Source organism: Saimiri boliviensis, chromosome 10, assembly GCF_048565385.1.
Source record: "Saimiri boliviensis isolate mSaiBol1 chromosome 10, mSaiBol1.pri, whole genome shotgun sequence".
Classification (NCBI taxonomy): Eukaryota; Metazoa; Chordata; class Mammalia; order Primates; family Cebidae; genus Saimiri; species Saimiri boliviensis.
Genome location: NC_133458.1, coordinates 9,573,070 through 9,717,248, shown reverse-complemented (window position 1 = coordinate 9,717,248; position 144,179 = coordinate 9,573,070). Strand labels below are relative to the sequence as shown.

Sequence of the window (144,179 nt, the reverse complement as noted above, 5' to 3'; positions counted from 1 at the left end):
CACTCCCATAATCCCAGCAGTTCAGAAGGTAGAGGTCAGGAGTTCGAGACCAGCCTGACCAACACAGAGAAACCCCATCTCTATTAAAAATACAAAATTAGCTGGTTGTGGTGGTGCATGCCTGTAATCCCAGCTCCTTGGGAGGCTGAGGCAAGAGAATCATTTGAACCCAGGAGACGGATGTTGCAGTGAGCTGAGATCGCGCCATTGCACTCCAGCCTGAGCAACAAAAGTGAAACTCTGTCTCCAAAAAACAATTATGAGATCTTATTTTTTTTTCCAGCTATTGTTATTGTTAGTGTATTTTACGTGTGACCCAAGACAATTCTTCTTCCAAAGTGGCGGCCTAGGGAAGTCAAAAGATGGGACACCCATGGTCCAGAGCTTTTAAAAAGTCTTAGATTAAGGATATAAGTTTGTTAGTCATCTGCATGTAATTGAAAGAACATAGGGTGAGAAAAGGGAAAGTCAAGGCCAGGCCTTCTGAGAAACACCAACATTTAAAAGCCAGGGAAAGAAAGATGAGGCTACAAAAGAATCAAAGTGGCTGGCTGGCTCTTTCATCAGGATAGCAAAGGGAGAGAGCTTGATGCCCTTGGGGAACAATGGGGTGGAGATGCCAAGAAGACATTTAGAAATGTGAGTAGGAAGGCCGGGCGCGGTGGCTCAAGCCTGTAATCCCAGCACTTTGGGAGGCCGAGGCGGGTGGATCACAAGGTCAAGAGATCGAGACCATACTGGTCAACATGGTGGAACCCCGTCTCTACTAAAAATACAAAAAATTAGCTGGGCATGGTGGCGCGTGCCTGTAATCTCAGCTACTCAGGAGGCTGAGGCAGGAGAACTGCTTGAATCCAGGAGGCGGAGGTTGCGGTGAGCCAAGATCCTGCCATTGCACTCCAGCCTGGGTAACAAGAGCGAAACTCCGTCTCAAAAAAAAAAAAAAAAAAAAAAAAAGAAATGTGAGTAGGAACTTGGAAGAGAGGCCAGTGGAAGAAAAGGAGATTGAGAACTCATTCACACACAGGTAGTGAGCTAAAGCCATGCTGGGAACCCCTCAACATGAGGGCAAACAGAAGAGACAAGCCTGGAAAACACTTAAGTTGTTTTTTTGGGGTTTTTTTTGTTTGTTTGTTTTTTTGAGATGGAGTTTCACTCTTGTTGCCCAGGCTGGAGAGCAATGGCACCATCTGGGCTCACTGCCACCTCCATCTTCTGATATCAAGGAATTTTCCCACCTCAGCCTCCTGAGTAGCTGGGATTACAGGCATGCGCCACCATGCCCTGGCTAATTTTGTACTTTTTAGCAGAAACAGGGTTTCACTGTGTTGGCTAGGCTGGTCTCGAATTGACCTCAGGTCTTCTGCCTGCCTCGGCCTCCCAAAGTGCTCAGATTACAGGTGTGAGGCACTGCACCCCGCCAAAAACACTAAGTATTAAGGAGTAGTTGGAGGATATAGAGATTTGGAAAAGAATGGTGTTACCAAGATGAAGGGAAGGGAGAATTTAAAGAAGGAGGCAAAGGGAAACTGAAAAGCTTGGGAAGATCAGCTCGTGTTTAGACTGAGAAGTCTCCTCTAGGTAATTACAATGTTATGTTTATATGTTATGGTGTGTTATGTTATATCTGTTATGTCATTGATATGATTTGGCTCTGTGGCCCCACCCAAATCTCATCTCAAATTGTAATCCCCAAGTGCATGGGGGGCACCTGGTAGGAGGTGATTGGATCATGAGTGCAGTTTTCCCCATGCTGTTCATGCTGTTCTCGTGATAGTCAGGGAGTTCTCACGAGATCTAGTGGTTCTAAAAGGGGCTGTCCCTTTGCTCGCCCTCTCTCCTTCCGCATTGTGAAGAAGGTGCTTGCTTCCCCTGCTGCCATGATTGTAAGTTTCCTGAGGCCTCTGCAGCCGTGAGGAACTGTGAGTCAATTAAACCTCTTTATAAATTACCCAGCCTTGGGTTTTTCTTTACAGCAGTGTAAAAAAGGACTAATACAGCTATGTTATGTTATTATTGGGGCAGACATTAGGAAGACACGTTTTAGTGAAGTGACAGGGTAGAAACTGAACTGAGGAAGGTTGAGGAGTAAATGAGAGATAAGGAGGCAGAGACTTATGAGGAGGCTCTGAAGTAGATGACAGCTAGGGAGAACACAGAGCAAAGGCAGGTTTTTCTATTTGTCTCTTTGGGTTTTTGACTTTTTGTTTGTTTGTCTATTTATTTATTTTTGAGACAGCATCTCACTCCATCACCCAGGCTGGAGTGCAGTAGCACAATCTAGGCCTCTGCCTCCCGGGTTCAAGCAATTCTCCTACCTCAGCCTCCCTAGTAGCTGGTATTACAGGAATACACCACTACATGCGGCTAATTTTTATATTTTTAGTAGAGACAGACTTTCACCATGTTGGCCAGGCTAGTCTCAAACTCCTGACTTCAAATGATCCACCTGCCTTGGCCTCCCAAAGTGCTGGGATTACAGGCATGAGCCACTGTGCCTGGCCGACTTTTTATTTGTTTTTAAGATGGGGTACATTTACACACATTTCCAGAAAGGCAGAAATGACAGATAGCAAAAGGTTGACCATAGAAAATAGAGAGGGGGACCGTGGGTGGAACGGGAGCCACGTGGAGATGATAGGGAATGAGAGCTGGAGCCCAGGTGGATGAATTCTCAGTGGTCAGGAAGCCGGATGTGCCTGAGGCAAGACTGGAAGCTGCAGTTTTCCCGAGGAAGTAGAAGACCATCTACTGAGAGAATAGTGGCAGGAGAGGAAGGCTCCTTGCAGAAGAGTGGCAAGGTTTGGACAGGCTGCCCTGGAAAGGGGAAACTAGAGTGGTCCAAAGACACACAGGCAGGACAGGTGCCCACAGTGCTCTGCCAAGTCCCCCAGACCCTTCACCGTTTCAGTGTTCACGGCCCATAGCCAGCACCTGTGTCTATTAGCCCTCGGGCTGACTCCAGGCTATAGGAGCCCATTTGCCTGGAAAGCTGGAAATGTGGGGGTATTTAAGAATCCCCAGGGGCAGAGGCAGACGGGAAAGGTGGTGATAGGCTGAGGAACAAGTTAGAGTCAGAGTTCTGGTCATTCTTAATGGGACAGTAATTAAGAGCGGGAGCTCAGGAGTCAGCTGCTCAGGTCCAAATCCTGGCTCCAACATGGAGCCTGACAAAGTAGATGACCTTCACTGGATCTTGGGCAAGATATTTAACCTCTCTGAGTCTTGATTTCCTCACCTGAAAAATGGGGATAATTTTTATTGTGGTAAAATATATGTAATATAAAATTTACCATTTTAGTTATTTTTAGATACATAGTTCAGTGGCATTAAGCACATTCACACTGTTGTTCAACCATCGCCACCATCCATGTCCAGAACTTTTGCATCTTCCCACACTAAAACTCTGTACTCATTAAATACTAACTCCCACTTCTCCCTCTTTCCCCAACCCCTGCCAACCACCATTCTATTATCCCCTCCCCGCTTTTTTTTGAGACAGAGTCTCACTCTGTTGCCCAGGCTGGAGTGCAGTAGTGCCAGCTCAGCTCACTGCAACCCCCACTTCCAAGGTTTAAGCTATCTTCCCACCTCAGCCTTCCAAGTAGCTTGGATTACAGGCATGCACCACCACACCTGGCTAATTTTTGTATTTTTAGTAGAGACAGGGTTTCACCATCTTGGCCAGGATGGTCTTGAACTCCTGACCTCAAGTGATCTGCCTGCCTCAGCCTCCCAAAATGCTGGGATCAAAGGTATGAGCCACCCTGCCTGGCCCTCTATTTTCTGTTTCTATGAACTTGACTATTCTAGATACCTGGTATAAGTGAAATCATACTGTCTTTGTCCTTTTGTATCTGGCTTATTTCATTTAACAAAATATCCTAAACCTAAGAGTCCTCTATGTTGTAGCACATATCAGAATTTCCTTCCTTTTTTAAGGTTGACTCATATTCCATTGTATGGATCGGCTGCATTTTGTTCATCTATTCAGCTGTTGATAGACACTTGGTTTGCTTCTTCTGTTGGGTGCTGTGAATCATGCAGCTATAAACATGGGTGTACAAATGTCTATTCAAATCCCAGCTTTCAATGCTTTTGAGTATGTACCTGGAAGAGGAATTGCTGGATCATATGGTTAGTCTATGCTTAACTTTTTTTGTGGAGGGAATAATTTTTTAAATGATTACCAACATATTAAGGATTACAGCCATTGCTAGTGGTGATGGGGTGTTGTAGGCATGTGGAATGGAATGGCTGGAATGATAGGAAAGTTGTGATGAGAGAGTGGAATCTTGTCCTTTAAACTTTCAGAGGAGGAAGAGTTTTAGACAATGATGAAGAAACGTTCAGAGTATGATTATGAGCATGGAGGCAAAGTCACTGGAGTTGAGGCTGAGGGGAGCTCAGGACACTGCATGAGATGATTCATCTTCATACACTCTTCAGTCCCCTAGGAAAACAGCAGGATGAAGAGAAATGTTGAGTTTTGGAAAGAAACAAAAAAACAATAGATGTAGTTGATAAATGTCAGTGATAAGCGAGGAAAGTAGCATACTTTTTAAATGAAGAAGACATTGAATGAGAGGCAAAGATGAATGTCTTGGAAATGACAACCCAAAACCAGGATGACACAGAAATCCTTCCTGTCCTGTGGCCAGCACAGCATAGGAGTTTGAAAACTCTGCTCTCAGAGAACTGTAGTGGAAGCAGTGTTCTTAGGGAAGACTTAGGTTTTGGTAAAACGGGGAAGTATGAAGAGCCCTCTCCAAACAAGACAAACATGTGGGAAGAGAGGAGATCAGAAGGCCCTTCAGATAGAATAAAGAGGGGTTGGTGGTGTGGTGCTGCTTTGCAAATGGAAGAGACCAGAGAGCCACTTGGATCCGCATTTTGAACTGTGAGCATGGTAGCAGAAAAGTGGCCACTCTGAGATGTCCATGGCTGATCCCTGGACCCAGGAATATGTTACCTTACATGGCAAAGGGGATTTTGCAAATGTAATTAAGCTAAGGATCTTCACTCTTTTTTTTTTTTTTTTTTTTTTTTTTGAGACGGAGTTTCGCTCTTGTTACCCAGGCTGGAGTGCAATGGCGCGATCTTGGCTCACCGCAATCTCCGCCTCCTGGGCTCAGGCAATTCTCCTGCCTCAGCCCCCTAAGTAGCTGGGATTACAGGCACGCGCCACCACGCCCAGCTAGTTTTTTGTATTTTTAGTAGAGACGGGGTTTCACCATGTTGACCAGGATGGTCTCAATCTCTCGACCTCGTGATCCACCCGCCTCAGCCTCCCAAAGTGCTGGGATTACAGGCTTGAGCCACCGCACCCGGCTGGATCTTCACTCTTGAGATTATTCCAGATTGCCTGGGTGGGCCCAAGTAATCATAAAATTTCTTTTAAGTGGGAGGCAGGAAGGTGAGAGTCAAAGAAGATGTGATGCCAGAAGCAGAGGTCAGAGTGATGTGCGGCAGTGAGCTAAGGAGTGTGGGCAGCCTCTAGAAGGTGGAAAAGACAAGAAAGTGGATTCTCCCACAAAGCCCCCAGAAAGATATAGCCCTGCAGATAGAGTGTGGACTTCTGACCTCCAGAGCAGTAAAATACTACAGTTGTGTTGTCTAAAGTCACTACATTTGTAGTAATTTGTTACAGTAGCAGTAGAACACGGATACAGTGGGAAAAGGAATGGGAGCCTTTCTTGGATTGGCTGGCCTCAAGGGTTCCCTCCAGCCCTGACCCAATTCCATGTGTTATTTGAAGTCTGATGAATTCTATAGTCCTGTCATGTATTCAAGTAGCATATTAATGAAAAGGCACTTTACCTCAGATGAGCTTCTCCTGGTGGACAAAGAAAAGGTATTTGTTACTTCCAAGACTGTATCAGTTATCTATTGCTGTGTAACAAATTACCCCAAAACTTGGCAGCTTAAAACAGCAAATATTTATGATCTCATTTTCTGTGGGTTGGGAATTTCAACATGGCTGGTATGAGTGGTTTTGGCTCAGGGTCTTTCTTACAGTTTTGGGCAGGAGGTCGGCAGGGGCTGTAGTCATCTGAAGGCTTGACCAGGGCTGCAGGATTCACTTCTAAGACGGCGCCCTTGATGCAGGATTTTTTGCTCCTTCGTTCAGCTAAAATCAGGGTTCTTGTCTCACAACCAGGAAAAATTAGTGGAACATTGAAGGTTAAAGAGTTAGATTTATTAGGTGAAAAGAAAGCTCTCAGCAAAGAAAGAGGGAATCCTGCCAACAGGCTGCGACATCACAGACTGAATATCAGGCCACCACACACAAGCTGGAGAGGCCAGGCTCCTCCCTCTGCATAAAGCATGAATTCCTGGTGTGCCACCCCATTCCCCCAGTGCAGGTGGGCCTCCAGTCTGTTGTGGGCATGTCCAGGCAAGACCCTGCTCAGGTTCCCTTGTCTGCCTCCTGCATCTATCATCCTCACATGATAGGCCTTGGTTTCTCACTGCACAAGGAGCTCCTCACAACATGGCAGCTAATTTCCCTCAGAGCAAGAAATCCAAGGGAGAGTAAGCAAAGAATGTCCCAAGTGTCCCAAGACTTACATTCCTGCTTCCATTTTATCCTACTTATTTGAAGCAAGTCACAAATCTAGTGTACTTTCAAGGTAAGAGGAATTTGGTTACACCTGTTAAACAGAGGCATATAAAAATATTGTGCAGCCTGGGCAACATGGAAAAATCCCATCTGTACTATATATATATATATATATATATATATATATTTATATAATATATATATTATATAACATATATACAGATATTTATATATTGTATATAATACAAATACATAAATTTGTGTGCATATGTATTATATATAGACTATATAATACAAATATATATTTGTATGTGTATATATACATATATGTATATGCAAAAAATTAGCTGGACATGGTGGCATGTGCTTGTGGTCCCAGCTACTTGGGAGGCTGAGGTAGGAGAATTGCTTCTTGAGCCCAAGAGGTGGAGGCTGCAGTGAGTCAAGATCACACCACTGTACTCCAGCCTAGGCAGCAGAATGAGACCCTGTCTTAATAAAGAAAACTACTGTGTACATATATTAAAGCCATAATAAAGAACATTAATTCAGAGGACTGCTATAATTCAAAGATTGAGGTCTCCATTGGCTGGATGGAAGTGATATGCAGCAGATACAATATTATACAATTTTGCATCTACAAATAATGTTTTTAAATGGTAACACCTGATTTTGGCAGAACCCAGATCATTGCTGACATTAAAACTGGACAAATAAGTAAAACTCTTAGTGTTCTTAGTTTCTTTGTCAATACAAATCACAATTTTTAAAATTGATAGGTTTTGAAAATTCATCTCTTGGCTTGGCACAGTGGCTCACACCCATAATTCCAGCACTTTGGAAGACCGAGGCAGGCAGATCACCTGAGGTCAGGAGTTTGAGACCAGCCTGGCCAACATGGCAAAACCCCGTCTCTACTAAAAATACAAAATTAGCCAGGCATGGTGGCACATGCCTGTAATCCCAACTACTTGGGAGGCTGAGGCAGGAGAATCATTTAAACTCAGTAGCTGCAGGTTGCAGTGAGCCGAGATTACACCATTGTACTCCAGCCTGGACAAAAAGAGCAAAACTCTATCTCAAAAAAAAAAAAAAAAAAATCATCTTATAACAAAGTACTATTTTCAAGTAATCCTGTTGAAAATATTTTTAATCTACCTTATATAATGATTGTTAAAGTAATCCTAAAATATTGAATATCGTATGGTATTTTATATGATACCATATGAATATCGTATCCTCCCCACAGGAATATCATATGGTAGCATATAAAATCTGGAGGGTTTTTTTTTCACATTGTTCACTAGCACTTGAACATCCTGCCTATTAAATTGTGCAGAATATAAATATTGGGAACTTTAAAGCTGGACGAAAGTCTCCTCAGAAACTCAGAAATTCTTGAGAAATCTTTCCTGTAAGTTTCTTTCATTTTTTTCATTCTTCTTTGACATTAACATGAATCATCAGTTGCAAAAACTGCTTGCTGAGCTCTGACTTGACAGCATGCTCTTATTACAATAATTATTCTATATGCAAATGTTTTGGCTAAAAACACTTGATTTGACCCTGTTCTTTCACACACCTACATCCTTAACTATTTGTCTAGCTAAACAGCTAGAAATCGTAATTAAATCCTGTGAACACAGCAGTTTTTCTTCTGTTATATGTAACTTCCCTTTGCTTGTCTTTATAATAAGGTAGAGAGTTATTATTTTACTGCTCTTGAAAGTATACATGTTAAGGTCTTTTTATGTGCCTGGATCCAGCGTTGTGCCAAGGGGATGGCCTCTGTGGTTTGATTTCAGAAGAAATTCTCCACCGTTCTGAATATTTGAAACGTAATCAGCAGGAGTCATGGTCTGGCATTCCATAACTTGTCTTAAGGTTAAATAAAACTACTGACTCTTTTCTGGAACATAATACTGGTCCAAAACATTTGCTATGCATTATCTCATTTTGATTGGCACATCAAAACTGTTAGGTAAGATCATCACAATCGTTCTCTTTTGAGGGCTCAGTGGATAGTGACTGGACCAAGATGACCCTGACAGTGTTGAAAATATCACTCAACAGTAAAGGCCAAAAAAATCCTCTGGGCTTTTTATTCCAAAGTCCTAGATCTTTCCACTGTAACAGGATAATATAATTCATACCAATATGTCAATCGCAGTTCTCAGATATGTGCCTTCGAGCAGGCGTCCCCAAACTTTTTACACAGGGGGCCAGTTCACTGTCCCTCAGACCGTTGGAGGGCCGCCACATACTGTGCTCCTCTCACTGACCACCAATGAAAGAGGTGCCCCTTCCTGAAGTGCGGCGGGGCGGGGGGGCCGGGTGCGGATAAATGGCCTTAGGGGGCCGCATGCGGCCCGGGGGCCTTAGTTTGGGGACGCCTGCCTTAGAGCATTGCTGCATAGGTGGAGAAAGGAGACTGAATATCCCAGGGACCCTAACAGATAGATAACTGTGGGGGCTAACCAAGCCTAGAATTCTGGGTCCACTCAAAAGACAGAAGCCACACAATGGAGAGGAAGTGGAGCAAAATGGCCAAATAGAAACTTCTCCTGATCATTCTCCCCACAGGAGCACCAAATCAAACAACTATCCACACACAAAAAGCACCTTTGTAAGAAGCAAAAATCAGGTGAGTGATCACAGGACCCGGTTTGAACTTCACACCACTGCAAGAGGCACTGAAGAGGGTAGGAAAGAGAGTCTAGGACTGCTGACACCACCCCTTCCCCTCCCTTGGCAGTGGCCACAGGGCATGGTGACACAATTCTCTGTGCTTGGGGAAGGGAGAGCACAGTGATTGTGGGACTTTGCATTGGAACTCGTAAAGCAGAAAGCAACACTCAGGATTCAGCTGGTGCTCACAGAGGGAGGAGTTAGGCCAGCCCTAGCAAGAGGGGAAATGCACATCCCAGCATCTGAAACCTGAGTTCTGGCAAGCCCCACCACTGCAGGCAAAAGTGATCTGGGATTCTAAATAAACTTGAAAGCCAGTCTAGGTCACAAGAACCGCAATTCCTGGAGAAGTCCTGGTGCTGTGCAGGGCTTGGAGCCAGTAGACTTGGGGAGCTCTGGGCAGATCTACACCAAGTAGATGCTTGTTTCTGATACCAGTTGGGACAAGTCAAGGGAGTGCTTGCATCACCCCTCCCCCAACCCCAGGCCAGCGTAACTCTCAGCTCCGAGAGAGACTCCTTCCTTCTGACTGAGGAGAGGGAAGAGTAAAGAAGACTTTGTCTTGCAACTTGAAGACCAGCTCAGCAGGACAGGGCACTGAGTAGAGTTCTGATGACTCCATTCCAGGTCCTAACTCCTGATGACATTTCTAGACACACCCTGGGCCAGAAGGGAACCCACTGCCTTGAAGAATCACCTCAGAAGAACAAATCTAAGAGTTACTGGTCTTAAAGAGGAAGTACATAGATAGACAGGGCTAGAAAGCTTATTCAAAGGGATAATATCAAAGAACCCAAACCTCGAATCCTGCTCAGTCCTGGGAGAATTCATCAATTACTGATCAAAGAGCTCTTGGATCTCAAATAACCAGCAGTGAGGGTGAGACTCAGAGATATGCTGGCTTCAGGTGTGATCCAGCATACACACCGCTTTGGTGACTATGGGGACTCCTCATGCCTGAGAAAGGAGAGGGAAGAGTAAATGGGACTTTGTCTTACAGTTTAGCTACCAGCTCAGCCACAGTGGGGTAGAGCACCAAGTGAGCTCTTGGGATCCCTGATTCTAGGTGTTGGCTCTTAGATGGCATTTGAGGAAGACCATCGCCCTGAAGGGAGAGTCCTATGCCTGACAGCAGTCACCAAAGGCTGACTGAAGAGACCCTGGACCTTGAGTAAATATCAATAGCAGCCAGGCAGCACTTACCACAGGCCTCAGACAGGGGTGCCCACAAGGAGAGACTCCTCTGGTCGTGTAAAGAGGAGGAAAGAGTAGGAAGGACCTTGTCTTGTGGCTTCAGTGCCAGCTCAGCCACAGTAGAATAGAACACCAAGTAGATCCCCATTTCTGATGCCAGGCCCTGGCTCTAAGATGGCATCTCTGGACTCACCCAGGACTGAGAGAAACTTGCCACTTTGAAGGGAAGAATACAAGCCTGGCTGGCTTCACCTACTAATTGTAGCGCCATAGGGCCTTGGGCAAGCACAGTTGGTAGCCAGGCAGTGATTACTGCAGAGCTTGTGCAAGACCCAGTTTGACCCAGCACGGTTCTGGTTTTTGAACACTGCAGCTATATCTGTATTAGTTTGGCCACAGGAGCACTTGTGTCACTCGTCTGCCAGCTCCAGCAATTCAGCATGGAGAGAGGGACTCTATTTGTTTGGGATAAAGTAAGGCAAAAGAACAAGAGTGTCTGCCTGATAATCCAGAGAATTTTTCCTGATCTTACCCAAGACGACCAAGGTGGTAGGTACCTCTCTAAATCTGCAAGAGCCTCAGCATTACTGGGCTTGGGGTGCCCCCTAATGCAGATATGGCTGCAGTGACCAAAAATTTATATCACAATACCCAAGTCCCTTCAAATGTCTGGAAAACTTTCCCAAGAAGGACAGGTACAAACAAGCCAAGACTGCAAAGACAACAATAAACACCTAATTCTTCAATGCCCAGACACCGATGAACATCCACAAGAATTAAGACCATCCAGGAAAACATGACTTCACCAAATGAACTCAATAAGGCACCAGTGACCAATCATGGAGGGACAGATATTTGACCTTTCAGACAGAGAGTTCAAAGGAGCGGTTTTGAGGACACTCAGTGAAATTCCAGATAACACAAAGAAGAAATTCAGAATCCTATCAGATAAATTTAACAAAGAGGTTGAAATAATTGAAAAGAACCAGCAGAAATTCTAGAGTTGAAAAATGCAACTGACATATAAAGAATACATCAGAGACTCCTGGCAGGAGAATAGATTAAGCAGAAGAAGGAGGTAGTGATCTTGAAGACATGCTAATTGAAAATACAGTCTAGGACTGAGCAGGGTGGCTCACACCTGTAATCCCAGCACTTTGGGAGGCTGAGGTAGGTCAATCCCTGAGGTCAGATGTTTGAGACCAGCCTGATCAACATGTTAAAACCCCATCTCTACTAAAAATACACAAAAATTAGCCAGCCATGGTGGCACATTCCTGTAATCACAGCTACTTTGGAGGCTGAGGCAGGAGAATTGCTTGAACCTGGGAGAAAGAGGTTGCAGTGAGCCAAGATCTCACCATTGTACTCCTGCCTGGGCAACAAGAGGGAAAATCTGTCTCCAAAGAAAGAAAGAAATAAAGAAGATACAGTGAAAGAAATCAAAAGAAAAAGAATGAAGCATGCCTAGAAAATATGGAAAATCACCTTTAAAAAGCAAATCTAAGAGTTATTGGCCTTAAAGAGGGAGCAGAGAGACAGATGGAGTAGAAAGTTTATTTAAAGGGATAATATCAGAGAACTTCCCAAACCTAGAGAAAGATATCAATATTTAAGTTTAAGAAGGTTATAGAACATCAAGAAGATATAACCCAAATAAGACTACCTCAAGGCACTTAATAATCAAACTCCCAAAGGTCAAGGATAAAGAAAGGAACCTGAGGCTGTGCATGGTGGCTCACACCTGTAATCCCAGTACTTTGAAAGGCTGAGGCAGTGGATCACCTGAGGTCAGGAGTTCAAGACCAGCCTGGCCAACAGAGCAAAATCCCATCTCTACTAAAAATACAAAAAATTAGCCAAGTGTGCTGGCAGGTGCCTGTAATTTCAACTACTTGGGAGGCTGAGGCAGCAGAATTGCTTAAGCCCAGGAGGCGGAGGTTGCAGTGAGCCGAGATCATGCCATTGCACTCCAGCCTGAGCAATAAGAGCAAAACACAGTCTCAAGAAGAAGAAGGAGGAGAAGGAGGAGGAGAGAGAGGGAGAAGAAGAGGGAGAGGAAGAGGAACAGGGAGAGGGAGAGGAGAGGGAGAGGGAGAAGAGAGAGAAAGAAAGAAAGAAGGAAAGAAAGAAAGAAAAGAAAGAAAGAAAAAGAAAGAAAGAAAGAGAAAGAAAAGAAAAATAATAAAGAAAGGAACCTTAAAGCAGCAAGAGAAAAGAAACAAATAACATATGGCCAGCAGCAGACTTCTCCGTGGAAACTTACAGGCCAGGAGAGAGTGGTGTGACTTATTTAAAGTGCTAAAAAAATAAAATTTCATCCTAGAATTGAGTGAATGAAAATATCCTTCAAACATGAAAGAGAAATAAAGATCTTCCTAGACAAACAAAAGCCAAGGAATTTCATCAACACCAGACCTGTCCTACCAGAAATGTTGAAGGAAGTTTTTTGTTTTTGTTTGTTTGTTGTGTTTTTGTTTTTGTTTTTAGCAAAACAAAAGCCGAGGAATTTTGTCAACATCAGACATGTCCTACAAGAAATGCTGAAGTTTTTTGTTTTTGTTTGTTTGTTGTGTTTTTGTTTTTGTGTTTGTTCTTGTTTGTTGTGGGTTTTTGGTTTTTTTTTTTTTTTTGCTTTGTTTTTCTCTGTCACCCAGGCTGGAGTGCAGTGGTGTGATCTCAGCTCACTGCAACCTCCACCTCCCAGGTTTGAGCAGTTCTCCGGCCTCAGCCTCCCGAGTAGCTGGGATTACAGGTGCCTGCCACCCTGCCCAGCTAATTTTTGTATTTTTAGTAGAGACAGGGTTTTACCATGTTGGCCAGGCTCGTCTCAAACTCTTGACTTCACGTGATCTGCCCATCTTGGTCTCCCAAAGTGTTGGGATTACAGGTGTGAGCCACTGCACCCAGGCAAGAAATGCTGAAGGAAGTTTTTCAATCTGAAAAAACAGGACATTAATGAGCAATGAGAAATCATACGAAGGTACAAAACTCACTGGTAATAGTAAATACATGGGAGAACATAGAATATTATAACACTGTAATTACAGTATATAAACTCCTCACATCGAGTAGAAAAACTAAAAGATGAACTGATAAAAAATAATAACTAAAACATCTTTTCAAGGCATAGACGGTACAAGCTGTAAACAGAAACAACAAAAAGTTAAAAAGCAGGAGCAAAGTTAGAGTTTTTGTTAGTTTTCTCTTTGCTTGTTTTTTGTTTATGCAATCGGTGTTAAGCTGTTACCAGTTTAAAATAATATGTTACGTGATTTGCAAGTCTCATGGTAAGGTAACCTCTAATCAAAAACATACAACAGATACACAAAAAATAAAAAGCAAGGGCCGGGCGCGGTGGCTCAAGCCTGTAATTCCAGCACTTTGGGAGGCCAAGGCGGGTGGATCACAAGGTCAAGAGATCGAGACCATCCTCGTCAACATGGTGAAACCCCATCTCTACTAAAAATACAAAAAATTAGCTGGGCATGGTGGCACATGCCTGTAATCTCAGCTACTCAGGAGGCTGAGGCAAGAGAATTGCCTGAACCCAGGAGGCAGAGGTTGCGGTGAGCCGAGATCACGCCATTGCACTCCAGCCTGGGTAACAAGAGTGAAACTCCGTCTCAAAATAAATAAATAAATAAAAATAAAAGGCAAGAAATTAATATATACCACCAGAGAAAATCACCTTCGCTAGCAAGAAAACAGGAAGGAAAGAAAGAAGGAGGAGAAGACCAGAAAACAAATAACAAATCAATAAGATTGAATGTGAATGAACTAAACTGTCTAATCAAAAGACAAAGGGTAGTGGAATGGATACAAAACAATACCTAACAATCTGTTGCCTGCAGGAAACACACTTCACCTATAAACACATGAAGACTGAAAATAAAGTGATGGAAAAAGATATTCCATGCAAATGGAAAGCAAAAAAGACCAAGAGTAGCTATACTTACGTCAGACAAAATAGACTTCAAGACAAAAACTGTAAGACATGACAAAGAAAGTCACTATATAATGATAAAAGCGTCAAATCAGCAAGAGGATATAACAATTGTAAATATATATGCACCCAACACTGGAACATCCAGATACATAAGCAAATATTATTAAAGCTAAAGAGATAGACTTCAATACAATTATAGCTGGAGACTTCCAGAGAGAAAATCGACAAAGAAACATCAGGCACAATCTACAGTACAGACAAAATGAACCTAACAGATATTTACAGAACACTTCAGCCAATAGCTGCAGAATACACATTCTTCACCTCCGCACATGGATCATTCTCAAGGACAGAACATACGTGAGGCCACAAAACAAGTCTTTAAAAATTCAAAAAGATTGTCATTATATCAAGTATGTTCTCTAACCTCACACAATGTAATAAAACTAAAATTCAATCACAAGAGGAATTTTGGAAACTATACAAACACATGGAAATTAAACAATATGTTCCTGAATGACCAGTGGCTCAATTAAGAAATTAAGAAGGAAATAGAAAAATTTCTTGAAACGAATGAAAACAGATACACAACATACCAAAACCTATGGGATATAGCAAAAGCAGTACTAAGAAAAAGCTTTATAGCAATCAGCACTACATGTAAATTGTAGAATATTAAATAAACAAGGTAACAATACATCTAAAATAATTAGAGGCTAGACATGTGGCTTATGCCTGTAATCCCAGCATTTTGAGAGGCTGAGACAGGAGGCTCACTTGAGACCAGGACTTCAAGACCAGCCTGGCCAACATGGTGAAACCCCATTTCTACTAAAAATACAAAAATTTTCCAGGCATGGTGGTACATGCCAGTAATCCTGGAAACTCAGGAGGCTGAGGTGGGAGGATGGTTTGAGCCTGGGAGGCAGAGGTCACGGTGAGCCGAGATAGTGCCACTGCACTCCAGTCTGGGCAACAGAGCAAGACTCTATCTCAAAAAAAAAAAAAAAAAAAAAAAGAACAGAAAAGAACAAGAACTAGAAAAACAAGAAACTAGAAGAAGAAAATAATAATAAAGGTCAGAGCAGAAATAAAGAAAATAATACAAAAGATCGATGGAACAAAAAGTTGGTTTTTTGAAAAGATAAACAAAATCAACAAATCTTTAGCCCAATTATCAAAGAAGAAAAGGAGAGAAGATCTAAATAAATAAAATCAGAGATGAAAAAGGAGACATTACAACTGGTACTGCAGAAATTGCAAGGATCATTAGAGACTACTGTGAGCAACTATACACTAATACATTGAACAGCTCAAATAAATGAATAAATTCCTAGATACATACAACCTACAAAGATTGAACCATGAAGAAATTCAAAATCTAAACAGACCAATAACAAGTAACATGATCCAAGTCATAAAAAGTCTCCCAGCAAAGAAAACCTTGGAACCTGATGGCTTCACTACTGAATTTTACCAAACATTTGAAAAAACTAATACCAATCCTACTCCAACTATTCCAGAAAATGGAGGGGGATAGAATACTTCCAGAGTCATTCTACGAGGCCAGTATTACCCTGATACCAAAACCAAAGACTTCAAAATAAGAAAACTCCAGGCCAATATCCCTGATGAGTATTGATGCAAAAATCCTAACAAAATACTAGCAAACCAAATTCAACAACACATTAAAAAGATCATCATGACCAAGGGGGATTTAGGCCAGGGAAGAAAGGATGACTCTATTTATACAAATCAATCAATATGATACCTCACATCAATAGAATGAAGGACAAAAATCATAAGATCATTTCAACTGATACTGAAAAAGCACTTTGTAAAATTCAACATTCCTTCATGATAAAAACACTAAAGAAAACTGGGTATAGAAAGAACATACCTCAACACAGTAAAAGCCATAGAAGACAAACCCACAGCTAGTATCATATTGAATTGGGAAATACTGAAAGCTTTTCCTCCAAGATCTGTACCATGACAAGGATGCCCATTTTCACCTGTTATTCAACATAATACTGGAAGTCCTAGCTAGAGCAATCAGACAAGAGAAAGAAAAAAAGGGTATTCAAATTAGAAAGGAAGAAGTCAAATGATTCTTGTTTGCAGATGATATAATCTTGTATTTGGAAAAAAACCTAAAGACTCCACCAAAAAAAAACTAGGAAAAGAGCCGGGCGCGGTGGCTCAAGCCTGTAATCCCAGCACTTTGGGAGGCCGAGGTGGGTGGATCACGAGGTCGAGAGATCGAGACCATCCTGGTCAACAAGGTGAAACCCCGTCTCTACTAAAAGTACAAAAAATTAGCTGGGCATGGTGGCGTGTGCCTGTAATCCCAGCTACTCAGGAGGCTGAGGCAGGAGAATTGCTTGAACCCAGGAGGCGGAGGTTGCGGTGAGCTGAGATCGCGCCATTGCACTCCAGCCTGGGCAACAAGAGCGAAACTCCGTCTCAAAAAAAAAAAAAAAAAACTAGGAAAAAACTACTGGAAGTGATAAAGAAATTCAGTAAAGTTAAAGGATACAAAAATCAACATACAAAAATCAGTAGCATTTCTATATACCAGCAATGAACAAAATGAAAAAGAAATCCCATTTACAATAGCTACAAATAAAATAAAATACTGAGGCCTTAACATAAAGAAGTGAAAGAGCTCTACAATGAAAACTATAAAACACTGATGAAAGAAATTGAACATGACACCAAAAAAATGGAAAGATATTCTGTGTTCATGGATTGGAAGAATTAAAAACACCAATAAAAAAGAAACCACAGCGTAGGTTAAGGAGGAAGCTGAATATAAAGAATTATTATTTATGATGAAAGAGGCTAGGAACAGTGGCTCACACATATAATCCCAGTGCTTTGGGAGGCTGAGGAGAGGATCACTTGAGGCCAAGAGTTCAAGACCAGCCAGGGCAATGTAGCAGGACCCTGTCTCTACAAAAATTTTAAAAATTAGCCAGGCATGGTGGTGCACACCTATAATCCCAGCTACTCGGGAGGCCGAGGTGGGAGGATCACGTGAGCCCAGGAGTTCAAAACTGCAGTGAGCCGTGATCACGCCACTGCACTACAGTCTTGGCAACTAAGAATCTGTCTGTAAAAAAAAAAAAAAAAAAAAATCAAAAATTAAAATGATTTTTAATTTAAAAAATTAAATTCAGGGTTGACTTTAAGTCAGAAGCAAACTCTATTTGTTACCATAGGGCAAGGAAGAGTACCCAACGAAGGGTAGATCTTGAAGGAGTTCAGAGCTCACTGGCGAAGGCGTGGTGTGCCCTGCGGGAGAGCAGAGAAGTTCACTGGTTCGGCCAGGCCAGAGCTGCTCGGGAGTGGCTGCACCAGCACTAAGCCACCCTCCAGAGCAGGCGTCCCCAAACTACAGCCCGCGCGGCCCCCTGAGCCCATTTATCCGGTCCCCCCGCTGCACTTCAGGAAGGCGCACCTCTTTCATTGGTGGTCGGTGAGAGGAACACAGTATGTGGCGGTCCTCCAACGGTCTGAGGGACAGTGAACTGGCCCCCTGTGTAAAAAGTTTGAGGACGCCTGTTCCAGAGTGCAAGAGGGCAGCAGGGATCAACAAGCCATGGTGTGGGTGTGCAGCGGGACTTGGGGCAACAGCAGGCCAGAAGGCCTTGGGGGTGCAGGCTGTGTGGGGGACGGTGAGACTTGCAGAGGGAGCTGCTGCTGAGTGTATGACCCTCCTCCAGAGTGTGCAGGACGTGTGAGGCTCTAGTTTCTGTGTCAAGAGGCCCAGGGAAAGCTTATCGCCAGGCTGAGGCTGCACGGACACAGAGGTCTGACTCTCAAAACTTTAAGAATTAATTCATCAATAATTTAACTCACATTTATATTTATATTTGTTATTGACTTTTTCTTTCAACAAATATTTACTGAACACTGACTATGGGCCAGCCGCTGAGTTAGATGGTACCATTTGCAAGGCAATATACCAAAAGCACTGTAAAAAGGAAGGCATATGTCTAGTCCTCAAGGCACCTAGAATGTAAACACATAAATCAAAGGAATAGAACAGCAAACCCAGAAATAGAAGCCCACAAATATGCTCCACTACATTTTTTTTTTTTTTTTTTTTTTTTTTTTTTTGAGATGGAGTCTCGCTCTGTCGCCCAGGCTGGAAGTACAGTGCTGCAATCTTGGTTCACAGCAACCTCCGCCTCCTGGGTCCAAGTGATCCTCCTGTCTCAGTCTCTCGAGTAGCTGGGATTACAGGAACCTGCCACCATGCCTGGCTAATTTTTGTATTTTTAGTAGAGATAGGGTTTCACCACGTTAGCCAGGCTGGTCTCAAACTCCTGAACGCACGTGATCAGCCTGCTTTGGCCTCCCAAAGCGTTGGGATTACAGGTGTGAGCCACCACACCCAGCCTTATGCGCCACTATTTTTTGACAAAATTATAAAAAAGAATCCAATGAAAGGAGAGCCTTTTCAGCAAACATTGTTGGAGCAATCGGATGTCCATGGGGGGGCGGGGAGGAGAACGTAGGCCTAAACCTCACACCTCATGCAAAAACTAACTCCAAATGGATCCCACAGTTCCATGTAAACCACAAAACTCTAAAACATTTAGAGAAACACACAGAAGAACATTTTCAGGGCCTACCTAGAGCTAGGTGACACGTTCTCAGACTTGACAGCAAAAGCACATAAAAAGAAACATTGATGAATTGCACATGGTCAAAATTAAAACTTTTCACTCTGTGAAAGACCATATTAACAGGATGAAAAGACAAAGAGCTTAGATTCTGGCACAGTAGAAATACAAACAAGAAGCCATGTGTCTCAAAGAAGCCCAAGCGAACAACCCTGAGAACACAAAGGAGAACGAGATTTATTTTAGCCCAAGGACTCTGCAAACTCTGATGAGATGAAAACTGAAGTGGGATTTGAACGCTAAGTAGGATTGCAATGGACGAACCCCGGAATAAGAAGCACATCCAGTGGAGAATTAGCAAAAGCACCATGGAAGGAAAGTGTAAGGAACACGTATGCAGTTCGCAGGCCGGTACAGATAAAGGAGTGAGGGAGGGCAGGATGGGACGTGAGCCTGGAAAAGTGGCTGGGGACAATGCGTGGGGACACAGCCCTGCTCCCAAATAGCTTGCAGGTACAAAATGATAAGTACAGTAGGAGATGCAGGTAACTCTGGCAGGTATGAACTCTGGGCTTTCAGAAGAATGAGATTGTTTGTTTAGCCAGGGGCTGTCCTGAAAGATGCCCATCCACTCCTTTGGAAGAGCCTGGAGACAGCAGCAGGGAAAAGGCTGGACTGCCTCTGAGCCTGCGTTTGCCCCCCGCCACCACTTGTCCAGGCACAGGCTGGGATACCTGAGTCAGTCTTTTCCTGTGGGAGCCTCTCCCTGGCTTCTTCCCACAGTCTGAGGGCAGAACTGAAAAAAGCTCACCTGTAGCACAAATCAAATGGGATTACATCCCACTCTGTGCAAGGGAAGAGCCAACTTTCCTCCCCTTGTCTGAGAGTAGCTTTTTAGCTACAGGGAAGCTAAAAAGCTTTTTTCTCGCTACAGGGAAGAAAAACAAAAAGCAGGTCAGTTAGCAAGTGGTTATGAAGTGCTTACTCAAGAAACACATCTCGGTAAATGCTTGACTATTTTTCAAACATGTTTGTACCCTGGGATTTAAAAAATCACTTTATTTTGACCATTAGAGTTTTATATTCACTCTTTACATCAACTCACCTTATTCTATCAGGAAAACTTAAGTGTCTTAAGTGTCTGTAGCTCCACATAAATTTGTCTATTACATTACCAGCTTCTTCCAGGCTGTCTTGCTGGTACCTACAGAATACAAGTGCCCTTGTACTGTCCAACTAGCATTTATTATAAAGGCAATTAAGTTGGCTATCATAAAATAACCAGGAACTAGATCACTGAATATTTACCTATTTCTAATCCTTCAGTAAAAGGTTAGAGCTGTTGGAAGAAGAGGTAGGGAAAAATGAAAGGAAATATCATTGACAAAAGTATGGGGAGCCGAGCACGATGACTCACGCCTGTAATCCCAGCACTTTGGGAGGCTAAGGCCAAGAGATTATGATGTCAGGAGATTGAGACCAGCCTGGCCAACATGGTGAAACCCCATCTCTACTAAAAACACAAAAATTAGCTGGGTGGGGTGGTGCCTGCCTGTAATCCCAGCTCCTCAGGAGGCTGAGGCAGGAGAATCACTCGAACTCGGGAGGCGGAGATTGCAGTGAGCCGAGATCATGCCACTGCACTCCAGCCTGGCAACAGAAAGAGACTCCCTCTCAAAAAAAAAAAAAAAAAAAAAAAAAAAAAAAAAAAAAAAAATGGGGAAGATGGTTGTCTTCCCAAATGGGAGGAAAATATGAGTATTTATCGTGAATATTTAGCTGCTAGCCTCCCACCTATCTTGTCTCTCCTGCTCCTCTACTTAATCATGCAAGAGGAATCTTTGAAATTCTTGTTTTCATGTTGTTATTTCTCCTTGATTAACTGTTAACATCACATAAACAGACTTGTAGGCTGATGGAGTCCGCAGAAGAGCCAAAAACCTGGAGTATGGAGCTGTGGTTAATAGCACTAAGTTTCTGGGACATTACCAGCAAAAATAACATACTGCTCTCACTGTTCAGTGAGAGTTTGGTTTCTGAACTTAACTCTGTCAGCAGAACTAGCCAGGAGCTGTTAATACAGATTTCAACTATAAATTAAGCATATATTCTTTAAGGTTGGGCATGGTGGCTCACACCTATAATCCCAGAATGGGAGGCCGAGGTGGGCAAATCACCTGAGGTCAGGAGTTCAAGACCAGCCTGGTCAACATGGTGAAACCCCATCACTAAAAGCACAAAAATTAGCTGGGTATGGTAGTGTGCACCTGTAGTCCCAGCTACTTGGGAGACTGAGGCAGGAGAATCGCTTGAACCTGGGAGGCAGAGGTTGCACTGAGCTGAGAGCATTCCATTGCACTCCAGCCTGGTGACAGAGCGAGACTCCATCTCAAACAGACAGACAAACAAACATTTATTCTTTTAAAATGGTCAGAAAAATTAGGCAAATTCTAAAGAGGTCTCTTCCCTTGCCATCCCATAGAAAAATTAATTGGCAAAAAAGTAACTTTTCCCATAAAATGGTGGTATAAAATCTTTTCTAGTTGTTATCTGTTGATTGATGATTCCAGCCTGCTAGTACCTTTAGTTCCATTTTACCATTCCCAGAGTGAATATTGAATCAAAAGCAACTGGCTCTACAGATCAAGAAAATCAAGCTCTAAGATCACTAAAATGCCTTCTCTGTGCACATTCTCTAAATATTATAATTGTTCTTTAAAATGTAACATATAAACAAATGGTGTTGATGGGGTATGCCATGTCCCTGACATGAATGTAGTATGACCTGGAAAACATACTTCATTCATGACTAGAATGTTCTCTCTGATTTATGCCAATAAAAACTTGGAATTATCCAAGATGTACTTTACAAGTATTACATGAGAGAATGCATGCAAGAATCGTGGCTTAAACATTTAAACCCCATTTTTGGCAATTGAAAAAGAAAGTTCGGGAGGAGGAGGAGTTTGTCAGAGGCCTTTTGCTTGGTGAGAACAAAGAGGCTGAGGAAACTTCAGAGAGAAGATGACATTGGATCAGGGACCTGGGGAATGACTGAGATTTCTCCAGAGAAAGAAAAAGGAAGGAGGACATTTCCAACAAAGGAAAAACCAGGAGTACCCAAAAGGCCTGGGGAGCATCTGCCTGCTTTCAAGTGTATCTGCAGCACAAGGTCTAGGAAGAGACGTGGTAAGAACAGACACTGGGAAGAGGGACTGAGGTCTCAACATGAAGATGATGAGGAATATTATTTTTTGAGATGGAGTTTTGCTCTTGTTTCTGAGGCTGGAGTGCAATGGCACGATCTCAGCTCACCACAACCTCTGCCTCCCGGGTTCAAGCGATTCTCCTGCCTCAGCCTCCCAAGTAGCTCAGATTACTGGCATGTGCCACTATGCCTGGCTAATTTTGTATTTTTAGTAGAGATGGGGTTTCTCCATGCTGGTCAGGGCTGATCTCAAACTCCCAACCTCAGGTGATCCACACACCTCAGCCTCCCAAACTGCTGGGATTACAGGCATAAAAATTATTATTGAATGACTTGTTTAAGTATGTGAAACAACCAAAAGTTTCTTTTCTTTTTTTTTTTTTTTACACAGAGTCTAACTCTGTCACCCAGGCTGGGGTGTAGTGTTACCATCTCAGATCACTGCAACCTCCACCTCCCGGGTTCAAGCAATTCTCCTGCCTCATCCTCCTGAGTCTGGGATTACAGGTGTACACCACCACACCTGGCTAATTTTTGTATTTTTAGAAGAGAGGGGGTTTCACCATGTTGCCCAGGCTGGTCTCGAACTCCTAACCTCAGGCAGTCCACCTGCCTTGGCCTCCCAAAGTGCTGGAATTACAGGCGTGAGACACCACGCCTGGCCCTGTCAAAAGTTTTTATAGGAAAGCTATATTAATGGTGATAATAACATACTAATGCTTTCTACGTATCAAATACTCAACACCACGAAATGCTATAATTTATTTGTTAACATCTCCTGTGAAGTATGAACTATTCCCTATTTTTTTGTTCTGTTTTTTTGAGACAGAGTCTCACTTTGTCACCCAAGCTGAAGCTCAGTGGCACAATCTCAGCTTACTGCAACCTCCACCTCTCAGGTTCAAGTGATTCTTGTGCCTCAGCCTCCCATTATGGGCACCCACCACCATGCCCAGCTAGTTTTTTTACATTTTTAGAAGAGATCATTTTCGCCATGTTGCCCAGGCTGGTCTCAAACTCCTGAGCTCAGGCAACCTGTCCTCTTCAGCCTCCCAAACTGCTATGATTACAGTGTGAGCTACCTTGCCTGGCCAGTATTCCCATTTTATAAGTAAGAAACTAAGGCACAGACAGATTCAATAATTTGTCTAAAGTCAAACAGGTAGTAAGCAGTAGAGCCAAGATTTAAACCTGGGTGCTAGCTCCAGAGCCCATGCTGTCCTGCTTCTTGAGGAAGTCATTACCATATTTTAGAAAGATAGCTCCACGGTTGTGTGGGGGATGAATTCGAGGAGGCCAGAGGCAGGCAGACAGTGAAGAGGTCCTTGCGGCAGTCCAAATGAAAGCAAATACAGGTACGAACTCAATCGGATCTAATAGATCCAATGGATACGGAGTGGGGAAAGGACAGAACAGGAAATAACTAAAGCTGCTAACTTGAATAACTGGGCGGATGGTGATGCCAACATCAGAGACAGAAAAACAAAGGAAAAGATATGGGATGGGTCAGGAGAAGAATAAGGTCTTTGAGGCCAAATGGTTTGAAATATGAGGGACGTTCAAGTAGAGGGGTCTGCAAGCAGCTCGAAAATCAGACCTCAAGTGTGGAAGAGGTCAGGCTGAAGACAGAGATGGAGGCAATACTCTTGAAGGTAGCAAACTTTAGCTTCAGCTCTCCTCACCTGCATGGAGTCTTCCAAGCACCTGGCAGGGGCCTTAGCTCTATGTTCATGTTGTCATGTTTCTTTTTCTGTAGAAATTTCAAGAGTAGGTTATTTTTGCTGTGATTGATTAAAACTAAGGCTGTTACCTCTTTCCACCCTAAGTCTCCTGAGTAGCTGGGATTACAGGTGCCTGCCACCGTGCCTGGCTAATTTTTGTATTCTTAGTAGAGACAGCGTTTCACCACGTTGCCCAGGCTGGTCTCAAACTCCTGACTCAAGTGATCTGCCCGCTTCAGCCTCCCAAACTGCTGAGATTACAGGTGTGAGCCACTGCACCCAGCCAAGTATAGATTACTTTTTAAAGAAATAAAATGCACTTGTTATGTCCAGAGCATCCCACTTAGTCTTTGTGGTGTTTAATTTTATGCACCAACTTGGTTGGATCATGGTGCCTGAATATTTGGTCAAATATTATTCTGGATGTTTCTGTGAAGGTGTTTTTTGGATGAGATTAACAGTCATTGGTGGACTTTTATTTTATTTATTTATTTTGAGACAGAATCTCACTGTATCATCCAGTGAGCAACGGTACCATCTCAGCTCACTGCAACCTCTGCCTCTCGAGTTCAAGCGATTCTCTTGTCTCAGCCTCCCAAGTAGCTGGAATTACAGGGGTGCACTATCATGCCTGGCTAATTTTTGTTTTTTTATAGAGACACGGTTTCACTTTGTTGGCCAGGCTGGTCTCAAACTCCTGACCTCAAGTGATTCACCCGCCTCGGCCTCCCAAAGTGCTGGGATTACAGCCAAGAGCCACTGTGCCTGGCCTCATTGGTGGACTTTGAATAAAGCAACTTGCTATCCACATGTGGGAGGGCCTCATCAAATCAGCTGAAGGTCAGCGAAAGACTGACATTCTCTCAGCAAGAGGAAATTCTGCCAGCCTAATGGCCTTCACACTTGAACTTCAACACTGGTTCTTCTGTGATTGTCCAGCTTGCCGACCTACCCTGCAGATTTTGGACTTGCCAGTTTCCATAATTTAATACACTCGTATAAGGACACAAACTTGTTTAACAATGTCTTTAAGAAGCTTACCCAGTGTGAAAGGAGAAGTGGAATTCACATCAGGTAGGAGAAGAGCAAGAAAGGTGCTGGGCGCAGTGGCTCAAGCCTGTCATCCCAGCACTGTGGGAGGCCAACATGGGTGGATCACGAGGTCAAGAGATCGAGACCATCCTGGCCAACATGGCGAAACCCCATCTCTACTGAAAAATACAAAAAATAGCTGGGTGTGGTGGTGCACACCTGTAGTCCCAGCTACTCAGGAGGCTGAGGCAGGAGAATCACGTGAACCTGGGAGGCAGAGGTTGCAGTGAGCCGAGATAGTGCCACTGGCGACAGAGTGAGATTCTATCTCAAAAGACAAAAAAAAGAAGGTTTCACTAAAGAGATTGCATTTAAGGTAGGCCTAGAAGGATAGGTTATATTTGGGTAAACAGTGACTGGAGAAGAACAATTTCTGTGGGAGTTACAGCTAGATGAGGAAATGCATGGAGCCCAATTGGGCATTCATAGGAACCTAGTTTGAATCTGGTATGAGATGTATAAGAAACCAGAGGGACTGATCCACTAGAGTGAAAGTGTAGAAGATGCTTCAATATTAGGAACGAAGTGTTTGAGATTGTTTTAGGAAGCAGAGAACTATGAAAGTTCTTTGAGGAGGAAAGTGGAATGACTGAATTTCATAGTACAAACAATTCCAATTAGTGCATGAGTTGGGTTCCAACCACTTTTAGTATACTATGTGCCACGCACTGTGTTAAATATTGTAGATATAGTGACAAAAGATACAGTGTCTGAATTCAAGGAGCTCAGAATCTCAGAAAGTAGGAGACACAGAGGGAAAATTGTAATGCAATATAATAACTACATGGTACAAAAAAATTACACAAGAAGGATGCCTAATCCAGATGTAGACATGGGGTGGGTTGCTATACGGAGGGTCATAGAAAGCTTCCTGGAAAAAGTAATTCTAGGCCAGGCTCAGGGTAGGTGGGGCTCAGGGGTGTACGCCTGTAGTCCCCACTACTCAGGAGGCTGAAGCGGGAGAGTCACTTGAGTCCAGGAGTTTGAGACCAGCCTGAGCAACATAGCAAGTATTGGTCTCAAAAAAACAAAAACCAAAAAAGAACAACAAAAAACAACCACAGAAATAAACAACAACAACAACAAAGGGGAAAAAAAAGTAGCTTGAGCAACACCGCATAAGAAAAAAAGCTGGGCAGGGTGGCACATACCTGGCTGAGGTGCGAGGATTACCTGAGCCTGGATGTCAGGGCAGCGAGCTGGGATCTGACCACTGCACTTTCAGCCTGGGTGCGAGGGCAGCGTGGCGGGGAGAAGCAAGGAAGGAAGGAAGGGGAAAGGAAAGGAAAGAAACAGAGAAAGGAAAAGGAAGGAAGGAAGGAAGAAGGAAGGAAGGAAAGTTTTAGGACACTCTTCTTTCTGTGAATAATACCTCATAGAAACTAGGTTGAATCATTGGAAAATACATTGCTATTTCAGGCCAGGTGCAGTGGCTCACAACTGTAATCCCAGCACTTTGGGAGGCTGAAGTGGGCGGATCATGAGGTCAGAAGTTCGAGACCAGCCTGGCCAATATGGTGAAACCCCATCTCTACTACAAATACAAAAATTAGCCAGGCGTGGTGGCACGTGCCTGTAGTCCCAACTACTTGGGAGGCTGAGGCAGGAGAATCGCTTGAATCCAGGAGGTGGAGGTTGAAGTGAGCCGAGATCGTGCCACTGCACTCTAGTCTGGGCAACAGAGGGAGACTCCGTCTCAAAAAAAAAAAAAAAAATTGCTATTTCATGTGATCCAAACTGATATAATGTTATGATGGTGTTTAGGTCTCCCAGGCCAGACTCAAAAGATTCATGACTATCTTACAGCAGTATTTTCTGGATTCCAAAATAAGAGGCCTAGAACTGAAATATGCAAGACCTGAAATTGAACAGGTTAAATTTTTAAATCCTTCCATCTCCTTTTCTTCATTTTCTTCTTTTGCTTAAGGTTCCTCCTCCCAGAACCTCTGGCCTAAGGCCAAAGCCTTCCCTGAGGCACTCAGTGTTTTTCTTCAACATAATTTGCCCAAAACTTTCAGAGTTTAGGTGCTACAGGTGTGTGTTAAAAAGATGGTGACCTGGCCGGATGAAGTATGGTAATCGCAGCACATTGGGAGGTCAAGGCAGGAGGACTGCTTGAGCCCAGGAGTTCAAGATCAGCCTGAGCAACACAGCAAGATCCCATTATTAAAAAAAATAAAAATGTTAGCCAGGGATGGTGGCAGGTGCTACTCAGGAGGCTAAGGTGGGAGAATTGTTTGCGTTCAGGAGGTTGAGGCTGTAGTGAGCTGTGATCATGTCACTGCATTCTAGCCTAGTCTTTAAGAGATGATACTCAAGAATCTTAGGTGGAATTCCAGGCAATAAAAACAAGGCCATTGTGTATTTGTTTAGATAGGCAAAATTACAAGTCAAGAGTTGAGAAGATGAGGTTTACCAATACTATATTTCCCATTCAGACAGTTTGTGACTTTGGCAAGTAAATTTCTGCATCATATTTTACATATAGTTACCTCTATTATTAAAATCTTGTTTATTTGGCATTTGATGGACCAAAATTAGCTACAAAATCCTTTCTAGTAAAACCAAAGTAGCGGATCAGGCCAGGTACAATGGCTCATGCCTGTAATCCCAGAACTTTGGGAGGCTGAGGTGGGAAGATCGATTGAGCTCAGGAATCGGAGACCAGCCTGGGAAACAAAGTGAGACTTCATCTCTACAAAAAAAAAAAAAAAAAAAAATTAAGAAATTACCTGGGTATAGTGGCACATGCCTGTAGTCCCAGCTCAGGAGGCTGAGGCAGGAGAATCACTTGAACCTGGGAGGTGAAGTTTACGGTGAGCCAAAATCAAGCCATTGCACTCCAGCCTGGGCAACAAGAGTGAAACTCTGTCTCAAAAAAAAAAAAAAAAAAAAAAAATCTTAGTCTGAGGTAAGGTAGAGAAATCATTAAATTATTTCATCTCTTTCCTGGTTCCTTTGAACACTAATCTAGTTGAATTACTCTCTATAGTTATAGCATCTATGTAGCTGCTTTTGTAAACAGAACTAGTTTAGTTTTTTTAAAAAAAATCACAAATAGGCCAGGCACGGTGGCTCAAGCCTGTAATCCCAGCACTTTGGGAGGCCGAGGCGGGTGGATCACGAGGTTGAGAGATCGAGACAATCCTGGTCAACATGGTGAAACCCCGTCTCTACTAAAAATACAAAAAATTAGCTGGGCATGGTGGCGCGTGCCTGTAATCCCAGCTACTCAGGAGGCTGAGGCAGGAGAATTGCCTGAGCCCAGGAGGCGGAGGTTGCGGTGAGCCGAGATCGCGCCATTGCACTCCAGCCTGGGTAACAAGAGCAAAACTCCGTCTCAAAAAAAAAAAAAAATCACAAATAATGTATATTTCATAATTTGGATTAAATAAAGTTTACTTTAAAAATTATCACTGTCAGCATAGTAATATTTATTAAGGATTTAACTTACATCAAACTTATATGAGATACTATTATTATTATTATTTTTTTTTTTTTTGAGACAGTCTCATTCTGTTACCTAGGCCGGAGTGCAGTGGTGCAATCTTACTTAGCTCACTGCAACCTTCGCCTCCTGGGTTCAAATGATTCTGCTGCCTCAGCCTCCCGAGTAGCTGGGATTATAGGCATGCCACCACACCTGGCTAATTTTTGTATTTTTTGTAGAGACAGGGTTTCACTTTGTTAGCCAGGCTGGTCTCCAACTCCTGACCCCAAGTGATCCACCTGCCTTGGCCTCCCAAAGTGCTGGGATTACAGGTGTGAGCCACTACACACGGCTGAGCCATGATTATTATCATCCCTATGTCACAGATGAAGAAACTGAGGCACAAAGAGGTTAACTTGCTCAAAGTTCCCCAGATAATAAGTAGTGATGCCAGGATAGAAACACTGGCAGTTTCAAGTTCCCTCCCTGCTGCTTCCCAGCTACTTTTGATTCAGCAGATCTGGAATGGGGCCCTTGGAATTAGAATTTAAGTCCCCGGGTGATTCTGAAGCAAAACCAGGTTTGAGAACCATCCTGTTAATTCACTTTGCACCGGATGGCTAGTTACTTACCTGTGTCTTAGAAATAATAGTTCATATAGTTAGTCAAGTAACACCATACCCTTTCATTTCAGTAGTAAGCAAACTTGCTCGGAATCTGCTTCAGCGTTCTTCAGGCACAGCTGAGGGGGCAGGTGAACATTGGGAAATTGTCTCTGACCACACAGCACAGACCACCTTGTTTAAAGACACATGTGAGAGGGCAATCAGGGAGAGATCACAAAGCTTGAGTAGAAGGTGTAAGGTGGTAGGCTTCCTGGGAGGGGTTGTGAGCTGGATCTTGAAAAGTGAGCATGATTTGGAGTTGGAGGAGAGAAGCGGGGAACAGTACCTGTTAGGGAAACAACGGAAGCAAGCGTTCATAAATGGCGATTCACAGCTGGCATCTTGTGGGCCAGTGAGTACAACCAACAGCACTGGATGGCACTGAGAGTTCCTTTTGGGAAGTAGCAGGAAATAAATTTGGAAAAGTTAGGACAAGATATGGTAAACCTTAAGTGCCAGGTCCAAATCTGGATTGAACCCTATACACAATATAGAGCTACTGAAGCTTGAAAGGACAAAGTTATAATGATGAAGGTATTGATTTAGAAGGAATAATCTGCCATCAGTCATGACACAGCGGAAGGATGAAGAAGAGGTAAGAACCAGGAAGAGCATTTAGAAGGTTAAAGAACCAATAAAAGTGTGGGAGAATATCTTAGTAAAGGAGTGGATATACACAGAAGTGAGAGTCACCGGGTCACGTTATACACTGATCAGGCTGAGCGATTTGGCACAAATTGCCTAACACCTCTGAGACTTAGGGTTTTTTTTAAATGAAAAATGGGTATGACGATAATGACTGACTCAAAACACGCAAAGGAGTTCTCTAGGATGGTGACAGCTCTGGGATACAAGGTGAATGGGTCAGGATTTTGAGTCTGTTTCCAGGTCTGCATGAATTAAAGAATGTGTTATGAATGGCAACAGAAACATCCACTTTGTGGAAGATGAGGGAGGGGAACTAATGGTTGGTGAATGTTCCATGAATTATGTGGGAATTATAAAGAAATTACTCTTTACACTCTTTTTTTTTTTTTTTTTTTTTTTTTTTTTTTTTTTTTGAGACGGAGTTTCGCTCTTGTTACCCAGGCTGGAGTGCAATGGTGTGATCTCAGCTCACCGCAACCTCCACCTCCTGGGTTCAGGCAATTCTCCTGCCTCAGCTTCCTGAGTAGCTGGGATTATAGGCACGCGCCACCATGCCCAGCTAATTTTTTGTATTTTTAGTAGAGACGGGGTTTCACCATGTTGACCAGGTTGGTCTCGATCTCTCGACCTTGTGATCCACCCGCCTCGGCCTCCCAAAGTGCTGGGATTACAGGCTTGAGCCACCGCACCTGGTTACTCTTTACACTCTTATGAGGTAGGTATTTTTATCCCAAATTAACAGTTGACTTAACTAGAGCAAAAATTAGTAATTTGAGTTACTGGATATGACTCAAATTTGAGTAACTGCATATAAATCAAGACCCACTAAAATCTAAAACTTGGGCTTTTCCAACTAGTACATCATATTGTCGAATTGAAAGTTCTATTTTATGTCATTGCTTTTGGCCTAATGTTCTAGTCTGCTCAGACTATTTTGAATTTTGATTCTGACATCTATCAAATTAATTATCCCTCCAAACTTTGGGTCATCTGAGAGGGACATCAATTTTGCTGAGCTGGGGGAAAAAGATGGAGGAAGGAGGTTTTAAAGTAGAAAGGGAGCAGCAGGTGGCCTTGACCTGTTAGGTAGGAGGCAAGGTTATCTGCCCAAAGTAAATGCAAATCTGGTTGTTAGGTGGACATAAAAGTCGATGGAATAAATTTGCTGCTAAGAATGATGGTGTGGGCAGGTGGAGGGTAAAGAATAGAAAGGAGTTAAGAACCAGGAATCTCGGAGGCAGTGAGAAGAGGGAGGGTGGTGTGGGTGAACCAAATACTTCTATTAAGGAAAAACGGAGGGCACAGGAAACAGACTAAAGGGAAGGCTGACCCACTCAGCCTTTCTGTTTAGCTGAAGGAAGTCACAGAATAGGAGGCCATACTGAATGATGAGATTGGAGAAGACTGGTTAGGGAATGCGAAGATAAGCTGTTGTCTAAAAAACGCAGATTCCAGGAAGGGGAAGAAATTGGGACATTTTAAAAAAACTCACATATGTACACTGGAAAGCATGGGCCATAGGGACAAACCTTCCATTTTTACTTCCAACCTTAGCATGTGCTCACAAAATAAAGGTGTTAAATACACCTAAGTTTTGACGAGGTTATTTAAAAGTGTAGGATATAAACCAAGAATTTTTCACACCCCAACACCCTGCACAAATGAAAGGATTACATACCTGAGTGACAAATGCATTACTTTTGCAGATACTTAGATGTAGACAAAATACATTTTTTTTTTTTTTTTTTTTTTTTTTGTGACGGAGTCTTGCCCCGTCGCTCAGGCTGGAGTGCAACGGCACGATCTCGGCTCACTGCAACCTCCGCCTCCCAGGTTCAAACAATTCTCCTGCCTCAGCCTCCCAAATAGCTGAGACTACAGGCGTCTGCCACCACACCTGGCTAATTTTTTTTATCTTTATTGGGCGCAGGGGATGTGGGGGGGGGTGTGGTTTCACCATGTTGGCCAGGCTGGTCTCGAACTCCTGACCTACGTGATTCGCCCACCTCGGCCTCCCAAAGTGCTGGGATTACAGGCGTGAGGCACCGCGCCGGGCCAAGACATTTCGATAGAGGGTATCACATAGACCAATGGGATGTTTCTTCTGAGACAAACCCACGTTATGCAAGAAACTGTGGACTCTGGGGACGGCTCTCTGCTCTGACTGAGGATTTCTGTCCCGAGTGGTACTGGAATCTGTGTAGCATTTTAGTTTGGAGGAAACAGAAAGTTACACTCATCACATCTTTTGCCCAGATGACGGTAGGATTCGAAATCCCCCGGGGGTTGTTCGTGGACTGAGCCGCTCGCGTGTGAGCCGTGGTATTAATCAGGCATCCCTCACTAGGTGCAGGGGGCCACCACGCTTCCTCCAGCCCTTGTCACCATAGCAGCAGGTGGCTATTTGTGCTGCCAAAATTAGTATTTAGTGTGAATATTCCAAATAGCCAATTATGAGAGTTAATTTCAAATGAGATGACTTCGAGCTACACGTGAAAACAATACTATTTTACATCATGCCTCATGCCATCCCTATATGTAATCAAAGCCTTCTAGTCTTGATATGTCCTTACAAAAAGACGAAGGGTAGAGTGAATGTCAAAATCTGCCAAACGGGAGTTTGTGAAAGAGTCTGAAGAGGGAAAGCCTAGTTAGGTTTGATCTTAGAAGTGATTTTTAAAAAGAGACACGCAGATAAGCTCGAGTTTTCTGGAGCCGAATCCTAAGGCCTGCAGGTGTTACGGGGGTCGAGAATCAGCTGCAGGTTCCTCGGAAGTCCGCGCCGATTCTGGGCGGCACCTGGCCAGCTCTGACTTTCTGATCTGGGGTGCATCCCCCAGTCCCGGTCGACAAAGGTGCGGAGTCAGGTTCCAGGCCAGCGGGGGGCGGGGGTTGTGCGCACAGGGGACCGGCAGGAGGACTGAGAGCCCCTTTCCTTCGGGGTGCTTCGGGCCCCTTCTCCAGAGGCTGGTGGTGTCCCCGACCCAAGCAGCTCATTCCCGCTGGCGAGGTCCGAAGTGGCGGGAACGGGTCCTCCGCGGCGGCCCCAAGGCGAGGGAGGCTGTAAAACCTGGCGGAGGATCCGGCGCGCCGGGTCGGGGATGGCTCGGGTGTCGGGGGGCAGGGGCCGTGGGCTCGCAGGTAGAAGCGCCCCACGCGAGCGGGGGCCTCGGCCGCAGGAGGGGCGCCCCCGGGGCGGCGGGCGGGCGGGCGCTTTCCGGGCCCCTCCCGCGTCGCGGGCTGGCGGGGCGATGGCGACGACGGTTTCCCGGCTCCCCCGCCCCGGACGCCGATGGCGGTGCGTTCCGGCCCTCCCCCAACAGCTTCTCCCCCGCGGTCGCCGGAGCCGGTGAGGCCGGGAGGGCGGGGAGCCGCGGAGGGAAGGCGAGAGGGCGGAGGTTGCGTGGTGCAGGCGGCGGCGGCGGCGGCGGGAGGAGGAGGGCCGGGCGGGCAGGGGAGGAGGCGGAGGCGGGCTCCGTGTCGCACGCAGCTCCAGGCGGGGCAGCCCCGGTGGCTGAGGGACGCAGCCAGACCTTGGCGGGACGGGGCTTTCGCCGGGGCCCAGGCCCAGCGACCAGGCGGAGGCGTCGCGGGAGCCTTTCGGGCTCCACGGAGATGCGGGTGAGTGTCGGCGGCCGCGGGGCCGAAAGGAGGTGGCGGCGGCGGCGCAGGCCCGGCCCCGAGCCGCGGTGTCGCAGTGACTCGGGCCGCGGCGGCCGAGCCAGGCGCCGGGCGAGGCCTGAGCCGCCGAAACGCGGCCGGGCGGAATGGCGGCCGGGCCGGGGGGCTCGTGGGCGGAGGACGCCGGGGGCGGCAGGGGAGCGAGCGGGGCTGGGCCCTGAGTCACCCCGGACGGGCCGGGGCGGCCAGGCCTGGACTACGCACTGGGAAAAAGCCCGATTCATCGCGCCCAGAGGCGGCGGCCTGCTGGCGCCGGCCCCTTTCCGCGTCGCGACCGGGCTGGGTCAGCGGAGGCTGGGCCGGCGTGGGGCCCCGGGCGGCTCGGGCGTCCGCGCCTCGCCTCGCGGGGCGACCTCCGCGGGACCCCGGGCCCCGCGCCCTTGCCCCTTCGCGCCCTCGCGGCCACGCTCCTCCTCGGCGCCGCTTTCCGGCCGACGCGTGCCCTCCTGTGAGCCCTGGGCTCGCGCGCACGAGCAGCCGCCAAGCCGGGCTTTCTCGCTTTCCGGTTCCCTGCCTGCGGCTCTCGGGTTCCCCGCCTGCATTGTTGCGACCGTGCAGGACGCTATTATTGGGTAACAGTCGCCCTTTTGCCCAGTTGTCCTCGGGGAGCGGGCCGGGGCAGGCGCTCAGGGATGCGAGCCCGGCGGCAAAACCGGACGGAGCCCCCAGGCGCCCGCCTAGCGCTCGCGAGTCGGGCCGGGCCTTGCGCCGCGGCCTCGGCGCGCCCCCGGCCCCGACGGGAGCGCGCGCCATGACCCTGGCGGTAACCCGGCACCCGCAGGCTGCGGGGACTTGGGGTCCCCAGGCTTGGGGTTCGTGCGATTTTTGCCCCAAGATCTGAAAGACCCCTGTTTCTGCCACCCGTGTAATAATTGTGTAGCGCAGTCGTAAGATAATTAAGAAAGAGAGGAATGCTTGTAGACACTGCTTGAAATGAATCCCCAAAGTTAAGGTTTTCTGCCTGGCCGGCTTTGCCAAAGAGAAGATTCTCTTTTCCGACTGGGTCACTTTTGGTTGCTTCTGGTTCGTAGTAGGCGTTAGTGGTAAGTGCGCAAATACTGAATTGCAGTCTACTGAAATATTTATTTGCTCGGTGTAATTGCTCTTTCCTGTAGTAGCATTAAAATCGTCAAAAGTTCTGAGTGGAGTAAACGATCACGCTTTTTGGAATAATCTTAACGAAGCGGCAGAAGAGAAACTAGATTCCTTTTTTACTTCAAGCCATGAGCTTCTAGGACCTAACGCCTCGCAGAAGTGTGTGCAGTTTTAAGTTTAGCACTTCATTTCATGGTGCACCCGAAAATGTACCCAGTTTTTTTAAATCCTGGAGAGTATATTATGTAGTAAAGTATGTAATGATACTGAAAATGTAAAACCAGTCATTTTGTTTGAAAACAATATTTGGGGATGAGATTTTTCTTTGTTTATAGGTTTTTGGATATTAGAAACGTTTTACTTCAGGGTCTATTTGTTGTTTTCCATGGTGAGTCGAAATAGTTGCATTGCATTTCAAATTCCAAAGCATGCAAACACAAGACTGGCTCACTTTAACTCTATTATGCCCATTTTTGGAGGTTTCCGGAGAGTGTTCCTTAAGCTTGAGAGGGATGGCTGAATTGCTTTCTAAATACGTTGAACTTCTTTCCTCATTGGCTTCATCTTTTAAAAACTATTTTATCAAACAGCAAACCAACTTTAGATATGCTGGGGTTTTTCACCAATTTGTAAAAGCTTCCCTCCCTGAGAGCCACATGCTCAGGTCCTTACAGGCAGCCCCACCCCCCACTCCCAATGTGTGTACCACATCAGAAGACTGACACGCATGCCTGAGCTGATTCTGCATGGTTTCCTTAGATATTACAGTTCATTAGACTCTTGCCACTTACTGAATGTTATCTTCTAGCTGTAATTAACTACAATACAGCCTTATTTCACATATATTTCCGACTCTGAATTCCTCCAGCGCAGGGGATATTCCTTGTTTATTTTTGCATCTCCAGAGTGACAGAACTTGGTTATGGTGGTGCCTCAATTGCTTATTTTTGAATGAGTGAGTTTTCTGGAATAATTCTAACTTAGCGTTTGAAAACATGCCCTGATGGTTGGCTACAGAAAACACAGTCGTTGCACTTAAGCCGGTTAAGAATGCAAGCTTTATTACACACTTAAGTAAAATTGATTCTCTCATCCCTCCTTTTCCACTCTCCCTTCCCATTTCTCCACTTCCCATCTCCCCACAGCACCCCAGTATCTAGTATAGGGCCCCAACAGAAAAATACCCAGGTTTTCTATACCTGTGAAGTCCAGGAAAGTGCCAAGAGAGAACAAGTTGTGAAACTTTAGCTTTCTCTCCCCTTAAAACTAGTTTTAAGGTGTGGATTTTTTTTTACTTTTTTTGGAAACACAATCAAACACGATCAGGTTTTTTCCCCCAGGTTGAGTATCCAGCCTTGCCTTTGAAATGAAGCAGTTTGGTAGTTGAGGCCAGCCCTTTGGTTCTGCTGAAGTGGGATAGGAAGTTGCTGTGGGAGGAACCATCATCCCTGGGTCACTGAGGCCCTTTCCTCAGAATGTCATTCCTAGTATACCCAGAGGCATCGTGTCTGTCTTTCAGCATGGCAAATTAAAATGAATGTACATTAAATTGAGGAGTTGTTACTTGCCATTCTTCAAATTAAAAACATTAGGACTGTAAGTACTTATGAAGGTGTTTTGTTTTGTTTTGTTTTTGCTGTTTTAGCCCTTTGTAGGTCCCAAAGCCATGACCTTGAGTCATTCCGGAATAAAATGTCTTTGGGGACTGTCAGCTTCATTTTGAACTTGTCTTTTAGGTATGTCTGGGGAAAAGAGTTAACCATTTGAAGGGCCAATTCTAAGTTTGCCTTGCTTTTTAAAAATATCTGGTAATTTTTCAGTCTGTGTTTGTTTTACCAATAAAAAAATGAACATTAAATGAAAAATAGATCCAATTTGGATAAAAGCTTTATGTTTACTACTGAGGACATAATTTCCTCTTTATAGGAAGTTTCCTGTTTATAAAATGAACATTGAGTAAGCACACTATAAACAGGATTATAACATTTAATGACTTAAGTTTTTTATTCATACATGGAGGTATTTCACTTCTAAAAATTCTGTGATGGAGAGAGATGTCATTTATTTTTGCTTAGGTATAGAGCGTCTTGATTGTGAGAGAAGACATGGAGTCTAGTTCAAGCTTACCTTTGCAGGGCCTACATTTCCTCATTTGTGAAATGAGATGGTTTTTTAATTGACGCTGTTGATTTCCTTAGGCCCTCAAAGTATGTGGATTCCATGGGAATGCCACAGCTTTGAACATTAACAGCATTTTGGAAAAAACAGTCTCAAAGAACATCAAGTATTGTATTCATGTTAGAAAAGCAAGGTTGTGAAGCCAAAGTTTGACGTATATTTTTTCCCTTGGGAAACTTGGACCAAGTAAGCACTGTTCTGCCCTTCCTAGTGTTCACCGCATGCTTCGCTGCTGTTGCAGTTCCATTCAAGATGTGACTCTTTGCCTTTTCTTTCACTGATGGCTCACACATCACCATCTCTGGAAAGCCGGCCCTGATGTCCTGGTCTGGGTTAGGAGCCTTCCCTGGGTTCCCGTGGTGTCCTGCCTTTGTCACTATCACAATATTTAACCTTTTGATTGTACTTGGTGGTTTCTCCCACCAAACTGACCTCCTTTGGGACAGGGAGGCTGTGATAGCATCTGTCCCCAGTGACTAGTGTACTGCATGTGTCAACATTCACGTACATCCTTCCACTGGAAATCCTTACAGTGCCCTCTGAAATGTAGTCACTATGGTTTAACCCACTTTACAGAATACAGGTGAAGAAGCTGAGACTGAGCGGTGAAGGTCAGGGCTAGGAAGATGGTGAAGCCTGGCTAACTCCAGAGCTCAGGCTTTTAACCATATGTTCCCTGAGTGTTTGACTGGTTTATAAAAGGTGGAAGAAGACTAGAAGAGACTAAAGTGAAAAGCTTTAAAGACTGATATCTGATCATTAGGGCAGAATTCATTATGCAGAACTGTGATCTGCTACTAAGAATGAGCTTATTCTTCCTGGTCTTTTAGTAACATTGTGGGAGAGTAATTGGGCACTGATAGCATAGACATGAACAGTTCTGGAACTTTGGGGCTATTGTTAAATTGGGTGTGATGTTATGACTCATTGGCCTTGCAAAAATTTGTAAAACCGTTCAAGACAGTTCAAATCTAACAAGCTGCAATTTTTTTTAAAGCCCTGTGTCAGAAACTACTTTGGAAAGGAGATTGTATGAAATGGGTGCAGCCATTTAAGATATGTATAAAGTGTGTGTGTACTAATGAAGACATTTAAAGTAGTAAAAATGGCTGCCATTTTAGGGAGGTAAACAGGTGCTTTTAAAATATTTTGTCAAGAAAAAATTTAGAAACCAAAAAGCTGCATGGCAATCTCAAGATGGAGAAGGCCTAGATATAGGAACTATAAAGGAAAAGATTTGAGTACTTTAGAGTAATACAACTTCTGTGTTAAAATTCCATAAACAGAATTAAAAGGTGAATGGCAAACAGAAAAATATTGTAACTTAGAAGCAAATTTACTTTCCTTACTGTAAAAAGAGGGCATGTGAACAGCAATAACCAAAGAGGACCCCCAACCCCCGTGGAAAAAAATGGGCAAACTGGTCATTTATAAAAAGAGGAGCAGGAAACATGAAAAAACTTTGAATTTCACTAGCAGTACTTGAAGAAATGCAAATCAGTGAGATACTGTTTGTTTGTTTAAATTAGCATAGATTACAAAATAAGCTACTTACACGAGGGCATGGAGAAATGAGCTCACTCATACCTTACTAGAAAGTGTAATTTAATATGAATTTTAAAGAGCAAAATATGTAACAAAAGCTTATAAAATATGTATACTTTGCAATAGCCATTCCATTTCTAAGAATTTAGTCTAAGAAAATACCAAAAAAATGACTAACGTTAATATTCTGTCCAGGATATGCTTTTATTTAACTAATAGCCTCTTAACAAGCATGTGTTTTCTGTTTTTGGTTTTTTTTTTTTTTTTGCTGTATTAAGGATGATTATTTTAGCATTTATTTATTATTATTATTTTGAGACGGAATCCTCTGTCACCCACGCTGGAGTGCAGTGGCCCTATCTCAGCTGACTGAAATCTCCCCCTCCTGGGTTCAAGCAGTTCTCTGCCTCAGCCTCTCAAGTAGCTGGGACTACAGGCACAAGCCACCACACCCGGCTAATTTTTGTATTTTTAGTAGAGACAGGGTTTCACCATCTTGGCTAGACTGGTCTTGAACTCCTGACTTCGTGATCTACCTGCCTCGGCCTCCCAAAGTGCTGGGATTAAAGGAAGGAGCCAGCGTACCTGGCCCTATTTCAGCATTTAGATCAATCTTTCAACTTCCATAATACTGTATTTAATGAACATTAGCCAGTATTAATGATAAAATAATATAACTTTATAAAACAACATATGTAAGTAATATCTAAAATTTTGTTTGGTGTGTGAGTATATGTATTTTTTAAAAAGATGAAAACCAAAATGTTAACACTTGATTATCTCTGAGCAGTGGGATTATTTTTAATTTCTCTGAGCAGTGGGTTATTTTTAGTTTTTTTATTTTTTCCTTCAACTTTTTGCAGTGCACATGTATTTATAATTCAGTGGATTAATTTATAAAATCAAGAAATCTCAAAACAGAAGCAGGGGGGAGCTACTTGCAAGGAAGACGTTTCTGCTTAGTTTAATGCTGAAAGCACTACGTATTTGCTGTGTGTTGGTGCACAGGGTTAAATGTCTGACTTTTGTAGGGCTCTGTTTCCAGCAGCCAGGTTCTCCTTTGCTGGACTAATTTTCTCATTTGTTTCCCCATATCTTATTCCTTCAAATACTTTAGTCCCCTCATTTAATGCCCTCCACAAAACTGTCCTAATCTCATGAAACTGATTTATGTTTTGATTGTTTATTTTAACACTACATTAGGTACTAATGAATTGTCTTTAATGTGGAAGTTTCTTTTTCTTGGTACTAGTGTGAACTTTCTGTCCTTTTTTGCCTAGTTCACAGCTCCTAATGATAGTAGATGCATTTTCAATTAATGTTTAAAGTTAATGTCATTAGGCTTAAGAATAAGAATCTGCTAAAAATCAGAAAAAATATTTTGGTCCAGTGGGTACTGTAGCTTGGAAAAATCACCAAGGCGACTATCAATTATTTAAGAAATGTATGCTAAATACAAATGCTGGAGGGGGTTCTGGGGGGTGCCTTTACTGTGTCAAAATTAATACGAAAATAGTTACATGTGCCTGATAAGCATCCAAAAGTCAAAAGGCAGGTGGAGGGGAGGAGGCAGCGCTCAGACCTTTTCTAAGGGAAGAAAGGAGGCTTTGGTGAGACTGGAAGGAAACATTTGCAATTCTAGATGGTGTCCATAAACCGACTCTTTGATCTGAAGTGGAATTCAGGGAATAGACAAGGGAAATAGTCATTTCCCCCTCCCCAAACTCCAGGCTTATATTTAGGAACTTGGAGATTTTAGTGTGGGGGATGGTGGAAAAGGAAAATTCCAGACTGATTCTTCTGACTTCTACCATCTTAAATGTTTAAAAGGTTTACTTGCCATTTTATTTTACATGCAATAATAACCCTTAGTCCAGGTTGAGCATCGCTAATTTGAAAATCCTAAATCCTCCAAAATCTAGAACTTTCTGAGTTACCAACATGAGGTGACAAGTGGAACATTTCACCCCTGACCTCATGTGTTGGCCATGGTTCAACTTGTGAGTGCACAACAGTTTATTCGGCCTCCCCAAGGGGAAAGTAAAATTGCCTTCAGGCTATGTGTCTAAGGCAGGCGTGTCCCTTCCCCACAGGCCATCTATCCGCCCCCTCCCCCCAGCCGCACTTCAGGAAGGGGCACCTCTTTCATTGGTGGTCAGTTAGAGGAGCACAGTATGTGGCGGCCCTCCAACGGTCTGAGGGACAGTGAACTGGCACCCTGTGTAAAAAGTTTGGGGACGCCTGGTCTAAGGTGTACACAAAACATCTGTATTCCCGTTTTAGATTTGGATCCCATCCCCAAAGTACCTCAAATCTTCCAAAAGATGAGACAATCCAAAATTCAAAAGACTTCTGGACCCAAGCATTTCAGATGAGGGATACTCAACTTGTGTTCAGTGCTTGGTGTGAGGCAAAGACTTTGCCAAGCATGCTCTGTGACTCCGTCGCTGCTTGCCCTCAGCTTTCTGCTGCTTGATGATGCCTTACATGGGACAGAAGGCTGTCTAATGCAGTCCTGGTTGAGGGTGGACTTTGACATTTAAGAATGTATTATATCAAGGCCGGGCGCGGTGGCTCAAGCCTGTAATCCCAGCACTTTGGGAGGCCGAGGCGGGTGGATCACGAGGTCGAGAGATCGAGACCATCCTGGTCAACATGTGAAACCCCGTCTCTACTAAAAATACAAAAAAACTAGCTGGGCGTGGTGGCGCGTGCCTGTAATCCCAGCTACTTAGGAGGCTGAGGCAGGAGAATTGCCTGAGCCCAGGAGGCGGAGGTTGCAGTGAGCCGAGATTGCGCCATTGCACTCCAGCCTGGGTAACAAATGTCTCAAAAGAGCGAAACTCCGTCTCAAAAAAAAAAAAAGAATGTATTACATCAATCATCAAGTAGAGACTACTGAAATTAGAGTGTCTCCTATTTGATGTGTTGATGAAAGGCTACTTGGGCACCTATGTAGAGTAGGTCCTACCAACAGGGGACCCAAAACACACAGAGGGAAGAAGCATTAGGAATGCTGAGGACACATACTGGAATTGGCTCTTCAGTGATGCCTTTGTTACATGTTCTGTGTATAGGGGACTTTGCCCTATGCAGGGATAGGGGTGTGTGTGTGTGTGTGTGTGTGTGTGTGTGTGTGTGTGTTTAATGTCAGCAGTTTAGCAGGGGCTTGACAGGTGAAACATTGTATGTGTGCTCACTTAATGACATTGTGAAGGTTTTGTTTGTTTTGGTCACTGTTATTTTTACAATGGAGCTTCACTTTACCACTCTACTTGTTACCGCATTTTCAGGATTTTTATTTGCCTATCTGTGTTCTGTGACATGTAAGGTATGGGAATGGGAGGGAAGCTCTATAAATAAACTTAGGAGATGCCAGGTGGCATATTGAAGGGCCTTTACAATCTTAATGTGCTTTACTGTTCTTATAGGGAGATATATGTATATATACATATGTTCATATGTATTAAAAGACACACCCCTAATTTAATAAGAAATTACCTTTGAAGGAAGAAAACTCTCCTACCATATTAAAGAACATGTTTTGTCAGACACATACTGATTTTAAAATCATAGAATGTGGAAAATAAGGTGCCTTGCAGTAGAGATTTGATACGGAGTGAATGGATGTGTTCATTTTTTTCTCTTTGGTAGAGCACTGACGAGCACCTGAAAATACTTGTGGTTCTTTGTAGTACAGTGTGAGACATGCCATAGAGGCCAGGATCCTAATGATTGTGGTTATAAGTTTAGTGTGTAGGAATAATTTTTGCTTCATTCTAGTCCTTGTTTAAATCCTGAATACTATTGGAGGAATCACATTAACAAAAATTTTAAGGCAGGCTGGGCAAGGTGGCTCACGCCTGTAATCCCAGCACTTTGGGAGGCTGAGGTGGGTGGATCGCAAGGTCAGGAGATCGAGACCATCCTGGCTAACACCGTGAAACGCTGTCTCTACTAAAAATACAAACAATTAGCTGCACATGGTGGCGCACACCTGTAATCCCAGCTATTCAGGAGGCTGAGGCAGGAGAATTGCTTGAATGCAGGAGGTGGAGGTTGCATTGAGCCGAGATCGCACCACCACACTCCAGCCTGGGCAACAGGTTGAAACTCTGTCTCAAAAAAAAAAAATTAAGGCATATGGGAGACAACAAAATCAAAGCCTGTGTGATTTACATCTTATTGGTGGTGTCATGTTGAGAACAGTTTTTTATTATTTTTTTAAATTATTTTAGTTCCAGGGTTACATAAGCAGGTTTGTTGCATAGGTAAATGTGTGCCATGGTGGTTCGCTGCACCCGTCAACTCATCACCTTGGTGTTGAGCCCGGCACGCATTAGCTCTGTTGCCTGATGCTCTCCCCCATCCCTTCCCCGACAGGCCCCAGTGGGTGTTGTTCCCCTCGCTGTGTCCATGGAGAATGCTTCTTAAACCTGTACAACAATGGTTTAACTACAAAGTTGTTTCACATTTTTTCCTTAAAAATGTAAAACTTTCTGGTTTTAAAAGCATCTCAGTACTTCTCTTGAAGGCTCTCTTAGATTTGTACTTGATTTAATAGATTGGTTTCTTGCATTTTGAATTCATGATTTCCAGAGGGTGGACGCTGTTCTCATGATGGTCTTGCGTTAGATTAATTTGGGAAACATCACCAGGTCTGTTCTCCAGAGTGTTTGGCCCCTTCTGACGAAAGGCCACGTTACCCATTTCCAAGCCTGGTGGACCAGGTTACCCTTCTTTTTTCTTGGGCGACCTCTTGAAGTTAGGGTTCCGTGTAGAATATTTGCTGTTCTAGTTCATCTTATCTTTTCTAACTCTTCAGGAGCACTCAGGAGATAGCTTTAACTTGATCCTCTCTTCTAGTCTGTTTTGCTTTGGGGATTCTCAGTTTTATTCAGGCTAAGCGATTCTCAGCAACTTCAGCTGAGTGCCTTCCAGTCCTGCTAATAGCCCTCAGGGCTTTTCCATCTGATGAACCTGCCCCTACTTCCAACTTGGCTTTCCCCATCCTGATCTCTTTTTTTGCTCCCTAGACCATATCCGGCGTCTCTATTGCTAGCATTATATCAGAGACAAGTAAAATATTTGTGTGTCTGACTTGACTTTTTTTGTTTGTCCATATTCAGTGATCTACCAAATCTTACTAGTTACTCCACCATAAACAAATGCTGTGTGTTTATACCTTCCTCTTTGGCCCTGCAGTCACCAGCTTCATTCTGCCCTCACACTTGGGGATCCAGTGTGCTGCTGATTGCTGCTTTGTTCAGGACTTGCTCAGCTTCCTTGACTACAGAGGCTCTCCAGGGCAGGTATTGGGCCACCAGCATTTGGTAGAGGGGACTCAGCTCCTCGTCTTTGACAACCCTTCACCACAGCCTTCCTGTCTCATCTTCATAAGCTTTCAAAAAATCCTGAAGGTCTAGCTATACGTATAATGCTAACAGGCTTTTTTAAAAAACTGGCTCTGCTGCATTTCGCACTTGAAAGTAGCTGGATGTTGGTTCTGGGTATATGTCTCTATCTCAGCTCTTCAAACTGGGAATATAAGTTCTAGTAACAGTGTTTTGCAAAATTTCAACAAAGCAACCACTTTGTGGAAGTTCTTTTAACTTTGAGGTTTTACCATAATCAATTATAAATGTTGGAATTTTTCTATTGTTAAGGCTAGTTTTATGGAAAACTGAATAAAGAATTCACTGATGATAACCAGCAAACCATATATTACACTAAAGTTTTGTTTCGAAGGTATGGATATTGTGGAAGATGAGTGTCCACATTGCTTTTTATGGTAAACATATAGGTGACTGTGTATATATGTAACTAGGATAGTGATTCCCTTAATAGTTGTAGGAAAAGTGATTCTAAAAAGCATTTTAAGGCAGGCTGGGCGAGGTGGTTCACTCCTGTAATCCCAGCACTTTGGGAGGCTGAGGTGGGTGGATCACAAGGTCAGGAGATCGCCTCTCTTGGCGACAGTGAATGAAACTACAGTTTCACATTAAAAAGAGTACTGTCCCACCAAAAATACAGAGGGGGATTTGCTTTACTGACAATTGAGTACAGGCTAACGTGAGTATATGCACATACATACTCTGTGTTCTGTGTGTGTATGATTTGGCCAAAAAAAGTCCTAAAATGTGCATCTCTTTATTCCATTGTATTTATAGTTTTCAGAAGTTGATTTATTTGCTATTTTGTTGTATACATTTTATTCCAGGAAACTGAATCAAGTTTGTGAGCTTCACGTCCTTTAAAGTATTACGTAGAGTTCTTGATGATAAAACTATGGGGATAATCTGGATTTTGTAGTGTTAGTGTTCTTTACCTTTTTAAAAATATTAACTGTATTTTCAACTGGGAACATGGATTTATGGTTTTCAAAATAAGCTACTTGAAGGGTAAGCTTAAAAAGCTTGCTTGAGAAAATACACAGGTTAATGAGATAAATTATCTGAGATAAAAAATGCGGACAGCCTAAGTTTAGTATGGAAAGTCTCAACAGTAGTCTGTCCATATTTTTTATCTCAGATAATTTACCTCATTAACCTGTGTATTTTCTCAAGCAAGCTTTTTAAGTTTACACCGCTAGGGTTGTGACAGAAATCAGTAAATCAGTAGCAATCTTAACACGCAAGATATTCTTTTTTTTTTTTTTTTTTGAGATGGAGTTTCACTCTTGTTACCCAGGCTGGAGTGCAATGGCACGATCTCGGCTCACCGCAACCTCCGCCTCCTGGGTTCAGGCAATTCTCCTGCCTCAGCCTCCTGAGTAGCTGGAATTACAGGCACGTGCCACCATGCCCAGCTAATTTTTTGTATTTTTAGTAGAGACGGGGTTTCACCATGTTGACCAGGATGGTCTCGATCTCTCGACCTCGTGATCCACCCGCCTCGGCCTCCCAAAGTGCTGGGATTACAGGCTTGAGCCACCGCGCCCGGCTGATATTCTTTATACTTACTTAAGGTCTGGGTTTTGCCAGTTACAGTTGTTCACACCTGTAATCTCAGCACTTTGGAGGCCGACTGGCTGGATCGCTTGAGCTCCTGCATTTGAGACTAGCCTGGGTTCCATAACAAAACCCTATCTCTACAAAAAATTAAGATTAGCTGGGTGTGGTGGCTCCCACCTGTGGTCCCAGCCGCTTGGGAGGCTGCGGTGGGAGGATTGCTGAGCCCCGAGAGGGGGATGTTGCAGTGAGCCGAGATGGCACATTTCATTCCAGCCTGGGTGACAGAGTGAAAGCCTGTGTCAAAAATAAGTGAAATGGGGCATGGTGGCTCAAGCCTGTAATCCCAGCACTTTGGGAGTCCGAGGAGGGTGGATCATGAGGTCAAGAGATCGAGACCATCCTGGTCAACATGGTGAAACCCCATCTCTACTAAAAATACAAAACATTAGCTGGGCATGGTGGCGCGTGCCTGTAATCCCAGCTACTCAGGAGGCTGAGGCAGGAGAATTGCTTGAACCCAGGAGGCAGAGGTTGCGGTGAGCCGAGATCGCGCCATTGTACTCCAGCCTGGGTAACATGAGTGAAACTCTGTCTCAAAAAAAAAAAAAAAAAGGGGGGGGGGGCCGGGCATGGTGGCTCACGCCTGTAATCCCAGCACTTTGGGAGGCCGAGGCGGGTGGATCACGAGGTCAAGAGATCGAGACCATCCTGGTGAACATGGTGAAACCCCGTCTCTAATAAAATATGAAAATTAGCTGGGCATGGTGGCGCACGTCTGTAGTCCCAGCTACTCGGGAGGCTGAGGCAGGAGAATTGCCTGAACCCAGGAGGTGGAGGTTGCAGTGAGCCGAGATTGTGCCACTGTACTCCAGCCTGGCACCTGGCGACACAGTGAGACTCTGTCTCAAAAAAAAAAAAAAGTGTAGGTTTAAATTATTGTTGATGCTTTTGTGTCTCTGCCCTTTAACAATAACCCCCCAAACCCACCACTCTTAGGGTAACAAATAAATACAAGTTGTACAGACCATGAGGGAAATTGACTAGAAACTTTTGTAACTACACAGAAAGGCACATCTTGATTAGGGGCATTTCTATAAAAACTACGAGCAAATGCAAATGTCTAGAGGCTTATCACTGTTTCAGAATAATAAGCAAAGCTGATGCTACAGATTTTACCACATTTTTTTTTTTTTGGATGGGGTTTCACTGTTGTCGCCCAGGCTGGAGTGCAATGGCGCCGTCTCAGCTCACTGCTTGGTGTTTTTTTGTTTTTTTTTTTGAGACGGAGTTTTCGTTCTTGTTACCCAGGCTGGAACGCAATGGCGCGATCTCGGCTCACCGCAACCTCCGCCTCCTGGGTTCAGGCAATTCTCCTGCCTCAGCCTCCTGAGTAGCTGGGATTACAGGCACGTGCCACCATGCCCAGCTAATTTTTTGTATTTTTAGTAGAGACGGGGTTTCACCATGTTGACCAGGATGGTCTCGATCTCTCGACCTCGTGATCCACCCGCCTCGGCCTCTCAAAGTGCTGGGATTACAGGCTTGAGCCACCACGCCCGGCCACTGCTTGGTTTTCAAGCAATTCTCCTGCTTCAGCCTCCTCAGTAGCCGGGATTACAGGCACCTGCCACCATGCTTGGCTATTTTTTGTATTTTTAGTAGAGACAGGGTTTCACCATGTTGGTCAGGCTGGTCTCAAACTCCTGACCTCAGGTGATCCGCCCACCTTGCCTTCCCAAAGTACTTAGATTACAGGCATGAGCCATTATGTCCAGCCCACATTTTCTCCTTTATTATAGGTATGGCCAGACTGTTTTGAGACAGAGTGGGAAGCAAAATTTAAAAAGTCCTCTCCCCAAAAGAACCATGTCTCTTGTTGAAGGTTATCGAGTGACAGATTTCTATGAGCTCAGAAGACATACTCAAATTTGAGAAACTGTTTTTCCAAATTATTTATTCTTGACTGGTTTAAAGCCCAGGTTTAAATACACACTTCTCTGCATGTATGTTTCTCCCCATACCCTCTTCCCAGTGTTTATAATTTTGGAAAATACTAAAGAGTTCTAAGTACTTGATGTTGTAATAGCTAGTAAGGACATTTTCAACAAGATGCTTTTTAGCAAATGCTGCATTGAACATATATGCAGAGAACCGGTGGAATCACAGGTGCAGTGGGTGACATTGATCACTGTGAGCCTTGAGTGGCCCCGGGACCACTGGGGACATGTGTCAGGAGCATCTTACCTGAAAGAGGTATCACTTAACTGTGCCCAGTTCCTTTAGGGGGATGGATAAAGTGGTTGTCTTTAAAACACAAAACATAAAAGCCCTAAATCAAATAAACAGCATGGTAGCACCCTTTCTCCTTTTGAACCAGTTTGTAATGAAATGGAAAGTGTATTTGAAGGTTTGCTCAGCTAGGGAAAGTTGCTGATCAGAATTTTTGACTCAGGGTTAAATTATCTTAGTTGAAAGAAAAATAATGAAAAGAGGTGTTCTTATTGGCGAAAAGATTCATGTTCACTTAGTGATAACACTAGCTTCCAAAATCTGCTTGTTGAGCAGATACGTATTCAAGGGCTCACACTCAACGGCAGGGCATACCGTTCACCACACATGAGGAAAATTTGGAAATTAGTTGAATAGGATTGTGGGAACTGTGAGTTGAGATTTTTCATTTGATTGGGAGTTAATAGCATTTGTGGCTGACTAAGGGCATCCTTTACGGAAGTGGTCCTCGTGTGCACGGCTCACTGGAAGAGGGAAAGACCCTCCAGGTGGTACACATCTGGCCTTCCGTGCTCGGTGGCCTGGAGCACCAGTGTCTACAGGCCCCCTAAAAGGAGGGCAGAATGGCTTGCGCTTTGTATCTTTGTATTTGTGTTGGGCTGGCTTCTGAAAATACCATAGTGTGAAGACAGAAGAGAAACTTCTTGGATGCTGATGTGCAGTGAAAGCTCTTCAGTAGCGGCTTTTCCAAAGTCAGTGGATTTCATACAACAGCAGCCCATTCATTCACTAGAAAGAGAGCTAGGAAGCCCTGTCAAGCTGGTGTTTTAAAGTATTCTGTTATATATTTCATGTTACAGTGAAAGAGTCATGTGAATTTTGAGATAGAGTGATACTTCAAGGAAAATTTGAACTCTGTCACAGCTTAGGCTGGATCCCCAGCTCTGTCCCAATACAAAGAAATCCTCCACCCTCTGCTGAAAGATACATTTTGGTGGTAATTTTGGAGAAGCATCACTTCTGTGTCATCAGTTATCACATTTATTGTGGCATTTTTAGACAACATTAATATACATCATTTGACTTTAAAAATAAGCATGACTGGTTTAACATTTAAGGACTATCTTAGGAATTTCATAGATATTAGAAACCCTTTGTAGTAGTGTTAACATGAATAGTAAGTAGCAAATGCGTGTTTCAGGGACTCTGCTAAGCATTTTATTTTCATGACTCACTTATTCCCCACAGCCACTTTATACAACAGGTACTACAGTATTATCCCTAGTACAAATGATGAAATACAGGCACAGAAGTTAAGGAATCTGACCAAGCTCACACTGCCAGTGACTTGTGGAGCCAGAACTGTGAAGTTCAAGAGACATCACATACATTTCTATATTAGCTGTTTGAAATTTGTCACTGTGTACTGCCAATCAGTGCCTCTTGAATTGTTTCTTTAGTAAAATGTTTTCTGTGGGATAACCCGGAACCCACACAGACATAACTGGAAAAAAAAAAATGCACTGAGTAATACTTACCTTGTTACATTCTATGAGCTTTTATTCTATTTCATTTTTTAAAAAGTTCCCTTTTACTAAGTTAGTTTCATGATCTATACAGTAATGAATTGCAGCCCTCAGTTTGAAATGCGTGTGTGATGTAGATGATTATGATCAAATGTAGTACCATTTTTTCTTGTCTTAAAGTGAATGAAAATACTTGGAAACAAAATACATGAAAGTACCAATCTAGACCATTGAGTAATTAGGATTCAATGTAGATAACTGAATAAAAGCATTGTGGTGAAACTGAGAACTGGAATTCAGTCCTTAACAGTTAAAACTAGTTTATTTAGACAAACTGGGCAGTCTTTATTAACACCTGATACATATAATGTGATTGTGGTTTTCTGTTAAGTTTTCAGGTTTTCTGGAGCAGTTTATGCCAGTGACGTGTGTGGCATCCTACTTGGACGTCATATAGTAAAATAGAACATAGATGTTGACTAAGATTCATTTGTGAATTGAACAATATTTAAGGCATTTAGTGATTGTGTGTGGACTTTTTAGGATTTAAAAGGATCCTCCTCTATTACTTATCCTAGTACCAACTCTAAGAGAACAAAAATTGTTTTTTAATTTCTAAGATGTTTGTAGGAGAAAAATTCTGTACTTAATGATATCTGAGAATTCTCATAATTATAAAATTGTATGTGTGCGTGTGTTTGAGGGAATTAATTAAATTAGCATGTGTGTGTATTTTATATGTATATTTTTTTGAGATGGAGTCTCTGTCACCCAGGCCGGAGTGCAGCAGTGGCGAGACCTTGGCTCACTGCAACGTCCGCTCCTGCATTCAGGCGATTCTCCTGCCTCAGCCTCCCAAGTAGCTGGAACTGTAGTAAAACTTGGAGGCTCTACTAATTCATTCTTCATAGCAATTCTAAGAAGGTAGTATTTTTGTGTTTAATTTCTACTCCCCGCTTTATTAAGGTATAATTGACAAAACATGTATTTACGGTATACAACCTGATGTTTTGATATATGTACACTGCACATCATGAAGTGATTAAATCAAGTTAATTATATCTGTCACTTCACATACTTAATATTTTTTTTAAAGATGTACTATAAGCATTTTTTTTCTCTTTTGTTTTGCTTTTAAGCAGTTTTCACATCTACAGAACGTTATTATTAGCTGTAGTCACCATGCTGGGTGCTGGACCTCCTGAGCTGCTTCCTCCTATCTAACTGAAACTTCGTACCTTTGGCCAGTTTCTCCTCATCCCACTCCTTGGTGCTTCATTTTTAGAGGAAAACTTAAAAACGAATGAACAGAATTAGAACTGGCTTTATAGAAGGAACCAACGTCCCCTTGTGAGAGAATCTGAACAGCAGTGCTGGCTGGTTTGGAGTCTGTCTCTCTCCTCTGTAGGGATTGGTGTGGTATTTTCTCAGTGCCCTCTGGTGGTGATCTGAGTGGGGGTCATCTTGTTGAGGTTGCCAAAGGGACTTGTTTTAGAGGGCAATGGAAAGCATGAACACACCTGGGCAGAACATGGTCGTCTTTATACCAGACTTTGAATCCAGGGTTCCATATATCCAGCTGAGAGATATACACAGAAGTTCTGTTGTGAGAATGCTGCTGGAAGTATTATTGGTTGTACTTTGTTGTTTTTGTGTGTGTTGAGACAGGGTCTTGCCTTGTCCCTCAGGATGGAATATGGTCACATGATCACAGTCCACTGCAGCCGGGGACTCCTGGACCCAAGCGTTCCTCCTGCCTCAGCCTCCTGAGTTGTGCCTTATTTTTGAATAAGGTGTGTGGTTTTGGAAGACATGATATTTGTCATGTTCATTCATTTGCAAGTTTGTTGTAATTATGAGTGTATACTGGCTTTAGAATTTAAAAGGAAATTTCATGTCTCACTCCTACCAGTCATTGTATCATGGTGAATGGGGTAATAAGTCTTCACGCTCTCTGAGTCAGTACTGAGGATCGTCTTGTGACAGTGATGTCAGCAGAGGCAGGTATTTGGTGGTTTCTGCCAGTGACGGAGTCCACCATCCTCTTCTCACCATCACTTTGAGCAAGTCATTTCCATTTCTACTTGGCTGGGGCCAGGCTTCATCGCTTTCTACTCTTTTGGAGTTACGTTCTTGAAGGCGGTGTCTCCTGGCACTTACCACGGTGAGTGACTTTTTCATAATAGACCTTTGATTTATCTTCAACATTAACACTGTCGGACTAGAAGTTTCATGGCTGAGCCTCCTTAGGCTTGTTTTCTGGCCTTCTTGTTCTCCTGCTTATGTATTCTGTCTCTTGCAAGCATTCTCTCTCCTTTTTTTGGGAGGGGTCGGAGGCAAGGGACTGCTTTCCCCACATCCTTGAAGTACAATGTTTTAGTCCTCATCTCAATTAAGTTCTTTCTTCACGCTTTGAAGATTTTTGTTTGTATTGATGCCAACAATTTTACTTGTCTATTACTAAATTTATTTCTTCAGGTGTGATTTCCTTTCATTTACAATTTTTTACCTGCCTGCCTTTTAAAAAATAATCACTTTACATTCAGCTTATCTAAAATTAAGCTCTTCATCTTCTTTCTAGTTTCAGGCTTCTTCTCGTAACTTACCTATTTCTGTTAATCCTCACTTTCTTATAGAGGGTTTTTTCTTTCTAACTCCCTTTACTCCTGGGGTTTTGCCAGCATGAGAATTTTTAAACTGAGTGTTCAATTTAGTGATATAAAGAATTTCATATAAATATATGTCTGGATAATCATCCTATAACCTAGAACTGCCGTGATGTTTTGCATTTGTGAGTTCATATTTATTTAAAATTATGTTGTTGCCAGATAATTACCTAAGGCAGAGGCTAGAATTGCTTGAGATCCTGCAGGCCACAGATGGCTCCAAGATGTTGTACTAGCTTTTACAGGATAACTTTTTTGCTTTTTTAAAATCATAAAAAGTATCAAAAGTATAGCAAAAGTGTAGCAAACATGCCCATTCCTGATAATTACACAGGCTAACACATGCAGACATCTTCCTAGATCTGGTAGTTACAGACTTCCTATGTAACTACTATAATTTCAAGGTGTTGATGAGCATAAATGATACTGGCAATGGCTGGCATGGAATAATGAAAATCTTTGTGATTTCTTACTGACAATGTTAGGCATTTTCTTAAAAGTACTGAATCTGTTGCCTGCATTTATAACCAAAGGAATTGTCAAATTTCCATCAGAGGTTACTAGAAATAAAGACATAATTTTTTTTGCCCCTTCTACATTCAGAAGCTCCCTGAAATTCATCCATGGACCCCACTGTAGTCTCACTTCCACCCACCTCCCCCACTGTGTTCTCCTTCCCTTGTGGGTAACCATTTTATATTAGTGTTCAGTTTAGCTTCCCAATTTTTCTTCTGGGAAGGAAAATATCTACATTTACGTGTTAGGATTTACTCCCCTCACACATAAATAGTGCCTGTTTTCAGCTAAGTATCTGCTAAGAATTTACTTTCTAATCAGTATGAGGAGGTCCTTTCTTAACAGTTTCTTTCTATCTTTTGCACAGTGCTCCATTGTCCTAACTTAAGTCTTCCTGTCCCCTACTCATGGGTTTGGGGTTGATTTCAAGGCTTTTGCAGCGACACAATTTGAATTTACCACTTCTTGTGGTTTTGGCTGGCATATTTTGGGAATAGATTACTAGCAGTGGATTGCCAGGTCAAAGGAGAAAGGCATCTGTCATGTTATTAGGTCTAGCAAATTCCTATTTTTATCATGGAACATTTCCTCAGCAATAGCTGCATTGTTTTGAACTTTGTTTTTTGTTTTGTTTTTTTGAGTTGGAGTCTTGCTCAGTCGCCCAGGCTGGAGTGCAGTGGAGTGATCTCTGCTCACTGCAGCCTCCACTTCCCGGGTTCCAGCAATTCTTCTGTCGCAGCCTCCGAGATAGCTGGGATTACAGTTATGCACCTCCACACCTGGCTAATTTTTATATTTTTAGTAGAGATGGGGTTTCACCAAGTTAGCCAGGCTGGATCTCGAACTCCTGACCTCAGGTGATCTGCCCGCCTCAGCCTCCCACAGTGCTAGGATTACAGGCCACCACATCGGCCTTGTTTTGAATTTTGAAAGCAGTGTCTGTCAAGTTCTGGAATCCAGAAATGAATTGTTGGAAGTTGGAAAGTATAAACTAGAGTCTGTGTCATCCTGAATTCCTTCTTACCTCTCCCACCGCATCCAGTCAGACCAGTCACCATGGTAACTGCATCGTGTCGCCCGTGTCTTGGGCCTCTCCTTTTCCATTGCTGTTGGTCAAAGTTGAGCTGTTAGCTCAGTGTCACTTGTCTTCTCTGAAACCTTCCATAACTCTGTCACCCTCATGGAATAAAGACCTTGCATCCTGTTACCACCAACCCAGCCGCTACCTCTCACGACTTACACAAATCCTTCACCGGGCTCCTGCAATTGTTTTTCTGCATCGTGCTGGTCTTCCTTGGACATCACCTTCCCTGTGCCTCGGCTGCTGTTCAATTCCTGCTCATCCTCTGAGAAACACTCAAAAAACACATTCTGTAAAGGCTTCCTGATAATTGTAGCCTGAAATGACTTCTTTTGCCTATTAACTTGAATTGCCACTTTTGCCTTTATCTTTAATATGGCAGCAAATCATGCATGCCATATGGTATCTTTTCCAATACCTGCAAGCAAAGCTTTGACATTTGTGTTTTCACCTGTTGATATATTGTTGTGGGAGCGTAAACCCCTCTATTGGTAATGTTTTACATAGCATTTCTTAAAGCTGATTTTCTGGTAGAATACTCAGTAATGTTGCTTTTAGGGCTGATGCCAAGACCCATATGTACACAGAACCTGGTCGTCTTGCAGAGATGCATTCCTTTCTGTGAATGAACTGAATCTGACCCACAAGATTTACAGCTAGCATGCTTTAAGTCTGTTTTTTTTTTCCCCCTTAACAGCTTTATTGAGGTTTAATTCATGTACTATAAAATTCACTCATTTAAAATGTGTAATTCTGTTATTTTTTAGTAAAGTTAGAGTTGTGCAGCCATCACTACAATGCAATTTTAGAACATTTCCATCACACTGAAAAGATCCCTTGTGTCTATTTGTAGCCACTCCCCATTCCCACCCTCCCCCCCGACCCCAAACAACTACTAACCTACTTTGTCATGATAGAGTTGCCTATTCTGGACATTTCATGTAATTATTGAGTCATATGATGTGTGGTCTTTTGCATCTGGCATTCACTTTGTGTTAATATTTTTGAGGTTCATTTACACTGCATCAGTACTTGATATTTTTTTTTTTGAGACGGAGTTTTGCTCTTGTTACCCAGGCTGGAGTGCAATGGCGCGATCTCGGCTCACCGCAACCTCCGCCTCCTGGGTTCAGGCAATTCTCCTGCCTCAGCCTCCTGAGTAGCTGGTGTTACAGGAACGCGCCACCATGCCCAGCTAATTTTTTTGTATTTTAAGTAGAGACGGGGTTTCACCATGTTGACCAGGATGGTCTCGATCTCTTGACCTCATGATCCACCCGCCTCGGCCTCCCAAAGTGCTGGGATTACAGGCTTGAGCCACCGCACCTGGCCAGTACTTGATTTTTTTTAAATTGCCAAATAGTATGACTACTTGGTATTATTGTGTGACTGCCTCACATTTTGCTTATCCTCTCCCCTGTTGGTGGACATTTGGGTTGTTCCACTTTGGGGTTATTATGAAGTGCTGTGAATATTCATGTACAAGTCTTTGGGTGGATGGATGTCTTTTTGTTTTGTGGGGGGTTGGTATCTGGTAGAATTAATAGAGCATGTGACAGATTTGTGTTGACTGAACATGGTCTTTTAATGCCCCAGATGTTTAATTATTAGCTTTGAGTAACCACATGAACAAGGCAGTGCAAGCATATGTGATAAATTCATGTCTGAGAATTTGACTTGGAATTAGCAAAAGCAGCAGAACCCATTTCTTACTTGGGTATGTGTTTATTTCTCTGTCTTTATAGCCAGCGGACTTAAAGGTTTAGAATGGCTTTAAATAAGTAGAGATAAAACTTAGTCCCTCTAGGAAGTCATCTGCTAGGGTGTTTATTGAAATTTGTTTATGCTACTTGTCAATTTTAATAGTTTGAATGGGAGTTTCGTAGTTTTATTTCAAAAGGGATAGTATACATCTTATAAGTTAAGTGCAGAGTTTTCATGCCTTGAATTTCAGTAATAAACTCATGTAGTCTTATCTAATGTAGTAAATGTCCTTCTTGGTAAATGTGCAGATACTGAATGCACAAGTTCTTGGTCTATATTTTAGTCCCTGTCCTGGTATCTTTGTTCAGATTTCTTCTTGATTAAAAAACATAAAATAACATTCAAATACTAATGAGTGAAGATCCAAACAAAGTAGAATTTTAAATAGTTTTGGGAATGTAAATATAAAGAAAAGTCAAGCTCATGAATTTGCTAGTTCTTTTCTGACCTATTCATTGGCAGCAATTTGGACTTGTCATTACATATTCATATCACAAAACTTTCACTTGTCTTTTTCATGCTTCCTTTTGAAGCCAGGTTGTAACGTCAAATGCAGGAGAGACTCTTGGTAGCACACTTCTTAAGGAGGTGGAATGAGACACTCCTGCCTTCCTAAGGAAACAGCATGGGTAACACCTCTGAGCCTGAGCTTCCTCATTTGTGAAATGTAGCTCATACATGCAGAGAATATACTTACTGTGAGGAGTAAATCAAGTAAAGCGGTTGCACAGAGTCTACCGTAGCAGCCTACAGTAAATATCCGTTCCTTTCTTTATGTAGTTAATAAGCTGACATGGAACAGTTCTACTCAATGGACATTCTGGAGGTGCCATGGGTGTGGGTAATTGAAACGTAGCGGATAGAAGAAGGTCCCTGGAGTTCATTCGGTTACAGAGTGTCTGTTTGTGTTTTAGAAATTGTGGGGCAACAATATGGAGGATGGATTGGAGGGGGTGGGACCAGTGAAGACCCTTTAGTTAGTGAGCCAGATGAGAGGTAATAATACCTAGACTCTAGCAGTTGGGAGTGTAAAGAGAAGTAGGATAAGGAGATGGAAATCATAGAACTGAGTTTTCATCAGGGATGAGAATAGAGAGGAATCAAAGCCAATGGGAAATACAGAAGGGAGAGACACCAGTCGGGAGACTAAGCATGACCCTCAGTTGAAAGTCTCGGTAGAGGGAATGGGGAGGAAACATGAGGAAAATAGATAGGATTTGATGTTTGGGCAATTAGAAGAGAAGGTGGTGCTTTCGTTAACTCCTAGGATTCCAAGTTGAGCAGCCGAGGCTTCTGTTAACTAAGTTGAGAAGGAAGGCAGGGAGAGGAGTTCGGTTTTGAACGTGAGTCTGTGGCCTTTGGAAGATCCAGTGGAAGGAGGAGGAAGAGCTGGAGTGAGGAGCCCTTTGGAGCCGTCGTCGAGGGTTGGGCAAAGTAGAAGGTGCCACAACAGATCCAGTGGCTTGTTGCTGATTTTCTTATTCCTGAAATTAACTTGAAACTGTAGAAATGTGTTATTAAAATCCTCAACAGAGCTTTTTGTGGAGTGGATATATAACGTGAAGTTTCAGTTTTCTTGCCTACACAGTTTTACCTAATCTTGGCCGTACACTTAAAACTCTGGTTGGCTGTGTATTATTAACCTCTTTCTTTTTCAGGCATTCCGTTCATTTAAAACTTAAAGATGATTTAATAATTTCTTATGGAATTCAAGAATTTCTGAGCTTGAGCTGTAGTCTCAGTTCTGAGTGGCATAGAGTATCCTTTAACCTGCTCGATTGTTTTCTTATGTATGTAGCAAATAGATCACAAGAGAACGCAGCATGTTCCATGTTAAGAAGCAAGCTTCCTATGGCAGTGGACACTAGCAAACCCATTTCCCCTCTAAGACATAGAATATTTCCAGTACTGTGGAAGCTCTCTGAGTGCTTCTTCCGAAACCCATCGTTACCCCACAACATTTTAATTATCTGCCCCTCCCCCAAATGCTTTTGCTTCTATTTTTACTTATGTTACATGGGTTTGCTGAGTTTTTTGTTAGCTTTTTATTATGGAAAGTAGAAACTGTAATGTACCTCTCAGCTTTTTTTCCTCTGCAAAATTTTAAAGTAAATCCCAGCCATCATATCAATAATCACAAAAGTATGTATCTCTAGCTAGTTTTTTTTTTTTTTTTTTTTTTTTTTTTTTTTAACGTAAGTACAAGGAAACCACAGTAGCCAGTGTTTTAAGCAGATAAATGTGTGTGGTTCATGATGGTGCCTTTCGTTCATGTCGGGGAGAGCTAATAATCTCTCTTTTCATAGAATACTCTTTTAAAATTAATCTTAGATATAAAAATGATATACTGTTTATATTCCTTTGTTACCTTTTTTCCACTCAAGACTCCTGAACTTCACCCATGTTGAAGTGTGTAGCTGAAGTTGGCTCATTTTGTGAGGTCTGTTGACTGTCCCACTGCTTAGTTGGGAATTCTCCTGTTGGGGGACATGTGGGTTGTTTCCAGGTTTGTTTGTTTTTCTCTTATAAACAGAGCAGCAAATGCATGTGCTTGCATATTTTCTAGTGTTCATATACAAGAGTTTCTCTAGGTCTAAGTTGTTTTACTGTCAGTTTCACACCTTATGTGCCACACTGCAAGTAAAGCTTAAAATTCTTAAAGTTTTAATTCTAAGAAGTTATATTCTGCTCTATTGTATATTTAGGAATTGTCAAAGTAATAATAGATTAGGAGAATACATAAGGCATTATTGGTTAGATAGGTGATGAAGAAATGCTTGGCCCTGTCCAATCTTGGGGCCGTGGCTGAAAATTATAAAGCGGAAGCTCCCTGCTCCTGAAGCTGGAGGTTTGAATCCCCAGTGGATCTCACTATGGTCACTGACTGATGCGGGCCGTCAGGTCATCTCTCTGTCTTCTGCACTAACAAACACCCTCAGCTGCCTGCTACATCCTCTGACTGGGGCTCCCCACTCCACTCCCATCACTTCTTTACCCACCTCAGTTCTTCCTGGACCTCTCTGGAGTCCTCATCCATGAATGGGAAATCCTCCATAGCTGCTTCTCACACTGCTTCAACCCCATTGCTATTCCATAAAGACTAATACTCCTTAAAGCCCTCTCTAGGTGTGGCTGTTCTTGTCCTCTGACATCCTGCAGGCCTCCAGGCTGCAGGCAAGGGTCCACTGCTTCCTCCTGGGGGTTGACAGCCATAGACCCAGAGAAAGACTTTGGAGTTCCTCTGCTGCACTAGCCATTTCTCTCCCTGCAGTGGTCATCTGCTAACCACCAGAGTTCAGAAATTAATTGGACACTCTGGCACAGCCCAGAACCTTCCTGTCCACTGCTGACACCTATTACCAAAGATGGTTGCAGGCCACCCCAGGCTTCAGCCTCTCATTTCCATGAGCTCTGTTTTGTTGCAGTCATTTGCAAGTGGGGCCCTGCCGAGCCTTCCCACCTGGACTGCTGTGGTGGTGATGCTCCCACAGTCCACCTTGACTGAGACCTCCCCCCTACCAAACCGCTTCCTAGCCAGAAGCAAGAAGAGGGCGAGGCACCTGAGCCTGTTGGCAGCATGCCCTTTCCAGCTTTCTTACTCCTTCACAGCCCACGTGCTTAAGATGGTCTGTCTTTTCTGTCCTCCCCACCCATTCCACTTAGATTTCTGCTCAAGTAATAGTTAGCGTTTTTGAAACAGTGTTGCCTTATTTAATCCTTAACCACAAACCCATGAGGCGGATTAAGAGAGATGAAATAACTTACGAGGTCACACCGTTTTATGCAATCACTGCCTTTTCTTCTCTTGGCTTCCAGGCTTGGGTTCCTGCTCTTTGTTTTTGGCTGTAACTTTGCAGTTACAAACTCTGGGTTTTCCATTATCTAGTCAGTTTTTAAATGTTACTCAGGACTCAGCTTGGGCTGTCTCTCTGTCGCATTCCTGAGGAACTGTGGTTCCCAGAATCAGGTGGTAGACACCAGAGATCGGCTTTCTGTAGGGCTCCCTTCTCTTCCGTGCTGTGGCCTGTGTGTCCAGCTGTCTGGGATGATTCACAAAGACCTCAGGTTCACACATCCAAGGGCAGCTGCCCTCCTGTAGATCTGTTCCTCTCTGATGTTTCCTGTCTCAGTAGATGTTATCATAGTCAATATCATATTTATCAGATGGGTATATATAGGTATTAATCACTCGAGTAAGTAAAAAGTAAATACTTCTAAGGCTGCTTGTTGCAGTATTATAATTGTTAAGTAAATACTTGAACGCTTTTGTAAGGTACTATTATTGATGAATAATGGAATAGTTTATGACTCACAAAAGAAAACGAGGTATATTTCATTAAGTGAAGTGAGGTAATACCGTTCTTAAGTGAAAAAAGTTGTCAAACCAGTGTATGATTGAACCCCAAAGAGCTGGAAGTCAGTAGGGGTCAGCACAGATTTTTTTTTTTTCTTCCATTTTTAAGTCATGTTCCTTGAAATACTGAGATTTTCTTGAAGCACTACTGGTCTCGAGATATGTTAAGGAAAAAGTATTTCGTGGCCAAGTAAGTTTGAGAGAAGATGCTTTATACTGCTTTTCTGTTGGAAATTCATGAGACATGTTCACTTATCAAGACCTCTGAAGTCTTGTGGCAAACGAAGTATTTAACTTCACTAAAGCTAGTACTTCCCAAATTCCCTTGATGTTCAGTTCAGTTGATGTCCCAATTAGTGTTTAGTAGAAGACTGTTGTAAGTGCTCTTTTTCAAAAGCTCTTTCAGTATGCATGGATGAAACTGAATTACTAATATCAAAGAAGATATATTTTTCAGGACTTTTGCAGGTCATTTAGTTAGTTCACACTTCTACTCAATGAAGGACTCTTATGCACCGTTAATCTTGAGAAACAGCCTGTTTGATTAGTTCACAGTTGGAATTGTTAGGGAGCTTGTTTAATATTGATTCTGTTGGCTTTCATCTTCCTTTGGAATCACAGTCTTTTCTGTGAGACAAGTTCTTAAATATATGACTGACCTTCTGTTAGACCTGTTTATTTTGACTGTTGTGTTCCATTATCTTCCAAGGGTTAGATGTAAGTGAAGGATAACTGTGGCACGTGTGTGTCTGCGGTAAAAACTCATGCAGGCTCCGTGAGCCAGCAGCTAGTGTGAGTGGAGGCACAGCTGGCTCTGCCATTGCTTCTTGTTCTTGACTGATTGCATCTTGTGCCTTGGTTTCCTGTCAAGAAAATGATAATCTCTCTCTGGGGATTAGTGAGAGTTCGTGAGCATGGTTTGGGCTGGCCACCTAGAGAACGCTGAAGTTGTGAGGGGCCCTGTGGCTGCCATTGCTGTTGGCCTGCTTCACTCACCAGCCAGCTGTGTGTCCAAGCCAGGAGGTGGCACATCAACAGGTTACACACCTGAAACTCGTGGATATTCATTACCCTGATTAGTAACTCCTGCAATGCCAAGGATCTCCTATACTAGAGTACTTTTGAAAACTACCTGATTTCTTAAGTATATGTATATTTTTTGTTTTTAATATCTTTAGGTTTGGGGACCTCCTAAGTTTTCTAGCTATGAGATGTGATTTATGAGGAAATACCTTTACCCCTTACCTTAAAACCATTGGAACCTCTCTGACTTTTATAAAATCTGCTTAAGATTGACATTTTTTGATGGCCTGATTATGAGATGGTGGATATATCCTCACCACCATTTTAATTTAGTTTGTAAATTAAACTTCAACATTAACAGAGAAGCAAATGTTTTGTGGGCACCTATATTCTATTTTATTGTTCCAAGCAGCTTTACAGTCAGTTCCATTCACCAGATACTTGAGTGATGCTTCAGCAGATTAAGCATGGGCACTCAAACACACACACACACACACACACACACACACCCCTCTAAACTGGAAAACCACTACCTGAGCCTCTTGTATCCATTGGAGCTGGCTGGTAGATACAGAGGTGGCCCACCCAGATGCCCCTTCAAGGAAAGACTTGACTCCCAGTGTTAGTGCCATTGAGCTTCAGCTGCAGAGCCGCCTGGTCTAGGCTGTGCCCTTCTCAACCCAGTGGGAGTTAAAGGTTTGGCCTGCAGCCCATGTGAGACCCTCTGGCAATAATTGTTAAAAAGTTCCCTGCCAGGCTGGTGCTGGCTTTATAGGGCCTACATCACAGTTCATCTTTTCAGTGCCCTGTCTGCTTCCTCTTTGTCATCTCATGGGTGCCCATCTCTAAGAAGTGCCTTCCAACCAAGCCAGGTCTCAGCATCTGCTCCAGAGAGCCCCACCTGGAACCTGCTCACAGTCTCTGTTAACTGCCCAGCATGTATCTGGCCTATCTGTCCTTTAAGACAGTTTCGTGATGTGCTTACTTCTAACATTTCCCTTTAGACTTTGTTTTAGGTTTCTTTGATATATTTGTTATTCATGTTTTAAGTACATAGGTGAGGCTCTCTAGGGGATATTGAAAATGTAAGATTAGGCCATCCTCTTTAAGCCCGCCCACTTAAGTATGAATTTTTGAAAACCTCAGATCAACTATGCATGAATTTTAGATACTCAGTGGGAACAACTAGGAAAAGGGAATGGATAGAGAAGAATAAATCACATAACAGCAGGAATAGAAAATTTTGCTAGTTTTTCAGCATATTTGGAATATAAACAGGCGTGATATGGCATAAAGTTACCATGTGTAGACCTGGACACAAAAAGTGTACAGCAAGTAAACTTGACGGTGTGACAGGAAACGTTGTATTTGATGTCGTACATTGTCAGTGAGTGTTTTTTTTTGTTTGTTTTGTGGGGTTTTTTTGTATTTTTTTTTTTTTAAGACAGAGTCTCACTCTGTCGCCAGTGTAGAGTTCAGTGGCCCGATACCTGCTCACTGCAAACTGCACTTCCTAGGTTCAAGCAATTCTTCTGCCTCAGCCTTCCAAGTAGCTGGGATTACAGGTGCATGCTACCACACCCAGCTAATTTTTGTAGGGTTTCACCATTTTGGCTAGGATGGTCTCAATCTCTGGACCTCATGATCCACCCACCTCGGCCTCCCAAAGTGCTGGGATTACAGGTGTGAGCCACCGTGCCTGGCCATCAGTGAGTTTTAATAGAGTTAAGATTCGTAATTGGAATCAAATGTGATACAAAGAATAGGGAATATATAACAAACATGTTTGATGTGCTTATGCTGAGACGGGATAATGGAGGTATTAAGGAGAAAAATCCACATTGACCACTTTATTTGGTATATTTTAACTTTGCTGGAGGAAAACTGGTGTCTCGACTTTATCTTTTATATTGTCCTCATAGTTGCAGTGTTTATCTTAGTTTTTCAAAAGTCAAGCTTTAGAAAAAAAAATTGGGAGTTTCTTAAATTTCAGAATCTTTGAATAGATTTAATACTGATACCATTAGGACTGACTTGTTAACTCTTTAAAACTATCGGCTCTTTTAATTGGAGATGTTGGGGTTTCGTCATTTAACAAATAGGCAATTGATGATTGTTTTTTTCCTATGACTCTTACAGTGGTTTCACTGTTTTGACACCTTAAAAATGGAAGAACCTAAAATTCAGACTAGAGTGTACTAGTTTGTGGTCCTGCTACTTTGTAGCATTTAGAATCTTGCCAAGTTTGATTGCTTCTTTGAATTAGTTTCTTCATCTGAAAAGGATGGGTCAGAACTGTCTTTAAGGTTAACTTCTGATTGCCAGGGACTATATTTGGCTCTTAAGAACAAATGCTTTTGGTACACAAATGCATAGCATGTAAAGTTTCTGCTTTTACAAGTAGGTTACATACCAAAAGTTATGTGTCAGCATCTTAGACACACTTGGCCGGGTGCCCTGTGGCTCACGCCTGTAATCCCAACACTTTGGGAGGCTGAGGCAAGACGATTGCTTGAGCTCACGAGTTCAAGACCAGCCTGGGCAACATGGCGAAACCCCATCTCTACAAAAAAAATTAATTAATTATTTAAAAATTAGCCAGGTGTGGTTGTCCCAATGTGTAGTGCCACTTAGGAGGCTGAGGTGGGAGGATCACCTGAGCCCAGGGGGTCGAGGCTGCAGTGAGCTGTGATCCTGCCACTGCACTCCAGCCTGGGTGACAGAGTGTTGCCATATTTAAAAATAAATAAACACACTTTATTCTATAGCTGTAGCATTTTGAAAGTAGACCAGGTCTGTTTTGGTTTACTATTAACAGTCAGTAATACCTAAGATGGTGCCTGGCATATGGTAGTTTCCTACTAAATATTGGTTAAAACTAACTAGTCACTAAAATTCTGTAATTTTCACAAGCCTGTTTAAACACTATTTTGGGGTATGTATACATTTGCAGTGACCAAAATAATATAAAACATAACTAAATGAAACAGGAAGACATAAAGTTTAGCCTAAAATCCAGTATTTGAAGGAAAAAGTTTAGAAGAGCAGAAGACAGAATTTTGTAGAGATTCTCAAGAGGGATTTTGAGCAAGTTCAGATGCTTGATGATACTGGTATTTTATTTCTAAATCTTTGAAAAACATACAGCTTTTCAGTTTCTTAATTTATTCCTTCATTTATTTATGTGAAATATTTGTTGAACTGCATGCCAGGCTCTATATGAGATTCTCACGAGCCAGTGGTGCTTGCATTCCAGTGAAGCGAGGGAGTTACAATACAGAAACAAGTGTGGGATTATAGCCTCGAGTAAGTGTTAAGAAGGGAAAATCCCACTTAAAGGCAAACCTAACAGCTTCTGGGACTTCCTAGTAAGTTTCCTTTGAAAGTATGACTGGAAGGCAACTTGAAGCAGGGGGTGGGTACTCTGCAGGCAGAAGCAGCAGCAGATGCAGAGATGCTCTGGCTGGGAAAGGAGGCTGGCATGGCCAGGGAAGGGGACATCCATGCAGCTGAACCCGAGGGGAGGAAGGGGGAGAGTTGAGGTTTTGTTAAGAGGCAAGTGAAGAGAGAGAAAAGGATCTGATAGTGCCATATGAAGGATTTCCCTTCTTCAAACTCTCCCTTGGCTCCCTGTTGCTCTTAGGGTGACAGCCTATTCAGAATCACGATGACACCGTCTTAGGATAACAGCAATTTTATGCAGCTAACCTTTTTTTTTTTTTTTTTTTTTTTGAGACGGAGTTTCGCTCGTTACCCAGGCTGGAGTGCAATGGCGCGATCTCGGCTCACCGCAACCTCCGCCTCCTGGGCTCAGGCAATTCTCCTGCCTCAGCCTCCTAAGTAGCTGGGATTACAGGCACACACCACTATACCCAGCTAGTTTTTTGTATTTTTAGTAGAGACGGGGTTTCACCATGTTGACCAGGATGGTCTCGATCTTTCAACCTCGTGATCCACCCGCCTCGGCCTCCCAAAGTGCTGGGATTACAGGCTTGAGCCACCGCGCCCGGCCCGCAGCTGACTTTTATGTCAAGAGTGATACAAGCAGATGCAAGGTACTGGAATCTAGTTTAAACAACTAAAATAGTGGCCCAGGTAAGAGATGATGACGATGATGTTTACTAGAGGAAGAAATGGAGGTGAGTGAATGAATTTGAAGTCACCTTAAAAGTGGAAGTCCGTAGCCCTTGAATATGAAAGATGAAGGCTGTGGCATCAGGCTCATTCCCAGGTTTCTGACTTGTGGATACATGGGGTGGTGCCACTCACTGACCTGGACAACTCTGATGGGGAAAGGCATTTGAGGGGCAGAGTAGAACATATTTTCAGTTGCTGATAGAAGTTAAAAGGAAAAGGAAGAGGAGTAAAAGAGCATCTAGAGGGGTATGAGAAAGCTCATCCAAGATAGAATTAACTGAACTGCAGGTTTAGGGAATTTAAGTGATAATTTCTCCTCAGGGAAAAGTTAAATAAGTGATGGGGAAAGTAGGGTGGGTCCAAACAGTCGATCCTATCAGATCCTAACAGATGGCGCCACCAGTCCAAACATGCTTATTAATAGTGTGTGCCGTTGACCTTCCCAAGGTAGATGATGAAAGGAAAGCACATGGACACTACACACAGGAAACGTTTGCAGAGTGGTTGCTGAGTTGTTAGTTTCTTAAAACTCGAGCAAGTCCTTGTTTTAGATATTTATATATTCCACATTTGAACATACCTATTTGAATGTAAGACATAAAATATTTTAGCATCTGGAATGATGTGGATTCATGAAATACTAAGTTCCATAGCCCAGAATATAAATAAATATTAGAGAATAGGTTTCAGTGGCTCAGAGTTACTCCATAGGCATGACCTCACAGGGTCCCTAAATGTGCCTTAGATGGCCGGCACGGTGGCTCACGCCTGTAATCCCAGCACTTTGGGAGGCCGAGGCAGGCAGATCACGAGGTCAAGAGATCGAAACCATCATGGCCAACATGGTGAAACCTCGTGTCTACTAAAAATACAAAAATTAACTGGGCATGTTGGCACACGCCTGCAGTCCTAGCTACTTGGGAGGCTGAGGCAAGAGAATTGCTTGAACCTGGGAGGTGGAGGTTGCAGTGAGCTGAGATCGCGCCACTGCACTCCAGTCTGGCGACAGAGCAAGACTCTGTCTCAAAAAAAAAAAAAAAAAAAAAAAAAAAAAGTTTGCCTTAGATTACACAGAACTCTGTAATGCCATTGAGGATAAAGGATGAGCTGCCTTACTTGACAGGGTAGCTTGGACATGGATTTGCAGGCCTTAATAACCTAGCCTCCTTGTTCCAGGTCGCGTTTACTTCCCAGTGACATTTTACCAAGCCATTAAATTACTCAGTGTTTCTTGATTCACACTAGAAATACCTATTTAAAACCTTTACATTTTGATGTGATGTACATAGGTAGTCCTTAAATTATGTCTGTGATATTGTACATTGAGAAGTACTGATTTGATACCATATTGAATACCTAAGTTACTTTATGGGTCAAGATGCTGAAGCATTATGAATTGTATTTGGCACAAGTTTCATATTCTTAGAAATAATAGCCACTAGCATGTATTAAGCATTTACTGTGTGTTAAGTATTTTCTTGTACGTTATCTTATTTGAACTTTACAACAACCACTGAAGGACAGTGTTTGGCCTCCATTTTTCGGACTAGGAAATTCAAGCTTCACAAGGTTGGGAAACTCACCTAGTACCGCATGTACCTGCCCTAGTAGGTGTGGCAGTGGCACTGAGCTTCAAACTCAGGTCTCTCTAAATTCAGAGTACATTTCAAATCTCGATGATTCTTGCCAAAATCCCTTCTTAAAAAGAGAGTGCCTATTTCCTTTCATTTTCAGCCTCACCAACATTTGCATTCTTGCTGAGTTCTAAGTAAAAAGTTAGTAAAAGTCATAGGTAACTTGTGAGAGTGAAATGATTTTTCCTATTTATTAGCTGTTTGTGTTTCTGGGAATTCCTGAGTGTATCCTTTGCCCTTTTTTCTTTGCGTTTGTCTTTCTAATTGTCATCTAGGTCAAGTGAGATATATATATATGTAAATTTTTTTTTAAGACGGGGTTTCACCATATTGGTCAGGCTGCTCTTGAACTCCCGACCTCAGGTGATCCGTCCGCCTTAGCCTCCAAAGTGCTTGGATTACAGGCGTGAGCCACTGCACCTGGCCAAGTGATATATATTTTTGATAACTTTAAAAGGCAAAAAGCAAGAGAGTTAGTTGTGCTTGTGTGAACTTTTACCCAGCCTTTCTCTTGAGTGCGAATACTATCATGATTTTGAACTAAATGTCTAACTAAGCATTTTTTTGGTACACAGACCATATGATTAATATGAGTGTGTTTTTACATAGAGAAATGGTCTCTGGACTACAGTGGGCCCTGCTAATGCCTGGAGACTCAGTGTTTCTATCAGTGTGTGTCACCCTGTTAAAACACTCCAGACAGAATCCACTAATTCTCCTTATTTCTTCCTCAGGTTGCCTGCAATGAGATTGCATTCTCTACATTTAAAGGACATCCTTTCTGAGCTGCTGTGAATAAATTTGGAATGGTACTGTATATTTTCATCTAATGGAGAACTAGCTGTACTTTGCATAGGGATTGCTGCACTGGACGACTTGAGAACATCCCTCACAATGTCGTCAACCCGGAGCCAGAACCCCCACGGCCTGAAGCAGATTGGCCTGGACCAGATCTGGGACGACCTCAGAGCCGGCATCCAGCAGGTGTACACGCGGCAGAGCATGGCCAAGTCCAGATACATGGAGCTCTACACGTATCCTCCTGCCTAGCGCAGGTTGATTTGATTAGAGTTTTGATTATTTACTAGTGTGACCTATGAATTAGTGTGATTTTATGTCATTTTCTCCTCCCAATTCATCATGTAAAATAATTGCAGTTCATTTTTAGCCTTAAGTTTTTGAACGGAGTAGAACTGGTTCATTAGTAGTCAAATGCAGTGCTGGTCAGTACAGTCACCACTAGGCACATGTGGCTGTTTACATTTGAAATATTTTTTTTTTTTTTTTTTTTTTTTTTGAGACGGAGTTTCGCTCTTATTACCCAGGCTGGAGTGCAATGGCACGATCTCAGCTCACCGCAACCTCCGCCTCCTGGTCTCAGGCAATTCTCCTGCCTCAGCCTCCTAAGTAGCTGGGATTACAGGCACGCGCCACCATGCCCAGCTAGTTTTATTGTATTTTTAGTAGAGACGGGGTTTCACCATGTTGACCAGCATGGTCTCGATCTTTCGACCTCGTGATCCACCCGCCTCGGCCTCCCAAAGTGCTGGGATTACAGGCTTGAGCCACCGCGCCCGGCACATTTGAAATATTTTGAAGGTTCAGTTCCTTAGGCGCACTAGCCGTGTTTCCAGTGCTCAGTAGTCAGATAATAAAATATCTCTGTCATTGTAGAAGGTTCCGTTGGGTAGCACTGGTCTAAAGCAAGGTCCTGAGGTTCTCAGCAGATCATTTGTTTTACTGTCCATTTGTTTATATATTGTCTATGACTGCCTTGTGTTGTGGAAACAGAGTTGAGTAGTTGTGTTAGAAACAGTTTGGTCCATGAAGTCTGAAATATTTACTGCCTGCCCTTTTACAGGAAAAGTTCGCTGACCTGATCTGAAGGGATAGAACATTGAGCGAAAGTTTTCCCGTTATGGCCCTATTTTTTTGTGTGTTTGAGACAAGGTCCCTCACTGTCACCCAGGCTGGAGTGCGGTGGCATGGTCACAGCTCACTGCAGCCTCAACTGCCTGGGCTCAAGCAACCCTCCCACCTCAGCCTCCCAAGTAGCTGGGACCACAGACACGTGCCACCACACCTGACCAGTTTCTTTGTTTGTAGAGACAAGAGTCTTGCTATGTTACCCAGGCTGTGGCCCTATTTTAAATAACAGTATTTAAAAAGTATTTTATGCCTTTAATATTTGGTCTGTGATGTGCGTGGGGGACTGTACTGTGTGCTGCAAAGGCGATAAGGGTGGAAAAGATGTGGCTTCCGCGATTCATGTGGTTGGAGACGCACTGTCTAATTTGCAGGGTTTCTTAATTCCATACACATACGACATTGAAATTGGACTTAACCTCATTCAGGAGAGAGGAGATTGCTACTGATTCTAGGACTTTAAAGTTGCTGATTCAACAGAGCTTAAGGTTTAAATTTTTAGACTATATCAGTTATAATCAAACTAGGTTTTGTCATATTCTAGTGTATTCTTACATACGTTGATATTTTAGAATCCTAAAAAAATTAAGTAGATATAAAACTATGTCTGTCTCTGAATTCGCATAAAATGTATTGTGTGTGTTTGCATTTTTACATATGTATATGCACTTACATACAGGATACTTTTTTAAAATAATAGCTTTATCGAGATATAATTACGTACCATAAAATTCAATTCACCCTTCTAAAAAGTATACGATGCAGTGGTTTTTAGTATATTTACAAAGTTTTACAACTGTCGCCACTGTCAAATTTTCGAACGTTTTAATCACCCCAAAACGACACCTTGTACCCATTAGCAGTCACTCCTCATGCCCTCTTTCCCCCAAACCCTGGCAACCATTCATTTACTTGGTCTTTCTGAATTTGCTCATTTGTACATTCTACATAAATGGAATCATATGATGTGTGGGCTTCATGTGTGGCGTCTTTGACTTAGCATGCTCACAGGCTTCATCCCCACAGCACACATCACTACATCATTCCTTTTTATGACTCAGTTATATGTCTAGTCTACATTTTGTTTACTCATTGATTAGTGATAGGCATTTGGGTTATTTCCACCTTTTGCCTGTTATTAATACCATTGTACACATTGTGTGCGAGTTTTCGAGTGGCTCTGTGACCTCTGTTCTCTAGGGTGTGTACCTAGGAGTGGGGTTGCAGGGTCCTGTGACAGGTAGGATACTCTTGAAGTAATAGCGTCTTTGCCAAGTGAGAGGATATTATGCCACCCAGCAGGGTCCTGGCTTGCTAGGTATGACAGTTTCTTAATTATTGTAAGAAAGCTGAAGATAGTGGTTCCACTGGTGAGGCAAGACATTATTGGTTGAATTTCTGATATACAGAAAGCAGGAGAGCACTGCTCCAGAGCCCAAGGAGGTATCATTGCTGATCTATCTCTGGAGAATGTCTTTTTAAAATCCACATTATTGAGATAGAATTAATATGCCTTATAAGTCATGCTTTTTTTTTTTTTTTTTTTGAGACGGCGTCTTGCACTGTTGCACAGGCTGGAATGCAATGGCACGATATCGGCTTACTGCAGCTTCCACCTCTCGGGTTCAAGTGACTCATTCCCCTGCCTCAGCCTCCTGAGTAGCTGGGACTACAGGCATGTGCTGTTTTTTTTGTGTTTTAGTAGAGGAAGGGTTTCACCTCGTGATCCACCCTCCTTGGTTTCCCAAAGTGCTGGGATTATAGGCATGAGCCACCACGCCCAGCCTTGGGAATTTCTTAATGTGTTCTTTCTAACTAAATCCAGTTGGTCCTTTTTCTGGTGGATTATTTTTGCTCATAAGACAATGAGACTTTGTATGCTAGCAGAAGGTTTCGAATTCTTGTTTCTACAAATAATTAAATTCATATAATTTGAAGCTCTAGTATCTGGAACTTCTTTTTTCAGGGCTACCACTCAAATTGGGTATTTTTTTTTTCCAGTGTTGTCTGAGAATAGATTTCTAAAAATTGGAGAACCTAAACTGAGTCTAAAATAGCTTACTCGAATTCTTGAGACATTATTTATGAAACAACAGCTACAGTTTGAGTTCTGTGTGTCAGGCGCTGTGCTTGGAACCGTCCACGCTTCATTAAGCCTCATCTTGGTCGTTACCTTCCTCTCTGGATGAGCTTCAGGAGCCTGGTTATATAGCAGCCAGTGGTGTTGGTGAGGCGGGCATTAAGGTTCTCGGCAGTCTGAATCTGGAATCGCCTTTAGGCATTCTATGGCGTTCAGCTACTGTGTTTGAATGAATCATATTTCTCAGAGTATTAAATTTCTGTATTTTCTTTGAGAAGTTGTGATATATTTTGATTAACTTCAATATATTAGAATTGAAGTGAAAGCAGTAGAGTGTATACTTATGTTTATTAATTATTGAAAGTCATAAAATATGATGTTACCCCCCAACTCTTCACATATATTTTCAGTATCATTGTGAGAACTGGAAGAATTCTGAGTCGTCTGTTACATTTTTATAGCGCCATCTTCACTGTAAGCTGTTTACACATAGTACTTTTTGGAATTGCATATATGTTGCCATTACTGCTGTTTTATTCCAGCCCCAGGTTGCATAACAGAGCAGTTTTTCAAGAAGTTTTCTCTTACTGGTATATATTTGGTCATTTAAAAATAATCTCCTAAAGGCCTGTTCACCGTGATATCTAACACTTGCAGTTGTAAGGTTACGTTTCAGGGTAGGAGGTCCTTTGTATCGGGGAAGAAGGAGCTGGCAGTGCATCTCACTGTTCTAGTATCACAGTATCACTTTGCAAAATTAGACATGCCTCATCAGCAGTTGGAAAAGGAAGTGGGTTAGAAAGGAAAACTGGTTGAGAGAAAAAGAAGGGATTCTTTTCCTTCCCATATCTCTGGCTAGTACCTAACAGCTAGATTTTTACCCATTGTGTATCCTGGTGGAGCAAATGGACTTGTTTGTTTTAGAAAAATAACCTTCTTGCTGTAAAACAAATACTCAGAGTCTTTAGGAACCTGTGACATTTGTGGTTGCTGTAGCAAGGAGGCGGGTTATTATATAGCATAAATATTTATCTTGACTTTCAACTCAAAGTGGTGAAAGAGAGAAGGGAATTTTGGAAAAGCCAAAAAAAAAAAAAAAAAAGAAAAGAAAATGACCAGAACATCTGCAGACAGAAAGAGCCACTTTAGTTAACTTGGTTTTCAGCCGTTTCTCAAAGATTTCATTTTTCTCCTTGTATCTGTGAGCCATCACTCTCTACTGTGAGTCTGTCTGGTTTTTGTGGTTGTTTTGTTTTTGTTTTAAGAAACGGGGTCTCACTATGTTGCCCAGGCTGGAGTGCAGTGGCTATTCACAGGTGCGATCCCGCTGCTGATTAGCACAGGAGTTTTGACCTGCTCCATTTCGGACCTGGGCCGGTTCACCCCTCCTTAGGCAAACTGATGGTCCCCTGCTCCTGGGAGGTCACCATACTGAAGCCGAACTTAGTGCGGACACCCGATCAGCATACAGTAGTGCACTACAGCCCAGAACTCCTGGAATCAAGCGATCCTCCAGCCTCAGTCTCCCAAGTAGCTGGGACTACAGGCACGCACCACCGCTCCCAGCAAGTCTGTCTGTTAAGCACTTCCAACTGTTCACTTCTAGTTTTCTATGGTTACACATGTATAATTACAATGCAGCTGTGTGTGTGTGTGTATGTGTGCGCGCCTGTGTCAGAGACAGTCTTTATCACCCAGGCTGGATTGCAGTGGTGCATTCATGGCTCACTACAGCCTTGACCTGGGGTCAAGTGATCATCTTGCCTCAGTCTCCAAGTAGCTGGGACTGCAGGCACACAACACTGCATCTGTCTAATTTTTGTATTTTTTTGTAGAGACAGGGTTTCACCATGTTGCCCAGGCTGGTGTCAAACCTGCACTCAAGCTCTTCAGCCGCCTGGGCTTCCCAAAATGCTGGGATTACAGGCATGAGCCACCATACCCAGGCTTTTTTTCTTTTGCAATAAAATACATAGAATAAAATTCTGTGCATCTAGGTAAATAATACTAGGATTTCCTTCCTTTTGAATTTGAAATAGGTATTGACATTCCTTAATTTGTTGACACCACTATATTTTAATTGTGCTTAGTTTAGAACACAAAGATGGGTCCTGGCTACAGGAGAGGCATTTAAGGGCATGCAGTGAAGTACGAGGGTCTGGCCCAGCTAGCGCAGGTGTCAGGTCACCTGTTGGAGGTTTCTGTTCATTTTTCTGGGCCCCAGACCTTCCTGTGTCTTGTTTCGAGGTCAGGTATCTCAGATTCATAATTTTACCTTCTCATGGAGTCAGTTTACACTTTCTTGTTGATGTCTTTCTCTTTTTTTTTCTCCCTACCTGAATAAATACTCATGAACTTGGAAGTTTCTATTTGTCTTCCTGTACAGTGCTGTGGCCTGAATTAGTTGATTTTGTTCTTGAGCTGGTTTTTCCTGTCTTCTTTCCCACCACTAGCACTGTAAGGATCTCATTCATATTTCATAGTCTTCGTTGCTCTCAGTAAATCGTAACATAAGCACATTCAGAATTCACATTTAATTTTCCGTTTTGATGTTTTGTGGTAAGATTCATGATAGCTGGGGGTCGGGGCACTTTTTCACCCGAGTCAATCTGCTTGGAGCCTGCAGCTGTGCTTTGCAGGGACACTGTGCCAGGACATGCTGGTCCCTCCTGCAGCTCAGCACCTGCCGGTTGAGCAGTGCCCTTTTCAGGTCCACACTGACCGTCGCCTTCTCTTCCATAGGAGCTACAGCGGCAGAGGCGTGCTCAGGTGGCAGCCTTCCTACTTCTCCTGCTTACTGCAAAATTCTCTCCTTTATCAACCAAAATTTCAAAGAACAGCAGATCAAACAGAAGGAATAACAAATCATCTTCTAAGTAGATTAATGATGATCCATGTCTGTTTTAGAATAACCAGCCAGCCCAACAAATGTGTTTAGACACTTTTCATCTTTCACTCTTCATTTAGGAGTCTTACATTAATCTGATTCTGCTCACCTAATGAGCATGGCTTACATCAAATGAACCTAAATATAGAAAGTTTTTCATATTTTTCAGATGTAATCCTTCCTTCTCTTATGTATATGTATGTTTATCCATACTTTTAGCATACGTCTGTAAAAGAACATACTGGTTCACAAAAAGAAGAAATGCAAATAGTAAGCATATGGGGAAATGTTCAACCTTATAACCGTCAAAGAAATGAAGAATTAGGCCATGCCTTTAATTCCCAGAATTTGGGAGTTTGAGACCAGTCTGGGCAACATAGCAAAACCTTGTTTCTTTTAAAAAAAAAAAAAAAATTAGCCAGGGGTGGTGGTGCATGCCTGTGGTCCGAACTACTCAGAAGGCTGAGACAGGAGAATCACATGGTCCTGGGAGGTCAAGGCTGCAATGAGTTCTGATTGCACTGCTGCACTCCAGCCTGGGCAACAGAGTGAGATCTGTTTTTACCTGTCAGGTTGAAAAACATTGTAAAGAAATGACTACTACAGCCAGTGTCAGCAAGGAGACCAAGCTCTGCAGTGCAGGCAGAAATGTTAGCTTGCTATGATCTTTCTGTAGGGAAATTTAGAAATGTATTTTTTTGTTTTGAGATAGGGTCTTGCTCTTTCACTAGGCTGGAGCGCAATGGCATGATCATAGCTCAGCGCAGCCTCCAACTCCTGGACTCAAGTGATTCCACCCCGGCCCCCCACCCCACCTCAACCTCCTGAGTAGCTGGGACTGCAGGTGCACACCACCGCACCTAATGTTTTATTTTTTTGCAGACATGGGTTTTGCTATGATGCCCAGGCTGTTCTTGAACTCCTGGCCTCAAGCAGTCCTCCCACCTCAGCCTCCCAAAGTTGTGGGGTTATAGGCATGAACCACACAACCCTGGCCTATATATTTCTAGAGACATAAAAATGTACTTTGGTTCAGCAATTTGTTTATTTTTAAACCGGTTGAGCCACTGCACCTGGCCTAGGAAGTACTGTATTTTTAATACCACTTTCAGTGCAGTCTTTCCATGTGATTTTTATAGAAGTTACTTGTTTAAATTTCCACTTTTTAATTCACATTTGGGAAACAAATGGTAGTAGGAGATAATTCTGATATATCCTAAGGAAACAGCTGTATTCAAAATTGTATGTGCAAGCCTCTTCCACATGTTTTGATAATAGAAAACAATGGAAAACAACCTCAGTCTTCAGTATTAAGGATTTGGTATAACTGTAAACGGCCATTAAACATTAAAAATGCAATGAAGACTGTTGACATGGAATAATGTTCATGATATATTGCTGTGGGAAAGCAGGATTTAAAGTGGTATGTGAATTGTGAGCCACCAGCACACGCTCTTGCTTTTGAAAAAGTTTATGTACACCATATTGAAAGGAACTGTCCCTTATAAGATGGTGGGCTTGTAGGTGATTTTTTAAAAATTGCTCTTCTTTGCCTTCTAGATTTTCAGTATAGAGCATGCATTTAAAAGTACAGTTTAGGCCGGGCGCGGTGGCTCAAGCCTGTAATCCCAGCACTTTGGGAGGCCGAGGCAGGTGGATCACGAGGTCAAGAGATTGAGACCATGGTCAACATGGTGAAACCCCGTCTCTAACTAAAAATACTAAAAATTAGCTGGGCATGGTGGCACGTGCCTGTAATCCCAGCTACTCAGGAGGCTGAGGCAGGAGAATTGCCTAAACCCAGGAGGCGGAGGTTGCGGTGAGCCGAGATCGCGCCATTGCACTCCAGCCTGGGTAACAAGAGCGAAACTCTGTCTCAAAAAAAAAAAAAAGTACAGTTTATTAGTTTGCCTTTTGTAGATGCTAAGTCATTGTTAACAAAATTCTCTTTACCTTTTATTACTGACCTGGTACTATTAAAATCATTTTTAGGACTGAGAAATCGTATATCTGTCTTAAAGTAAGATCCTATAGAAATTATCAGATAGCATACTTTGTGATTTTTTTTCTTATTTTGGTTAGTATAACTACGGCACATTCTTCGGCTATTTTTGAAGTTGGATTCATGGTATATATACTCAAAGTACTTTGAACATTATATAACACATTTTTTAGTTCATCATAATCAATTGCAAGTAATTTTTGCTTTTGAAGTATGCTATTAGATATAAATTTATTTGCTTCATATGGGATGTTTCTTTTCTTTCTTTCTTTCTTTTTTTTTTTTGAGACAGAGTTTCGCTCTTGTTACCCAGGCTGAAGTGCAATAGTGTGATCTCGGCCCACCGCAACCTCCGCCTCTTGGGTTCAGGCAATTCTCTTGCCTCAGCCTCCTGAGTAGCTGGGATTACAGGCATGTGCCACAATGCCCAGCTAATTTTTTGTATTTTTAGTAGAGACAGGGTTTCACCATGTTGACCAGGATGGTCTCGATCTCTTGACCTCGTGATCCACCCACCTCGGCCTCCCAAAGTGCTGGGATTACAGGCTTGAGCCGCTGCGCCCGGCCAGGATGTTGCTTTTCAGAAATGCATCTACCCACAGAATGGACAGGACTTTATTCTTTTGTGACTACAGATGGATTATGCAGCATAGTGTGTGAGCCTGCTGTTTTGCCATTTGGTACAGATAAACTTGTTAACATGTGAAGATAGGAAGTACTATCTATCTGTATATTTTTTTAATTAATTAATTTTGTTTGTTGAGAGGGCACCTTGCTCTGTTGCCCCAACTGGAGTGCAGTGGTGCAATCTTGGCTATGATCCCAGATCATAACTGCAAACTCCGCCTCCTGGGTTCAAGTGATTCTCATACCTCAGCTTCCTGAGTGGCTGGGATTACTGGCACATACCACCATGCCCAGCTAATTTTTGTATTTTTAGTAGAGGCAGGGTTTTACCATGTTAGCCAGGCTGGTCTCGAGCTCCTGACCTCAAGCGATCTGCCCACCTCAGCTTCCCAAAGTATTGGGATTATAGGGATGAGCCACTGCACCTGGCCTAGGAAGTACTGTATTTTTAATACAATTTTTAGTGCAGTCTTTCCATGTGATTTTTTTGTAGAAGTTACTTCTTTAAATTTCCACTTTTTAAGTTACATTTAAAAAGCAAATGGTAGTAGGAGATAATTCTGTTCTGTTTAGTTTTGCTGCTTTGATTGAATTGGCTTTTCTTTAACATAATGACAGTGGTTGGAGTTTGGTAATAACTCAAAGTCAAGAACTGATTCCCCAGATGTGTTCGCTTCAGAAATAAGGCATGGTGCTGTGGGTAACAGAGACATTTGAGAATACGGCTCTGTCACACCGCTGCTCACTTGATATCACATTAGTAGTAGATGATGAACTCCAGGAAGGCAGTCTGTCAGTGAGGTCTAAGTAGCACACATGATGACTGGCACCGGACAGGTGCCCAGAGAGCGTCTGCCTGCTGAAAGGTGAGGTGCGAAGCTTTGCATCTACTAGGACCTTTTCACAGCAGCTTGCCTCTGCCCATCAGTAGAAAAGCAAGGCTTGGCTCTTGAACATAAACTCCTGTACCGCCTTACACCATTTCCTCACCTGCCTGCGGAGGAGGCCGCAGGTACCTGCTTACCTTCTCACCTGCTTACCTTCTCACCTGCTTTCTGGCCAAAGAAGCTCTCAGAGAACCTTCAGAAAAGAACCTCAAGAGTTTTAAAAGTCAAATGTATGGGTTTGTTAGAGTCTGTAGCTGCCTTAGTATAAAATAACCTATTATCTGCTGAATTGTAGATTTTTAATTTTTTATCTCGTGTTTTTGCTTTTTCTTATTTCATCTTATTTTCTATGTTTTAACTTTTCCTTGTACTGTTTTTTTCTTTAAAAATAACTTTAGATATGACCATTTTTCTTCCAAAGATTAGTCATAGTTCATTTTTCTACTTACTCTTCGAAAGTAAATGATTTGTGAACACTTAATTTGTGTGCATGTCAGGTGAAGAGGTGGTGGGTGTGGCACTGGGGGGAGGGGTGACAGGTGTGGGGAGCAGCAGGAACCCAGGCCATATAGAGCAGCCCGGTGGCTCCAGCCCTGTCCTTCCCACAGGAGCCATTCAGGGCTCATTCTTTAGGAAAGTGCCACACCTCATAATTCAGGAACATATCCATTTTACAGTCCTTCCTTTAACATGGGGAATTCTCCCATTCCAGGTAGTACACTTGAATTATCCCAATAGTGCTTTTTGCTCCTGTCTCTTACCAGTGAGGTATGAGGAGTGGCTGGTGCCCTGGACAGAGCTCCCTCACGCAGCTTCTGATCACATGAAGAGTCTGCTCGTTCTGTTTCTGATAACGTTTCTCCATATAGTTCAGTTGATTTAAAGCTGAGATAAAAATACTGTGAAGCTAAGACTGTGTGTCATCAGCTATATAAGATCCGCTTTCACTCTTGCCTCCGATGACTCAGCCTGGATTCGAAGCACAGTTGATCCTGTTCTTTAGGCAAAGGTGCCCTAAACTGGGGGCACCTCTCAGGCTCCACGTCAACTTCGTGTCCATTGAGCACCTTTTTACATGCTCATTGACCATTCGTACATCATCCTTTGTAAAGTGTCCAAGTCTTTCACCTCCTTTTTTTTTTTTTTTCTTCCCATTTTTGGGATATTTTACTTGTTGTTATTTAGTTTTAGTTCTTTATGTGTCAAGGATACCAGTGTCTTGTCTAATGTATTTTGCTGATAATTTCTCCAAGTCTGAGGCTTCCTAATCATTTTCTTAATGGTGTCTTTGCGTGAGCAAATGCTTATTTTGAGGAAACCTAATTTAATTGGTTTTATTTTTTTTTGCAGTTATTGCCCCCGTGATATAAGAAACCTTTGCCTAGATCTCAAAGATATTTTTATTTTCCTCTTAAGACTTTATGGATTGGGTAGTTACTCTTAGACCTGTGATCCACCTGGAGTTAGCCTTTGTATATGGTGTGCAGTAGAACTTGAGGTTAAATTTCCCCTGTGTCCAATTATTCCAGCATCATTTGTTGAAAAATCTTTTCCTCAATGGACTGTCAACTTCTTATCAATTTCTACCCTAAAAGTTGATTGATTGGAATGGTTTTTTTTTTGTTTGTTTTTGTTTTTGTTTTTTTGAGACAGTTTCACTCTTTTTGCCCAGGCCAGAGTGCAGTGGTGCAATCTCAGCTCACTGCAACCTCCACCTCCCAGATTCAAGTAATTCTCCTGCCTCAGCCTCCCAAGTAGCTGGGATTACAGGTGCCCGCCACTGTGCCCAGCTAACTTTTTTGTATTTTTAATAAAGATGGGGTTTCACCATGTTGACCAGGCTGGTCTTGAACTTCTGACCTCCAGTAATCCATCCACCTTGGCCTCCCAAAGTGCTGGGAGTATAGACATGAGCCGCTGCACCCGACCTTAATGGCTTTATTGAGATATAATTCACATGGCATACAGTGCACTCATTTAAAGTCTGCATTTCAGTAGTTCTTAGTATATTTACAGATAATGTTCAACTGTCACATTCAGTTTTAGAAGATTTTCATCATCTCAAAAAGAAACCCTGTCCCCTTTAGTTGTTGCTTTCTTCTTACCCCCACCTTCCACCAGTGTACTTTCCGTCTCTCTAAATTCGCCTATTCTGAAAATTTTGTATAAATATAGTTATGTAATATGTGGTGTTATGGATTTAACTGTGCCCCTCCTCCATTCATATCTTGAAACTAACACCTGTGTATTTGGATGGCATTTGGAGATGAGGCTCTTTGGGGAAATAATTAAGGTTAAATGAGATCATGAGGGTGAGGCCTTACCCCGATAAGATTGGTGTCCTTATAAGAAGAGGAAGAGACACCAGAGAACTCTCTCCCCACGTACACACAGAGGAAAGGTGGCTGCCTGCAAGCCCGGAAGAGAACCCTCACCGGAAACCAACCCTGACAGCACCTTGAGCTTGGACCTCTAGTCTCCAGAACTGTGAGAAAATAAATTCCTGTTGTTTAAGCTGTCTAGTCTGTGGTATTTTGTTATGGCAGACTAATACATGTGGTCTTTTGTGACTGGCTTTCTTCCGCTTAGCATAATGCTTCCAAACTTCATCCAGGTTATAGCATGTAAGATTCCATTGTGTGGATATACCACATTTTGTTTATCCATTTATTAGCTGATGGACAGTTGAGATGTTTCCACCTTTTACTATTACGAATAGTGCTGCTGTAAATACTTGTTTACAGGTTTCTATGTAGACATATGTTTTCATTTCTCTTTGATGTCTACAAGCCTTCTTTCTGGGTAAGATGGTAACTGTGTTTAACCATTTACATAACTGCCAAATTATTTTCCGAAGTGGCTGCATTATTTTACTTTCCCACCAGCAATGTATTGTCTCATTGTGGTTTTGATGTGCACCCCTGTTGACAATCAGGTATCCATAGACTCGTGGGTTTATTACTATCATTTTGCAGTAGGTTTTGAAATTGTGATGTTTGAATCCTCCAACATTGTTCTTTCTGAAGATTATTTTGGCTGTTTTGAATCTCTTGAAATTCCATATGAATTTTGGAATCAGCTTGTTACTTCCTACAAAACAGCCGTCTGGGATTCTGCTAGGGATTATATTGAGTCTGTGGATCCACTTGGGGAGTGTATCAGTCTGTTCTCACAAAGCTAATAGAGACATACTTGAGACTGGGCAATTTATAAAGGAAAGAGGCTTAATGGACTCACAGTTCCACATGGCTGGGGAGACCTCACAATCATGGTAGAGGGCAAAGGAGAAGCTAAGGCATGTCTTACATGGCAGTAGGCAAGGGAGCTTATGCAAGGAAACTCCCATTTAAAAAACCATCAGATTCTGTGAGACTTAATACCATGAGAACAATGTGGGGGAAACTGCCACCATGATTCAGTTATCTCCACCTGGCCCTGCCCTTCACATATGGAGGTTATTACAGTTTAAGGTGCTATTTGGGTGGGGATACAGCTGAACCATGACAGGGAATATTGCCATTTTAATAAATAATTGTAAAATCTTTCTACCTTTTTTTTTTTTTTTTGGAGATGGAGTCTCACTCACTGTGTTGCCCAGGCTGGAGTGCAATGGCACGTTGTTGGCTTACTGCAATTTCTGTTTCCTGGGTTTAAGCGATTCTCCTGCCTTAGCCTCTGGGCATGCGCTACCATGCCCAGCTAATTTTTGTATTTTTAGTAGAGACTGGGTGTTTTGCCATGTTGGCCAGGCTGGTCTCAAACTCCTGACCTCAAGTGATCTGCCTGCCTCAGCCTCGCAAAGTACTGGGATTACAGGTATCAGCCACCACACCCAACCCTTCCTACCTTTTCTGATACAAGTATTTGAAAGTATAAATTTCCTTGTCAGGATTTTTAGCCTCATTCTACAAATTTCGATATATTGCGTATCTTCATTATCATTTAGTTCAAAACGTTTTTTGACCTTCGAATTATGTGGAAAGATATTTTTTTTAAATATTAGATTTTCTCACATAGTTTATTGTTACTAATTCCTAATTATTAATTCCGTTTTGATCAGAGAACACGCTGTGTAATTTCAGTCCTTTTAAGTGTATTGAAACGTGTTTAATGGCCCAGAAAATAGCCTGTCTTGTTGAACATACCATGTACTCTTGAAAAGAATGTGGATTCTGCAGCTGTTGGCTGTCGGCAGTGACGTGCTGGAGCTGCATCAGATCAGGTTGCAGGAGATGATTGTGCACATCTCTCCCCGGCTCCTTGTGTGATGATGTCCTGTTGGGAGCCTGCATCTGCCACGGTGGGAGGCTTATGCAACGGACATCTACAGAGTCTACAAATTAGGGGGTTTTTTTCTTTTCTCTTTTTTCCCCACAGAAAGCCAGTTTATCAGTATACCACTGGGTGTAGAATGTTATAACTGCCCATTAAGTTATGACCTAAGGTGATTGATAGTCTTAACAGATCATCCAAGTCATGATTGATATTTTTCCTTTGGTCTAGTTGCTGAGAGGAATGTTGAATCTCATCCTATGATTGTGAAATTTTCTCCTTTACCCTTTAATTCTGTCAAATTTTCATGTATTTTAGGCTGAGGCGGCAGATCACCTGAGGCTAGGAATTTGAGACCAGCCTGGCCAACTTGGTGAAACCCCATCTCTACTAAAAATACAAAAATTGGCCAGGTGTGGTGGCAGGCACCTATAGTCCCAACTACTCTGGAGACTGAGGCAGGAGAATCACTCACACCCAGGAGGTGGAGGTTGCAGTGAACTGAGATCATGCCACTGAACTCCAACCTAGGCTACAGAGCAAGACTTGTCTCAAAAAAAAAACATTGTTTTTAAATATATTTTGAAGCTCTTGACACGTGGGAATTATTTGCAATTTTGTCTTTTAAGTAAATTGACATTTATTATGAAATATGTCCCCTTTTATCCCTGGTAGTAATTTGTCGTCTGATAGTTACAGTTTCTTTAGCCTCTTCTTATGTTTAGTATTTGCATGATTATCATTTTTTATCTATTTGCTTTCAACCTATATGTATTTTTATATTTAAATTGTATCCCTCATGTCAATATATAGAGCGGTCTTACTGCTCTGCCCCTTCTGAACATCTCTGTCTTTTAATTGTAGTGTTAGCCTTTTAACATTTGTTATAATTATTTATAGATTAATTTTAGGCCTACCATTTTGGTTTTTTTTCCCCTTAAAAATTTTCTTCATTCTTGCTTTCCACCCTTCTTTAGGATTATTTGAAATTTTTTTATAGTTCCTTTTTAATATGTCTGTTGGTTGTTTATGCCTCTGCAGAGAGGTTGTGTGTTTGTGTGAGAAAGAGAGAGAAGGAGGAATAAAGAGATTGCTCTAGGGATATAATACACATTTTTTTTTTCTTAACATTTTACTTAGAGCTAAGATTGTTTGACGTCGGCCGGGCGCGGTGGCTCAAGCCTGTAATCCCAGCACTTTGGGAGGCCGAGGCGGGTGGATCACGAGGTCAAGAGATCGAGACCATCCTGGTCAACATGGTGAAACCCCGTCTCTACTAAAAATACAAAAAATTAGCTGGGCATGGTGGCGCGTGCCTGTAATCCCAGCTACTCAGGAGGCTGAGGCAGGAGAATTGCCTGAACCCAGGAGGCGGAGGTTGCGGTGAGCCGAGATCGTGCCATTGCACTCCAGCCTGGGTAACAAGAGCGAAACTCCGTCTCAAAAAAAAAAAAAAAAAAAAAAAGATTGTTTGACGTCGTAGAAAATGTAGAGGACTTGTAGTCGTATAGTTCCGTTTACTGTCCCTATCCCTCTCCTTTATATTACCTCTACATATGTTTTTAAACCCACAAGATGGTATTATACATTTTTGTTTTAAACCATCCTTTGTATTTTAAAGAACTAAGAAAAAAAGGTGTATGTACCCAGATATTTACTGTTTATACTGCTCTTCATGTCCTCCTAGAGATGCAGGATTCCTATTGTAGTGTCAGTTCGTTTCCACTCATAATGCAGGTCTGTACTCTGAATTCCCTTAGTTTTATTTTGCCTGAAAATAGCATTATTTTGCCTTCATTTTGAAGGTATTTTCACTGGCTATAGAATTACATTGATTTCTGTTTTCTCTTTCAGCCCCTCCGCCCCCCCCTGCTTTATTTCCCCCACCACTAAACATGTTATTGCACTATCTTCTGGCCTTTGTAGCTTTTGATGAGAAGTTACTGGTCATTTGAATTCTTTTTCTGTTACGTTATTTTTCCCTCTCTGCTTTCAGTATTTTCCCCCCTTTGGTTTTCTAGCCGTTTTTATCTTTTTTTTTTTCCTCTCAAAAGGTGATCATTTTTGTTGGTCTGTCTTCAAACCCATGACTCTTGTCTTTATTTTGTTGTCAAGACCATCCAATAAGTAATTTATTCTAGATTTCCTAGTATTTCCATTCTAGGTTTTTAATTTTGTTCTTTTTTCATAGTTTCTATTTTTGTGCTGCATTGCTGCAACTTTCATTGATTATGAACATATTTTTCTATATCTTTGATTATAATAGTTGCTTTAGAGTCTTTGTCTCCTAATTCCAACATTTGGGTCATCTCCAGCTGGTCTCTGTTACAGATTGTCTTTTGTCTTGAGAGTGGGTGTCATTTTTCTGTTTCTTTAAATCAGTGTTGAATTGTGCCATTCCCCTCTTCCAACACTAGGCCACCTTTCAGTATACGTCTCCTTTTGGTTGTCCTCTGATTCCTTCAAGATCGTTGTTTTAAGATTTTTTCCAGAGTTTATCATTATTTGCCAGAAATGTGGTTAGATAATTTGGTACTAAAATTGGACTCATGGTTTAAGTAATTTAAAGTTTCAAAGATTCCACAGTGACTATTAGGATGAAGATGGACTGGAGGTAGGGTTAGAAAGGAGATGCGTTCTCTGTTCGCAGGAAAGCAGTAATTTAGGCGAAAGTTGATTGGTCAAAGAACAAAACAAGCATATGATTTAAAGACATGTACATATCCAGCTAAAAATAAAGAACTAAGTCTAGAAACAGTTAAAGATGGTTCTCACTGTGGGTGGGGAAGGTTGGATCATAACACTCTGGCTTGTTCTTCAGTTGTTTTGCATTGTTTCATCTCTTTAATTTAGATATAAGTTGAACCTAAATTGTCATAAGCAGGAAATCTCCTAACGGCTGTCATCTAATGCTTTCCATTCCTGATTAGATAATGGTGAGGAGTGGTGCTAATTTGGGAATGAATGTGGTGTTAAAGTCAATAGAAACTTTAAAACAGCTTTTAAGAGGTGTTCATTTTGTTTAAGTTGTGCCTTTCAATCTGTTTTGTGAGACCCCTTGCCTGTGTGTAAGTGAGGTCATCTCTGAGGCGTGGGCTTGGAGGAGGAAGTAATGGTGGGGATGACAGTGTTCTGGGCACTGAGCTTTCCTCCACAAGGAATACTAGGTGAGAAGAAAGGATTCTGTAGCCAAAAGTTTAAAACCCCTAACCCTGCTCTCTAGAAGCAACTGCTACATTGACTCAAGTGCATCCCAAAGTCAGTGTGCACAGTACAGTAGCTGGCCAGGTGTCCATGATGACCCATCATCATCATGGCATCAGTGCACCCTTGCATGCAGCCTTGTTCTTTCTGTCAGCAAGTCATTTAAGGACCATTGCAAGAATCTGCTCTGAAGAACAAACCTTTTGATAGCAAGAAAGCTCAGGATCAGACTTACAAAATGGATGGGTGCAGATTAGGAGAAAATCCTGGAATTAGTCTTGGACTACTACTAAGAAGTGTTAACACCCATGGCTCAGAAGACAACGTTGTCTGGAAAACACAGACATCCTTAGTAAGAGTCATAATGATTCAGAATGGACTCTTATGTGAAAACATTTTGGCAATATCCTGGCCAATCTATGTAGCTTTTCTGTATCTACTTAGAAGAATGTTAGAATAAATTTGTTAAGTCTGAAACAGATGTTTCTTTAGTAAGTACAAATAAAAATTCCATCTGATAAAATGCATTCTTATTGGCAGCATTTTCTTTTCTTAGTGATACTTAAAGATACATGTTACTGATACATGTTACGATTGATGTCTTAGCTGAAATTTGATAAATGTATTGCAGTCTTTTTAACCACCATCTATTCCGTGACATTGTTAAAAGCTGCATACTCTTATCTTCAGATGGATCCGACAGTGGATTTAACTAATTTCCTTTGTTTGACAGATAGCTTGTTACAAGTTTTTTTACCATTAGGAGGAATGCTGTGATAGTTTGCTAGCTAAGTATTTGTACAGTTCCGTGATGATTTCTGTGTGACAAATGCTTATGAATATAATTGCTGTATCAAAAGGAATGCACTTGTTGAAGGCTTTTGAATGTTTCCAGGTTTTACCAGTTTTTACTCCAGAAACAGTGTCATTGTGTACCAGGCGTCCCCAAACTTTTTACACAGGGGGCCAGTTCACTGTCCCTCAGACCGCTGGAGGGTCACCACATACTGTGCTCCTTTCACTGACCACCAATGAAAGAGGTGCCTCTTCCTGAAGTGCGACGGGGGGGGGGGGGGGGGGGGGGGGGGGGCGGATAAATGGCCTCAGGGGGCCACATGCGGCCCGCAGGCCATAGTTTGGGGACGCCTGGTGTACACTCTTACGTCAAACATATGGAAGCTCCCATTTTCCTTCACTTTACCTAGCGTCAGGTTTGTTTTTTTAAAAAAACTTCGTTAATTTAGTAGCTGGGAAGCAGTAGATTGCCAGGGAACAAAGTCAGGCTGAACTAAATAACCTAAAACATCCTGGAACCAAGCACGTAAAATTGAGTGCTGTGGGAAATACAGCAAAGTGTAATGCTCTGCACAGAAGTGAGAGGGAGTGCCCAGGCATCTGAAGAAGAGAAAGAAGAGAGCTAACAATGAAGGCGCTAACCACTGTGAGCCTCTGTGTGGCAGCATAAGGATGTGAGTGAGGTGGGCTGGCAGGTAGGGACACACAGAAAAGGAAACAAAAGCTTGTTCCTGGCTGGGAGGGGGTTGGGAGCTGACATTTCCATGGAAATCTAGAAGACAGAAACCTAAATACCCTTTAGTGTATAGGTGAAAAAGAATCATGATCATCATCAACCAGGAAAGCAACTAGTAAAGTATTTAAGCTGAGCTCTGGATATAAGGAGAGTGGGGAAAGTCTGTCTTTAGAATAAAAGAACAAAACACTATGGAAAACAGGACAGGTTTTTAAAAGAAAAATTCTATAAATGTCAAATGAAGTCATTAAAATTAAACAGTAAAGTTGGCACAGCTGAAAGAGAATCACTTAACCCATGGCAGATCAGGAAAAATTAGAAAGTTTGAACAAAGATAAAGTGATAGAAGGTGATTGAAGACTTTCAACTGAGATATAGAAGGTAACATGAAAATATCCCACGTACACATAATAGAAGAGCTAGGAGAAAATAGAAAGGGGACCAGAAATACTTGAAAAGGTAATAGAATCTTCCAGAATTGTTATAAGGCAAAGTTGGCATGTCATATTTTAAGGTAATTATTTAACCATGACAAGAATGTGTAACTCCAAAATAAAACGAGCCATAATGGAACAAGTAAACTACCATTTTAGTAGAAGGGGAAAGAGAGGAAAACCAGAAACAGAAAAAGAATTAAAATAGAAAATACAAAATAGGATGGTAGAAATTAATCCAGATGTTATTTATTTACACAAGCGTGTAAAAAATTTATACAAATGTTATTTATACAAATATGTATAAAACAGTTTACCTAAAACCAAACTTGCCTATCAAATAATATTAGACCCAGTTTTTTTTAAAAGTGAATTATGCTGTGGTGGTTGACAGTGGACACACCAAGACACAGAAACAAAGGTTGAAAATAAAGGGCTGAAACAAAAACATTTAAGGAAAATTCTCACCAAATAGTAGGTGTAATAACATCAGATATAATACGTTTCTAAGGCAATATTGTTAGGAATAAACATGGTTACTTCCTAATGATAAAAGGTACAAGTTACCAAGAATATAATTTCAGATATGTGTATTAGTTAACACTGCCTCAAAATATGACAAGTATTTTAGACAATTAGAAATTGGTAAAACCATTATTGGGAGATTTCACTAAAAATTTCTTGGTAATTAGCAAGCAGACAAATCAGAAACAATATAGAACATCTGAAAAATAGAGCTGACCAACAGTAACAGGTCCCTGGATCCAACAGTGAGAGATAGGCATTCTTCTTAGGCACATGCGAAATGATGGCCCACCCTGTTCTGGCCCAGGAGAAATTACATTTTAAACGAGTCTCATCACATTTTAAAGCAACAATCAAAAAGATAACATTCTCATGTTTCTGCAATTTAATTTTAAAATGAAATTTTTTTGAAGATTAAAAAATACATTTTGGACATCTGAACTGTTTAACTCTTAGAACGAACGGTGGAAAAGAGAAAATAGAACTGAATGAGAAGGAAAATATAAACACATCAGATTTATGTGATGCAGTCAAAGGGGCATGTAGAAGAAACTATTAAGTATTTCAGGTACCTTCTGTGTAGTATGAACATTTTATAAGTATTCAAATGCTTACTTAAAAAAAGAAAAACTACAAAGTTAACCAAAACAAGGATGTATCGAGAGAAAGCATATGTAAGGAAAAAAGTAAATGAAAAGGAACAAATGAAGTAAAGATACAGTAATGAAAATTATTAAAACCCAAAATAGTTCTTTAAAAAACTAAGAGACAAGCCTCTGGCAAAATTAATAATTAAAAAAAAAAAAGGTTTTGAGGTGCCACACACTGCACGCACTTAAAACAGCAAATTTAATCCATTAATGCATGTGTCTGTTCCACCGACTGGCCTTTACTGCATCTCTCTTTGGCCTCCCTACTCGCTGAGAAACAGCAATACTCAACTGAGGCCAGTTGATAACCCCACAGTGGCTTCAGAATGTTCAAGTAAAAGGAAGAGTCTCATGTCTCTCACTTTAAATCAAAAGCTAGCAATGATTAAGCTGAATGAGGAAGGCATATTGAAAGCTGAGATAGGCCAAAGGCTAGGCCTCTTGTGTTAAACAGCCAAGTTGTAAATGCAAAGGAAACGTTCTTGAAGGAAATGAAAAGCACTGCTCTGGTAAATGCATAAATGATAAGAAAGCAAAACAGCCATATTGCCGGTAAGTAGAAAGTTTGAGTGGTCTGGATAGAAGACAAACCAGCCACAGCATTCCCTTACGCCTGTGCCTAATCCAGAGCAAGGCCCTAACTCTTTGCAATTCTGTGAAGGCTGAGAGAAGTGAGGAAGCTACAGAAGAAAAGCTGGAAGCTAGCAGAGGTTGGTTCATGCAATTAAAGGAAAGAAGCCATCTTTTATAACAGTAGTGCAAGGTGAAGCAGCAAGTCCTGATGGAGAAGCTGCCACAAGTTAGCTGGAAAACCTAGCTAGGATCATTGATGAAGGTGGCTGCATAAAAACAGATACTCAGTTGAGTCAAAACAGCCTTCTACTGGAAGGAGATGCCACCTAGGACTTTCATAGCTGAAGAGGAGAGGTTAATGCCTGGTGTCAAAGCTTCAAAGGACAGGCTGACTCTTTGAGGGATGAATGCAACTGGTGACTGTTGAAGCCAGTGCCCACTTACCATTCTGAAATCCTAAGGCCCTTAAGAATTATGCTAAGTCAAGCCAGTGTGGTGGCATGTGCCTGTATTCTCAGCTTTCCAGGAGGCTAAGGTAGGAGGATCCCTACAGACCAAGAGTTGGTGGCAGTAGTGCACTATGATCATGTCTGTGAATAGCCATTGCACTCCAGCCTGGGCAACATCATGAGATCCGGTCTCTTTAATAAAAACAAACAAACTCTGCCTGTTCCCTAGAAAGGGATATTAAAACCATGGTAAACCACAGTACACATGCATGGCCAAGGTTGTGGGCGATGAAAATTCATGCACTAAAGTGTGCTGGACAGCTACTTTGTAGCACCAAGATGGCAACTGGTAATAAGTTGAACCCATGACTTTGGAAGGCAAATGCGGGAGGATTGCTTGAGCCCAGGAGTTTGGGACCAAGCCTGTGCAATATAGCAAGACCCCATCTCTAGAAAAAAAATTTTTTAAAGGGACTGGCACACTGGCTCATGTCTGTAATCCTAGCAACTTTGGAAGGTCTAGGCAGGTGGATTACCCAAGGTCGAGTTTAAGACCAGCCTGACCAATGTGGGGAAACCCTGTCTCTACTAAAAATACAAAAATTAGCCAGGCATGGTGGCAGGTGCCTGTAATCCCAGCTACTCTGGAGGCTGAGGCAGGAGAATCACTTGAACCTAGGAGGTAGAGGTTGCAGTGAGCCCAGATGACACCCTTGCACTCCAGCCTGAGTGACAGACTGTCTCGAAAAAAAATCTCATTCTCTTGTCACCCAGTATTTCTGTGCTCCAGGAAATTTGTACAGGTGTGCAAGGAGAACTGTTAGTTTTATTCTTTGCAGCTTTGTTTGTAAATATATATAAAAAAAAAAAATGCACCTGCTAAAAGAATCATTAGCAAGGTCCACCACCAAGAGAGTTGCTAGAGTGTTGTAAATGTGTGTTACACAGTGTATTACAGCTGTAGCTTTGTCAAATATCAAAAATGGTAGCGCAAATGTACATGTTACAGTTTGTGTAATTTAACAATGTAGAACATGTGAAGTGTATTTGATATATATCCAGTAAAATATAAAAACATTCATAGGAATGATATGTACCAAATCATGGTGATATTTTCTAGGGTAAGAGGAAGGAGTGGGATTACAGAGGAGAACATAGTGCTTCACTTATAACCTGTAATATTTTCTCAAAAGTTGGGGGATGGGCACTGTAGGTGGAATATGAGACAAGTGTGGGAATGCAAAACTGGGTCATTTATTTTACCTTTTAGATTTTCTGTTGTATGCTTTGTTCATGTTTCCAGAGATTCATTTTTTCATATTGCTTTAAATCACTTTAATTTATTAAAGATAGTTAAAGATATTTCTTCTTAATCTACAATTTTGAACTCATTTGTTTGTATGGCCTTACTTAGAAAGGGCCACTCCAACCTGAGAATAGGTAAGTGTTCAAATATAGATTCTTGGTTTTGCTGTTTCAGCTTGTGTATTTTAAATCTTAATCCATTTATATTTTGGAATTTAATATGGAATATTTAGAAATATCTTGCCCTCATGCCGTTTATTAAATAATCTTTTACCCACTGTCTTGAAGTATCTTTATGTAGTAAATTCTTAATTACGCCAGAACATTGTTTTGTTGATCTGAGTATAAGTGTCTTTCTGTTCATTTTAGTCAATTAATAATACCTGCAGATAAGCTCATCATATTTAAAGGGTAAAACAGAACACAGTGGATCTCTGCCCTGCCTGTCCTCATCTCATTCTATCTCTGCTGTGATTTGCATATCTCTGTATGTCTCAGTAGTGTGCGGATACTGGGATACTGCCGCCGTTGACTGATAAGTTTTAGATGTCTATGACTATTGTAATATAAGGACTTGGCTCTCTAAGTCATTTAAAATAAAGAGTGTGTGATTTCAGTGTTTAGAATATGCTTCTGAGAAAGTTACAGCTGAGCATCATCATAGACAGTGCTTATCGTTCGCTTTTGGTTTTTCCTGGAATCAGTACTTGCGTTTTTCTTCCGGGACAGTTTTCCATAAGGTCAGTCACATTAGATAATCCAAAAGGTCCCGATTCTTTTTATGGGCAGCTTCCCTCCTGGAATGTTCCATTCTCCTTGGCGGTGTTGCTCTCAAGGCCTACCAGCAATCTTGTGAATGGGGCTTGTTGACTTTTAGCTTTATGGATAGTGTGAATGGGATCTTCGTTCCACTCTAGTTTTTTAACAGGTTTTGGTCGATACATTGGGAATGTATTGGTAATGAAATGTCAGCAAATATGTTTGTGTTAATGACTGTTGGTGTCTATGATATATGTTGGTTTCCTTAACTTTCCTCCAAGTCATGTTTATAACTACTGTACTAGTGTTCACCAGTCAAACCAAGCACGAGGAGCTGGAGTTCCTCCTTCTAAGTCAAAAAAGGGGCAGACACCTGGAGGAGCTCAGTTTGTTGGCCTGGAATTATACAAACGACTTAAGGAATTTTTGAAGAATTACTTGACAAATCTTCTTAAGGTAAGATGTTTTACATATGTACTGAGTATTCACAACAGTGTGTAAAAAGGGAGTGAAATAATGGTTCTAACTTGTTAAATCTTTCACTGTCATCTGTTCATTGTTTTAGACACTAATGGGGGTGACAGTGTTTTGCTATTGCATAGTCTTTTATCTACTGTGAATATGAAACCATCATAAACTATATTCTGGGGGTTTTGTTCTTTTGAGGTGGAGGTCTTACTATGTTGTTGCCCAGGCTGGATTTGATCACCTGGGCTCAAGTGAGTCTTCCACTTCCGTCTCCTGAGTAGGGGGGACTCTGCAAATGCTCACCACCGTGCCCAGCTCACTTTGTTTTTTTAAAATTAGAAAGCTTTGGTAATCTTTTAGCGTAATAGTACTTTCCTTAAATTACCACCATTTTGGATTTGGTTGTTAGAAATGATGAACTTTTTCATTTAAAGCAAACATGTATTCAAATTACCTGCATTTTATTATGAACCCAGTGTGTGATGTTCCCTATCAAAGTGTTATCAACAACTGTAAGGTTATTCAGTCTTGGAAATAATGGTTTTCAAATGTGATCTTGCTCTTTACACATGGTTGTGAAGTACCCTTTTTTTTTTTTTTTTTTAAGACAGGGTCTTGTTCTGTCTCCTAGGCTGGAGTGCACTGATGTAATCATAGGTCATTGCAGCTTCCCACTCCTGGGCTCAAACAATCCTCCTGCCTTAACCTTCTGAGTAGCTAGGACTACTGGTGTGCACCACCATAACCAGCTCCCAGCTAATTTTTAAATCTTTTGTAGAATCAGGGTCTCTCTGTGTTGCCCAGGGTGGTCTCCCAACTCCTGGGCTCAAGCAGTCCTTCTGCCTCAGCCTCCCAAAGTGTTGGGATTACAGGTGTGAGCCACTGTGCCTGGCCATGATGTATATTTCAAAACTGCTGTGAAATTGTGCTCGTGGCTAGGATGAGTTTCACTGTGAATATCCATTTCCTTCTAGCATAGGTCTCTCCCACTCCAAGCCCTTGCTTAGGCAGTGGTGGAGGCTTTCCCCCTTCATCTCCTGCCTTTTTCTTCCTCGATCTTCATCCTTTATAGCAAAGACAGTGTGACTCCTTGTATTCAGCCACAAGGTGAGCAACTGGCTCCTTCTTCTGGTTCTGTACTGTCATAGAGTGAAGACAGCTGTATTCTCAACCCAGGGAAATTTACAGGAACCTTCCGTGTATATGTTTTAAACATTTTTGATTTATACAATGTGCAGAAATGTCTGCATCATGCAAAATTGTTTTACTTAATTTATTTTTACATGCTAATTGAAAACTTAAACATCATGCTAATGACTATACATAGTTGATTGGCCACAAGTTCTGTCTAGTATGTTATTTTCATCTTCCCCAAATGATGTGTCTACAGTCTTGGCTGAAGCCACTGTTCTTTTTATTCATAACACATGGTAAAGTGAATGTTGTAATTAATTATTCTTTAGTACTAAAGTAAGAAACAGTGTATTGTGCTATATAAAAATGTTGATGGCCATGCCATCAGTGATACTTTCGCTTTTTTTTTTTTTTTGAGACGGAGTTTCGCCCTTGTTACCCAGGCTGGAGTGCAATGGCGCGATCTCGGCTCACCGCAACCTCCGCCTCCTGGGCTCAGGCAATTCTCCTGCCTCAGCCTCCTGAGTAGCTGGGATTACAGGCACGTGCCACCATGCCCAGCTAATTTTTTGCACTTTTAGTAGAGACGGGGTTTCACCATGTTGACCAGGATGGTCTCGATCTCTCGACCTTGTGATCCACCCGCCTCGGCCTCCCAAAGTGCTGGGATTACAGGCTTGAGCCACCGCGCCCAGCGATACTTTCGCATTTTAAAAAGGTCAAGTACCATCATCCAGAATAGCTTAGCTTTACATTTTAAAGTTTATTTCATATTATTTAAATTCAAATGAATAAAAAATTGGTTGTGTCAAGAGATGATCAGGTTTTTCCATAGATTGTTCTGTCACTTGTGTACCTTATATGTGTGGAGCTTCAAGTCTGTCATAGCCATTTAGTTTTCATTGAAGACACTGAGGCTCAGAGAAGCCAGTGGGCTTGGGCCAGCCCTTCCTGCAGGGAGGAGCCCCCACCTTCCTCTTTGTGCTTCTCCGCTGCACACACCTAAATGGCAGTGCCATTAATGTTTTTAAAGGGTAAGGCTTACTTGGTAGATGCCATTAATTCCTAAGAAAAAATTTCAAGTTAGTCTCCTTCAGATAAAAATTTGTGGCTTAAGTTGTGGAAATCTGGATAAAAATTTTGGAAAATGACGTTTTCTTTATGAGGTCTTGTTAAGAAATATTGTTATACCATTGTACGTTATTTTTTACAGATTACCACAAAAAAGTGTTTTCATGGTTTTTAAGTAAATTTAAAGAAGGAAGAAGATGCATTTAAAAATTGAATAGTATTAGCCTTGTGGTCTAAATTGCTAATTAGGACATGTTGATTTGATTGTTGTTGTTGTTGTGGTTTTTTTTTTGTTTTTTTTTGGTTTTTTTGAGGCAGAGTTTCACTCTTGTTACCCGGGCTGGAGTGCAATGGCGCGATCTCGGCTCACCGCAACCTCCACCTCCTGGGTTCAGGCAATTCTCCTGCTGCAGCCTCCTGAGTAGCTGGGATTACAGGCACGTGCCACCATGCCCAGCTAATTTTTAGTATTTTTAGTAGAGACGGGGTTTCACCATGTTGACCAGGCTGGTCTCGATCTCTTGACCTCGTGATCCACCCGCCTCGGCCTCCCAAAGTGCTGGGATTTGTTGTTGTTTTTTGAGGCGGAGTCTCACTCTGTTGCCCAGGCTAGAGTGCAGTAGCGCAATCTTGACTCACTGCAACCTCTGTCTCCTGGGCTCAAGCGATTGTCCTGCCTCAATGTCCTGAGTAGCTGGGACTGCAGGCATCTGCCACCACACACGGCTAAATTTTGTATTAGCAGAGATGGGGTTTCACCATGTTGGCCAGGCTGGTCTCAAACTCCTGACCTCAAGTGATCTGCCCACCCCGGCCTCCCAAAGTGCTGAGATTACAAGTGTGAGCCACGGCACCCAACCAATTTTTTTAAGACAAAATATCAAAAATACAGATGATTTTGAGGTAAATTTCTTAATAAAAAGGAATTACCTGTATATCCTAATTGTTCAGGGTACTTTTATTTGAGTGTGTGTGCATATTTCATACCATGAAAAATGTTCCAGTTTAATTTGAGATGAAAGAATTCTTTTACTATATTCTTGAGAGAGTTTATTAGCATATTTTTGTATACAGAATAATTTAAAGAAGCTGTCTAAAATCACATATATCAATGTATTTAATGCAGTAGGTGTTATTAACTTTTATTTTTAATTTATGATGTGACAAATTAGTCATCTTAAAGCTTTAGTTACCTTGTTTTTAGGATGGAGAAGATTTGATGGATGAGAGTGTACTGAAATTCTACACCCAACAATGGGAAGATTATCGATTTTCAAGCAAAGTGCTGAATGGAATTTGTGCCTACCTCAATAGACATTGGGTTCGCCGTGAATGTGACGAAGGCCGAAAAGGAATATATGAAATCTATTCAGTAAGATGTTTTTTATTTTAAAACCTTTTAAATGTATTTTTTAATGATAAATTATCTTTCAATAAGAATCTAGGCAAATATTAAGCTTTTTTTTAAATGGTAAACTAATTTTTATTGTTTTATCAATAAATGGCCCTTAAATTTTTTTTAGCAAGAAAGAAGAAGAAGAATGGGTAAATTGGAGTTACAAAATATAGTTTGCCCATTTCTGCATTTGCTTTTTAAAAATTTCTTCTTTAGTTATTTGACCCTACCATCCCAGTTTGCCTGGGACTGCCTGAGTTTTCGCCCAGAAAGTCCTGAGTCCTGGCAGCCCCCGGCAGATCAGGTGCCATGTGTGAGGCAAGCCCTGAGGATCAGTCTGAGAAACCCCACTTCAGGGAGAGGACCCTGAATTAATGAATTCCTAAATCACCCTCATTACTATATGTTTCTTCAGTCAGTCAACTGAAGGGTTTTTTGTTTTTGGTTTTTTCCCCATTGATTTTCAAAGTATGTTCCTGTATTGGTCTGTTTTCATACTGCTGATAAAGACATATTTGAGACTGGGTGATTTATAAAGAAAAAGCGGTTTAATGGGTTCAGCAGTTCCATGTGGCTGGGAAGGCCTCACAATCATGGCAGAAAGCACATCTTAGATGGCAGCAGCCAAGGCAGAATGAGAGTCAAGTGGAAGCGGACACCCCTTATAAAATCATCAGATCTCGTGACACTTATTCACTACCGTGAGAACAGTATGGGGCAACCACCCCCATCATTCAGTTATCTCCCACTGGGTCTCTCTCACAACATGTGGGAATTATGGGACCTATAGCTCAAGATGAGATTTGGATGGGGACACAGCCAAACCACATCAGGTCCCCAAACCTGCTGTGTCAGAATCACTTGGGGACTTGTTAGAAATGCACATTCTCAGGCCTCATCCTAGACTTCAAGAGAAACTCTGGAGACGGGGCCCAGCAATGTTTTACCAAGCTCTCCAGACAATTCTGATGTATGCTGCAGTTTGAGAACCAGGGTTCCAGAGCAAGTAAGGGACGACTCCTAACAGTCTGTTCATAGGCTGTCAGATCAACCCAGGCAATGCCCTTTAAAACTAGTTTTGTTAAAATGTCAGATTCTGCATAAAGGAGTTAATCACCATTTCCAAGAATGTTGCTATAAAATAGCAATACTTTGTAGCTTCACTTTTGACGAATTTAAAAGAAAAACATAATGCTGGGTAAAGTGGCTCATGCTTGTAATCCTAGCACTTTGGGAGACCAAGGCAGGAGGAGACCAGCCTGGACAGCATAATGAGATCTCTGCAAAGAAAATATCCAGGCATGGTGACGCACCTATAGTCCCAGCCACACAGGAGGCTGCGGTGGGAGGATCGCTTGAGCCCAGGAGTTGGAGGGTGCAGTGAGCCACGATCGTACCACTGGACTCTACCTTGAGTGACAGAGCGAGATCCTGTCTCAAGAAAAAAAGAAAAGCATAATGTATCCCGGATGCATGACCGGTTTTTAATGTTTGTATAGCTCCAGTTTCTATACCATACCAAATTGTTTCTGCTTCATAATGATACTTTGCTATGTGGTTAATCTAGTTCTAACAGAAACGTTGTAGGTTTCGTTGTTTGATTTGGGGTTTTTGTACTTCCCCTTTTCTTTAATATTTTATTTTTTTAACTGACAAAAATATGTACAACATACATTTTAAAAAATCTATGTATATTGTGGGATGGCAAATGGGATTTTTTTCTTTTTGCATATAGATGCTTTCTTGAGACTCAGAGTTGTTAGGGTAGGAATCAGGATGATCTTGATTCGTTTCCTTTTGGAAATCTGCTAGACTTAAAGTGCCCTGTGTACCCCCCTACAGTAACATCACAGACCCCTCAAAATCATTATGTTTTTTAAACTGATTCCATACTGTTTTCAACAACAGTTAAAGAGAATATAAACAAAGAAGTTGAGATGACAGGTGTCTGTGCTTGGATACTGCTTGAAGTTGTTGACTCTCTAGAGTGGTGGCTTTCTGATTTCATCATGATAGCATGTTTTGACCAACTTGTAATCGAGAAATTTTGATAAAATAACTTGAGATTTAGATTATTTCTTATGACTTGAATCTTGGAAAAACATAGTAAAAGTATAGACATTTTGTTCTTTTTTTTCTCCAGCTTGCATTGGTGACTTGGAGAGACTGTCTGTTCAGGCCACTGAATAAACAGGTACTTACTGGTATTAGCGTGTGCATGTTCCTTTTAAAATCCCTTCACAGATTCATTGCTTGGTCTTTGTCTCCTCACTCTTTCGGATTTTCCCATCTTACATTGTTAATGGTTGTGAATGTTTAAGGGATATGTAGTAATATATATCATATTCTGTAACCTGCATCATATTTTTCTACATCCTTTCTAAAGGTAACAAATGCTGTTTTAAAGCTGATTGAAAAGGAAAGAAATGGTGAAACCATCAATACAAGATTGATTAGTGGAGTTGTACAGTCTTACGGTAAATAATTTCCCTTTAGTTTATTCAAAGTTTTCACATCAAATGGCAATTACAACAGTGCTCTAACAGATTTCATTTTTAAAATGGTTTAATATTATAAAGGACATTGTTAGCATTTACAAAGGTACTTATATTTCTTTTTAAGTCAATGTGACTTTGTTTGATTTTACTCATAAAAGCTGTTTGATCCGTGTGCCTTAAGGAAATTTTGATGAAATAAACATTTTAATTATTTTCTTTTCTGGTCTCAGTGAATTACTAGATATGTTAGAGTGTCATTAATTGAGCTCAATGATAACCAGAAATCTATATCAGCTTGAAAAATTGAGATTGAGAAACTGATAAAGTAATACAATGTCTTAAAAACTTGGGTAGCATTGTATTTCTTTGCAAATTTACAATTAGTTATTTTTATTGCTTTTGGAAGTATAAAAGTTCTCTAAAGGAACTTCATCATAATTTTGAAGCATACCTGGCCATGGGTCAGAATTACTTGCTTTTTATACATCTTGGATTTTTTTCCTTTTTTATTTTATTAAAAGAGTGTATTTTAATACTAGTAGTAAGAGTTACTTATGTCCTGCCATTTCACATTTATCTTTTAAACATATCTTAAACTGAATGCTACACCTAAGTATTTTCTGTGAAATATAACCAAAAAAATAGGGTAATTGAAATATAGCTCGTATTCATTTCTAGTGGAATTGGGGCTGAATGAAGATGATGCATTTGCAAAGGGCCCTACGTTAACAGTGTATAAAGAATCCTTTGAATCTCAATTTTTGGCTGACACAGAGAGATTTTATACCAGAGAGAGTACTGAATTCTTGCAGCAGAACCCAGTTACTGAATATATGAAAAAGGTAAGCTTAAATATAGTACTTTAAGTAGACTTAAGTTAAAGTCATTGCAACTCAAGTGAATTCTTTTTAGCACATACAGCTTTCTTTACAAGTCATTTGTTGGGCGTTGTTTTCCTAGAGTGTCTTTATCAGGTGCACGTGCTTCTCCTAATTCTCCAGGGAGCTTCTCTAAATTGGTAATCATGACTAAGAGTTCTCCTTGCTGTTGTAAGGATATAGCCATAATAGCTACATGACTTTTTTTTTAACTGTTTCTCCTAGAATGTGGATTTATATAATGGACATCACAGTCATGTCAATGAGAAAATTTTAAGAAACAAATATTCTCAGATTTGCAAACTTAAAGCTTTTGCTTTTTTGCTTCTAAAATACCCCTAAGAATCTATTACATAGCTTTCAGGATTATATAGAAGAGAGGTTCTTCTGAAAGTAGGATTTAAATTCTAAAATTAGAGGGTATTCTGCTTCAGCCTCCAGAAGTAATGGGATTAGAGGCGTGAGCTACTACACTCAGCTAACTGGTTTTTTGTTGTTGGTGGTGGTGTTTTGTAGATAGGGTCTCGCTATGTTGCCCAGGCTGGTGGCAAACTCTTGGGCTCAAGTAATCCTCCTACCTCAGCCTCCCAAAGAGCTGGGATTACAGATGTGAGTCACCACACCCAGCTGATAATCAAGATCTAGCGGAATTGCTCTTTGTTTCTCTTTCTTAGAAACATAGATGTCCTGGATTTAGGCTCTAAGGAATGACCTAGGTCTGGAGTCAGAGTCAGCAAACTTATCCTATAAAGGACTGGATAGGAAATACTTCAGGCTTTGTGAGCTATGTGATCTCTTTTGCAGCAGTTCAGCTGTGCCATTGCAGCACTAAAGCAGCCAGTGGGATATGTACACAAATGAGTGTGGCCGGGTTCCAATAAAGCTTAATTTACAGAAAAAGGCAGGCAGAATTTGGCCTACAGGCTATGGTTTGCTGACCCTTGAGCTAGCTGTGCTAGGACAGCGGTCCCCAACCCCTTTGGCACCACAGACGGCGGTGGAGCAGGGTGTGGAGAAGGGGGATGGTTTTGGGAGGAAACTCTTCCACCTCAGATCAAAGGAGCACGCACACAGATCCCTCGAATGTGCAGGTCACAATAGGGTTCGAGCTCCTATGAGAATCTAATGTGCCCCTGATCTGATAGGAGGCAGAGCCTAGGTGTAATGCTCACTCATCTGCTGATCACCTCCTGGTTGTGCAGCCTGATTCCTAACAGGCCACAGGCCATACTGGCCCACAGCCCAGAGATGAGGACCCTTACACTAGGAGATCTCCAGGGAATCTGGATCTTTCCAAGCGTAACACCTGCTTCCCCTTTATTCCCTGTTTACTTGGAGCATAAATGGACTGCGGAATCCCTTTTCCAAATGCTGAGATAGAAAGTCAATTAAAAGTAACAACTCTGCTCTAACCTCATAAAGAAAGTCCTATCTGGCTTGTTTGTGGTGACCTGAATGTGTTTTCCTATAGGAGATAGTGGTTATAAATGGGCTTAGAAGTTGGAAATTGAAAGTCCTTGACAAATTTCTGACATCTCAAAATCTAACAAAAATGGAACTATTCGGAGTATTATACTTGGAATATTAATAGTTCCTTGTGTGTAATGCTGGGCCAAATGGACTTTCGTATGCTGATCTGGAACCTAACCAGCTCACCCAGAGTTTCAAACAACTGCCTAACAAATGAACTTTTGAAACATCATCTGTTTTGAATGTTAGCATTGCCTGTTATTTCATTGTTTAATATGACAGTGCTGTTTGCCTAAACACATCTCTTATTAAACTCTGCTGTATATGGTGATTCTTTAGAAACTAGATGTTCCTAAAAACCTCTTATCCAAATGCACATCCACGACAATGGTACCTATTCTTTTTGAACAGGGTTTATTAGAGAATTATGGTTATCTCCTTTTATCCACCCTGATGAATTAGTAGCGCTCTAGAGCAAGGAAACCAGTGTTTTAGGGCTGAGCTACAGAAGCACTCCCAGAACAGGTAAATCTGTTTTTAAAACCAGGCCTGACACCAAAGACAGTTGAGGAGCAGGGATTTCCAATGGCCTGGATGCTTTGGATCTAGCGTGAGCCTTGCCTTCAAGGAAGCAGTGTGCTTCCTACATCCCAGTTCCCATAGAGGGGATTCATTTCTAGATGAGTTAAAGGTTTGGCCCAAATCCACTTTGATCACACCAAACATGACTTCCATCACATTCTGAAAGTTGGTAATGCAGAGACTATAAGCATAAAATTGGAATTTGCCCATGTAATTCTGCTCTCATCCTATAGCCTTGCATCTCAAACTGAGCTATGAGTCCAGTTTTAAATCCCCACCCCAGCACTTACTAGGGGGATGACCTTAACGCTTCTCTTCCTCAATTTCCTTATCTGTAAAATGAGAGTAATAATAATAGTTAATAAGATTAAGTGGACTTTAGTATTTTAAAAGTTTAACATGAGATATTTATTAGTAAAAAGGTGCTTAGAATAGTGTATGGCAAAGAGCAAGGCCGATATATTTGGTATTACAAATATACAGAACCTCCAGTGTATGCCTGGAAGTATGTAAAACCACAGGGTAAAGGTTGGCAAATCTTAGTAACTTAGGGAGCATTTATGTTTACATCAAAACAAACATTCTAGTAGGAAATAGAACAGTATTGAGATAAAACATGACCCTTGAAGAAATATTCTGCAAATTTTAGCCAGTTGAAAGCCAGTTCAAATTCCCTGGGTCTGTGTTCACTTTTCCCTATTAGGAGAGTTTTAGTGGAAACATTTGAGAATGTTTGGCTTGTGTTTCCAAGGATGACTTTGAAGAGTGAACCATCTTGGTGTTTCTAAAATATTTTACTCTCTCATGTGATTGAGACTGATCTGAGCTACAGAAACTCTCTATGACTACTCTAGGTCTCTAATGTCATTTTTTTTTTAACTTTAAAAATACATCATACTTCATTAATTTGCTTGTCTTTTTTGGTTTTTATTTTCCTTTTGTTTTTACTGAGAACCAATCCTAGTTAAATTAGTAAAGACAGTCTTCAATTGCATGATTTCATTTAGTCATTTGAATTTGACCTTGGTGTTCTAATACAACGGTCTGCCAAGTACAGTGATGGTCAGGAGCCTATTTGACTTGGACTCAATAGAGAACCTAAATGGCTGTCCATTCTGAAGCCTGATGACAGCGCCTACAACCTTGGTTTCCTTGCCAATATATACAATAAGCTAGTGTTGAGGCCCTGCGGCCATGTTTCTGTAATCACCTAGGTACCTGTTCACTCTTCCTGCCCCCCTCAGCCCCTGCAGCAAGGGTCTGTAGAATTCTAAGAGGTGGAGAGCTGTGCCTCTCAAAGGATGAATCAGCAATGGCATCAAAGCCTAATCTTTCAACTGGGAAGGGGTAAAAGTATGTTTTGCTGCCTGAGGTGATGATGTTCTTCCAAGAAAGAGTTAGAACTTAAAACAGAAAAGGTGGTGCTCTTTGGTTTGCATGTTCTGTATTCCACCAGCTCTAGGTTCTTGAGGTATCAGTCTTAGTGAAGCATTAGATATAAAGCAGCATTTATTGTTTTAAAATAGCTTTATAATCAGAAAAACAAAATTACACGTTAACTGTAGACTTTTTGGAAAATACAAATAACATAAACCTACAAGCCTGGGGCACTGTTCCTGATTATATAAACCAAATTGGGATCATGATACAGATTTTTTGTAACTTATTCACTAATGATTTGTTATTAATAGTTCGTGTTTGATATTTCATTAACTGAACATACTATAATTTACCTCTTATTGGAAATGTGGTAACTTCAAGCATTTTTCTATTTCTTCATTTATGAATTGTCCTTTCTTCCTTGTGTTTTTATTTGTATGTACCCATGGCTTTGATGGAGATAATTATGTGTATTAAGAATATTGATATTTTGATACATACTACAGAGGTTTTCCAAGTTTATTTTTCACATTTAGCTATTTAGAACGTGTCATAAGGTTCCGACTTGTATGGTTTAAACAATTGTCTCATTATTATTAGTTCTTGATAATAACCAAATTCTGCCCAATCATTTTTTTATTTTACATTTTCTTGGCTCTCGATGATTCATTACCAATTGAATTTTTCCAGATTTCTCCAAAATTGTACCGAATTTGAAAATCTGGGCAAGGCAAGGTAGCTGGCAGCCTGTAATCCCAGCACTTTGGGAAGCCAAGGCAGAATTGCTTGAAGCCAGGAGTTCAAGACCAGCCTGAGCAACATAGTGAGAACTTGTCTCAAGAAAAAACTAAAAAGTTAGCTGGTATGGCTGTGTGCACCTGTAGTCCCAGCTACACAGAAGGCTGAGGTGGGAGGATCACTTGGGCCCAGGTGTTTGAGGCTACAGTGAGCTGATTATGCCATTGCACTCTTGCCTAGCAGACAGAGCAAGATACTGTCTCTGAAAAAACTATTTTTTTTTTTAAGAAAATCATTTTGGAGAGTATTTGCGTTTTTATAATTCAAAATATAATTCTCTTTATTTAGATCACCTGAATAATTTACTGAAATGTCTTCCTTGCTTTGATAATTTAGTAGTATCTCAGTGACACTTCACACCACATGTATTTCTGGTGATGGTCTGTAAAATATGCTGACTTCTCCTAATTTTGCTGCATTGTTATATTGCATCTTTGCCCTCCCCTCTTCCTCAGGAGGAAATGCAAGAAATTGGGATACATAAATAACTCAATAGGTTTCAGAGGTACATATCCAGTGTTTGGAAGAGAAGGCCATAATGTTTTTCTTTAAATTTTTTTAAAGTCTGATTTCTGATTATTATTTCCATGTGATCAGGGCTTATATTTGTATGACTCTTGGCTTCAAGTAGTTTTTAATCTAAAGTAGTGCATCTTAGTATCTGCACAGAAGATCCATTCATTTCTTAGAGTGGCAGCGACGTTACCTCAAAAAGATAAAATAACCACTCTCTGAGGAATAAAAATGATGCAAAGACATTTGAACTGTTAATGATGATGATGTTAGGGCACTTAAAAAGGAATTCTGAAATGGGAATAGATCTTACCGAGAAAATGGCACACATCGGTGGCTGTGTAAATATGGTTGTCAATCACCCTAAAAGCAAAGAACGTTTTCCTTTCTTTTTTTGAGAGATGGAGTCTTGCTCTGTTGCCCAGGCTGAATGAAATGCAATGGCAAGATCATAGCTCACCATATCCTTTAACTCCTAGGCTCAAGCCATCCTCCCGCCTCAGCCTCCTGAGTAGCTAGGAAGGACTACAGGTGCGTGCCACACCTGGCTAAATTTTTTTTAGAGACAGGTTCTCTCTGTGTTGCCTGGACTGGTCTCAAAATCCTGGCCTCAAGCAATCCTCCTGTCTCCGCCTCCCAAAGTGCTGGGATTATAGGCATGAGCCATTGCGCCCAGCCCTCCCTTACTTTCTTAATCCAATTTTGTTAGAGCTGGCTTGTGAATTTAATTTGCCATTATTCAACTTCCTTTAATTTACATATTAAAGAATTGCAACAATTCTTTACCAACGAAACAAAACCATTCACTTGAATTCATTTTCTCCAGGCAGAGGCTCGTCTGCTTGAGGAACAACGAAGAGTTCAGGTTTACCTTCACGAAAGCACACAAGATGAATTAGCAAGGAAATGTGAGCAAGTCCTCATTGAAAAACACTTGGAAATTTTCCACACAGAGTTTCAGAATTTATTGGATGCTGACAAAAATGAAGGTGAGACACAAGACTCATAAAATGTAGGTATTTATTATTATCTGCAGTTTTGGCATTGCTTGAGACGCGAGACTCTCCGAGTCAACAGCATTACTTGCCCATGTCAGTCATTTTTAAAAAGATGCATGTGTTTGTACATTGTTAGGTACTGATGTCAGATTTCTGCAGAGCATTTTGGTATGGCTTAGGGCGAAGAGTGTTTTTTCAGTTTAATTTATAATGTGACTTTCTCCATACACTTCAGCATTAAATGATGCTACCCCTAAGTTTTTTCTTGACTGTTCTTCCTTTGAAAATTCTCTGAGATGAGAAGACTGTCATCTTAGATTTCCCGTAGCCACTTCCTTGTTTTACTGGGGCATGTTAGGAGCTCAGTAAAAGATTGATGTTTGGATTTTTCTTATGTGGTCCTCCTAAAGTAACCCTATGCCATACATGTCTTAAATAAAGAATTTGGGAGACCTTTTCTCAACTCATTTGTTTTTATAGTTGAGACAGAAATCTGTATTCTCCTTAAATATAGTCATTTTATTGGTTGGTTGATTGATGGATGGAGTTTCGCTTTTGTTGCCCAGGCTGAAATGGAGCAATCGTGGCTTATTGCAGCCTCCACCTCCCAGGTTCAAGCGATTCAGATTCCTCTGATTCCCAGCCTTCAGAGTAGCTGAGATTACAGGCATACGCCACAACGCCTATCTAATTTTTTGTATTTTTAGTAGAGATGAGGTTTCACGATGTTGACCAGGCTGGTCTTGAGCTCTTGACCTCAGGTGATCCGCCTGTCTCGGCCTCCTAAAGTGCTGGGATTATAGGAGTGAGCCACCGTTCCTGGCCAATGTATTAAATATTTTTAAACAAATACTTGAGTGCCTATTGTGGCTCAGGCATAAATACTATTTAAATCAAGAATTTTTGGAAGCATTGGAATCGTTTCTGATAATTTTTTTTTTTTTTTTTTTGCTTATTCATATGTTAGTTGTTTCTCATAGCAAAGGGAAAAATAAACTTAAAATAGCATAATTTCATTGTTACTTTTAGCAAAACATACATATATCAAATTGGGAGTATTTGGTTGTAATTAAATGCTATCGATTATTAAAGTCTAAAAACATCAGTATTTATTGCAGAGTATTTTTCATCTCAGTATAAATACATAATTGGTAGAATGATAGGCAGAGTTTGTTTCAGTGCATAAAGGGATTTCTTCCCCTTTCAGATTTGGGACGCATGTATAATCTTGTATCTAGAATCCAGGATGGCCTAGGAGAATTGAAAAAACTGTTGGAGACACACATTCATAATCAGGGTCTTGCAGCCATTGAAAAATGTGGAGAAGCTGCTTTAAATGTAAGTAAGATTTCCTTGACAATCAGTTGGGCTAATCATTTCCACATGTGAACAGCAAATGTGTGTTCTGCATCTCTACTTCCAAATCGAAGTGGTAACATTTTCGTTAGAACTCTGAGAGCCTTGTTTTGGCTTTTTGAAGTAGACCCTTCACAGACATCTTTGTTTAGTAAATACCTCTGGAAGTTATTCCCTTGCACTTGTTAGGCGTTGATGATGTCATTTTTTTTTTTAAATCTTTTCTTCTCACTGTGAAATTCTTGCACTAGAAGAGAAAACATGCTTCCATAGAAACAACAGTCTCCTGGAAACTGTCACTGTGCCACTCACAGTCCACAGGTTGTGCCTTTCAGGAGCTTTGATTTGGATAGTAGCCTCTGGCTGAAGACCATAGGGCTGTCCTCTGGAGAGGCCCTGCAGTTCATAGCATTTTTCCACAGCCCTCTGCTTCCCCAGGGCTACGTAGAGAATTCCTGCTAGGTCATCTGTAATTCAGGTGATAATTTCACATTGGAAATACTCAGTTTCTAAGACACAGATGAGTTACCTTCAGTTTTGCTCCTATTGTGAACTTCAGTTGTAACTAGGAGAACAATAGAGAAGAATAGCTTCTTTTTTTTTTTTTTTTTTTTTGAGACGGAGTTTCGCCCTTGTTACCCAGGCTGGAGTGCAATGGCACGATCTCGGCTCACCTCAACCTCCGCCTCCTGGGTTCAGGCAATTCTCCTGCCTCAGCCTCCTGAGTAGCTGGGACTACAGGCACGCACCACCATGCCCAGCTAATTTTTTGCACTTTTAGTAGAGACGGGGTTTCACCATGTTGACCAGGATGGTCTCGATCTCTCGACCTCGTGATCCACCCGCCTCAGCCTCCCAAAGTGCTGGGATTACAGGCTTGAGCCACCGTGCCCGGCGCAGCTTCTTGTTTTTGAGGCAGAGTCTTACTCTGTTGCCGAGGCTGGAGTGCAGTGGTGCCATCTCGGCTCTCTACAACCTCCACCTCCTGGGTTCAAGCAGTTCTCCTGCCTCAGCCTCTTAAGTAGCTGGGATTACAGCCATCTGCCACCATGCCTGGCTAATTTTTATATTTTTAGTAGAGATGGGGTTTTACCATGTTAGCAGTCTGGTCTCAAACTTCTGTTCTCAGGTAATTTGCCCATGTCAGCCTCCCAAAATGCTGAGATTACTGGCATGAGCCACCGCCCCTGGCTGAGAAGAAAAGCTTCTAAAACACATTGGTTCTTATGTCTGAATGCAGAAAACTTCTCTTGCTTTGACTTTATTGCGTTTAATGATAAATTATTTTTGGTAACTATTTTCGGTAGAATTATCAAAAATAGTATATTATTCTCCTTATTTTTCTGTTATCTTTGGAGGGCTTCTTTTCCATGTTTAATTTGGGGATTTGCTGTTGGCACTCTGCCACCTCTATGAATTACGAAAGGGTTGAGTATAAAGCCTTCCCTTAGGGTTTTTTTTTGTTGTTGGAGGCAGAGTGGGGGGGTGGTTGTTTTTTGTTTGTTTTGAGACAAAGACTCTGTCGCCAGGCTGGAGTATGGTGGCGTGATCTAGGCTTACTGCACCTCCACCTCCCAGGTTGGAGTGATTCTCCTCCTTCAGCCTCCTGAGTAGCTGGGACTACAGGTACACGCCACTACACTCAGCTAATTTTTGTACTTTTAGTAGAGACAGCGTTTCACCGCATTGGCCAGGATGGTCTCGATCTCTTGACCTCATGATCTGCCCAACTTGGCCTCCCAAAGTGCTGGGATTACAGGTGTGACCCCCATGCCTGGCCCTCCTTTAGGTTTTTAAGACAATTTTATGCTCACAAGATGGAAGTGAACTGGCTTAGCCGTGGACTTTGTGAAAAAGACCTCTAGGTTTTAGTAAAAACGTGAGTATAAAGTCCTCAGGGTCGGCGCATACAGTGTCTTTATCCTGTGGTGATGACGGAGCCTGGCCTAGCTGTCTGCACTTAGATCTCAGCTCCACCGCTCGCAGCTGTCTGACCCTCAGTGAGTTACTTCTGTCTCTGTCAGTTGTTATTTATTTATTTTTAGTAGAATGATAGTGCCTATCTCATAGGATATTTGTGAATAAACAATACATGTGAAGTGCTTAAATCAGGGCACATAAGTGCTTAGCAGTGATGACTGCTTCATGTTCTTATGAGTGCACATATTTTTTCTAATTTAAAAAAGTCATTTAAAAATTACCTTTCAGTTTTTATGACTTTATTTCCAAGCTGAATGTTCCTTTAAAGGACCTGATGCACAAACACACACACACCCGCTCACCCCTCTGTGTTTTAGAAGGGGCCAACTCGGTAAAGACATTTTTTCAGTAATATAAGGTGCCTTCCCAGTTGTTGGTTCAAAACTCAATTTACCTATATGGGCAGCAGAGCCAAGTAAATGATTAGACTTTCCTTGAAATGAGTTAAGTGGGAAGTCTGTTATTTCATCAGATATGAATTAGAGTAGGTTAATGAAGCAGGTTTTGCTTTTTCATGTAAACTGTTATATACTAGATACGAGATTGGCCTTAGGGAACTCGTGTTCTATGTGAATATAGTTAGATTTAAAATAAACATGATAGCCGTATATAGTGGTGTGTACCTATAGTCCCAGCTACTCAGAAGCTTGAGGCAGGAGGGTCATTGAGCACAGGGGTTCAGGACCAGCTGGAGCAATGTAGTGAGACCCTGTCTCTTTTTTTTTTTTTTTTTTTGGGGGGGGGGCATTAGAAATTACTTTGTCAGTTTTATAGGAAAGAAGGGATACTAATTCTAATGCCTATCTTTTCTAAACCAAAGTTAGATTCTAAATTGGAGAGCTAATCAACTATGATTCTCATGTCCCATTGTTTTCTTTCTTTTGGATACAGTCAGCTGCCTCATTTTTTGGGCACTGAATAAATGCTGCCTGATTGACTTTGTCATCGAGTCTTGAATCTGACATTTTACTGAACTCTTCATCAGTTAAAGCAAAAGTACACCTTCTATGTAAAGTCATTTCTCTGAGGAAGCTTCATCTGTCAGCTACAGATGGCACAAATAAACTGTCTTTACCAGCAGTTATATTTTATGAGAAACCAAGCTTTTCAACACTGCTTGTGTTACTTAAATCTAAGCCACTCATTAACCTGAATTTAAGAACCAAAGCAAGACTTTTCCCCCATGAAGAATTACAGCTCAGTAAACCCATGTTGCATCTGCCTTCACTTGCAAAAGTCAAATACTAGTTTTTTTAGTAAGTTATTGATTCTATTTGTTATTTACATAAGAACTGTTTCTACATTGAACTCATGAAACTCTGGGTTTTTTAAATTGTTCTGCTTATGAAATAAAATGTTCAGGAAAGCAAATACTTACCCTGTTTTCTGCAAAAGGAATGTTTTCTAAATTGGAGTTTATTCTTATTTCTAAGCTTGCCGTTGGCTCCTTCTGTCAGAATGCTGTCCGACTGGTGGGTGGGTGCTTGTGCCCTTCCCTGCTCTGGGCTCACACTTGCTACCTCCATTTGCCAACGCTGGGAACCCCCACAGAATTGAAGCTCAGGGGAAGCATAGGTGCCCCGGCCATAGCCTGGCACACAGTAGGTGCTTGATTACTTATTGCAAGAAAGAATAAACATGGCTGCTAAAAGACAATTCCTTTTTTTTTTTTTTTTTTGAGACAGTTTTCGATTTTGTTGCCCAGGCTGGAGTGCAGTGGTTCCATCTCGGCTCACTGCAACCTCCGCCTCCTGGGTTCAAGCAGTTCTCCTGCCTCAGCCTCCCGAGTAGCTGGGATCACAAGCATGCACCACCACGCCTGGTTAATTTTGTATTTTTAGTAGAGATGGGGTTTCTCCATGTTGATCAGGCTGGTCTCAAACTCCTGACCTCAGGTGATCCACCCGCTTGGGCCTCCCAAAGTCCTGGGATTACAGGTGTGAGCTACCCTGCTGGCCAAAAAAAATACTTTTAAATAGGTTTTAGTTTTTGTCATTTATGTGGTAAATATAAAAGACCCGTTGTAACCCAAACCATAATTGTTTTCAAAAACCCATTGATTATGAAAAATCAGGAGAATAAAAGGTCATTAGTGAAAGTTAGAATTATTGTACATGACTTTAAGTGGGATTTAATTACCTTGAGAACACAGTTTTTAAAGTTTAAAAATTTGTGCCTAATTGAGTTGAACCATAGTGTACTAGAATCATTTATAATTAGCATATTAAGTGCCCTAGAAGGCACTGCCTCAGTGATTTAAGTGCAAAAAAGTTTAATAGATGAATCCTGTGTCTTCCTCTAGACTACAACACTGTATATGCTACACTTAAGCTGTTCTTGATGAAATAAACTCATTTGAGAAGCCAAAAAGAAAAGGTTTTTTATCTGGCTAGTCTTTTTATACCACTAATTTGGTTAGAAAACCAGCTTTACTGCTAATATCTGGCCTAGATTGAAATTCTTAGAGGTTTCCAATTCATCATGTAAGTCAAATATTTTTTGTATTCGATGTTTTAGAACCTACTTGACAATTTTTCTTAAGGCATTTTTTTCCCCCTAGTTAAAACCAGTTTAAAAAGTAAAGGCTGTTTCTAGAAAACTGGCTCAAGGGGAATTTCCCTCATGACTTCTCCCTCCTACCACCTAAATAAAAGCTGGCAGCCCTCAGTGAAGTGAAACTGAAAAGAGAACCCTCCGAATCTGGGACTGGGGAGGGGACTGTTGTCAAGACTCTACTCTGTTTGGAAGCGTTCTCTCCAGCCTTCAGAGTGCCTCATGATCAAGGGCGTGTGTGCTCCACTGGTTTGTTGAGGGAATAAATTAGCCTATTGCACTGGGGCACCAGGAGGACTTTGGGAATCTTGCACACAAAGAAATATTCTAGGATGGGATTTAAAACTGGTTTTGAGCTGTGCAAGGGATAGGAGAAATGGCTTGTTTAATAGGCAGGTGACCCCATGCAGGAACAGGTTGGGAATTTATCGAAAAATAATCTGTATTAAAATATCGGAGGCGTTGGCCCCCATCCACTTAGTGAGGCTTTAAGGGAAGAGACCATTCCTTCACATGGCCATTTTAAAAAGAATCGAATGCCCGCTGTGGGTGCCTGGCCCTGTACTAGGCTCTTCATTTTTCTTTTTCTTTTTCTTTTTTTTTTTTTTTTGAGATGGAGTTTCACTCTTGTTACCCAGGCTGGAGTGCAATGGCGCGATCTCTACTTGTAACACAGTCATCCTTGCCTTCTGCTTGTCTTGGTCCTGCTTTTAAGGCTAGCTCAAATCCTCCATTCTAGAAAGAACTAACAGTAACTCTTCCATCCTAAGCCCTATAACATTTGTAAAACTCTCATTACCAGCGTACAGGTGTTTATAAATTCCTGTGCCTCCTGTCACCGCACCGTAGGTTACACATCCCTTGAGAGCGAAGTTCACACCTCATTGTAGTTTTACGGCCTGTGGTTTTGGACCTGGCTTCTCACCCAGCCAGGATCTGTGGATGATAATGGTGAAGGCCGTCTGCTGCAGGGCTCCTGTCTTGGCTCCCCGACTCTTGACCCCGCTGCTTGTGTCATCCCAGCTGGAACTCATCATTGCATAAATTTGCCTTACTCTACTTTCATAGTTCTTCTCTCGTCTCTTCTTAGATACATTCCTTCTTTTTTCTGCCTCTGAAATACTTATTTATGTTACAAACCCCAGCTCAAAAGTGTTATCTATCACCTTGGAATTGTAGAATCTTCTCCTTGAAGTAATAGCGCTTTGGACTATTTATGTGACATGTGCACTACTTTATGTTTTAGATGTCCGTGTGAGTGTCCATCTCTTCCAGCAGAGATGGCTCTATCAGTTTCGTGTCCTCAGAGCTTAGCATGACACTTTGTACAGAATAGGGTTTCGGTATGCTTAGGTCTTAGTTATTACTTCCCATTGCCCCAAAAAGGACTTGGGGCTGCTTACACAGTACGTGAAATAACATAGATCAGACAGTAGCAAAGTAAGGATATGAAGCACATCATAAAGCTTAATATAATTCGCAAAGTGTGTGTAATGCAGTCCAGTACTCTTGTTAGAGTTAGGTCATAATTTGCCTTGAAATTTTTGTAGTCAGTACAGGGAGCTTTCCACTAAAGATAGTCAGCGCAGTGAAGCACAATCAGCTAGTAACTCAGAAGAATGATTTGTCTTGGTGGTCGGAGCTAAGGATACTTTCTCCAGGGCTCATCCTCAAAAGCATGGTAGTGTTGTGGACAGCATCATTAGCAGTGCACTTACAGCGAAGTGGGATGTCAAGTCCTTGGGTAGTTTGATCATTTTTCTTGGCACCAGCTTATAGCAAAATGCCAAAATGAAGTTCAGGAGAATAGTCAAATAATGCAGATTTATAAGTTCTTGGTAATTAATGCTTGACTGTGCAATTGGTTCCATTTTGAATGTTGAATTAACACTTAATTCCTCAGCAATCTAGATGTTACTGTATTCCCCTACAAAGACAGTTATGTAAATGAACATAAATCAGGCTATAAGAGAATCTTACTCCTGGTCTTCAGGGCAGAAGTGGCAACACAAAAAGCACAAGTCCTCTTTGAAACCGTGTTCTCAGCCTAATGGGTATTGCAGGGTGGCCCAGCTGAGATGGGTCTATTAGATCATTCAACACCCAGCAGGGCTGCTGGCTCTAACGCTGGGTGTTGGGCTGCAGACACTGACTGGGGAGCAATGTTGTGAAAGTTATTTCAGTTCTGAGAGAAGTTGTGCATTGAAACAAATTTTCAGAAGCTGCTCTCAGTAACTGGCTCCAGGACTGGGGTGATGGTATAATACTTACAAAAGGCAGCACGTCAGATAGAGAATTTGATAAGCAGAAATAAAATTAGGTATCCCTAGTAAGCTATTTTTCAATGGAAAACTAGGGTAGATCTTAGTGCCTTAGCAGAGAAAGTTCTGTGATTTGGATTGGGAAGTTAAGTTAGAAATAACTATAAAAGCCCAATCATGCATGAACTCAGACACAGTGAACAGATTAATGTACTACCAGCTACTTCTTGTAGGTTTGAGTTTGGGTTTATACATCTAAGATTCCCTTTCTTTTCTGTAGTGAAATGCGTGATTAAACAACTGAGTCTTGAGGGAAACATTCTATGGATGGTAAGAAAAGAAAATTACCTAGTCAGTGATAAAATTAGCTGCAGAACCTTACATTTCAAGCGTAACTTGGCTTGGTTTGGTCAAATGAGACAGGATACGCATTCATAAAATCTGCTTACATACCTAGGAAGAGGGTCAGACAAGAAACTCCTAGACTCAGAGCTGTTCCTTAAAGCTGGCTCATGCATTTATGGGGGTTGATTTGACTATTCTTTTCTTGTTTCAAACATGTTTGAAAATTTTCTATGTTAAACATTTTTTAAGAATCCAAAGAAATGTGTAGGTTTTGATTTAAGTGGATATTGGAAAGGAGAAATAGTTGATTTATGACAAAAGGAAGCACGCTTTTTTGTACAGTAAGATTTAATTACACAAAGAACTGATATATGCTGATAATATAAATTGACTCAGATAGCATGTCACTACATTTGTGAATTACAGGTATATAACTTCAGAGCAACAAGGATGGTTTGGATTTATTTCGTCTTGCCATGAGATGAAGAGAATAATCATTTTCCCTAAAAAAAAAATGTACACAGTTCTCATTTTGGAGTCTAAGATAACCAGGCTGTCTTTCGTTTTGTTTTGTTTTTAGACGGGGTCTCACTCTGTCGCCCAGGCTGGAGGGCAGTGGCGCCATCTTGGCTCACGCAACCTCCACCTCCCAGGTTCAAGTGAGTCTCCTGCCTCAGCCTCCCAAGTAGCTGGGACTACAGGCGCATGCTGTCACGCCCAGCTAATTTTTAAAATATTTTTAGTAGAGCTGGGGCCAGGATGGTCTTTATCTCTTGACCTTGTGATCCGCCTGCCTCAGCCCATCTTTTTGTTTGTTTGTTTGTTTTGTTTTGTTTTGTTTTTTAGATGCAGTCTTGCTCTGTCGCCCAGGCTGGAGTGCAGTGGCACAATCTCAGCTCACTGCAGCCTCTGCCTCCTGAGTAGCTGGGATTATAGGCATGCACTACCATGCCTGGCTAATTCTTGTGTCTTTAGTAGAGACGGTTTTGTCTTGTTGGCGTTGGCCAGGCTGATCTCAAACTCCTGACCTCAGGTGATCCACCTGCCTTGGCCTCCCAAAGTGTTGGGATTACAGGTGTGAGCCACTATGCCCAGCCCAGGCTGTCATTTTTATATCCAATATACACCCTTCTTTCTTGGTTTTTTTTTTTTTTTTTTTTTTTTTTTTTTTGAAAAGGAGTTTCACTCTTGTTACTCAGGCTGGAGTGCAATGACGTGATCTCGGCTCACCGCAACCTCCGCCTCCTGGGTTCAGGCAATTCTCCTGCTTCAGCCTCCTGAGTAGCTGGGATTACAGGCATGCGCCACCATGTCTAGCTAATGTTTTGTATTTTTAGTAGAGGCGGGGTTTCACCATGTTGACCAGGAAGGTCTCGATCTCTTGACCCTGTGATCCACCTGCCTCGGCCTCCCAAAGTGCTGGGATTACAGGCTTGAGCCACCACGCCCGGCCTCCCTTCTTTCTTTTAGTTGTAGAGAAGACTAATAATTTCACAAGCAAATCCATTATGTACATCCCTACCCCAATTTAACTTTATAACCACATCAATTAAATTGTATTTTAAATAAGTACTGGAGTGACCCCCGATTGGTTCAAGACCAATTAGAGATCGTGCCCATGAACTTCTCCTTCCGATTTATCCTCATTGAGTCAGACAGCCCTGCTTCTCATCTTCTGTATCCTACTTCTGTTTCTGAACTAACTTAATTATTCCTTTCTGAAACATCATTCTACCTGGGGAATCTTTTCATTCTCTTCAGAGAAGTGAGTCTTTCTGGGCAAGTCTTAGTTCTGCTTTCAAAGTTTATCATTTTCATCTCTGATCGATCACTCAGACCCTAAATCTAGTCCACTTAGAGCCTAGGCATTACAGGGTAGTACTTTCCGAAAGGCTGAAAACAAGGACTTCAGCCTCACCTTGAAATAAAGGAAAAATGTCAGTGTCAGCCAGAGCTAGGGGAACAACCACGGGACGTAACAAAGGCCGGAATAAAAATGAAACCCACACCGTTAATGGCACTGGGATCAGGAATATGACAGTGAGATTAAAGATTTATAACTGCGGTCTGAGGCTCAGAGCCATGATTCCAAGATAGATATAAATGGTTGAAGCAAAGAGTAGCAGCACGTAGGCCAGTTAAAGTAAAGAGAAAAGGCTGGGCATGGTGGCTTACGCCTGTAATCCCAGCACTTTGGGAGGTTGAGGCAGCTGGATGAAGTAGTCTGTAGATGTCAACCTGGGGAACACAAAGGAACTCCCTCTTCAAACAAATGTTTCAGCTGAGTCTGCACGTGTTGGTCTGAGAGTTCTCCAAATTAACTCTCATGTGGAATGTGATGTGTTGTAAAGGGAAGACTTAAAATGTGCTAATTCCAGTCCTACATGTGTATTCCTGAAATCTAGGAGCAACTGCAGCAACATTTTAGAATTTAGGCCAATATCAGCTTTGAGGGAGGAGCGTTTTCTTGTTAGCCCTGTTTAACATTGTCGGGGCATCACCATGAAAATAAAGTCACAGGCGTAGTAGCTGACACCTGTAATTCCAGCACTGTGAGGCTGAGGCAGGTGGATCACCTGAGGTCAGGAGTTCAAGACCAACCTGGCCAACAAGATAAAAACCCCATTTCTATTAAAAATTTAAAAAATTAAACAGGCGTCATGGCACACACCTATAATCCCAGCTACTTGGGAGGCTGAGGCGGAAGAATTGTTTGAACGTGAGAGGCAGAGGTTACAGTGAGCCAACATCATGCTACTGCACTCTAGACTGGGCGACAGAACCAAACCCTGTCTCAAAAAAATTTAAAAAAGAATGAAAAAGAGCACTTACTAAATTATTAGTGTTTTTGTTTCAATATTTTAAACTACTGTTGGTTTCCACTTATTGAAAGAGGTTAGGAAAAAAACCTATTAAGAAAATGCAAATTATTTCTAAAGGATTTTTGAAGTCTAACATGTATCTCCCTTATTTTTGCCTATTAATATTAAAATTAATTTTTTCCCCTGAGCACACACAGCCTGGCAGTGGCGGGCAGCTCAGAACCATGTGGGTGCCTCTGAGCACCTTTCCAGATAATGATCAGACTGCGTGGTCTGCACACATACTCTCTGTGGTTTGTTTTTTTCTGAAACCTTTGTTTCTCTATGTTTTGCATGGAGATAATGTTCCTCCAAGACCAAGCGCTGATGCTAATGGGAAGAATGACATGGCCCCCAAACAACTGCACCGTATGTTTTTGTTACTTAATGGGGCCTCATTTCTCTCCCCTCCTTAAGGAAAAATTACCTAGAGGTAAGACTGGATAGTGCGGAGCCAGTCCTGGTGTCCTGAGGTTGGTCTGTTGTTGTCAACTCTCTAGCGTCAGGGAACTCTCTTAAAGCTCTTGTAATTGATCTCTTTAGCCCCTGGCTGGATGAAAAATGTGGACGCTGAATGTACCCTCAGAGGTAGTGTAGGCAAGAGCAGCTCTCTACAGACCATCAGATCTGTCCCTGAGCCTGGAGAGCACCAGTTGGTGTACACGAAATGGTGAAGGATGCTCCCCTCGTTCCTGTGGCACCCCAGTATTCCTCTTTGGCAATATTCTTGAATGGTACTGGGTCATTAGGAAGTGTTTGAGTGTTAAAGTATCACTTAGGATCACAACTGATCCCCAGAAATTATGTCTAAATACATGTCAGCTCTCCATGAAGCAACGCCCTCACACCTCTTCATATGCCGTATTTGGTTTACTGTTTTAAGAAAGAGTAAGATAAAAGTTACATGTATTTTCTCTTTGTGAAATTGGCCTTTAGAATTATCTTTTTAGTGGAAATATATGGAATAAAAGTTCATAATTCAGTTATGATTGTTACTATGTTCCTGGTTTAGCCATTTAGGAGATTATTCGGTAAATGTCACCTCACTAGGTACTTAGAAGTACGGCAGTGGTAGCAGGCAGACACGGTCCCAGTGGGCCACACTGAGATGTGCCCAGCAAGAAAGGCCAAGAGTAAGGAATTCTTTGCCATAAGCCCAGCTAATTTTTTAATTTTTAGTACAGATAGGGTTTCACTACCATGTTGCCCAGGCTGGTCTTGAACTCCTGACCTCAGGTGATCCACCCGCCAGTATCGAGGAATTGGCAGGTGTGATTAGAATTTGGATAGGGTTTGGGCAGTCTGTTACAGGGCAACCTCAACCTGTCTTGGACATTCAGAGAAAGTGTCCCTGAAAAAAAAGTTTACAATGGAGAAAACAGAGCTAACTAGGCAAAGGGGGATCCCAGACAGAACAAAGCCGCTCAGTGGGCCTACACACAGCCCATCTTAAGAACTAAGAAGCCAGGTGTGACCTGAGGTAGAAGGTAAGCGTGAAGGCAGGCATAGGCTGGCCACACCAGGGGAGACCTTGAAAGCCATGTTGATGATATTAGCTTAATCCTAAGGGCACGAGGAAAAAGTGGAGAGTGTTAACAGTCATGGAATTGATGGGATGTGTGTGCTTGCTGCCATGTAGAAAGTGGGTTAAAAGGAGACGAGTTACAGGTTGTGATGGTTAATACTGAGTGTCAACTTGATTGCATTGAAGGATGCAAAGTCTTGTTCCGGGGTGTCTGTGAGGGCGTTGCCAAAGGAGATTAACATTTGAGTCAATGGGCTGGGAAGGCAGACCCAACCTCAATCTGGTGGGCACCATCTAATCAGCTGCCAGCAAATATAAAGCAAGCAGAAAAATGAGAAAAGGAGAGACTGGCCTAGCCTCCCTGCCCACACTTTCTCCTGTGCTGGAGACTGCCTGTCCTCAAACATCAGATATATATATCCTATTAGTCTGTCCCTCTAGGGAACCGTGACTAACACACAGGTGTACCAGTTAGATTTGTTGTCATGGTTCAGATAGTGATAGTGGCCCGCTGGAGACTGGGCTGGGCATGGGGGGAATGGAGAGAAGAATGAGGCAGAGACCCCAGCTTTGTAACAGACAGGTTTTGTATTTTGACAGTTGTTGAAACTGGATGATGAGTACATGGGGTAAGTTCTACTACCCTTTCTAATTGTTAGTATCTTCGAATTTTTTCCACAATAAAACATTGAAAAGAAATGGTCGGGTTGTGGATCAAGTGGATTCATGGGTGTTGTGACTCAGAAAGCAGGAATTGTGAGGCCTGGGTGTCTGGCTCGAGCCGCTGGGTGAGTGGCACTTGTCAAGAAGAGCTCCAGAGAATGCAGGACTGGGCAGCGGATCCGCCCATTCATGACAAAGGGGTTCGGGAATCCCGTGATGGCCAAGGGCGGGTCGTGGGAGCTCACCTGGGGGAAGCTTGGTCTAGACATGAATGTGTTCGTTACGGGCATCACAACAACTGAAATCATGTGGGAGTTGAATGTGAGCCCTCGGGACAGGCCCTGAGAGGTGTCCTGTTTCTTACATGTGAAAAGCTGTCATGAGTACATGGAGGGTCCTAAATCAAACCAGTTACTACTTTTGTTTATTTTTTTAAACCTCAAACATTCATCCTTAATTTTCTTGAAAAAACACGTATTTGATCCAGCTGATCTCTCCTTCCAGTTTTATAGCCTGACTTTGTCATTTACCTCCGGAATGCTAAATCTGCTCCCCTTTTGAAAATCTTTTCTCTGTTTGCTGACTACTTCCTTAACATTCTCTCCCCTGTATTATTCTAGTGTGTTCTTTGTCTGCCCCTTGACCGGTTCCTAAATTCACATTTTCAAGGCCAGATTTTTGTTTGTTTTTATGGAGTCTTGCACTGTCACCCAGGCTGGAGTGCAGTGGCATAATCTCGGCTCACTGCAACCTCCACCTCATGGGTTCAAGCGATTCTCCTGCCCCAGACTCCTGAGTAGCTGGGATTACAGATGCCAGTCACCACGCCCAGCTAATTTAGTAAAGACAGGGTTTCACCACGTTGGCCAGGCTGGTCTCAAACTCCTGACCTCATGATTCGCCCGCCTCAGCCTCCCAAAGTACTGGGATTGCAGGTGTGAGCCACTATGCCCAGCCAAGGCCAGTGTTTTGACATTCTTCTCTTGGTGGGTTCTGTACGAGTCCTTGCATCTCACCAGCCAGACTGCTGTAGTTGAAAGAATCTTGGAATTGGAGTCTGAAGACTTCTTTACTCCGGGAGATTTGGGTTTACGTGTGAGAAGTTGTTTCTGGCATTCCTTGGGAAATTTATATTTTTCCAAATTCCACATCTGAGGAAAAATGGCCAGAAAATTTTGAGAAAATAGGGAAAAGTATAATTCTGAAACATTATAGTTAACATAGAGGTATCACTGGTTCAAAGGAGTCCATCAGTGACAAGTCGCAAGCAGGAGTGTGGAGTCAGTCAGTCAAGGCTGGCATTTCCGGAGTGTGGAGTAAGTCAAGGCTGGCGTTTTCCGGAACGAGGGTGAGGGAGTGTGGCAGGGAAGCCGTGCAGGCTGAGGGGTCAGGCTGCCAGGTAGGCGAGGCCTTGTACATGTGGGTCTGTAGCCCCTCTGCTGCTAAGGGTGAGTCATTCTTGCAAATAAAATAAGTATTAACGTTTATATGCATAACATACTTTACATAAATACTGTGAGTCATTTTCTCAAAAAAAATAGCAAGTTTTGGTTCATGCCTGTAATCCCAACTCTCTGGGAGGCTGAGGCAGGTAGATCACAAGGTCAGGAGATCCAGACCATCCTGGCCAACATGGTGAAACCCCGTCTCTACTAAAAATACAAAACTTAGCTGGTCATGGTGGCGTCACCTGTAGCCCCAGCTACTCGATAGGCTGAGGCAGGAGAATCGCTTGAACCCAGGAGGCCGAGGTTGCAGTGAGCCGAGACTGCACCACTGCACTCCAGCAGAGGCAACAGAGCGAGCCAATGTCTCAAAAACATAAAACCAAAAACCAGCAACTTTTGGAAGCAAATTGAGTCCTTAGATTGGCAGTTTTGACAGGCAGTTCTTTGTAGGGCTGTTAACTTGTTAAGAGATCCTGCATGTTACCTTATTTGAAAACTATCCAGTGACGTTTCTAGCGTTTTCCAATGTTTGAATCCTTGCTGTAGGCTGAGCACTTTGTAAATACTGTAACAGAAGGAAGGCAGAGAGAAGAATATGTGAATGTTGTGGAATAATTTGACATGAACTCTGAAGGTGATCTAAAATCTGAATCGGCAGAAGCTGTATCTGTTTCAGTAGCAAAATCACAATTAGGTCAAGCAGAAAATGTTTTCATTGTTTAAAAGAAGCTTATATGAAGTAAGATGTGGCCCAACTTGAAGGTGCTTTTGTTTCACTCTGAAGATTAAGACCATCCAGATAAAGTGGAGGAAGTGTCCCTACATCTGTGGTAGCCATGAAACAGAGAGCAAGGCTATCTGGTAGTGCAGTTAACACTGTATGTGTTTCAACATTTTTAAGATGGTAATTTTGAAATATTAAATATCTGCAGAATTGCCTTTCAGTATTAATTATGTGGCAATTATTTTGCATTAAGTTCCCTTTTAATGTTTTCTCCTATCAAATGTTCATATCAGGAAGAGACCATCTTTGTATCTTATTGGACTTAAAATCTTATCACAATATATTCATAATAATAAACCTTGCATTTATTATATAGCTCTTTTTTTTTTTTAAACAGGAAACCTCTGACACTCTTTTCTATTTTTATTTTTGAGATGGCGTCTAGCTCTGTTGCCCAGGCTGGAGTGCAGCGGCCTGGAGATTGCACAACTGCACTCCAGTCTGGCGACAGAGCGAGACGCCATCTCAGAATCAGAGTGAGACTCCATCTCAGAATAAATAAATATATAATAAAAACAAGGAAATCAATCAAATGTCTAAAAAATGCCGAATAGGTAGAGTTGGGGCAGCGTTGCTTTCTGGCACCTGAGCCCTGCAGATTAATGTATCAGTGATGTGGAAACAGGCTTGCCCCTGCGCCTGGGTCTGTGCTCGCCTAGGTGTGGCCCAGAGCTCCCTCCCACCAGCCTTCCCAGCCCGGCTCCCGCAGAGCCCAGAGCCAAGCCTGACGCTGCCGCCATTTCCTGGCAGTGTACTTAGCTGTGACAGTTCTTCACCTGTAGAATGGGGATGAAAACAGCACCTGCTTCCCAGTGTGGGCTGTCTCGGTCCCGTGAAGGGTGGTGGGGGCGTGCACTGTGTGCCCAGCAGCAGCACTGGTTTTCACATCAGCACTTAGCTCGGTCTCCTTTGCCTTCCATTGTTGCCACCTTCCTTTGACCACAGAAGCCCTCCGGCTGGCCTGTTGCATTTCCATATTGTTCCTTGGTCCAGGGATGCCCCATTGCCACCCCACGCCGCACTTTACCCCTCTTCCCGCCCTGCTATCAGGCCCTGGCCCCAGCAGCGCCACACAGATCTGAGTCTCTGGTTTGCAGGGCGTGGGGGCCACAGTCAGACTCCCTCCCTGAGCCCCACTTTCCCTCTCGTTGTTGACAGACCTCACTGGCTGAATGCTCTTCTCCAGCTGAAAGAGCCCAGAATTGCACTCTTTAACAAGGAGAAATTGGCAAAGCAGAGCTGTCCCTTAGAAAATGCTGTTTTCACGATCTCTTTGAGTTTTCACTGTTTGTAATGCCAGATCGAAATCAGTATTTAGTGTGTGGAGAATATATTGGTTTTTATTTTATATGTATGATCAGAATGTCCTGTGTGTTTCAATGATGGTACCAAAAGTATGTCTCGATCTTATTTCTTAACTTTGTAAAGGTACGTATAGCTTTTAGAATATTTTATATGCAGTAACCAACTTCTGTTTCTGTTTCTGCCCCCATTTAAGGACCCCAAAATGTATGTACAGACAGTGCTTGATGTTCATAAAAAATACAATGCCCTGGTAATGTCTGCATTCAACAATGACGCGGGCTTTGTGGCTGCCCTTGATAAGGTAGGCGTGTGGCGGTTGTGACTTGCCTGTAGTGCATCTGGATGGGGCGTTTGTCTCTAACTGTGCTCTGTGTCACACAGGCTTGCGGTCGCTTCATAAATAACAATGCGGTTACCAAGATGGCCCAGTCATCCAGTAAATCCCCTGAGTTGCTGGCTCGATACTGTGACTCCTTGTTGAAGAAAAGGTATTAAATGACCCTGTGTTTTCTTAGTATGCCTGTTTAAAATATCAGCTTTAAATGAAAATTTACATTTTACGTACATTAAATTTCGAGTTTTTTGCCTTATGAGAAAATGCTTAAACATCATCATCTGTCCAGTTGAAAATCTGCATTCCCTCCCCCTGGCTGTTGTTAAAACAGAAGCGTCTCATTGTATTGTGGGACTTCGGTTATTCTTCAGCCAGTACTAACCAGTGTCACTTGAGAATGTAGTTGCAGAAATCTGAAGTAAAATATTAGCAAGCCAGAGTTGTCAGTTAATCATAATTCTTCAAAACATAGTGCAGCTTCCTAGGAACCCAGCAGTACCAAGTCTCATGTGATTTGCTATATTAACAGATAACCATGTAAAAACAATGTGGCCTTTTCGGTAAATGATGGGAAAACATTTGATGAAGGTCTATTATAGCTTTCTCTTAACCCAGTTTACCCAAGGCCAGCGAGAAACTGAGTATTTGATGTTTTTTTCCTGTTTATTGCAGTAAACAAATATATATTCTGGTTTAGTGTTAATTTAACAACTGTGGTGAGATCCTCTCCAGAAATGAAAAGGGACTTTAAATTGGAATGCCTCTCATGACTTGGTTTCATTTTGAGGGGGCCACGTGTTATGACTATGGAGATACTCTATTGGGTCTTCAGTTTGTTTGACAGAACACTTAGTGTTCTTTTTTTTTTAAGACTTTGTCTCACTCTGTTTCTCAGGCTGGAGTGCAGTGGCACAATCTCAGCTCACTGCAACCTTACAGCCTCCACCTCCTGGGTTTAAGCGATTCTCGTGCCTTAGTCTCTGGAGTAGCTGGGACTACAGGCACACCACCATGCCCGGCCAATTTTTTTGTTTGTTTGTTTTTGAAAAGGAATCTTGCTCTGTCACCCAGGCTTGTGTGCAGTGGCGTGATCTCAGCTCACTGCAGCCTCAGCTTCCCGAGTAGCTTGGTTTTTTTTGTATTTTTAGTAGAGATGAGGTTTCACCGTGTTGGCCAGACTGGTCTCCAACTCCTGACCTCAAGTGATCCACCCACCTCAGCCTCCCAAAGTGCTGGGATTACAGGCATGAGCCACCGCGCCTGACCTTAGAGTCCTTTTTATCTGTTGTCTTTTCATGAATGGCCCTCATCAAGCCTTCTGGTTATTAGTTAAGGTGACTGGTGCAGACAGAATGGCAGAGACATTTCCACAGCATCTCTTGAACAACATGCGTTGTGCGAGTGGAATCCGGGCGGCACTAAGTTGAACTGCTCCGAGGGAAGAGGAACCCGCTTGACCCAAGAGTGTGCAGAATAGGGGTGGGTTTTCTGAGCCAACTGTTTTCAAGTTGGAGACACCTCTTCAGAGGTTGTGTGGTGGCTGATTCATTTTATATGAATTAGGGGGTCTCGTTCATAAAGCAGTCTTGTAGAAGGGCCTGTACAAAAATTCATCTACCTGTAAGTCACCTTTGAATTATTGTTTGTCCATAGGGTGACTCAGTTGTTAAAGGACAGTCATCCCTTTTTGTAGATACAACTACAAACAGCACTTTGATAGGAATTGAAACCCCTTCATTACCTTTAATGATCGGGTCATGGAAAGGAATCTGTGTGCCTTTTTGTTTCTTCAAAGTTAAGTTAAAGCAGACCAGAAAGCAGTTGGAAAGGTGAATTTCCTTAAATTTAAGTGGATGATCTTAAAGGAAAACTTCCTTCAGAATGTTTTTGGAAACGTTTTATAAATATCTCCTGTTGGTTTCCATCTTAGATATTCTAAATGATTGTTTCATAATCTGTTCTTCAGTCATGAGGTTATAGTATGAGATTGCCAGTTTGCTGTAGGTCAGGAAAGTCAGCCTTCCCTCTTCCTCTGTGCTAATCTGATGAGAACTGATCTTTTGAATGCTTGACCCTGCATGCTAAGTGGTGCTTGTTTAAATGTACCGATGTTTTAAAACACTGTGCCTTCTTAAAATTTGCAGTTCCAAGAACCCAGAGGAGGCAGAACTAGAAGACACACTCAATCAAGTGGTAAGGTGCTTCATAACCGTTCCCATTCTTAATAGCTGTGTTTTTCACAAGTCGTTCGTAATGTTATTTACAGAGGGCCTCTGAAATGTGAAAAGCGACAGTCACTGATTTTATTCTGAATCTATGGTTTCACTCCCTAAATTGAGTTACTACTTTTAGCATTTGTACATTCCTCATTAATAGTCCAACTCACTGTGAATTCGGAGATTCACAAAACTTTGAAGACTCTGGGGCAGAGTTTTTGCCATCATAAATGTTGCCGTACAGACCTGCCTAAAGCCAAGGCCACAAGCTTGTAGCCGGTGACAGTCGTCTCTGCACTGTCGGCTTGTGAGTGGCCGATGACAGTTAGCTCTGCACCGTCTGCTTGTGAGTGTGATTGTTAAGTGTGTTGTCTCGGTGGCTTTGCCAGATGGTTGTCTTCAAGTACATAGAGGACAAAGACGTATTTCAGAAGTTCTACGCGAAGATGCTGGCCAAGAGGCTTGTCCATCAGAACAGTGCAAGTGACGATGCCGAAGCCAGCATGATCTCCAAGTTAAAGGTGAGTTTCATCTTTTCCTGAAAAATCGCAGCTTCTGAGTCAGTATTAAAACAGTTCTTAGTCTCTCCAGGTTATGAGGCAGGCAGAGGAGTTTGTGCAGGAGTTTGTACAAGAAGCTCTGCCACTGCTCTTCTGAGAACCTCCCACATCTCCCACTCGACTCTGCTGGGCCCCAATGCCTTCCTGACTCCTTCCCCAGCCCGCCGTGGGGCTTCCACGCTCCCCAGGCCTGGCTGGGGCCCGTTCACCGTCTGTGCGGCCTCTCCTGCCTCCCACACCTTTGGCCTTGGACCACATTCACGTCGAGCTGGCCCAGAGCTGAGCCGACGTTGCGTTTGCTCTGGGCTCGGTTACTTTGCTATCGCGCAGATCTTCCTCCGCCACTTCCTTCACGCTGGCCCCTGTGTGTTGGTGCTGTCAAGTGCTCTTATTTGACTTGGGGCATATTTTACTTTGACCCGAAATTGTGTGGGTATCTTTGTCAGCTTGGGCTGTCATCGCAGAATACCATAGACCAGGTGGCTTAAACAACAGAAACAGTTTCTCACAGCTCTGGAGGCTGCAAGTCCAAGACCAGGGTGCCAGCTGGTTTGCTTCCTGGTGCAGGCCCTCTTCCTGCGTGGCAGGCAGCCACCCCCCTTCTTGTTGTGCCCTCACGTGTAGAGAGTGCAGAGCTCTTGTGCGTCTCTTACAGCCACGCCCATCCCGTCTTGAGGGCCCACCCTCAAGACCTCATCACCTCCAAATAGCATCACATTGGAGGTTTGGGCTTCAACATGGGGATTCTGGGGGGACGCAGTTCAGTTTCTGGTAAGAGACAGTGACAAATTATTTCATCATTGTATTCTACCGTAGTGTCAGAATACCTTGCTCTTAGGTGCTCAGAAATTGCATGTGTATGAACTTCACTGTGCAACATAGAGCTGTGGGGTTTTTGAGTGTGTTAATTTTAATCCATGCCTATTTATACTGTAAAATAGAACAAAATGTGACTAGCTTTGCTAGTAGTTCCATATAATTAAACGTGTATTGTGTACTGTGATTCCTCTAAGATTCCCTTGTGTACATTTGTTATTTTTGTACAAATTAAGACAGTTACCTGGATTCTTTTCAGCAAGCTTGTGGTTTCGAGTATACCTCTAAACTTCAGCGGATGTTTCAAGACATTGGTGTGAGCAAAGATCTGAACGAGCAATTCAAAAAGCACCTGACAAATTCTGAACCCCTGGACTGTGAGTACCTGTGTGTCTGTGCCTTGCTCTCACAGGGAGAGTTCTTTGTAGCAAATGAAGAAATGACAAAGTATTAGGTAAAGATGGGAGGGGCTTTGTCAGAAATTCAGGAACTGAGAATGAGAAGCAGGAGGTTCCTCCAAAGGCGTTTCCCACCTCCCCCGACTCCTGTGTGACTCTGGGAGACAGCGATTCCTGAAGCACTGTCAGCTCTCCTGTGGCAAGGCCACCACCTGTTGGGATCTAGGGAAGGACCCACAGGCTGGGTTTCCTGTTGTAAACCTTAGCTTGGATCTATTCTAGCACTTACTTTAATGTTCACTTGGCCTGCGTAGGTAACAGTCAAGCTGAAGACTTGTGGCTTCAGATTGGGATTGGGGATCAGTACAGGCAGTGTGCAGGTGGTTTATTTCCAGGAGTGGCAGCTGGGCTGGTATTTTAAGGTCTTGCAATAGCAGTAGGATGGCAGATTTCTGCTTACATCATCTTTTGATAATCTTTGTCTTTTTAAATGAAAAATGCATAACATTATTTTTCCCAAATCAGAAATACAATTCCATTGTTAAACTGGACAGTTCTGCCAGTGGGCTTTTTAACTATCTGGGAAGACGAAATTACTGTTATAATTTATAGATCATGTGTGTCTTTTCACGGTAATAAGTGATACACACACTGTAATGAAGTTAGCAGTCTTCTCCTGCTTGTGAGTTTTCGTGAGCTTGGGGCTGTGATGGTGATGCTGGGCCTGGCAGGCACAGGCGTGGCTCGAGTGGGCTGGGGGATTCAGGACAGAAACGGGAAGCAGGGGAAGCAGGGCAGGCGTGTGACAGCAGAATTCCAAGACGGAAGCAAAATGAAGACTGTCACTCTTTGGAAGAAAAGAATATCTGGCTTTTGCACCTTTTGCTAATTTTAATTGAATAAAATATTCAATTCTTAATTTTATGTTCAAGGAGGATTTTGGTTTAATGTGGTTTTTAATAAAGAGCAATCCACATCTGAAATGATTGATTTTTTTTCAACTTATAAACCAATTAATGGATTCCAGAATGCTCACTCTCCCCTCTCTTCCACTCCCCAGTGGATTTCAGCATTCAGGTCCTGAGCTCAGGGTCCTGGCCCTTCCAGCAGTCTTGTACATTCGCCTTGCCATCGGAGGTAAGGACGGGTCTGTCTGCCGTCCCATTCGTGTTCAGTGGAGGGTGGGGCAGGGCAGCCTTCGCTGTGGAAGGGGACAGGCCTGCAGCTGTCCTTCCCGCTGGCTGGCTGCGTCACAGTGAACCGCAGGGACAGCACTCAGGGAAGTGCCCTGTGTGGTGGGGCAGGTCTGGGTGTCTAAAAGTGGGCTGGCTGTCCCAACCCTGCAGACCTGTCTTTATCTTATAAAGTAGAACCTGATTAGTTCTGTAATGAACACCTTGATGAACCTGCTGGTCTTAAAGCACAAACCTTTTTGAAGATTGTACCTTCCAGTGCTTAAAGTGCTTTGCAAGAGAGGCAGACACCACCTGGCATTTGTATTTTACTTTCATGTAAGCACTGACTTTGTACTGTAAGCTTGGAACAGTGTGTTTCACTTAGAAAGGCTGCCTGTAGGATGTCGTAAGGTCTGTATTCCATGTAACACTGTCTTTTCCTGTAGCTGGAACGCAGTTACCAGCGATTCACAGCTTTCTACGCCAGCCGCCACAGTGGCCGAAAACTGACATGGTTATATCAGCTGTCTAAAGGAGAACTGGTAACTAACTGCTTCAAAAACAGATACACTTTGCAGGTAAGATCACCTTTATATCTTAACATTGTTTTTCATTCTAAGTGAACATAAGGCAGATTATAGAAGTCATTATCAGGGCCGGGCACGGTGGCTCAAGCCTGTAATCCCAGCACTTTGGGAGGCCGAGGTGGATGGATCGCGAGGTCGAGAGATCGAGACCATCCTGGTCAACATGGTGAAACCCCATCTCTACTAAAAACACAAAAAATTAGCTGGGCATGGTGGCACGTGCCTGTAATCCCAGCTGCTCAGGAGGCTGAGGCAGCAGAATTGCCTGAACCCAGGAGGCAGAGGTTGCGGTGAGCCGAGATTGCACCATTGCACTCCATCCAGGGTAACAAGAGCGAAACTCCGTCTAAAAAAAACAAACCAAAAAAAGAAATCATTATCAGAATCTAGAGTGCAGCTTCTGGAGGAATAGTGGCGAGTTTAAAGCATGGAGTTGTAAGAATCAGATGAGCCAAATTCCAGTTCTTTCTGGCTGGAGAGCAAGTTATTTAATGATTGTGAGCCTCAGTTTTCTCCTCCACTAATGGGGGTGTTAGTGCTTACACTTGGGAATTGACGTGAAAATTAAATGATGTATTTAGGAAGTGTTTGGCACAGCTCCTCCCTGACACACATCAAGTGTTAGGTAGTGGCTTAAAAAGCTGGAGTCGCAGCCAGGCGTGGTGGCTCAAGCCTGTAATCCCAGCACTTTGGGAAGCCGAGGCGGGTGGATCACAGGGTCAAGAGATCGAGACCATCCTGGTCACCATGGTGAAACCCCGTCTCTACTAAAAATACAAAAAATTAGGTGGGCATGGTGGCACGTGCCTGTAATCCCAGCTACTCAGGAGGCTGAGGCAGGAGAATTGCCTGAACCCAGGAGGCAGAGGTTGCGGTGAGCCGAGATCGCGCCATTGCACTCCAGCCTGGGTAACAAGAGCGAAACTCCGTCTCAAAAAAAAAAAAAAAAAAAAAAGCTGGAGTCGCATGCATTGTGTTATAACAGCTCTCAACCTTTGACAGAGCAGTTTCACATTAATAACACTCAATGCTTACAACAATATTGAGTACAAACTAATTTAAAACTATGAAACCAAGAATATTTCCATTTTGTAGATGAGAAGACTGAGGTTTGGGTTAATTGCAGTGAATTTCTCTGAATCCTAGCTTGTATGTATCTGAGCCAGAATTTCAGTTAAGGTCTTTTCTCTTAAAGTCTAGGCTTGACTGGTGTGGTGGCTCATGCTTGTAATCCTAACGCTTTGGGAGGCTGAGGCCAGAGGATCACTTGAGGCTAGGAGTTTGAGACAAGCCTGAGCAGCATAGCAAGACCCTATCTCTAGATATTTTTTAAAGTAAAAACAAAAAAAGTCCAGGCTCTTTCTGCTTCCACTTTTGTACAGAGTGGGCTTTGCAAGTAATGGCATATTTTAATCTCTGAGACAGTTTCACCGGTCAGCTTCTAAGAACAATTGCAGGTCTATGTTTAAGTATTAAGAAACCTCACAATGGGTTCTACAGACTCAAGCTGCTCATTAATTTAAACTTTTGGTAACTCTACCCTGATTTAAAATTGTTAAAATGCATATAGTATTGTTATGCTGGCTCCAGAGGTCTTTATCAACTTGAATGTTTCTTACTGTACAATTGAAATTTTGTTTTATTTATCCCAAATATACATAGAAGAATCCATGTGATCGACCGTAGTATCTGGAGTTTCAGTGTCCGGTTTTTGACAAGGCGGAGGCTTTAGCCTAGCGGGTGTCTGCCATGTTAAGGCAACCAAGAGCGGGCCCAGTAGAAAACATGAGCAACACACTTGTTGCCTTGTATCTCTGTTCAAGGCCCTGGAAGCACTGCTGTCTGTGGGCCTCCCTGAAACAGGCATGTGATGTTTTTTGTTTGTGCTCTTCACTGACCAAGGTCTTGCCTAGGCAAGCAGTGATTGACGGTCATGGGTCACGACTTGTTGCTGTCGATTATGCAAGAAGAGAGGGAGAAGAGAGGAGAGAGTCCTCGGGGCGTTCATTCGCGGGCACACACTCAGCAGTCAGGAACCAACACGTGGCTCCCTGTCTTTTAGAAGATAATAGAGGGCCAGGCGCCATGGCTCATGCCTGTATTCCCAACACTTTGGGAGGCTGAGGCAGGCAGATCACAAGGTCAAGGGTTCAAGACCAGCTTGGCCAACGTGGTGAAACCCCACCTCTACTAAAAATACAAAACTTAGCTGGGCATGGTGGCGGGTACCTATAATCCAGGCTACTCGGGAGGCTGAGGCAGGAGAATCACTTGAACTCGGGAAGCAGAGGCTGCAGTGAACCGAGACCATACCACAGCACTCCAGCCTGGGCGACAGAGCAAGACATCGTCACAAAAATAAAAAAAGATACTTTAGTGCACTTATCATTTCATACTTTACTTACTTTTTTCATACTTTAACAGTAAAGTACTTAGGATTAATAAACCAAATATAGTTTGATCTTTGTGTTGTTACATGAATAATGTGCAGAAAGAATTTTCCTCAGCCCGCGTGCCAAAAACAGATTTGGAGATTGACGCTTAACATGTTCGTATATACCAGGTGTGTGAATATGCGATCTTCTCTGTAAATGAGGAGGATGTATCTGCAGTGTGTATCCACATAGACAGTACATTTTTGTAAAAAAACCTTCAAATGATTTTAATGTTTGAAAACATGGAAAATGACCTGACTTTGGGAAATGTCGCACTGCAGTGGCTTCGCCACGTCTTACGTTCCCTTTTAAATAGACCTGCTTTTTTTGCACTTGTTTAAAGAATTTTTTTCATAAATAAGTTCTTCAAACTTAGGCTGTATATTTTTGGAGGTGTTTCCATGCATTTAAATGTTCCTTCTTTTCCTTTTACATGGGGGGCCTCGAAGGCCTCTACATTCCAGATGGCTATCCTGCTTCAGTACAACACGGAGGATGCCTACACTGTGCAGCAGCTGACGGACAGCACGCAGATTAAAATGGTATTCTTACTTCAGTCTCGTTGTTGCATCGAGTTGCCATTTCCTGGTTCTCATGGATATTGTTAGGAACGATAAGGGCATCGTTAATTTGAAATAGATGTTTACCTCATGAATATGAATATGCTCTTATTCCAGGATTTTAATGCGCATTGCAAAAAGCTTAATTTTAAAACTCAACATTGAGCCAGGCATGGTGGCACATGCCTGTAGTCCCAGCTTCTCAGGAGGCTGAGGCGGGAGGATCACTTGAGCCTGGGAGGTCAAGGCTACCATGAGCTGTGAGCATGCCACTGTACTCCAGCCTAGGTGACCGAGAGACCCTGTCTCCTAAAAATAAAACTCAGTGTACACACACCCCTATGCTTTTCTCTCATTCATTTAACCAATTCTTAACTGTTTCTCCAGTTAGGTTTTCTTACTAAGCTTATATTTTCACCTTAGTGTTATTTTTCCTGCTACTCATATTTTTTATTGAGGTATATTTCAGATAACACAATTACACATAACATAGAAGTCGCTGTTTTAAAGTGTACAAAGTGGTTTTTAGTATATTCACTAGCTTATGCAACTGGCCACTATTATCCAATTCTAGAATGTTTTATCACCCCAAAAAGAAACCTGCACCCATTAGCAGTAAATACCTGTTAACCTCCAGCCCCGACAACCATCAATTTACTGTCAACTTGCCTACTCCAGAAATTTCATATAAAACAAGTCATGTAGCATGCGACTTTCTGGGCCTGCCTTCTTTCATTTGGTGTATGCTGTTTTCACGGTTTGCCCATGTTGCAGCATGTGTTGGTACATTTCTTTTTGTGGCCAAATAATTCCGTGTATAGCTGGACCACATTTTATTTGTTCATCAGTTGATGTACACTGGAGTTGTTTCCACCTTTTGGGTATTATGAACAACATGGTTGTGAATACATGTTTTCAGTTTTCTTGGATATAGAATTGCTGAGTCATGTAATAACTGAATTTTTTGAGGAACTGCCAAACTTCCATATTGGCTGTTTCGGTTCATTTTCTCACCAACGGCGTATGAACAGCTTTCAGTTTCTCCACGTCCTCACTGACATTTGTTATTTTCCTTTTTTAAAAAAATTGTAGCCATCCCAGTGGATATGAAGTCGTATCTTGTGGTTTTTGACTTGCATTTCTCTGAGAGCTAATGGTGTTTAGAGTCTTTTTTGTGTTTATTGGTCATTTATATATCTTCTTTGGAGAAATGTTTGGTCAGATTCTTTGCCCATTTTTCAATTGGGTTATTTGTTTTGTTTTTTTTTTTTTTTTTTTTTTTTTGCTGTTGTAAGAATTCTTTTTTAATTCTACATACTAGATCCTTATCAAATATGTAATTTATAAATACTTTCTTCCATTCTATGAATTGTCTTATATTACACACGTTCTTAATTTTGATGAAGCCTGTTTTATCTATTTTTTCTTTTTGTTGTTTGGGATTTTCGGTCATTTCTGAGGAATCGTTGCCTAGTCTGAGGCCAAGAACTGTTCTTTCCCTTTTGTTTGATGCCGGCAAACTTGTCAAAAGTTAATTGGCCATAGGTATATGGGTTTATTTCTGGATTCTCAGCTCTTTTCCAGTGATCTTTGTGACTGTACTATGCCAGTATCACACTGTCTATTTACTATTGTTTTGCAGTAAATCTTGAAATTGAGACCCCTAGCTTTGGTTTTTTTCCACTAAGATTATATTGGCTATTATGAGTCCCTTAGGTTACTGTATGAATTTTAAGATCAGCTTGTCCATTTCTGCAAAAAGTACAGTTGAGATTTTGATAAGGATTGCACTGCATCTGTAGATTGCTTTGGGGAGTATTGCCATCTCAACTGTATTTTAAGTCTCCCACTCCATGAACATGGGATGTCTTTTCATTTATTTAGGTTGTTTTTTCTTTTAACTGTTTCTCATGGTTTTTAGTATATGCATCTTGTACTAGTTTAAATTTATTCCTAGTTTATGATATTTTTATGTTATTGTAAATGAAATAAATGGTTTTTTGTTTTTTAATTGAGACAGAATCTTGCTCTGTCTCCCAGGCTGGAGTGCAGTGGTGCAATCTGGCCTCACTGCAAGGAGCCTGCCGGGTTCCAGCAATTCTCCCACCTCAACCTCCTGAGTAGTGTGCCACCATGCCTGGCTAATTTTTTTTATATTTTTAGTAGAGTCAGGGTTTCACCATGTTGGCCAGGCTGGTCTTGAACTCCAGACCTCAAGTGCCTCAGCTTCCCAAAGTGCTGGGATTACAGGCATGAGCCACCGTGCCTGGCAGAATTGTTTTCTTAATTTCACTTTTTTTTTTTTCCTGTTTTTTTGAAATGTAGTCTCTTCCCACACTTGCTCAGGCTGGAGTGCAATGGTGCAGTCATAGCTCACTGCGGTATCAACGATCCTCTCTCCTCAGCCTCCTGAGTAGCTGGGACTACAGGTGCTTGCCACCATGCACAGCTAATTTTTGTGGGTTTTTTTTAGAGATGGGTCTCACTGTGTTGCCCAGATTGGTCTTGAACTCCTGGGCTCAAGTGACACTCTGACCTTGGCCTCCCAAAGTGGTGGGATTACACAGGCATGAGCCACCATGCCAGCCTCTTCCCCTTTCTGATTGCTCATTGCTAATGTGTAGAAATAAAACTGATTATTGCATTTTGATCCTGTATCCTATAACATTGCTAAAGCTTTATTAGCTCTAATTTATCAGCTCAAATAGTTTTGGGGGGATTCTTTAGAGTTTTGTGATGCACAGTCATCATCTACAAATACAGACAGTTTGACTTCTTCCTTTTCTATTTGGCTGCCTTTTATTTCTCTTTTGTTTGTTTTTGTTTCCGCCTGATCCTTCTGGCTAGAATTTGTGGTGCACTGTTGAATGGACGTGGTAAGAGCAGTCATCCTTGTCTCGCTGCTGCTTAGTGGGAAAGCTTCCAGTCCTTCACTGTTTCACTCCAGTGCTACACAGTGGTGGTGGTAGCTGTTTTCCCTAGATGTCTTTCATGAGACTAAAGAGGTTCCCTTTTATTCTTAGTTTATTACATTTTGAATCAAGAAAGAGTGTTGTATTGTGTCAAAATGCTTTTTCTGCTCTCTCGAGATACCTGTGCCTCTTGTCTGTTAATATGGGGTACTGCACTGATGTTGAACTGTGTTCTTTGGGTGAATCCCACTTGGTTGTGGTATATATGTTGTTGGGGGTAGCTTGTGGTATTTTCTCGCGTTTTGCGTTTATATTCATAAGGGATAGTAATCTGTTGTTTTCTCATGGTGTTCATTTGGTTTTGGTGTCCGGCTTATACTGGTCTTGTGGACTGTGAGTTAGGAAAGTCATTTGGAATGACTGTTTCATAGTCATTCTTCTGTTATGATGATCAGTGTCCAAGAGGAGCTGTCAGGAACTTCAGAAGTGAATAGGTTCCTGAAGATTTCATTGAAGAAATAAGTTGTGCATGGTTTCCAGTACAGGTTCAAAGTCCCAACTCCAAAAACCCAAATTCCACAATGCTCCAGAATCTGAAAATTTTTGAGTACCAACACTGATGCAAAAAAAAAAAAAAAAAAAAGCTTATCTGAGCAGTTCAAATTTTGGATTTTCCAATCAAGACTGCTGAATCAGTAAATACAGTGCAGTATTCTGAAATCCAAATATTTCAAACAAGGATTACTCAACCTGATTTAAGTATAACAGAATCGTTCGTTTTTGTTATTGGGTGGTCAAGGCCAGAGTTGATTTCACTTCTAGAAGTCAGTGTGGAAGGAAGCAGTGCATTTAATGAACCTCTAAGAAGCACCAACTCTTTTTTTCCTTCCAGCGTATTCTTCTTTTGGGGTAATTTTTTTTAATGGAAAAATGGATTGTGAGGTCGCCTGTGGTGGTTATTGCAAAGAAAACTGCATTTTCCCTTCAACTTCCTCTTTTTCTCACTAATTGCAGGACATTTTGGCGCAAGTCCTACAGATTTTATTGAAGTCGAAGTTATTGGTAGGTTTGTGCACTTTTTATCTTACGCTAGAAGAAAGCCTTTTCCTGAGACGATATGGTAACAGTTGTTTTCTTACAGGTCTTGGAAGATGAAAATGCAAACGTTGATGAGGTGGAATTGAAGCCAGATACCTTAATAAAATTATACCTTGGTTATAAAAAGTAAGAAAAATCTAATAAATAGATGGCCCTAGACCATAGACATATCCCCTGGGAGGTCAGAGACTCAGTGTGAAGCTGTGTGAGTGCCCTCAGGCTGGTGCCCTTGGATTTCATGAGGTCCTAAAGCTGTGAGGCTGAAGGAGGGCTGAGGCGTTGGGAACACTTCCCGGAGTGTGAGATGGGCCTTCGCTTTCATTCAGCAAGCCTCGATGTTTCTCCATCCAACTTGGGGCTTCCGAGCTTTTTCTTTGTTTGGCAAGTAGTTCTCCTTAAATGACGCACCAAGAAAGTTTGGACCTTTGTGTCCAAGTGGCTTGATTTTATTTCACCTGACAAAATTTGGGAGAGCAAATTATTAAGGACCTGGATTTTCTGTAATGTGGATGTCGCTGTTAATGGCAATTTCACAGAGTTAATAGAAATCAACACTCTACCCTCTGTCTAGGGAAGCAGAACACTTCTCGAAGGCTGAGGAATAGAAAGCAGCCTTCATTCATTGCCTGCCTTTTAACATAACAGTGATTGGTTTCCTCAATTTTCTTGATAGTAAGAAATTAAGGGTTAACATCAATGTGCCAATGAAAACCGAACAGAAGCAGGAACAAGAAACCACACACAAAAATATCGAGGAAGACCGCAAACTACTGATCCAGGTGACTTCACCCGTGTGCCTGTGCTGGGTGTGCTGTCCCTCCCTCAGGACAGCTCGCGAGGATGGGCGGTGGGTGGGGGCGACTCGGGAGTGGTTGCCGGACGCGTGGGTCTGTGGTGGCAGAGGTGGCCAGGTGGAGAGCCAGGGCCTTGTTATCTGAATTCGTCCTTCATGGCACCAGGCAAACGAGGGCAGTCCTCTTGCTTGTTGGACAGCAAACCCTGTGGCAGGTGCAACTGAAATGGGGCAGGAGAGTCGTTCAGTGGGGAGGGCGGGCAGCTTCCATGGCCTGGAAGATTTCCTTCTTTCTCCTTTTTTAAATCCCTTATGGTTGAGTTAAATTATGTGAATTAAAATTGCTCAAAAGACAAAGACATTTTAGTGTTTGCCACGTTCGAGTTGAAACCTAGGCGGGTAGAATTGGTTCCCTCTCCTCTCTCACCTGCAGGGCGCCTGTCACCTGTGAGGAAATTGTGGTCCTGTGCAGAGACACGGAACGTTGGCAGCCTCTGCGTGGCTTGTCCTTAACAGGGCTAAGTAGTTACAGCTCTAAACGCACCTCTTCTTCCTTGTCTGCTTGCACAGGCGGCCATCGTCAGAATCATGAAGATGAGGAAGGTTCTGAAACACCAGCAGTTACTCGGCGAGGTCCTCACTCAGCTGTCCTCCAGGTTCAAGCCTCGGGTCCCTGTGATCAAGGTACAGGACTTACGTAGCAGTCACGCGCCTTTCTTAATTTAGAAGATAAAAGATGGAGCAAAAAGTGGATGGGTTGCTGTAGCATGGAGGAGGAGGGAACTGGCTTCTTTGTATGTAGAGGATTTCTACAGAAGAAAATTGGCTTCGGTTTAACTCTTGTTGAAACACACAAAGAAGTGCACAGGTGATAAAGCACCAGCTTGATGACTTTCACAGAGTCAGTGCACTGTGAAGTCGGCACCCAGGTAAGAATTAAAACATGACCAGAGTCCTGGAGGCCCGCCTGCCCCAGCCAGTCCCTGTGGTCCCACAGAAAATCACTGTCATGTCTTCTGACACCATCAAGCAGTTTTGCCTGCTTTTGCATGATACATAAATGGATTGTAGAGCACACACTCCCGTGCCTGGTAGGAATTTCCTCACGTTATCTTTGGGAGATTCATGTGCTGCAGTATCGGGAAGCACTGGTTCGTTGTCACTGCTCTTACGATGCTCTGTTGTGGGAACATGCCTCCCTTTATGTAGCCCACTGATAATTGACATTTGGCTTATTTCTGGTGAGGTTTGTTTAAAATGGTAACTAAGCAGGACTTTCCTTTTCTGAAACCACTTGGGTGAGTCGCAGCCAGTGGAGAGCTTCAGGGGTGGCGTTGACAGGTGACTCCACAACAGACAGGAGCCCAGTGTCACCCCTGGGTTACATTTGCACAGGTGGCAGTTCGTTCCTGCTGTTCAGGGGGTCTCCGCAGTCTCCTGTTCCCTGTTCATGGCCTCTTCTTGTGAGACTGAGTCGTGCCCAGAGGCAGCAAACTTGGGTAGAAAGGGAGACTGCAGCCCCCGTGGCTCACACAGCCCCTGACTCCAGTTCCCAGGGTGGGTGCTGGAGGGACACGAGTCACCCTCAGCAAGTGTTATGGGAGTGGAAATTGAAGGAACTCCATGCACAAAGGCTTAGCTGCCCAGAATGTGAAACTCGATGCTAACAGATCTGGGGTGGGGGAGACTGCTCCCCACTGAGCTCAGAGAGGGGCAGCCTCTCACTGTTCTGATGATAATTTGTGTTTTTCTTTTCTTTCATTACCTCTTCCTTTTAAAAAATAACACCCAGAAATGCATTGACATTCTAATTGAGAAGGAATATTTGGAGCGAGTTGACGGTGAAAAGGACACCTACAGTTACTTGGCTTAACCCTTCCGGAGAGGTCTGTGTGACCCTCAGCAAATAGTTCATGTTGGAAAGAATGAAAACAACTCAAGCTCATAGCAGCCAGCCTGCCGCCATGGACCTCCCTTTTTTAAACTGAGACCAAGACTCCCATCAGCTGGTCTCGGATTTACATCGGAACTGCTCAGGATTGATACATTTCAAGTCTGTAAATACGGACACCAATGCCATTTACCCTAATTTAAGAAGAGCGGGGACTGACCCTCCCGCCGAGGGCTGCATGCTACCGCGTCTCAGTCAGTACAGGGGCTCCCCGGGTCGCCGCTGTCACCTTGGCAGCGCCTGTCACGTTGGCAGCACTTTGAGAGCAAGTCTGAACGGACCCACGTGTAATCTGCTATGGAAAACCATTTGTATAGTGTGTTTCATTTTTTAATGTGTGAAAATAAAGAAAATTAAAGGATTTCTGTACAAGTCGCGTTTGGTTTTGTTTTAAGTTTTACTAATTTCTATATGTAAATAAAAGATATAACGATTGTGCACATTTATATTCCTAGTGTCTTCCTGTACTTTAAAAGCCTGTATCCTTCGGATGGAAAATTTTTAAGATCTTAAAATTTTAAGGCCCTGTGTTTTTAAACATGCTTATTTTTGTGACTTCCTGTGGTGACTTGAATGCAGCATGTCACCATGTTCAGTGAGTCGGTGACCATACATAGATTCGACAAACTAGGCGGGAAATAGTATCCTCCTCTTTGCAGGTGGGGAAACTGAGGTGAGGTGAGGGAAGCTGCCTCTAGCGGGTAGAGGAGGTAGGATTGAAGGGGAGTGGCCGGGCTCCGGGCTCCGGGATCCCTGATCACCGTCAGCCTCTGGTGCCCAAGTTTGAGTCGGCGTGGAGCAGTATGGGCACAGGGTGGTATCAGCCTGCTGGTCCACGCTTCCATTCCAGTCCCAGCAGCTGGTTGTGAGGAGCTGACAGACTGAAACGTCAGCTTTGACTGGGGGAGCTCCCTGGACGCCCCCTCGTGCCAGCACTACATCAGGGAGCCGAGGTGCCCTTGCTTTTCAGGCACCTGCTGGCAAATTGGACCTTGTTCTTGGCTTGTTAGAAAAGTTATTCCTCCCTGAGAATGGATTGTTTGCCCCAGTGTGTCCCCAGGAGAGGTGATCCTGGGCTGTGGGGACGCACACCGCATCCCCTCCTCCTGGCACGATGTGACCACATCCTGGGCATCCTGGGAGCAGTCCCCCACCCATCGCCCCACCCGGAGCCCTACATGTTGCCTGTCTGCGCCTCAGTGTTGCTTCTGCCTTCTTTCTCACTTGCCATGTCCCTCACTGCCCAGCCAAAGGGTAGAAGACACGGAGAAGTGGCAGCAGAGACTTTTCCCAGCGAGACTCGGGGGTGTCGCTCTGCTCCAAGTAACTGTTTTCTTCGTAGAAGCTTCAGGTACCTCACGAGTTTCACAAATGATGTATCTTGAACATCCTTAGCACAGCACCCATGTGCCCCAATGCAGGTTATTCAGGTGGAGGAAGGCATCGCTAACAAAATTAAGCCCAAGTTTTGGATTTTCTCAGGACACTTAAGACACCTGACAGGTTAGTTTCAAAAGGTACATAGGGCCGGATACAGTGACTCACGCTGGTCAGCCCAGCACCTGAAGAGAGCCCAGCCTGTGCAACATAGGGAGTCCCTATCCCTACAAAAATTAGCTGGGCTTGGTGGTACACATATTTGTCGTCCCAGCCGCTCATGAGGTGGGAGGATCGCTTGAGCCCAGGAGGTTGGGGCTGCAGAGAGCCAAGAACGCTGCACTCCAGCCTGGGCAACAAAGCAACTTTGTCACAAAGGTTACATAGTTAAAAAGTAACGGTAATAAACAGCATTTAATGGATTCCACACTTCTTTTGAGTATATCTTCTTTTTTTTTTGTTTTGAGACGGAGTTTCGCTCTTGTTACCCAGGCTGGAGTGCAATGGCGCGATCTCGGCTCACCGCAACCTCCGCCTCCTGGGTTCAGGCAATTCTCCTGCCTCAGCCTCCTGAGTAGCTGGGATTACAGGCACGCGCCACCATGCCCAGCTAGTTTTTTGTATTTTTAGTAGAGACGGGGTTTCACCATGTTGACCAGGATGGTCTCGATCTCTCGACCTCGTGATCCACCCGCCTCGGCCTCCCAAAGTGCTGGGATTACAGGCTTGAGCCACCGCGCCCGTCGAGTATATCTTCTTTTTCAAACAATCTAGTGAAGAGTTCCAGTATAAAAGCCAGGCAGGAGCAGGTGGTATTCCAAACTCCACCCTGTGTTCCACAGGACCGACTGGGAGTGAAGCTCACCTGTTGCTTTTCCTCAAACCAGGCCATTTTTCTGCCTGTGAGAAAAGTATGCTGCAAAGAAACATCACAGACCCACCTTCAGAGCCTGCGTATTTCAGTCTTATGAATGATAAACATCGCAGTGAGTTTGCTGGTCTCTTCAGTTCCTCCAGTTCCACCAAGCAAGCACTTGGGTAAGTACCTTGGTCCCATGGAAATTCCTCCTGGTAAGCAAAGGTGAGCTGAGGGATGGGTGAGCCCGGAAGTTCATTCCACACCTTCAGATTCCCGGCCTTTGCCCGCTCCCCTTTGCACTGGATAAAGGTACTGTGCTGACTGGCTTTTCAAGACCTGTGTTTAGGTCCCTATGTCCCTTATGTGTAGGTTGACTGCATTTCCCTTGGTAAGAAATGGAAAGGGAGACAGTCTCTAAGGAATTCTTTTTGGGACAATCTAATAAGCGGTCGTCTTCCATAGTCGCTTCAAGGCAGAGAGTCCCAGGCTTCTGGAAGCCCTCTAGTGCTCAGTCCCTACACATGGGAGCGTAGTTAGAACCCAGGAGGAAGGCCACATTCCTCCCAGTTCTCAAGCCCTCTTCTTCTTGGAGAAAATACTTGTAAATTACCATGGTATTGCACATACAATTGACTTTTTGTTACTAGCTGTAATTGTGAAAATTGTGGCCAGGCACAGTGGCCCACACCTGTAATCCCAGCACTTTGGGAGTCCAGGGCGGGCAGATCACTTGAGGTCAGGAGTTCGAGATCAGCACAGCCAACACAGTGAAACCCCATCTCTACTAACAATACAAAAATTGGCCAGTTGTGGTGGTGCACGCCTGTAGTCCCAGCCACTTGGGAGGCTGAGGCAGGGGGATCACTTGAACCCAGGAGGCAGAGGTTGCAGTGAGCTGAGATGGTGCCACTGAACTTCAGCCTGGGCAACAGAGCAAGACTCCATCTCAAAGAAAAAAAAAAAATTGTTTACAAAGAATCACCAAGCCCGGAATCACTGAACTAATCCAACACCAGAAGCGTTTACACTATCACTCTTGCTTTTACCCTTTTTTCAGGTATAGGGGAGCCTCTTTCCAACACCAAAAATCTGCGGCTGCCGAATCCTAGTGGGGGTCTACACAGTGTGGTTGTTACCCACTGGGACCAAGGCTTATTATCTTGGAATCACGGCCAAAAATGTTGGAAATAGCATCACAGCAACAAAGGTTTAATCTCCTGACAACTTTAACTCATATTCTATAAAATCAGTATTTTACCCCTTGGGTTGTAGAAGCATTCAGTGTGGTTTAATCAGAGCTGGGCTGTGCACTAAGACCAGATGCACAGGCTACGGATCTATCACTGTGGCCTGAGGGAACAATGCAAGGGAGGACCTTGATCTCAGCGCCCCGAGGGTAAGTCTCCTGGTTGGGCTCTGTTAAGCATGGGGTATAGACTTGGACTGCTGGCCAGGCAGCTACAAGACAGGAATCTGAAGATTAACCCGATAATGGGGTAAGAGAACAGTTGTTACAGGGCGAACAGGTACCTGTAAAATATCTTTACTGACAGCATTTTAAGATGCTGCTCCTTGATGAATATTGGTACCTAATTTTCCTGTGAAATGTAGAATTACCATCCCCAGTTGGAAAACATGCTTGCTGGCCTTCAGCTGTTTGAATTGAATCCCCCTTCTTTTTTTAAATTTTTTTATTTTTTTTTTTATTTTTTTATTTTTATTGCATTTTAGGTTTTGGGGTACATGTGAAGAACATGCAAGATTGTTGCATAGGTACACACATGGCAGTGTGGTTTGCTGCCTTCCGTCCCCTCACCCGTATCTGTCATTTCTCCCCATGCTATCTCTTCCCACCTCCCCACCCCTCCGTCCCTCCCCCATTTGCCCCCAACGGACCCCAGTGTGTAGTGCTCCCCTCCATGTGTCCGTGTGTTCTCATTGTTCAACACCCACCTATGAGTGAGAATATACAGTGTTTGATTTTCTGCTCGTGTCAGTTTGCTGAGAATGATGGTTTCCAGGTTCATCCATGTCCCTACAAAGGACATGAACTCATTGTTTTTGATGGCTGCATAATATTCCATGGTGTATGTGTACCACATTTTCCCTATCCAGTCTATCATCGTTGGGCATTTGGGTTGGTTCCAGGTCTTTGCTATTGTAAACAGTGCTGCAATGAACATTCGTGTGCATGTGTCCTTGTAGTAGAATGATTTATAATCCTTTGGATATATACCCAGTAATGGGATTGCTGGGTCAAATGGGATTTCTATTTTTAGGTCCTTGAGGAATCGCCACACTGTCTTCCACAATGGTTGAATTAATTTACACTCCCACCAACAGTGTAAAAGTGTTCCTATTTCTCCACATCCTCTCCAGCATCTGTTGTCTCCAGATTTTTTAATGATCGCCATTCTAACTGGTGTGAGATGATACCTCAATGTGGTTTTGATTTGCATTTCTCTAATGACCAGTGATGATGAGCATTTTTTCATATGTTTGTTGGCCTCCTGTATGTCTTCTTTTGTAAAGTGTCTGTTCATATCCTTTGCCCATTTTTGAATGGGCTTGTTTGTTTTTTTCTTGTAGATCTGTTTTAGTTCTTTGTAAATTCTGGATATCAGCCCCTTGTCAGATGGGTAGACTGCAAACATTTTTTCCCATTCTGTTGGTTGCCGATTCACTCTACTGACTGTTTCTTTTGCCGTGCAGAAGCTGTGGAGTTTGATTAGGTCCCATCTGTCTATTTTGGCTTTTGTTGCCCTTGCTTTTGGCGTTTTGGTCATGAAGTCCTTGCCTACGCCTATGTCCTGAATGGTTTTGCCTAGATTTTCTTCTAGGGTTTTTATGGTGTTAGGTCTGATGTTTCAGTCTTTAATCCATCTGGAGTTAATTTTGGTGTAAGGTGTCAGGAAGGGGTCCTGTTTCTGCTTTCTGCATATGGCTAGCCAGTTTCCCCAACACCATTTATTAAACAGGGAGTCCTTTCCCCATTGCTTTTGTCAGGTTTGTCGAAGATCGGATGGTTGTGGGTATGTTGTATTTCCTCTGAGGCCTCTGTTCTTTTCCATTGGTCTATATCTGTTTTGGTACCAGTACCATGCTGTTTTGATTACTGTAGCCTTGTAGTATAGTTTGAAGTCCGGTAGTGTGATGCCTCCTGCTTTGTTCTTTTTGCTTAGAATTGACTTGGCTATGCGGGCTCTCTTTTGGTTCCATATGAAGTTTAAGGTGTTCTTTTCCAGTTCTGTGAAGAAGGTCATTGGTAGCTTGATGGGAATAGCGTTGAATTTGTAAATTACTTTGGGCAGTATGGCCATTTTCACGATGTTGATTCTTCCTAACCATGAACATGGAATGTTTCTCCATCTGTTTGTGTCCTCTCTTATTTGAATCCCCCTTCTGATGAAGATTTCATTTTCTAGGAATCAACCACTTGGCTGCCTAGGTGCATTTTATACCCTCATCACTCATCTGTCCAGTTCATGACCCTGTGCGGGATCAGCCCCGACAATGTGCTCACCAAGACAGGTGAGTGTGGATCACTTCTAATGCCAGGCATCCATGTGTAGCCCTCACTGGAATTGTTTATCAAGGGACTGAGGGAATAGGCAATTATTTCAACTAGTTCCATTAAGAATTATTTAACAGAATACGGTTTACATGTTGGATCCAGTCTTGATAACCTATCTTTAAGCTTAAAATGTGTGGGTTACATTTGACTGACTTTTGGTAGAGTTGCTGAACATCGTGGGCAGAACTGGAAGTCAGGACCTGGGATGGACACAGTGAAGACTGGAGACGGGATGAACCAGGGACAGATGAAAACCTAGCACAACTTCTAGGCGTCTGTAGCTTTGTCCACAGAGGTCAGTCTGCGGGTGAGGTGCTGCCTATGTGTGTATCAAACAATAGCTGATGAGCTTGGAAAAAAAATGCCAGGAGCAGTGGCTCACACCTGCAGGGTGGGGTTGGGGGGGGTCACTTGAGGTCAGGTGTTCCAAGATGAGCCTGGCCAACATAGGAAAACCCCATCTCTACCAAAAACACAAAAATCTGACGGGTGGGGTGGCCTGTGCCTGTAATCCCAGCTACTCGGAAGGCTGAGAAACCAGAATCGCTTGAACCCAGGAGGCGGAGGTTGCAGTCAGCCAAGATGACACCACTGAACTCCAGCCTCAGTGATACAGCGAGACCCTGCCTAGGGGGGAAAAAAATGAAAAACCTCAATGTTTTAAGAAAGTTTACGAATTTGTATTAGACTGCATGCTGCTGGCTGTCCACAGACCAGAAAAGCCTGACATACGTTAAATGGGTTAATACCTCAAAGATTTCTGTTCAGGAAATCTGTGTTCATGGGAGTCACTGAAGAGGCATTTAGAGAAGTACATTTCAAATCATGGTATAAAAAGTTCTGTGCATTGGAAATACACCAGACAGTACTCAAAAACTGCCTTCCATCAGTGTCACTTTCTTTCCAATGCATTTGGGGCTCTGGTACACTGAGCTCACTGGAGGCCTCAAAGATCCACTTCCCAGTGTTCCCCTGCAGATGGGCTGGGGACTGTGGCTGGAATGAGCCATGTCAGCAGGTACTTCTGGGCCCAAGTCGTTTTTGGGGTCTCATGAACAGGCCTACATGCAACGATGGGCTCCATTTGCCTGTGCCTAGGCAAGGCCATTGAAGCATCTAGAGAATGACCTAACCCAAATAACAAAGTAACTGCCTCAGGAGCTTGACGGCTGCCCACTTTGCCTAGGGTCCTGCTGAGTCCCGAGGGTGGAACATGAGGGCATCCAGGGAAACAAGCTCTTAAGTGGATGGTACCATGTTTTGGGTGGAGAGTGGAGATAGTAAAATAGATCAGCACTATTATTAAGATGATGTGGACGAGACTAAAAGCAACACATAGGACGAGGCTGAGGCAGGATCTCCTCAATCCCAAATGAGGTGGCAGATTCACTGGAGGACTGAGTTGCTGCGCCTGTGCACTGATGTGATAGAAACCTGATGTTGGAAATGCTGTGGAATTGGAAAGCAAGGTGTCACTTTAATTAGGTTTCACATTAAGTAAACAGAGTATTATAAATTAAAATCTGATGTAACTGTAGAAAAGGCAAATGCCAAGTAACGGTGTGGACTGGCTTGCAGCACCTGTGAAGGCACCACGATGATGTTAGTGAATGTACTTGGAGAAGGGGAGGGGAAGTGACTTCAGATTCTGAAACCAACCACATTTTCGCAAGGCATGCAAGGTAAATGTCGTTTCCCTGACACTTTTAGAGTTTTGTTTTTTACGTCCTCTTTGAGAAGATATAAAACTATAGTTTGGTTTTATACCTGTCACCTTTTGAAGGTAGGTAAGGAATCCCAACTTACATTGCTGTATTTCTGAAAAACTCTAATGGAGTTTAGAACTAGGTAGGTTCTTAAAAACCCCCGAAGTTTACTCTGTCAGTTTATACACGGGGAACAGACTTGGAGGTCACATCACTTTCTCCAGGTTGCACAGCTGACTGGAACATCCCCACCCTGGTCTTGCCTATAAGATCCAGC

The 144,179-nt window shown here is 42.5% G+C and overlaps 1 protein-coding gene across 2 annotated transcripts; it reads left to right on the top strand.

Moving 5' to 3' along the window:
* Positions 1 to 33,053: 33,053 nt before the first annotated feature.
* Positions 33,054 to 136,832, top strand: CUL1 (cullin 1). Of its 2 annotated transcripts, none has more exons than XM_039472738.2 (22): positions 33,054 to 33,140; positions 66,908 to 67,207; positions 90,566 to 90,740; positions 94,162 to 94,329; positions 96,497 to 96,547; positions 96,740 to 96,830; positions 97,530 to 97,693; positions 103,299 to 103,461; positions 104,678 to 104,808; positions 120,745 to 120,852; positions 120,933 to 121,039; positions 123,030 to 123,078; positions 123,491 to 123,622; positions 124,737 to 124,854; positions 125,936 to 126,012; positions 126,497 to 126,628; positions 129,522 to 129,614; positions 133,559 to 133,606; positions 133,686 to 133,768; positions 134,316 to 134,421; positions 135,006 to 135,119; positions 136,228 to 136,832. In XM_039472738.2, exons 2-22 carry the CDS (start codon positions 67,068 to 67,070, stop codon positions 136,306 to 136,308), a joined length of 2,331 nt encoding a protein of 776 aa, XP_039328672.1. In that variant the 5' UTR covers positions 33,054 to 33,140; positions 66,908 to 67,067; the 3' UTR covers positions 136,309 to 136,832. The 2 variants fall into 2 exon arrangements, with proteins under 2 accessions (XP_039328672.1, XP_039328671.1); XM_039472737.2 differs by lacking the exon at positions 33,054 to 33,140 and adding an exon at positions 33,236 to 33,412.
* Positions 136,833 to 144,179: the final 7,347 nt, after the last annotated feature.

Bases quoted from the DNA above. Each gene is read 5' to 3' on its own strand.
- CUL1 (XM_039472738.2), top strand. From the start codon at position 67,068: ATGTCGTCAACCCGGAGCCAGAACCCCCACGGCCTGAAGCAGATTGGC. The intron at 96,831-97,529 runs GTAAATAATTTC...ATTCATTTCTAG, and splicing joins TGGAGTTGTACAGTCTTACG to TGGAATTGGGGCTGAATGAA. The intron at 133,769-134,315 runs GTAAGAAAAATC...TTTTCTTGATAG, and splicing joins TTATACCTTGGTTATAAAAA to TAAGAAATTAAGGGTTAACA.